Raw genomic sequence first — 119,331 nt, forward strand, 5'->3', positions numbered from 1 at the left:
AACGAATCCCGTCCGCAACCGGAGGTACCACTGTATTGGTGAAAATAACATACAGCAATGCATTGTATTAGGGAAGATTAGTTTGCAAAAAATGTGCATGTTCGGGAGAAATTTGTACTAAAGTGCCAATGAACTTTCAAAAGGACTTTAAAATAAATTGCAGATTGGTGTGAAAATGCAGAGAACTGAACTGGAAGAAAGAGAAAGGGAGAAAATCCAAAATTGCCAGATCCACCCATTTCCTAAGGAGATGTTCCCATGGACAGACATTGACAAATGAGCCTAAAGGGGGGGGGGGGGACAGAACAGAATGTTATGTAAGTTTAACAGTGTACAGATGATAGCGTTGAACACTGCAAATAGTATTCAAATTCTTTTATGAATTTCACCAGTCATTGTCCTTATGGTTGGTTGGGGGTTTTTTGCAGCAATAAGTAAAACCTTAAACGAAACATAAAAAGTTTAAATCCTCAGGAAGACATGTTCAGTGGTGTTTCTGTACATCATTTTTGGGAATCTGCCATTGTCTTAGGTCAAAACCAGTTTTGCAGGTCTTTACAGAGCTTCAGACTGTATTGTGGAAAAGCCAAAAACTAACGCCCTATAAATGTGATAAACACTTTTGTCATTAAATGGTGGACATCTGATGGATGGCTCCCATGGCAGATAGTACAATTTCTTCCAGTTACTATGCTTGCAGTTTTGGAGCTGTTTTTACAGATTTTCACTCTTTTCCTCCCTACCCTCTGCCCCAAAACATGTAGCCCTTAAAAAGGGAGTAAAAATGTGCAATTTCCCATAGCCATGGAATTGACTGAAACAGAAGTCGCGTGATTGACTGAACCTAAATATGCCATGCCAACCTGGTCTAGTTTATTTCCACTGCTCCATTGATTTAGAGTGGCAGTGGGGGGGAAGCAGCCTGCAATAAAGAAGGATGGGGAGAACCCTCTTCAGCAAGTCTTCCCATTACCTTGTCAAAATATCAGTTCCTTGGATCAGAGCTAATGACACAGAAGTGGTGAAAAAGAAGATTCACCCATTGCTTGGCAGAAATAACTGTCTGTAAACAGCCTCTGCCAATCCTTTTCCACCCAACAGTTCACTTCGCCACAGAATTTCTGCCTGTAATGGAGGCTGGCCTATTTGGGTGAATGGGACTCTGCCCAACCAACCTCAGTCTGCTCCCCACCGGACCTCACTTGGCTGCATTTTTCCTTGCCTCCAGTTCAGCAGGTGGCTCTTCCTGTTTTGGGTTTCTCTTCAGTTTCAGTGTTGCCCTTGTAGAATTCTGCAGGGAGAAAGATGAGGGAAGTACTAGAATTAGCTGGCTCTGTCTGTCATTGACTCTGGCTCCACCTTGTGTTGGGCTCCCTGCGTTCTGCCCTAGCAGTTGCAGTGGGCACCAGCCACCATTTCTTCTCTCTGACCTTTGACCTGAGGACTCATTAGTCTGGCTATAATGCCAGCCTTTGCAGTCCACAGATGACAGTGGGCCATCAAATCAGTTTCAAACAGGTGCTTTTATTCCAACTGATTTCTTTCAAATTGAAAGCCTTTGGAAAATTCTTGTCTTGGTTTTAAAAATAGAGGACTTGATGTTTATATGGCTGTGTGCTGTGTGAATGTTTTTAACAGGTTTCTTTAAATCCCAGTTCACTTATGAAGATAGCAGGTCATCAATGTTTACAAATATCTCAGCTTTCATAATATGCTATTATTAATCATCATGGCAAGGTAGGGATGCAGGTAAAGGTAAAGGGACCCCTGACCATTAGGTCCAGTCGTGGCCGCCTCTGGGGTTGCGACGCTCATCTCGCTTTATTGGCCGAGGGAGCCGGTGTACAGCTTCCGGGTCATGTCATGTGGCCAGCATGATTAAGCCGCTTCTGGCGAACCAGAGCAGCGCACGGAAATGCCGTTTACCTTCCCGCCGGAGTGGTACCTATTTATCTACTTGCACTTTGACATGCTTTCGAACTGCTAGGTTGGCAGGAGCAAGGACCGAGCAACGGGAGCTCACTCCGTCACGGGGATTCAAACCGCCAACCTTCTGATCGGCAAGTCCTAGGCTCTGTGGTTTAACCCACAGCGCCACCCGCATCCCACTAATACAAATCTATTAAAATGGCACTTTAAAACAATCCATGAACTGAAATGTAGGTATCCTTTGAAAGTTGCACTTCTCTGAAATTTGCACCTCAGTTATGCAACAGTGGATGTGTATATTAAGGGTACATGTGAATAATAACACACATATTAATGAAAAGCATGTGATGCACCAATATAACTTCAGTCCCTGGCAACATCTATTCAGAATCATGAGGACTGAAGCCTTACTTTATATTTTGATGAAGGACAATTATTCAACCACAGAGCATCTACTTTGCACAAAATAAAGGCCCTGTCCTGGCTACCACTTATGAATGCAATGCATGGACTCTCAACACAGTTATTGCCAAAGACTTTATTCCAAAATTCATTAAGAATTTTGCCCAAACATAGACACAAGGCGCATGGATCAGCAGTTATATCAGCTCTGAGGTCCATGGTTAGGAGGAAACTAATATGTTGTCCCCACACTTGACATGCCCCCTGACGTCCCCTTTTGAAGAACGGGGTGGGCATAGTCATTTGTATGGGATCCATCTGAAGCCTCAGGACTGGTTACACAAACATGCATTCCTGGGTCTGCTCATGCCAGCACCCTCTCCTTGACAATGGAGGTGGAGTCAATGCATCCAGCTCACGGTCCAATCTGGTTGAAGGTGCCTTTGGATGGGCATCTGATGGCACTGAGGCAAGACTCTTCCCAGCATCCAGATCAATGTTGCCATGACCACTGGACTCCTCCCCAAGACCCAACTCCTCCCGCTCTGAGCAGCCCTGCCAAGAAGTCTCCACAGGGCTCACTCACAACAGCCTCAGGTTCACTTTCCAAGTAGGGATGGGAATATCCCCTGCCTGAATCTGTGAAGAGCTGCTGCCTGACCATTCAATGAGCCAGATGGACTAATGGTGCAACTCAGTATAAGGCAGCTTCCTGTGTTTCCATTTAATTCAGTCCTTGCATGCACAAGTTTGCAAGTTCAATCTTGAGAGAAGGCTGGAAGAGAACCCTCTCTGGAACCCTGCAGTGGGGCTGCCAGTCAGTGTAAACAGACCAATGGTCTCTGTTTAAGGCAGCTTCTTACCTTCCCACATGCAGCAGTGCACATGCATACCTTGTATAGCTGGTCTTCTTGAGTACAATAATCCACTTTGAAATATTAGGAGTTAGGGGAAAGGGCATTCAGGGCCCTGAGATCATCGAACCCCAAGCATGCAGGATTCTTGAATCACACATTATTCAAAAAACCTTTCCTGGAATGTGTTGTCTTATTTTGGGAGGGGGGAGGAACTAAGTCCATTGTGATTCCTTCTTCCTTTCCCTGCCTCAAGGACAGTTTTCCAAAAGCAAACAGTGTTACAAAACACAACAAACAGAACATTGGATTATCGCACAAGCAGATTCTGGTTTGAAGGGAAGCAGTCTCTTTGCTGCTTATGGGTTGGCCTCCAGAGGGAAATTACTAACACTTTGAAATCCTTACACAAGCAGTGTTAGATCACAGCTGGCTTGTTTGTCCTGCTCTGGAGGAGCCAAGGTCAGAGTCCGCCTCCAAACCTGATGTGTTACAATAGCCTACCTGGGACTTTGGCAAGTGCTAGCAGGTCTTTGCTGTCTGACATTCTGCCCAGTGAAAAGGTGAGACTCTAGTCCTCATGATTCTGAATAGGGACATGGGCAGCTGCCTTGTACAGAGTCAGACAATTTGTCCATCAAGCTCGGTATCATCTACACCACTGTTTCCCAAACTCGGGTCTCCAGCTGTTTTTGGACTACAATTTCCATTATCCCTGACCATTGGTCCTGCTAGCTAGGGATGATGGGAATTGTAGTCCAAAACAGCTAGAGACCCAAGTTTGGGAAACCCTGGTCTACCCTGACTGGCAGTGGCTCTCAGGGATTTTGGGCAGGGGTCTTTCTCAGCCCTACCTGGAGATGCCAGGGATTAAACCTGTGACCGGCATGATTTCTGTTTGTCATTGTTTATATTAATTACATAAAACACTTCCACCCTGTTATAAGGTGCACACACATAGCAAGCCACACTCCACAGAAAACCAATCCTTCACCTTCAAAATTAGGAAATATTCCCTGAAAAAAAACAGACTATTTTAGTACACAGAACAATCCTGAAGCCATCTTGGGTATCTGAATGTCCCCAGATATTTTCCCTGCAGTAAAAGGAAGTATGTTGGAAAAACCTTTCCCATATAAATTCTTCAAATCTTGTCAAAGGAGCATATTTTATGTAAGAATAGGGGAGGTCTGTGACAATGGTTTCAGGAACTAGGATATTTAAAATTTCAAAAGAGTGCCCCAGAGTGGCCAGGATAAGGCAATCAGCAAGCATTATCAAGTCTGAGAAAGGAGACGAGTCATGCACTCCTTCTATAATGCTTTTGAGTGGCCTTTGGCTTAAGGGGTTGGGCAACTTCTAAAGCCTTTAAAAGACGTTTGGGACCCACCTTTGTTCTGGGTCCTCACCTCCTTGCAAGGGTGAGGGGAACTGTTGCTACAGAAAATAAATATATTCATTGCTTTCTTCTGCTGGTTCTGCCTCCATCCATTCTTCTCTGATAATGAACAGAGGGGATACAAAGTCCTTCGGGAGTTTGGCTGTAAAAGCCAACCCCAATTTTTCATATAACAACACTGTTAATTCTACATGAATACAGTTTGCATTAGTTTGCATACAGTTCAGATCCCATTTGGTTCATAATCTCTACCGTTGGTTTGTTGGCACTCGGTTCCTACTTGTTTAGAATGCACTATTGTCCATCCACGGGACACGGGTGGCGCTGTAGGTTAAACCACAGAGCCTAGGACTTGCCGATCAGAAGGTCGGCGCTTCGAATCCCCGTAACAGGGTGAGCTCCCGTTGCTCGGTCCCATCTCCTGCCAATCTAGCAGTTCGAAAGCACGTCAAAGTGCAAGTAGATAAATAGGTACCGCTCCGGTGGGAAGGTAAACGGCGTTTCCGTGCACTGCTCTGGTTCGCCAGAAGCGGCTTAGTCATGCTGGCCACATGACCCGGAAGCTGTATGCCGGCTCCCTTGGCCAATAAAGCAAGATGAGGGCCACAAACCCAGAGCCGGCCACGACTGGACCTAACGGTCAGGGGTCCCTTTACCTTTACTATTGTCCATCCAGAAATAAAGTTCCTGGTCCTCATGATTCTGAATGGCAACATTGGGAACTGCCTTATGCAGAGTCAGACCCCTTGCTGCATCTAGCTCAGTACCGTCAGCGCTGACAGGCAGCAGCTCTTCAGGGCCTCAGGCAGGCCCTATCCAGAGATGCTGGAGACTGAACTGAGACTTCCAGGTACTATAACCTCTGAGCTACAGCCATTGCCTTCTCTGGTTCTTTAAGGCAAGCTGATGAACCCTTAGCACTGCTCACTCCAAAGATGAAACAACAGCCAGGTATGTGGTGCTCTCCCAAAGGAGATGACATCCAGACCTGAGAAACAGGAGTCTTGGGGGAGCATTGGGTTGTGTGTGGTCTGACTCAGCCACTAGGGTTCCATTAACATGAGGGACCGGGCCAGGTGGGGAGAGGCTGCCAACCCCTCCCTTTGTTTCTGGCGAAGACACCAGGCCCAAAGAGGAAGGTCACTACATAATGGGTGTTTGGGAGCCTCTCCAGTGGTGATTCAGAACCTTGGCTTGGCCAACATGGGTGGTGGCGTTTTGGAAGGGCCTCACCTCAAACGAGTATTTGAAGCAAAATCTATTCCCAGAGACTTGAGGGGAGATTTAAAAAAACAAGACTGATCTGGTTTAGGCAGATTCTTTATTATTTTTGTTATGTATACAAGCATCCATGTTATTATCCTTTATTTATAGCACATAGGGAGGATCCTCTCTTTAACCCCCCCCCAAAAAAAACCCTGGAGTAGGGTAAGAGGAGCTGGGAGCCACCGTTTAAATTTGTCACAAATTTGCCTCATAGCAAGGGGTGCTGCACTCTGCACGTGCGTAGAGTTATCTATCCATCCATCTATGTTTGTATTCATTCATATAACAAGTTCTGGCACCAGCGTCCTTTGTACCCTTAGGCAACTGAGGTAAGAACATAACAAAATAATATACAAGCCCCGAAGCCGCATCAGGTTGGAGGCCCAACCACTCCAGCGTCTTCTTTTCACAATGGCTAACCAGATGGCCAGATGGGGATCCTAAAAGCAGCACCCAGGCATAGCTGTCAACCTTCCCTTTTTTTGCGGGAAGTTCCCTTATTTCAGCGCCGTTTCCTGCTGCTTCCCGCTGCTATCCCGGATTGTTCGATATCCCGTAGACTGTCTCCGGGACAGGTGAGGCTGCTGATCCCTTATTTTCAAATCTGAAAGTTGACAGCTATGGACCCAAGTGCAGCAGTACTACTTTCCACACTGGCAGTTCCTAGCAGTAATTGCTGTTCAGAACCATATTGCCTCCTTTGACAGTGGAGGTTATCTCGATTAAGGTATCACCTGCCCCTTTTCTCCTTTAACCAGCAATCTGATCTGATAAGGGCTGTGCCTTTGGATCAGGGAGACACCATTTAAGTTTCCCATAACGCTCCTGACACTTCTCAAATGGACTGATCCTGAGCAAGTTACTCAGTTCAGGGAGACTTCGGTGTGAAGCCCCTCGGCCTCCAGGGAAGCCCCATAAAAAATCAGAATCCGGATCCTGCATAGGTGCATGGAACCCTTGGACTCTCTCACGGTTTGCAGATTGGAGTAGTTGGGGGGGGGGTGGAGAGGCAGAGACAGGCAATGTGGTGCAGTGGTTAGAGTGCCAAACTTAGACTTGGGTTCAAATCCCCTTCCTGGCCCTAAAACTCACTGCGTGACCTTGGAAGCCGGTCACTGCGTCTCAGCCTAACCTACCTCACCAGGTTGTTGCGTGGGGAATTAAACCAGGAAGGCGGGAGCCATGAGCGCAGCCCCCTGGAGCTCCTCGGGAGCGGGGGGACAGCGGCACATCAACGCTACGAACAAACCAGCGAACAAACCGAATGGTGTGGCTTTGCATTTTCTGTTCTCTGTGCAAGGAAAGGGTTAACCCTGCCCGCAGCTCATTTGCAACGGGTCTGAGGCCCCACTCCGGGGAGGGCGGCATTCCTCCGCCTCCTCCGCCAGAGGGATGTGTGAGCCTCCTCAGCCGGCCTCTGCCGAGTCCCACTTCATGAATGACTCTGTTGGAAGTACCTGGGCTGGCTCGGTAGCCGTCCTGAGCAGAGGGGAGATCTTCGCTCGCCACCCTGGCTGGAAACCCGCAGCGTGCCGGCGGCGGCACCCAGCGGAGAAACTTTCTGCAAACTCCTCAGCCGGGGTCTCGCTCGTGAAATCTCCAGCATGTCTCTCATGCTCAACAGCGCATATCAAGGTATGCATGGTGGTGCAATTGTGATTCTTGCGGGGATGGGGGGGGGGAGGCCCGGGGGTGGGGGTAATATGGGACTTTGCCTGCTTCAAAGCATGGCAAGCGAGCTCTACAGCAACCGGAGATCCCCCTCCTTGCTGCGCGGTGTCCCGGAGGGCTGCTTCAAAATCCTCAAGACACCGGCGCCGCTGCCCGGGAGGATGTCACCTGCTCGCTAGTCCCAGAAGTTGAAGAACACCCAGAGGGTCACAGACACACCTGGATTTACTACATGCCCCTTCTCTCTCTTTTATCCAGGAGGGAAAGCCTTTGGATTACTCAAAGCCAAGCAGCAAGGAAGGCTGGAAGAGATCAACAAGGTGGGAGCAATTCAATCGCAAGTTACTGGCTTACATTACTGCCTGCTCTAGGATGGGTGGCTCTTATCAATTTCAGTTCCTAATAATTGCATTCTTAAGTTTTGAGTTCTCCAAATTTCCACACAGTCTGCTATTTACTTTTTTAAGTCCTCGTGGAAATTCACCAGCATTTCAGGCCAAAGTGCATTTAAATGCAAAATGCAAATTTCTCACAAATCCCTAATCCAGCTTTCCCCCATCAGACTGATAGAGAAGCTCCCAAATGTCAGTGGTAAGATGCTCCCTACCATCAGGCTTGCAGTCTAAAAGAACTAAGAGCACATGTAGCTGCCTTATGCTGAATCAGACCACTGATTCATCTAGCTCAGCATTGCATACACTGACTGGCAGCAGCTCTCCAGGGTCTCAGAGATGGAGCCTGAAACTGACAGACAGGGGCAGATCTACTGTGAAACTAATGAAGCTGAAGCTTTAGGCCCCCTAATCCCAGAGGGGCCCCAGAAACAACTAAGTATTTGTGACTTTAATTTGAGCCACCTTGATTTGATTCAAATTGATTAATTTTTTGTACATATTTCAACAATCCCAAAGTTTGAGAGTCAGAAGCACAGGTGTTGTAAAGGTGTGGTGATCTGTCATGGAACAACCCCATTGAAGAGGTTAACAGTGGTTACCTAAACCTCGTTTCTGGTTGCGAAGGGGCTGTCATGACAGTTCAAACTTCAGGGCCCCCAAAATGTAGGTCTGCTTGTTGGCAGATCCATCCATCCCTTTACACACGTGCAAGCTGTCTGTATACAAGTGCAGGTGTTTGTGGTGGTGCACATGGGCTGAAGCTATTCAGAAATGTGGAGTGGAGATTAGAAGTCCTGCTGCACAACTGCTGAGTGTTCCCATGTACAGTATTCAGAAGCTGGGTCCCTGCCCCCAAAGCATTTTCAGTCAGCAGAGGCAAGGATAAGAGGAGAGGAAGCTACACAGGTGTGTATGCAAGGGTAGGGTCTTAGCTCAGTGGTAGAGCATCTGCCCTGCATGCAGGTTCAGTCCTCAGTGGCATCTCCAAGTAGGGCTGATAGTCCTTTGAAAGCCCAGAGCTGCTGCTAGTCAGTGCTGACAGTTCTGAGCTAGACGAACTAATAGTTTGACTCTGTACAAGCCAAGGCAGCATCCTAAGATGCCATTTATTCCTACCATTGCATGCAGAAGGTGCCAGGTTCAATCCCAATGGTTCCCCATTTTTGTGTTAAAAAGCTTTCCGCTGAGGATCCTTGGCTCACAAAATCTCTCACCTCATTGCTGATGCAACAAAACAGATTTCAAAACAACCTCTTTAAGTGACAAAGTGATGTAACCATCAGCTTTGATTTTGGTGTTTCAGCCTGCAGGAGGTGGAAAAACCTGCTTTAGAATCTCTGGCTTATTCCCCACCTGTTTATATGGGAGGGGGGTCCTTAATGAAAGAGATTCCAATGTCATTGGGACTTCAGGAATGTCTGTCTCTGTTGATATGTGGATGTGCTGCTGTTTACCTCTTGCAAGATCACATAAGTGCTAATTTACAGCTCTCTTTGACAACTGGTTTAGGTTGGGAGGATACTGTTGGGTTCATTTTGTGTGTGTGTGTGTGTGTGTGTGTGTGTGTGTGTGCGTGCGCAAAGGAAGTTCCCAGTGGAAACTGTGTGTGGCTGATTCATCAGCAAAGGAGCATTCCCCAAGCTGGTGCCCTCCATCTGCTTTGAACTACAACTCCCCTCAGCCCCTCCCAGCAATGCCACCAAATGATATTAAGATACAGTACATATTAAGAATTCCATCAAAGAATCCTGGGAACTGCAGTTTCCCTCTCAGAGTTCCAGTTCCCAACCGACTACATTTACCAGGATTATTTGGGGGAAGTTATATGCTTTAAACAATTGATGTGGGTATGCCTTGATACATTGACGTTCCCAGAGTTCCCTGGGAAGAGGGACTGATTGTTAAACCACTCTGGGAATTTGAGTTCTGTGAGGGGAACAGGGGTCTCCTCTCAGCACCCTTTATAAGCTACAGTTCCCAGGATGCTTGCACCCAGACTGTTTAAAAGTGGTATGATTCTGCTTTAAATGTACATTGCAGAAGGGGCCTTTTCATTGAGTGGGATTCTGTGTTCAGGGCAGCTTCCCTGCCTGGCAGGAATGCAAGATGAGCCTGTATCTTTTGGAATGTCCTCTCACATATGGTGCTGCAAGGTTTCTTGTGCTCACACACCTCTTCCTGCTTTCATCCTCCCCCATCTCCTGTCGCCCCACCAACTAGGCTTTAAGCATCCTCTGGTCTTAAGACTGGAGAGACCTGTCAGGAGTGAACATGGACCACTGGTACCAAATCGTATGGGAAACAGCCTTACTAGAAAAGCTAACCAACAGACTCAAACTGACAAGGAGGCAAATAGAAGAAAACGCCTTCAACCCAGTATGGCTCCACTTTATTACATACACACCCAACAAGATGACAACAAGAACCCACTGACAGCATACAAATCAATCCGGCCAACTTGACCCAACAACCCCACTTCACACTCACAAAAAAATCTCATTGCAGCCAACTAAACACAACCAGCCATGCCCTGGGCCCCGCACCCAACCTCTCTCACTACGAAGGAAATATAATAAATAAACAGAAAGAGAACCTACCCAAATAACGCTGACATAAAAAACCCACACACACACTAAGTATAACAATATGACTTTACCACTTCTACCCCTTATTTTATTCTTCTACAACCTTATTCTCACGTTGTATGTAACTGATATAAAGAAAAGACTTTACAACCTGAGAAAAGAGACAATGCATATATTTCTGTAAGCAAATAAAATATTTGAAAATAAATAAATAAATAAGATTCTTTCTGCCTCTAGCCAATGAATGGAGATAATGGTTCTGGTTAAGGTAATTGGAGGAGTGGTGTGTTGAGAAGGGGTGAGAGAAAACACAAGGCTTGTCAACGCTTCAGGATCTGCAAATACCTTTCCAATCTCAAATTAGTGGAGCTACTAACACAGGAGTAGACAAGGGCATTCCCAGTGACCAAAATATCTGTCTTTCTCTGAGAAAATATTGGAGGATCTGGAATGGCTGTCAAATCTCTTGAGTCCATTTTTCCTCCATGCACAGTCTCCCTCTTGGGATGGAGCAGGGATGAGAAAGTTTTTTCATCCCGGGGGCCGCATTTCATTCTGGGCAACCCTCTAAGGGCCACATGCCAGGGGTGGTTGGGGCCGGACACACAAGGAGGAGGAACAATATTTGAGAATTTTTTTCCTTTGTACAGTTGGGCTAATTTGTGGCCACAAAAACCCATCTCTGTCCTCCACCCAGTGAGAGACATGACTGGAGTCCAAGGACGCATCCCAGCCAACCAGAAATACTAAAGGGGGTTACAAAGCAGAGCCAGTGCAGGATGAAGCCTGGGAAGAGGGTATTCGGCTGAGACTGTATGGTGGAGAGATCCAGAGGCCCACATGTGGCCCCCTGGCCCCAAGGTTCCCCATGCCTAGGCTAGAAAGCATGAGTCAGAGTCATGTTTGTTATTACCTCTCCAGCTGTGCAGAGGCTCACAGTTGATCCTGCTCATAAAGCCTCCCAGATCACTGGAATATTTGACATTCCAGCCTCGTTGGGGATAGCATGGCAAGGTCGCCCCTGGGAGACAGCCAAGGCCTTCTATGGGAAAGGCAGGAAGCTTCTTTCAGGCTCCTTCCAAGGCTCGACTGGCCACAGCACATGGCAGCCCTGCCAATCCCCAGCTCCTAACCTGGTCTCGGGTTCACAGCAACAGGCAGGGATTCCAAAGTGGGGCACACAACCTCTGACTCCATGCATGAAACCAGAGCCCTAAAATTGGGACTCTGGCTGAGCATTAAGCATGGAGACAGGAAAGGTGATTTTTAGGTACTGATTTCTCCAGCACCCATAGCTTTGTGGCAGAGTACCTACTTTGCAATGGAGAAGGTCCCAAGCTGAGATGCTGGAGAGCTGCTGCCAGCCAAATGAACTATTGGTGTGACTTCCTATATTCCTGGAAAGGGCCTCAGTGGTAGATCACCTGTGTTGCATGTCCCCAGTTCAGTCCCCAGAATCTCTGGGTATTGGTCGGAGAGACCTTCCATCTGAGATACTAGGAGTGTAGCTGCCAGTCAGTGTAGGCAACTGGTCTGACTCAATAGAAAGCAGCTTCCTGTTGTTTTAGGAGAAAGGCCGTAGCTCAGTGGTACAGCATCTGTTTTGCTTGCAGGTTCAACCCCTGGCATATCTGAGGAAAACTGAGAAAGACACCCTCCCAATAGTGTCTGGCACTGGCACTGGCTGGCAGCAGTTCTCCATGTTTTCAGGCCGGGAATCTCTCCCAGCCCTACCCAGAGATGTCAGCAAACAAATGCTCTGCCTCTAAACTAAAATACTACCCCTGTCCTCATGGCACTAAATAAAGGGGTGATAAAACGAAGAAGCTGTCTCACACTGAGTCAGATCACTGGTTCATGTAGTTGAATATTGTCTGCACTGACTGGCAGCAGCTCTCCATGGTTTCAGACAAGGGTCTCTCCCAGCCCTACCTGGAGAGGCCAATGGGGACTGAACCTGGAACCTTTTGCATGCAAAGTAGATGCTCTGCTACTGAGCCCCATCTCCAGAATCTTTCCTGAAGCCAAAATGGGAATTTACCAGGAACATGTGCTCATCAATTTGGGACAGTTGGGAAACAGGCACCATTTAATCCAGAAGGTCGGCCCCTTTTCTTCCAAATAAATAAATAAAATAAATAAAAAGGGGCTGACCTTCTGACTGGCACTCATCTGACTGGCTTGCCCTAGCCACTCTGGACTGCTCCCAACAAAAATATTGAAAACATAATAAAACAACAAACATAGAAAACTTCCCCATACAGCAGGGCTGCCTTCAGATGTCTTCTAAATACATCTTGCCCGCCTGCCTCTCAAACACAAGCCTGCTGTTCAGCTTGTGTTTGAGGACATGCTCTTGGGGAGAGGCAGCATCCTGTGAGCTGGGTGTCATCCCATCAGAAGGTCCTGGTTCTGTGAGCAGAGAGGAGGACAAACCCAGAGCCAAATGGTGAGCAGATGTCGGTGATTTCTGCCATGTGGAATGTGTTGCTGGTGCCTGGGGGTGGATGGGGTGGGGGGTGGGGGACAAACAGACTGGAGCCATTACATTCCATCAGGTTCCTAAGGGCTGGGAGGAAATTTGGAACAAGAGCCTCTGGCACGCAGCTGCAGAGGGACCTGGCTGAGTGGGGGTCACCCAAGCAGCCTGGCCTGCACCCCACGGCACTCTTGCTCCTCTCCGCCCAGCGTAATGCAAACAGAAATGGGATCGAATATTCTCAGTGTCCGCATATTCATGCCACGTCCAGAACGGATCTAGCAAATATGACCGGAGTTTGCTGCTTCCAGTCTGCAAGTGAGGAGAAGTGGTTATGTTTGTAAACACAACACAACACCTCCAACACAACTTGCATCACATTGAAACGAGTGGGGGGCGGGGAAGCAATGACAACATCATTTACGTAAGCAGTTAATTGTGTAATTTACATCACTTCACCACAACAGACAGCAAGAGAAATAATGGGAGTATGGGGGCGAAAATGAACTTGGAGATGCCCTTGAGGGTTGAACCTGGAACCTTCCACATGCAAACCAGATGCTCTGTCATTGAACTGTGACCTTTCCCCCAGAAGTAAAATAGGATTCTAGTCCTCAAGGTCCTGGAATAAAGATCTGGTTTTAAATGGGAGCCTAGAGAGCTGTCTTACCCTGAGTCATACCATTGGTTCGTCTAGCTGAGTGCTGTCTGCACTGATTGGCCACAGCGCTCCAGGGTTTCAGGCAGGAAACATTATCTGACTTACCTGGAGAGGCCAGGGATTGAACCTGTGAGCTTTTGCATGCATGGCAAAGGCTCTGTCACTGAACTACACCCTGCTGCTTCTCCAATTCAAATTGATCTTCTCCCCACCTGAAGAAGTACCAGCGTTATGTGGTATTAACCCATCTGAAGACTTTGTTATTACTTTCTTAAATGTACTGAATTCATTTCTCTCCCACCACCCTTTCTTTCTCAGGAGTTTCTCTGTGACCCAAAGTTCAGCGATGAAGAGCATTTGGAGGAAAAACTTGCAGTTTTCAAAGGTACATTGTTTAAACTGAGAGTGGGTGACAAAAAGCAGCTGATGCTACTACATCTTAGGTGAACCAGAGTTAGGTGAACCAACTCTGACTCAGTCTATTTAATCCTTCTATCCCAATATGGGGGACGCGGGTGGTGCTGTGGGTTAAACCACAGAGCCTAGAACTTGCCGATCAGAAGGTTGGCAGTTCGAATCCCCGCGACAGGGTGAGCTCCCATTTCTCAGTCCCTGCTCCTGCCAACGTAGCAGTTTGAAAGCACGTCAAAGTGCAAGTAGATAAATAGGTACCGCTCCGGCAGGAAGGTAAACGGCGTTTCTGTGCGCTGCTCTGGTTCGCCAGAAGCGGCTTAGTCAAGCTGGCCACATGACCCGGAAGCTGTACGCCGGCTCCCTCAGCCAATAAAGCGAGATGAGCACCGCAACCCCAGAGTCGGTCACGACTGGACCTAATGGTCAGGGGTCCCTTTACCTTATCCCAATATGGCAGCAGCTCCACAATAACTGATACCGAGACCCTTTCAACTAAGGATGCAGGGAATTTCTACAAGCAAAGTGGGTGCTTTACTACTGAGCCATGGCTACTCCACATATCCCCTGCACCTTCTAAGCATGGGCAGCCATAGACAACACTCCAGCTGCCATCATTCCTGGCCATTGGCCATGCTAGCTGGGGCTGATAGGAGTGGAAGTCCAACCACAGTCAGAGACCCCCAGGTTAGAGATGGCTGGTGTATGGTAACTAACCACTGTCAATTTTGGTTTCTCTAAGTTTCTAATTTTTGTCCAGTCGTAAATTCAGTTCTCTACATTTCTGTAGTAGCTGGGTTTTTTGTTTTTTGTTTTTTTAAAAAAACCCTCATCAGCATTTTAGTGTAAATTTGTCCTAACCTTTCTGCACACTTTTGACTACTATACACATTTTTTTGGCCATAAATTCCCCCTCCTGCAATATATTTCTATCCATTATTTTCACAAATAAATGCATTTTTTATTTTTGCAAATCTCTCCCAATATGTGCATTTTGCACATACCCTCTGGTTCTGCTTTGCAACATACAGAGAAGTACTAATTTCAGAAATGTGAATTTGGGCAAACAAAACCTGATTTCTCCTCCATCCCAAAACTTGTGCCCAGCCCTTCAGAGAGCAACTCAAGCTGAAAGTCTCTCTTAGGTTTACATGCCCTGCCCACTCTCCGCACTGATTGAAGACCTTTAAATGTAAGACAGTCCGCTGAAAGCTTCTGCTTGAGGGCCTCCAGAATCTTAAGAGGTGGCCTTTGTCCATATGGAAAAGCTGGCTTTGGAAGCAGGTTCCTCAGCCACAAGCCACCATAGTCTTGCAATAACTCTTTGGCAATAGTGTCAGGGTGTGGGAGAGGATCACAAATCTTTGGGTCAGGGCTTTGGGACAGCTGCTTCCTTGCCTCTTTTTGACACGGAGGTTTCTGAGAAACAGATGTGATTTAGGAATCTGTGTTTTTTGGGTTGTTGTTTTTTTGGCCTCACTTTATTTCCTTTGCCTGGGGACTCTGGAGCGTACACAGATATGTTTCTGTTTAGGATTTAGTCTGAGGTGGGGACAGTGGCCCAAATTGACCTAGTTCTTTCCCCCCACGCTGGGCCCGGAGGATTCTGCAAGAACCACACAAGGTTATTGTGGTTCCACATGGATCCCTATGAAATTACTGGTTTCCCTTTTGGCAAAACAATCATCGCATAGTGAGCCACTGCACTCAACATCTAGTCTGAAAATTTAGGGACCAAGGACTATTGATGGCTCTAAGTTCACTGGGTCCATCATTTTCAATGGGTCTTCTCTGTGAGTAGGACTAGCATTGGTCACAACCCGCAATGTATATCTGTTTGTCATTTCTTCACTATACAACTTTCAATGCCCTTCTTTGCCCTGGCTTTCGACACTTGAGATATGTGTGTTCGGGGCCCACCCTATTCCTGTCACTGTAATCTGTTTTAGCTGTTTTTAATTTTTAATTGTTTTAACTTGACCTTGTACCTGCTAGTGAAGGGCGGGTAATATATTTAACAATGCTGCTTCTAATTTCTCAACCCACCCTACAGCTGTGTCCTTGTGGTGTGGGTGGGTTTTTTATTTCTTGCATTTTCGTTTGTTTGTTTTTAAGCAAGGCCTGAAACACACACAGATTTCCCCTTCTGAATAAGCCTTTCTTCAAACATTGTGGCTGGTGGGTCGCCAATTTGTGGGTTCCTCTAACCCGAACCCACAACTTGCCTTCATTCTGCTGCTCCCCGGCCTTCCATGTTTTCGTCATGTCGATTCCAGCTCCCGTTCAGCCTAGAGTCGCTCAGGCTTCTGCCAAACGCCTTCTCCGGGTCTCCCAACAATCACCCTGTTGTTCTGGCCTCCTCCCCCACTGGGCATGAGAAGTTGCAAGAGCCCCTCTGCAGAATTGGCATTTGTGTCAAAGCTATTTGTGTCTGTCCGTGTGCGTACTAAGGCAAGATTTTGCCCCATTGAACGGGGGATGAAAGACGGAACCTTTGGACCCTACACAGGAAAGCTTAGACTGCTGCGAAGGGGCTTGAGGAGGGGGAGGGTTTTGGTGTTTTGTTAAAAAAAAGCATGTCTTGTTCACTGCTGTGCTTCCGAAACTGGATTCTCAATGGACAGAAATAGATTTGGGGGTGGGAGACAACAACACACAGAGAGCAACTTAGAACCGGGTTACACAAATAACAGGCTGTGCGGTTAGTTGATCAAGAGTGGCATTGTGGGGAATCACACAACTGAATGCTTCTCTATACTGTACTACCAAAAGAAGACCCTTTCACATAGAAAGCTAGAGTATCAGTAAGAGACATTCTAACCTAGCAATCTAAAGGGCATGGTAACTTTCTGGATTCAAGGATCAGGTGCTATAATAACAGCCCTCCGGCATCAAGCCCTTAGACAACTCCTTATTAAAATCAGCTGTTAATCCAGAACTGGAATCTTCATTTCTAAGGGAAATAGCTCAGTGATAGAGAATATCCTTTGCATGCAGAAAGTCCCAGGTTCGATTCCCCGCATTTCCAGGGAAGCCTGGGAATTTCCTGTGCCTGAAACCCTGGTGAGCCACTGCCAGTCAGAGCAGACAATACTAAGCTAGATGGACTATTGGTCCAACTCTGTGTAAGGCAGCTTCTTACGCTCATCAAGAGCATCTATAGCCCAGTAGCAAAGCATCTGCCCTGCATGCCTAAGGTCCCGGGTTCAATGCCTGGCATCTCCAAGGAGGGTGCCCTGCCTTAAACCCCAGAGAGCTGCTGTCAGTCAGTGTAGACAATACTGAGCTTGATGGACCAATGGCATCTTTCCATGTTCCTGTCTGTACCTGGAGTTTCTGAGAATTGAACATGGGACCTTCTGCATGCATATCATGTGCTCTACTGGTGGTGCCCCATAGTGTTAGAGAGTGGGGTATAGTTAATGTGAAGGAAGCCATGCAATTGAATCAGGCAAGCCAAGAAGCTCTGGAAGTGATTCTCCAGGATTCCCAGCTAGACCTAGGAAAAAAATGCTGCTGGTTTAGGTAAGGCTGGATTGTGCTTTTGCCCATCAGTGTGGCCACTAGCTTCAGAAAAGGACCCAGTCCTCCCAGAATATGCCACAGGTAATAAACTGTGTGGAGATTAAGGAAGGCATCTTTTACCAATTCTGCCCTGTGTTTATCACATACGGTAGCACTTCTGTTCTGCTGCAGTTCATCTCCTGCCCCAAAACTATGCTATTCCTCTCGCGCTCTGTTGTGGCGAAATTACAAAACTTCACTGCACAATTGCCCTTGCAATATCCTAGCCCATTCATTTCAATGCAAGGGGGAATGCAGTGCAAAGGGGGGGGGAGGCATGTGTGGGTCTATTTTTTTTACATAATCAATTACATATCATTAGTGGACTAAAAGCAACAACAGTGAATACCACTTGCATTCGCTGGATTTATTTCCGTTCCAGACATGGTACAAATAAGCGAACATTGGCAATTTCTGCTCCTGCTTTGTCAGAATTCTCTGACATCCCTAGAGCAGTTCTGTCCCACCTCCAAGAAAAGCCTCTGAATGGGGTCCCTAATTAGAGCCTCTAAACTGCCATATGGGCTAATTGGGTTGTCGTAGTACGTTTGGGCCTGTCTTAAAGGGCCTTTGTGATTCTACATGGCACCCATTTCATACACGCAAGCACACACATACAACCCCATCGAGGGAGGGGGTACTTTCTGACTGGTCCACGGAATATGCCTGCCAGCCTCCTTTTTTGTGACATGGGCTAAGTGCCCAGCGAGGATGATAGCTATCAAGTGGCTTAGTTTTTAAGCCTGAAACCAAGGTCCCAAAAGGAAAAAGAAAGAAAAGGAAGAATTATTACAGGGCTCTAAGTTGGGGAAAGTTACTTAAAAAGAAAAGAAGAGAAAAGAAAGCAGCAGCAGGAAATCTGTCAGGGAAATTTTCCAGCAGGGTGGGAAGTGGTGCTGTTGATTATTCTATTGGACCTCTAACCAGAAAACAAAAATGTGGATTTTGCAAGCGCAGAGAGATAGATGGCTTGCAAGGTTTTGTATGCTTTGGAAAACTTACTGGCACCAACCTCCAAGTAAACAGGCAGCAAGGCTGCAGTCTCTACAGATGCCAACCTGGGCACAAGTTCTACAGATCTCACAGGGTCCTTCTACAATCGGCCAAAATAGACATGGCGTGAAAGGTCCATGAAAGGGATCTTCCCTTATATTTTCTTTCCAACAGGTACACAGGACCCTGAAGGAGTGATGGACAAATATGTCAGTTTCTTTTTCCATTTACTCCAGTTATAAGTTCAGTTCACCACATCCCCACATCTGTTTGAGTTTACTTTTTTTTTTTTTTAGAAGGCCTCAAAAAACACACCAGCATCTTCCTTATATGCAGAAATTTCCAGGTTCAATCCCCAGCATCTCCAAGAGGGCTTGGATGAAAACCTGCATGAAAACCCGGGTAGCTGCTGCCCGTCAGTGTAAGACAGTACTGAGCTAGATGGACCCAATGGTCTGGCTTTGTATCAGGCAGCTTCCTGTGTTCCACGTGTGCAATCCTCCTCATATACATATTTTTGCAAGCATTTCCCCTTAATAGAATGCATTTTTGTGTATCTTTTTTTTTTTTTTGAGAACTGCACTGCAAAATTCGAGGGAGGAGCAAATTTTGAAGGGTAACGGGGTTTCAGTTTGCAAATTGCAGATTCAGAAAGTGAGAGCCAGACTGAATTTATTTCCCTTCCCTACTGTGATGCTGTTTTGAAGACAAGTGGAGGTGGCAGGGTGCCAGGTAGAAGTTTTGATTGTGCTAACATGTTCCTTTTATTTTATAGAAAAGTACATGGAGTTCGACCTGAACAACCAAGGTGAAATTGGTGAGCGGCTTCTGCTAAAATTTGCAAAGCTTCTACTCCTGGGTTATGCTGAGCCTTGTTAATGGGAATGCAGAGGTGGGGAACCTTTCTGACCTAGTGGACCAGGTTGTCATTCCCCCCATCTCGATGGGACAACCCACCAGCTAACCATCTGATGGCAGTTGATTGGCAGGTGGGTTGTTCCTAACACCTGTCAGAGGTAGCTTGTTGGGGATTGGGGTAGATACTGTACAAGTATGATGCATGGGGTGTTCACTCTTGCTTTCTGCAGGGTTCGGATGCATGAGCCAATTCTACCTACGAATTGGCTAGCATGCCTGAACCAAGAAGGGCTGAACACAGGAACACAGAAAAACGGCTTGGTGAGCCAAACAGCGAGTCCTGGTAGGCCAATTCTGACCTATGGGCCAGAGGTTCTCTACAACCCTTGGTATAGTGGATCCCTGAATCCCATCCATTGTATACATTTAATTATTATTGACCTACCTGTGTGCATTGACTTACCTGGTTTCTAAGATCAGTGGACAAGGCCCTCCTGGTAGTCCCTCCTCAATGTGACGTTCATGGTGTGGGGCCCCAGGAAAGGGCCTTTTCAGTGGCAGCTCCTTGTATGTGAAACTCCCTCCTTACTGAGGTGTGTCTGGCCCCATCTCTTCATCATTTAAAGTGGCTGGTTAATATGCAGATTTTTTTGGTTGACATTTGGAGGAGGTGAGGCCTGATTGTGCAAGTGTTCTTTAGTGATTTGTTATGTATTTTTAAGGATAGTGTTATTTTATGGATTTTAAAAAACTGTCAGCCTGTTGTAAGCCACCCTGTGGCTTGCACAGAGGTGTTTGAATTCTCTAAAATATATAAATTAATGCTATTATCAGTGCTCCTTTTCTAGAAAAAGAGGTGCTGGAGCTCACAGTGAATATCTCCCTTGTTCTCTTATAATGGCAATGGTGCCCACCTGAGAGGTGCCGGAATTGAGTTCCAGTGAGTTCTGGCTGGAAAAAAATATGCCCTGGCTATTATTATAGTAGCCATCATAGCCATTCAGAATCGACTAGAGGCACAGTTGGTTCTAAGGAATCTTCTAGAGTGGAGGGGGAACGGTCTCCCATGCCTAATCCATATCTATCAGGCACTATGAAGTGATGTCTCTCATTGTCTGTACCACTCATCACCCCTTGTTATCATTCCTTGTAGATCTGATGTCAGTGAAGAGGATGATGGAGAAGCTGGGAGCCCCCAAAACCCACCTGGAGCTGAAGAAAATGATCTCGGAAATCACCGGAGGTGTCAGCGACACCATCTCTTACCAAGATTTTGTCAACCTGATGCTTGGGAAACGGTCCGCAGTCCTCAAGTTGTGAGTATCCATAATGAGAGGGAAGGAATAGAGGTTTGTTTTGGGGTAACTGAGCTCCAGTGGAGGCTGGCCCATCAGGGCAAATGGGTCACTTAGCATAATGATTGGCACAGCGCCATCTGACCCTGAAGTGGAAGGAACCCTGAGATCAAGACTCATAGTATCATAGAATCGTAGAACTGGAAGGTATCCAAGGGTCATCTAGTCCAACCCCCCTGCAATGCAGGAATCTGAGCTGAAGCATCCATGGCAGCACCTCAAATAGCTCTGTTTGCACAGCTTGCTCCAAGGGAAAGCTGGAGGTTGATTGAGGCCTTCTCTCTCCCTCTGACCAGGTTACCTCTCCCATCCTAGGCTCTGCCCCTCACACCTGAGAGGCACGACTTCTCAAAGGGATAAGCTCCTAAAGGCAAGTGCGTCTCCCTCTCTCTGTGTGGCTTCTGGCTTGCTGTGTTCCTTGCGCTGTTAGACAGGTGCTATGGATCGGGAAGTACGTGACCCCTCACCCATGTAAACTGGGCTCAGGGGAAGGCATCTGTGAGTGCCCTGGCTTAGAGTTTTGAATGTGGTGACTGAACCCAGGCTCTGTTCTTCAGCCAGCAGAACATCAGTCCCACTCTTAGCCAGCTCATCTTCTGCCATTACTGAGTTTTGCTTGCTGCTCAGGGCTGAGGCCTTGACTACTGCTGCAATCTTCTGCTTTCTGGCCTTAGGACCGGAGGAAGCTGCCTTACCCAGAATCAGACCTTTGGTTCATCTAGCTCAATACAGTACTGTCTACACTAACTGGCAGTGGCTGAACAGGGTTTTTCCCCCCTCTTCCCCCAGCCTCCACAGCTGGAGGTAGCAATGCTTCTGAATGACAGTTGCCGGAAAACACAGGAGGGGAGTGGGCTCTTGCGCTCAGATTCTGCTTGCAGGTTTCCCACAGACCTTTGGGTAGCAACTATAAGAACAGAATGCTGGATCAGATGGGACATTGGCCTGATCCTGAAGGGCTCTTCTTATATCATCAAGTCTTTGCAACCAGGCTGTGGGAATCCCGGAGGCATATGATTGGCCACTGTGGGAAACTGAATCCTGGACTCGGCAAAACCTTTCGGCCTGGTGCATCAGGGCTCTTTCTTATCTCCTCATGTTACCCTCCTTCTCAAGTTGGCTTCTGTCTCTGTTTGCTGAGGAATAGAGGAGGCCAGTTTTCTCTCCCCCACTCCTGTCCCTATACCGACATGAATAGCCCTCAGAAGACACAGGTCCCTTTTTCAGAAATGAGCACGCAAACAAGCCACTCATTGTCTCTGGCCTCCTGTCCCGGTTTCCGCTCCCGTTCCAGAAGCCGACTCCCCATCTGCAAACAATAGACAGTGAGGGCCGAGGTAGCTGTTGAAGTGCCCACGGCTGTGAGTGTGTGAAGTGGTGCCTGTTGCAAAGCCTTCTGGGATATTTCCGTCCATTTACTGAGTTTCCCCTTCAGCCTGTTAATTCAAAAGCTGACCAGTGGGGTGGGGCAAAATGCAATAGCTACAGCCATAAGACTTTCAAGCGGCATGTTGCTGTTTTAGGAAGGGATGGTGGCTGACCCACCACTGTGCATTTCCTTGGGGAGGGGGCAGCTCTAGGTCTGAGGGAGGGTCTGGCAAAAGAGTCTCTGGCAGGCCACATCATGTGTCCGTGAGCCTGTATCTGGCAGTGGTGGAGAACAGCAGCAGTAAAAGGAGAACGAGGTGGCTTGGCATCGCCATGGTGATTTCCCACAATGCCTCTGCTTCAATGTGGCTCCAGGGTAAGGGTGGGGAACTGCAGGCCCAGGGGCCAAGTTGTTGTGGCCCTCAGGCTGAAGAAGATTCTCCACCTGTGTCCCAGCTGGACCTACCTTGCAGGGTTGTTTGGAGGGATTCCAATATAACCCATGTGAACAGATCTAAACACTCTTTTGAATATCTATACTTCATACTAAGACCCTAAAATGCAATGCATTGTTTTCATAAGAAGCAGCATTTTTATACTATTATTAAAAATAGCAGTTTATGACCATGAGTGTGCCTAGCAAAAGTACACCATAAACTTCTAACGGGACACAGAGGATAAAGAGTTGTTTGTCTTGCTTCGTTTGCATCAAGTGGTTCAGTGATAAGATTGTTTCCTCCTCTCGTTGCTCCCCCTGGGAGCAGGATGGATCACTTTGCATTCACACCCCAAACAGAATTTGAGCCAAAGTTTTGGAGTGGAGGATTCTGGGGTGACTCCTAGTGACCAATATTGCCCTCTGCTGGCTAATGCTAGATAAACACAAGTTTCATTTAAGGACATAATACAGTGGTACCTCGGGTTACATACTTAATTCGATCCAGAGGTCCGTTCTTAACCTGAAACTCTTCTTAACCTGAAGCACCACTTTAGCTAATGGGGCCTCCTGCTGCCGCTATACCGCCAGAGCATGATTTCTGTTCTCATCCTGAAGCAAAGTTCTTAACCCGAGGTACTATTTCTGGGTTAGCGGAGTCTGTAACCTGAAGCGTATGTAACCTGAAGTGTATGTAACCCGAGGTACCACTGTACTATTATTATTACCTTTATATCTATATTTTGGAAAGTTGGCTATGCAGCTGGGTGCTTCTTCAGATATCGTAATCTATGCATGATGGTTCCCAAGATCAAGGAGCCCTGACTCCAGAACTGCAATGATTCTTTGCTCACTGAGAATTCCCAAGCAACAGGTTGCTAGTCATTACATTTGTACCCCAGCTCTTCCTAACAGGTTTTCTTCTGTTGTTTCCTTGCTTTTCTTTCAGGGTCATGATGTTTGAAGGAAAAGCCAACGAAAGCAACCCAAAGCTTTCAGGCCCACCTCCTGAGAGAGATATCTCCAGCCTTCCTTGAAAGGAAAACGAGCCCCTCGGAGCCTACCTTGTACGCTTTCATATTGCTCACTAGAGCGGTTTTACCTGGGCTTCCTGCTGCATTGCTTTGATACTGGACAGTGTTAGAAAGCAAGAAACTAACCAGCCTTTAGCAAAAAGGAATGACAAGGGAAGTTCCAGGGATTTCTGCTGGAAGAGTCCCTAAGTAGCCATGCATTCTATTTTAATTTTTTAACTGAAAACCCTCCCTTGCCTTTTCCACTTTGTTTCTGGGCCCTGAGGCATCCTTTTTTATTGTAATTTCATGAATATTTGTGTTCACTGTGATATCAGGTCATAAGCCATCCCAGTGGCGTTGTGTGGGCAGGGTCACAGGGGTAGTTGCCCTGGGCTCAAAATTCTTAGGGAGTGAAAACTGTCAAAAAAGAGAGGGGTGGAAGTAGTAATAATACATATTAAACAGCATGCCCACCCCTTCACACAGAAAATCTCCCAATATTTTGGGCTGAGGAGCAGATTTGGGTGGTGGCCAAGGCACCCTCTGCACAGGCTTTAGAAAGAAATTCACTTCCAAACAATTCCCTGTTTTGCTCACCGCTGTGCTTGTCTCAAGTGATTTGATATGTGCACATTGAAGATACAGAAGTCAGTGTGATAGAGTATTTCATTTACTTTATTCAATACTAGAATGGTGGAAGGAACTCATGGACTGCTAACGTCCCATGGGTTAGGCGGCGCAACACTTCTCTTGCCCCAGGTGCTGGCAACCCATGCTACACCATGGCACCATCCCATTCTGAATACAGTTTGCACCTGCAAAAATTTATGGGGCAATCCTTCTCTGTTTCCAACTGGCAAATGTCATTTGGCTTCCTGCTGAAAACCTGTTAACTTTCTATGCCACAAATGTTCTGGTTTTTTTATTTTATTTTGTCCCACTTTTGTTGTGGTATAGCACAAGAGTTACCTCTCCAGATGGCTGAGGGAAACCTTGCAGAATAACTAACAAAGCAGAATGATGTATGGAGAGTCCAGGATAAATCCACTACTGATGCACTATCATTACATTAATAGCAAGTTGCAGAATACCTAGGTTTGCCCTATCTTGAAGAGCAAAAGAGAGAACAGCCTGAGCTGTTGCCAGCCCGGGGGGAAAGGCATGTGGGCACACAGGGCCACTGCCGTGTCTGCACGCCTCCTGCTCAGGCTAGCAGCAGCTACAGTGTGCAGAGCCGCGCAAGCCCAAGCCCGAAAAACTCGTACATTTCCTTTAAAATGTAACAATCTGCCTGGGTGGGCATGTTGGCCCTCCAAAAGAGCACATGTCTGGGTTTCCCCAGACATATGGCTACCCAAGAATACACCTGCCCAAAACCACCAGTCTGGAGGGATCCCTCTCCCCATCCCCTCAGAAGGATAGGTCAGTTGTGAAAAATAAAAAAGTGAAAGTGAAAGCAGAATCCCATGTTGTAGAGCAGTGCCCCATTTGCTTCAATGGACAAGACTCCACTGCTGACCAAGATATTGAGGCCATGCGTGTCTCGTGAAGGTGACGGAGAATTGAGGAGAAGCGACAGCTTCTCTCGAGATCTTGCTGTTGCCGCCACTTCTCACTTCTCCTATAGTGGGAGGGGGTGGCCTTTCCTCTGTTGCCACTGCCACTGGAGAAGCATCTGCAGCCAGGTTTCGGCGAGATCCTCTCATTGAATTTTGCCAGAATCTGGAAACTGCAGCCGTGCCATTTGATTCTGCTTAGCAAGGCTTTGGTTGTGAGGCAGCACCACCTTCCCAATTTGCCTCAGGAGGCAAAACAGGGCAGGCTGCCCCTGCCCAGCTGTGCCTTTCTCCTTATTCTGCAGCTAGGCTTCACCAGGACCTGTTTTGCTGTCTCAGAATCAAGACACCTTTGTGCCAAGACAAGCCTTCCTTAGCTTGAAAACAAAAGAACCACCGAAAGAGTGAATGAGTTATCTTACTTCAAACTCCTAAATTCAAAACCCTGATCTGGCAAGCAACATCCACAAAAGAGCTTCATTATTTTTTTTTGAACGTTTTCTGTGGAAATACAATCTTGCATTACATTTGCAAAACCCAAACTTCTTCGCTACATCTTATTTAATGCTTCTCCAGCCTAACAGCCAATTTTCAGCAAGAGGATCCTCACAGCATTCCTGAAAGTCAAGTATTCCTTGCTGTCATTTCCTACATTTGCGGCATCTTGAACTCTGGTGGATTTCGTCTCCCTGGTTGTCACAACTTTACTTGTTCCTTGTCCTGTTTTTCTTAAGTGTTTTTCTCTGCAGTTTTTGGCAGCAGTTGTTGTTTTAAAATCTCATGCTTATAAAATAATAATAATAATAATAATAATAATAATAATAATAATAATAGCAGCAACTTGGTCATTTTCTTAAAACTCTGGTTTGTATAAAGCACAAGTCAGCAAACAGGGACTGACTGCTAGATCTCTGAGTGATTTTGAGGCTTTGTATACATCATAGAGTCAAAATGTATTTAGAGCACACACGCTCAAGAATCCTGGGAACTGTAGCCCCCCCCCCAAAAAAAAATGTGGGATTTGCTCAAGCAGCTCATGCATCCCTATTGTTTCCCAGTGGCCCTGTTTGGTTCTCTGCTTAGCATCACTTGTCACCTGAGTTTGCCATTTAAATGATAGGGCTCACCCTTTCACATAGCTAGTCAAAAAACATAAAATTAAGCATATCTGGGGGGGGGGGGAGAGAAGCATGCTCTGGGAATAAGTTACATGCAGAAGAGCCATAGCTTAGTGGCCATAGAACACCTGCTTGACACATAAAAGGTCCCAGGTTCAATCCCTGGTAGCTCCAGGTAAAGTTGGAGTGACTTCATATTGCTTAACTGTCCTGGGACATCCCAGAATTACAGAAGCCACCTCTGCTTCTGATTCCATCCTGGGATGTCCTGTTTTGGCTCTGGCAGAGCATGAGACCAAATATGCATTTTTTAATGGTGTCACACTCTCGTCTTGGGCCCATGCACCGCCCCCTTCTCTTCCTCCACATGGGCCAAGTGGTGCCAGCTCCCAGAAACCCCTGTCTCACAACTTTGGCTGGAAGGAAGTAGGAGTCACTGGCTAAGTTGCTGGGGTGGGGAAAGAGGCCAGCAAGTGACTGTTGTTATAAGAAAAATACCCCTAATTCTCTTATGGGGTATCCAGAGCCTGTGTAGAGTCCCTCAGGAGATCTCTATCAGTCGGAGAGAAAGCAGAGGTCAACCATAGTACAGTGGTACCTCGGGTTACATACGCCTCAGGTTACAGACTCCGCTAACCCAGAAATATTACCTTGGGCTGAGACCTTTGCTTCAGGATGAGAACAGAAAGCATGCAGCGGCGGTGCAGCGGCAGCAGGAGGCCCCAATAGCTAAAGTGGTGCTTCAGGTTAAGAAGAGTTTCAGGTTAAGAACGGACCTCCGGAACGAATTAAGTACTTAACCCGAGGTACCACTGTATATTGAAAGCAACGTGGCTAGTAAGCCTGATCTTTATTCAAGGAAATAAACTGTTGCAACAGGGTCCCTACTCACCACACACAGGAGGGAGAATTCTGAACAATGGTGGGCAAGCTCCTATATAGACTTTTGAAATTTCCCACCCTGTAGCCCCCAAGACCACCCCCCAAAACACCATACATACATGATAGAAGGAGGCAGTCTCTAGCAGAAATCTGAGAGTGTTGCTTCTCTCCTGTTTGCCAGTGTAATAAACAAAAAATCTGCCCTTATTCCCTTATGGGGGACATAAGAGCCCTTATAGAGTCCTTTGTAGGTTCTCCATCGGTCGGAGAAAATAATAGAGGCCAACCAGAGAATATTGAGAAGCAAAGCAGCTAGTAAGCCTGATCTTTATTGATTATTTTGCCGCAGGGTGCTCCCTCACACGCAGGAAAGGAGGAGGACCCCGAACAAAGATGTGCCCGCCCTTATGTAGACATTTTAAATTGCCCGCCTTGGAGTCCAAGCCCACCCCCAGAAACATCATACCTACATCACAGAAGGGGTGTAGCTCAAGACCACTGCCCAGATACATCAAACCTAGATCACAGAAAGGGCAGACTACAACAGAAATCTGAGTGTTGTTTATCTCCTGTCTGGCAGACCTGTTGATGGTCACTTGATTGGATACCCTGGGGAGCCTGGCCAGTCTTTTGTAATGACAAATACTTAGTTCCTGAGCCAGGTCACAGGCTCACCCTATTCATACACAGACATACCCTTAAGACAGGATTTGTGAAGGAAAAGGCAATGGGGAGGCTTTTCCATTTTCCTTCGACCTTGCAGAGAAATATTTGAGGTCAATTTGGGAGGGACAAAATGGTTTCAGGACTTTTTCTGCGGAGTTTCAGACATGTGGTTTATATATGCATATATAAACCACATGTCTGAAACCCCACACACACATAAGGTCACATATATGACCTTAAATTTTTTATTTCATCAGGATACCTGACAATGCCTTACTGACTGCATTTTCTGGATAGCCTATTTCAGACACATGGTTTATATACTTATGTGTGTGTTTGCCTTGTACATTTACGAACAGTTATTCCATATTTGAGACCTTAGAATTTTTATAACACTGTTGAGGCAAACAACAACAATGAAGTGGTGATAGGGGTGGGGGAGAAAGGTGCACAAGGGTCTGTCTGTGCAGTGAGGGGAGCAGTGAGTCCCAAGAGAGGGAGGGAACTGAGGGAGAGGGGGCCTGAAGGAGAGGGGCCTCCATTGACATGTCTGATGGAAAATGGGGGACACTGAATGCATCTGTGGATGGGGTGGAGAGGCATTGGTTGGGTGGGTCATGTCCCAATTTGCATCACCCGGATGTTGGAGGGTATGCAATTCTCTTTCTGAAACCTCAGAGAGCTGCTTGCCAGTCAATGTAGACAATACTAAGCTAGATGAACCAAAGGTCTGAATCTGGGTAAGGCAGTTTCTTCTGTTGAGAAGTCTCCTGCTGCTTTGGTGTATCCTTATAAATGTCTACAGCACAACCTCATTCCATCTTTATTCAGAAGTCCCACTCCATTCAATGAAGCTTCATTTCCACATAAGTGCACAAAAGAGTGCAGCTTCAACTTCTATTTTTGAAAGAAAAAAAAAAGGTTGTTAAGGGTGCCGGGAACTGTAGCTCTGGGGGGTATGCGTGAAAACAACAGTTCCCAGGACTCTTTAGGGGAGGAGTCATGTACTTTAAATATACTGTATAGTGTGGATGTGATATTGGAAGGAGTAGGAATTGCTCTATTTTCTGCTACGATTTGCGGGTGTGGAGAGGTGAACGCAATCTTCACAGAAAATGTTGTAAGTGCCTCAAGGTAGGGACCTTGGAATACACATTCAGTGGTGCTATAACAACAACGACCAAATCGTGGTTTCATAGCTTTCTAAGGGCAGCTCTTCGTTCCGCCTTAGATATGAAGCTGACTTCTAAAGAGCCTCAGAAGTCCTGTCTGACCTGTGTGAGTCTATAGTGTTATGGTCAGATACCTAATTTCTTTCTCTATGGTTACTGCAATAAGAGAAGGTTTGAAACCGGGCCTAATACGTCATCGGAATTGAGGGAACAGAACTGCATCACTTTCCGACAAGGCTATCAGCGCCTTATATCCCCAGTTCCCATAGGCCGGGCGCCTTCCCAAAACATGGTAACGGGCGCAAAGACTCGTGTTAGCCCTGTACATAACTTCCCACCCGCTCTCGTTCTTGACATAGAGGCTTCGAGCAAAGGAACTAAGACGGCGGGTGCACGCCTAGAGCGTCGCCGGAAGTTCCCGTTGTGGGCTTCTTCTGTTTCCCGGAAGCGGATGTTACCTCTCCTTTGCTTCCCATCCTGGTTTATAAGAGGCAGGGAATGTGATTTGAGGTAGCGCGCGAAGTCCTCCTGCCGCACCGGTTGGCTTCGTTGTACGTCTTCGTCCGAGGCTCTGTCATGGGGGACGACATGGATGTAATTCCCGAGAGGGAGATGAAGGTGAGTCGGAAGGGGGGCCAACATTTCCTCCAATTGCGCCTGTTATGTTAATATTGTATTTTACCCTGTTGTGTTTTTGCCGGCAGTACTTAGGTTAAAATAAGTGGCTTACCTTACATGGATGTTGTGAAAGTTCACAATGCTTAGAAAGCATAGGTAATCTTAGTCTGTTTGTTTTTTAATTTTTAAAATTGTGTCTCTGTGTCAGGAAATTCAGAGCACGTTATGTAAACTAGCCATGCATTTAAGCGCTATCCAGGAATGTCTTCAGCAGTACAGATACTAATGGAGAACTTATGTGGTCGTCCAAACAGGTGCCTTGTAGAACTGCAACTGCTACCATCTCAGGCCTTGCATATTGGGGGCTGGTGGGAGTGGGAGCCCAGCAATACCTGCAGGGCCAACAGGGGCTCCCTGCCATTGCTGCAGGTGACCAGAAATGGCATGAAGGTGGACCAGCCAAAGTGCCTCTCCTGCATGCCCAGCTTAGAAACCAAAACAGCTTAGATGGCTTTGAAAGCAGACCAGGCTAATGCATCAGGGACAGTGCCTGGTACCCATGGTGTCTGTTCTACCTCTACTGCCGGGAGTCATTATGCCTCATAATACCAGTTGCTGGAAACCACAGGAGACAATAGTTGCTCTTGTGCTCAAGTGCTGCTTACCAACTAACTCTTGGAGTATCTGGTTGGCCACTGTGAGAACAGGATGCTGGGCTTGAAGGACCACTGGCCTGATCCAGCTTGTCTTATATCCTTCACTTCCACTGGAAATACTGCACTCCGTTTCTTCTCTGCCCAGGCCCCAAGAGACTGGTAAAATAATTGGCAGGCTAGTAAGTTCTGTGGGTCTGTTTACAAGACAGCTATAAGGGTTTCATTATTGCAGCCTTGTAAATAAGGCCATAGAAATTTGTTCAGGTGTTGATTTTGTTTCCACCCACCCCAGTATATTTCTTCTGTGCTATAGGTTGCTCTGAGTGTTCTACCAAGAGAAGATTGGAGCAACGGCTAAGACAGCCTTGTAAAAGTTACTAGCCTGTTGTTTAGTTGGCATGGTAAGAGGCTAGTGGCCTCCATTTATGTTCTAACTGCAGCAGTGGAGAAAACCCTTCATCTTTAGCTATTATCTGATGCTGTTTTGACAAAACACAGCCTGTAGTGAGGAAATTTAAACCACAGGATAAAGCTTTAAAATTGAAACGGTCAATATAAAACAGAGAAATCTAGAACCGTTTTGAACAGTTTATCATCACAAACTAAAGGGCTAGGCATTTACTAAGTTTTGCTAAATCAGGTGCATGAGCAAAAACTCTGAGCCATTCAGTAGACTGTGTTATCTTTTCAGACATGATGCTAAACTATGAATTGACACTGGGACTCAAACCCCTTCTCTCTTCCTTTACTGTGATGTAAGAAGGAGAGAGGACGCTTCCTCCTTTAAACTAATCAGAGTTTCCAGTTGTGTTCGAACTGGTGGGGGGGACTGTTAATTTAAGCTATGGTTAATTCAAACAAGCCAGGTTCAAATCATAATTTATGATCCCTAGCTGGCTTGAACTAACCACAGTTTCCCAAACTTTAGATGTAACAAAGAGCTCCAGTTAGGTTCATAGTTGGAAGTAGATGCTTCCAGTCTCCTTTTAGTAGCTGGGTCACTGAGGAGTGGGGAGCAAACAAGTCTGAGAATTATTTGTGTAATTAAATAATCAAGGTTTTGGTTGAGTTCTGTGGTGTACAGTGGACGCTTGGGTTGCGAACGTGGTCCGTGCGGGATGCACGTTCGCAACCCGCAGCATTCGCAACCTGCGTCTGCATATGCGCGGGTTGCGATTCGGTGCTTCTGCGCATGTGCAAAGCACAATTTAGCGCTTCTGTACATGCGCGACTGCCAAAACCTGGAAGTAACCCATTCCAGTACTTCCGGGTTTCGGCGGTCCGTAACCCAAAAAACACAACCTGAAGCGTCTGTAACCCGAGGTATGACTGTATTTGAATAAACTGATGCATTTAGATTTAGCCTTCACAGATTTTTTAATCTTGAATGTGCCACAGGATTTTAAGTTCAGAGCATTGAAGAAAGTACGGATCTTTGATGCTCCTGATGAACTCCCCAAAGAGCGTTCCAGTCTTCTTGCTGTATCCAACAAATATGGATTACTATTTGCTGGCTGTGCAGCTGGATTGCAGATCTTCCAGACAAAAAACCTTCTAATGCAGATTCCAGTGGGGGATTCTCCTAATAAAATAGGTAAGTTTTTTCTCTTTCCCCACCCACATCCCCAGCCTTCCTTAATTTTTATCTATAGAGCTGTGTTTTTTAGCACTAAGGATAAACTCACTTGTTCTGCTTTGAATACCCATCATCAGCTTTGGGGTGGCAAGTCTCCTTTGCAAATTATAGGGTTGGGATTTTTTTTATCTATTTGGGCTCATATAGCATAGTGGGTCAGGGACTGAGCTAAACATCTGGAAGTCTGCATTCAACTGTTGCCTCATTCATTAACTTGGTTGCCCAAAGTAAGCCTCCATTTTCTTTTTTTCCTTTTGGATTTTTACAATTTTATATTCAATCAAACAACACAATATAACATTTGTCATATATAAGAAAAAGAAACCCCACCCCTCCCTGTGACTTTCCTCAACTTCCCCTTCTGGTTCTTTAAATATTTACTACTTCTGCTTAATTATTATTTTTATAATCTTATACCTTAATACTCTTATTTTCTTAATAGTTTTATACCAATTTTTTCTTCATGATTGCATCTTACAGTCAATTTCATTCCATGTTGTTCTTACTTAACCTTTGATCTTATTTTCTTACTTGTGTTTAATCAAACCCTGCTAGTGAGTCCATATCTTTACAGTATTTCTGTAAATACAACATAAAAGGTTCCCAGTCTTTTATAAATTCTTCATTATCATTGTCTCTGATTCTTTCCATTAGTTTTGCCATTTCTGCATATTCCATAAGGTTGACTTGCCATTCTTCTTTCGTTGGTATCTTGTCGTCCTTCCATTTTTGGGCTAGTAGAATCCGAGCTGCCATTGTAGCATACATAAATAACTTCTTCCGCTCTTGGTATTTCCTGTCATACCCACCAGAAAAGCTTCTGGTTTTTTAACAAAGGTTATTTTAAACATCTTCAGTTCATTATATATCATTTCCCAATACAGTACTATAACTTTTAATTACTTTACAATTCCACCACATGTGGTAAAGTGTACCTTCTTTCGCTTTACACTTCCATCACTTATTAGCACTTGTTCTATACATTTTTGCCAGTTTGACAGGAATTAAATACAATTGGTACATCATTTTCATATAATTCTCTTTCAAAATTCTACATGTGGTGAATTTTAAATCAACTTTCCATAATTTTCCCCAGTCTTTCATTTGTAAGTTATATCCTACATCTTGTGCCCACATTTAATATCTTCAGCTTTGGTTTCCCATTATAATAATAAATTATGCATCTTCTTCAATAATTTGGTATTACTTCTCTACAATTTATCTTTGAAATCTAAATAAAGTATAACTAAATCCTTTCTTTTTATCTACTTTGAACACCTCATTTACTTGAAAATATTGTAACCAGTCATTAACATGTTCGCTGATCTCTTCAAATTCTTTCATTTTTAATTTCCCTTCTGTCTCTATATGTAAGCCATTTTTCTCTCTATTTATTTTTTTAATCGATGTTGCTTCCATTGGAGACAACCACCATGGAGTCTTCTGTTCTAATAAATCTTTGTACATTTCCCAGACTTTTAAAAGTGATCTCCTAATTATATGATTATTGAATGCTTTATGAACTTCCCTTTTTTCATACAAGTACGATGCCATCCAAATCTGTTGTCGTGACCTTCAAGATCTAACAAATCTGTATTTTCCAGTTTGATCCAGTACCGGATCCAACCAATACAGACAGCTTTGTAATATAATTTAAGATCTGGAAGGGAAAAACCTCCTCTATATTTACTGTCTGTAAGTAATTTATGTTTTATTCTTGGTTTTTCCCTTTCCAGATGAATTTTGTAATATCCCTTTATCATTTCTTGAAGCATACTTACAACCGGTTTTGACTGGTATAAATAACATTTTTGGCAATACGTTCATATTGATCACGGCAATTCTTCCTAACAGTGATAAATTCATTCTTCCCCATACTTCTCGATTCCTTTTTATTTCATTCCAATTTTTTTCATAATTATCTTTAATGATGTTAATATTTTTGGTTGTCAACCAAATTCCTAAATATTTAACTTTTTTATGAATCTCTATTTCTATATTTTGCTGTAATTCTCCCCCCCTTTTTTCTGGTACATTTTTCACTGTCAGCTTTGTCTTATTTTTATTCAACTTAAAACCTTCCACCTGCCCAAAGTTCTGTATTTTTTTCTAGGACTTTTGGCAGAGAGTTCTTAGGGTCCTCCACTGTTATTACAAGATCATCTGCATATGCTTTTAATTTATATGTCCCCCCCATGATTCCTCTGGTGGATTTTTTTTACCTATTTGGGCTCATGTAGCATTGTGGGTAAGGGACAGCTAAACATCTGGAAGTCCTCAATCAACTGTTGCCTCATTCATTAATTGGTTGCCCTAAGTAAGCTTGCATTTTCTTACCTGCCAAACTGGTGCAGGGGAAATAACATTGGCCAACCATCTATAGTCGTTGTAATGCTTACTGAGACAATGTTTGTGAATCACTGTGTTGCTGGGAATCACAAAAGGCGAGAGTGTGTAGTTCCTAGTTTAGCATTGTCTTAGAATGCTGGGATCAGGGGTTTACTATGTATCTCTGTATTTATTTCCCTTTACTTATATCCTAACCTTCCCAACAGGAGCATGGCTGGGCAATGCAGTTTACAAATACAGCACAACAATAAATAACATTAACAATACATAAAGTAGTGGCATTGGCAAGAAGGTATATTACATTCCAAAGGCTTGAGTAAACCATAAAGGTTTTCACATTGTGACACTTTCTATTTGCAAGGGAGTTCTATATTCTATGAGGGTGCCATTCAGAATGTCTTGCATTAATAGTGCCTGTCCGGTAGGGCTGGGCGATATATCAAAGCAGTGCCCCAAACTGGTTTGAAGTCCAGATCATGATAACAGTTTCAGAATTTTTCACCTGGCAATATATCACGAATCCTTGCTCACTCCTTGGCTGCCACCATCACTGCACATTTCACTCTCAAGTGACACTTGCAAGTCCGTTTGATGTTCACCCACAGTGAGAGGCCCAATTCCTACCTTGGCAGAGGGAACTTGAGAAGGTGCTTGCCTGCCTGTCTGCACCTTCACCCAAGCAAGTGGGCTGCCTCATCCCTCCCTCCAGATTAGAACACTAGGGCTGTGCAATGTATCATCCAAAACCAGTTTGGAGTCCATATCCAGGAGTCAACATGTGGCTGCTTATTTCTTCCCACCTTCTTCCCACCTTTCTTCTTATTTCAGACATTGTGTTATATCGGTATATTGCGATGTTGAAAACCAGACATCGCCCAGCTCTGCTGTCCAACAGGTTGAAATAACAAGCAGGGCATCCCCAGCTGATCTTAATAGACAAATAGGGCAGTATTGGATTAGTTCAGGCCTCCAACTACCTTTTAAATAATTTGTTGTTGTTGTTTTTTCCTCCCTGGTGCTCCTCTTCATTTTTTTTAAGTTGAGAATGTCCAGAGTCTTTTCGTTCCCACGAAGTTCTGTGTGCATCACTTGGCACTCAGCTGTGATAACCTCACACTCTCTGTCTGCATGGCCTCCAGTGAAGTTGGGTCCTTCATTGGCTTTTTTGATGTTCGCACCTTTGTGAATCAGGTAAGTTGCATGGTTTAAAAGCAAACTTGGAAACGTCCCCCCCAACCCTCACTCCAGGGTGTGTTTTGCTATGAGTTTTGAAACTGGAGAGCTTCAGCAAGCCCTAATGAAGCATAACCACACTTTAGGATTCAAATGTAATGCTAAACCATGGTTAATTAAAAATTGGGAGGAACACTACCACAGTGTAGTATTCATGTGTGATAGTAAACTGCGGTTAATCAAAAAGGGAGCAGAAGATTCCAGTCTCTTTCTTGTGGCTGTGCTGGCAGGGGGGATGAAGTGTGTGAGGCTGAGGTTCGCTGTGACTCGTATCCTCTCTGTCTGACCCTCAAAACTCTCCCCAGGCCACACTCCTCACCAGCCTTGCTCGGCATTCTCCTTGAGTGCTTTTGCCTGGCTGGAAGTTGTCCATGAACTGTGATAATGACTCTTGCTTGCCTGGCTGAAGATACGGGGGGCAGCACATGTAAAAGGCTCTGACTTTTGCATGGCTGGAATGTAGCCCACTGTATATATCCATTATTCTGTGCGCTTTTGCCTCAAGCCATGCCCACTACTGATACGTGCCCCCTGGAATCTTGTCCAGAATGTATAAAAAGGTCCTGCAGTCCTGCAGTAATCTGCAGCTCATCATTCCTTCTGAACTCTACCACTGATAGTAGCTTAGGTTAGTGAAAGCATCGCTTTCCTTCAGGTCTTGGAGAGTATGGTGAGCCAGTGATTTGACTCTTCTGAAAGCGAGTGTCTTTGCTCATACGGATACAGTCTAACAAACATACATTTCTTTCTAATAGGCTAAGCAGCAAAAACGCCCCTTTGCCTATCAGAAGATGGCTGGGGCGATGGTCAATGACTTGAAATGGAACCCAATGAATGCCTCTATGCTGGCCGTCTGTTTGTCTGATGGAAGCGTCTCTGTCCTGCAGGTGGCAGATTCCGTGAAGATCTATGCAACTCTTCCTGCTTCAGTGGCTGTTACATCAGGTTGGTAACATGACTTTTAGACTGATGCAGAAATCCCTGTTACAAAATAAGCTGAATTTGAGTTCCGATTTACATATATTTTAGGTGTACAGCTCAAAGTAAGCCTGAATGCGCTCTATGGACAATTGCAAACAAGGGTATCTCATAAGGAACCTTTGGCCCTCCCAATGTTGCTGAACTCCAACTACCACCCACCCCTGGCCATTGGCTGTGCTTGCTAGGCTGATGGGAGCTGCTGTTCAGCAACTAGAGCAGGGGTCTGCAACCCGCGGCTCCGGAGCCGCATGTGGCTCTTTTACACCTTTGCCGCGGCTCCGAGGCGGATACTAGCGAGGGGAGGAGGCGCATTGTGCGCCCCGACACTCCCCACTGTGGCAGGCGCTGTACTGGCTGTGACGTCGCATGGGGGCGGTGCGTGTGTTAGTCACACACCGTCCCGACATCACCTTCCCACCCGCTGTCAGATCGGACATTAAGGTAAGAAACAATATATGCAGTGTTATATTTGTTTTAAATGTAGTAATGGTTTTGTGACTCCCAGTTTTTTTCCCTTCGGAAACGGGTCCAAGTGGCTCTTTTTGTCTTAAAGGTTGCAGACCCCTGATCTAGAGGGCCAACATTTCCCCTTTCCTGCTCTAGGGTATGCTCTCCTGAGACCATCGTTGGCTGCACCTTCATACTGAATGGACAATCTATTGCATTCCAAATTTGAGATTGTCATGTTTGAATAACACTTGTGAGGGCAATTTAAGCCATTTGCCAAATTGCACTGGCTGGTTTTCTTGTTGCTATTTCCTTTGCAACTGCTTAATGATGCCTGCTTGATTTTCTCCCTCCCCTTTAGTGTGTTGGAGTCCTAAAGGAAAGCAGCTGGCTGTAGGCAAGCAGAATGGCACAGTGGTCCAGTATCTCCCTGTAAGTCTGTTTTGTTCTATTTGGGCTGTAATGATCTGCCGCCTCCTGCTTCTCCCTCTTGGTTGTTTCGTGTTTTGTTCTCCCCAATTCAAAGTTCAGAAGATGGAGTCATAAGTATAAGGCTAGCAGAAGTACATGCCTGGGAATGGCTGTAGTCTGGAGCTTGAGCATCCATTTTGCATGCAGTAGGCCCCAGGTTCAGTCACCTGCACCTCCAGGTAGAATGAGAATTTTGCTTTTGTAAAGTAAGCTAGTTTTTCATGCCTGAACATTCCTCTCTATTCACCATCCAGGCAATCAAGAAGTTTAGGAGCACAAGGCTGCATATGCACCATGCATTTAAAACACATGATTTCTTCCCCCCTTCCCCAAGGAACTGTGGCTCTGTTGGGGTAAACGGTGGTTCTAAGGATTCTTAGCGATAAGCCATGTGCTATGAATGCATGGCTGTGCACCTGTCATATTCAAGCCAGGCAAAAACACAAAGGGGTAAGGGGTGTGGCTTGGGGTGAGCCCTGAGGACAAAATAGAGGCTTGGAGGACTGCATTTGGTCCCTGGGCCTAAGATTAATTAATTTTCTTTCATTTTATTTGTTTACCGCTCTTCTACAAAAAAACATGCTCAAAGCAGCTTACAACAAAGAAACAGGAATGCGTTTCGAACGAACACTACAAAAACCTTCATAATAACACAGCACTACAAAAATATAATATACCAAAAACCCACATTTCAGTACTATAAATATAACATGCAGCATGCAATAGCAAAAACAACAAAGAAGCTTCATAGTTTCACCTTAGTCCTAGAAACACCACTCCTATGATGTTGCTTACAGTCCCTCTCCTGTAGCAGCAGCTTATAAGGCTTCCAAGGGCAAAGGATGGGGTTGCTGGAAACAACTCTCCCATGATGATGTTCATCTCTGATATAGGTGAATTGGAACCATGCCCATAATTAAGCCGGAGGTCACATGGCTTTGATGCAAAAGAGTGCCCACATTTGACTACCAACAATCTCTCCTTAGAGGGATCTTCGGCTACAAAATGCCTGTGCCTGAAATCTTGGAGCATTGCTCCCATTGAGAGCGGATTAGGGATAGGGAACTCATAGCCCTCCAACTGTTGTTTTATTCCATGGGTAGGCAAACGAAGGCCTGGGGGCCAGATCTGGCCCAATCGCCTTCTAAATCCAGCCCACGGATGGTCCGGGAATCAGCGTGTTTTTACATGAGTAGAATGTGTGCTTTTATTTAAAATGCATCTCTGGGTTATTTGTGGGGCCTGCCTGGTGTAGAACGTGTGCTTTTATTTAAAATGCATCTCTGGGTTATTTGTGGGGCACAGGAATTTGTTCATTTCCGGCCCCCCTCGAGGTCTGAGGGACAGCGGACTGGCCCCTTGCTTAAAAAGGTTTGCCGACCCCTGTTGTATTCCATCAGCTCCATCTAGCATGGCCAATGGTCAGGGGATACTGGGAGTTATAGTCCAAGAACATCTGGAGGGCTTCAGGTTCATCATCCACAGAGCAGACAGTACTGAGTGAAATGTACCATGTCATCAGATCACTGAACCATGGCAGCTTTAGATGAAACGCTTTGGACATTTTTTTGAAAGTGCTTGTATAAATTCAGAGTGTTTTTGTTTTATTATTGCATGTGTGATGTGAAGTGTTGCATTGTAGATAGAATACTTAAAAAAAAACAACCCCCCCAAATATCATTAAACTTAGGGTATTCTAATCATGCTCGTTCTTTTACTTTTTCAGAACCTGCAGGAGAAGAAAACAATTCCCTGTCCTCCATTCTATGATTCAGATAATCCTGTCAAAGGTACCGTGTTTCCTAAAATTTGGCGTTTTGACCGGTTGGTATTACAGTAGTACAGATGGATCGTGTAATCACTGTGTTTCACTTATGTGCCTAGAATTTGCCCACCCATGAAATCCAGGCATATCGTGGAATGTGAGATGCTTGTTTTTGACTAGTTGAATCTCCTGTGTTTAAAAATAAATCTGGCAGGTGTTTTGCTCAAAATACTAAGTAGTATTTTATACCAATCCCATTTACAGTATGGATTAATATTTAATCTCCTGTAATTTAGTTGTCAGGGTTGTTAATGCAGCACAGTTACATAATTATAGTGCAAAGATTTGATAATGCCTTGCTTTCTTTGGGGGGGGGAAATACAGTCCTTGGGCATATTATCACATCTGTTACGTTAAATTTTTAATTTGTATATTTGTAATTGAAACTTGAAGTTCTTTATACGTCTTGTTCCCTAAGATTAATACAGCAACAAAACTGTTGTACTCACAGCAGCCCCTTTGAAATTGATGGAGATGACTAAATTAGGCAGATTAACTTCAGTGTGTCTACTCTGAGTAGAACTTTGCTGGGAACTTTGCTAGGGAAGGTTTCCAGTGTCCTAGATCCTTCTGTCTTCACACAGTACACAGTGTTAATGAACACATAAAGGAACTAACCAGCTGCATTATACCAAGTCAGACTGTTAATCCACAAAGTTTAGTATTGCTTACTCTTAACTGGCAGCAACTGTCTGGGATTTCAGGCTGGGGTGCCTCCCAGCCATACCTGGAAATGCTGGGGATTCAACCTGGGACTTTCTGCATGCAAAGCAGGTGGTGTACCACCAAGATATCCCTCTTCCCATATAGCTCATTGGAAGGACATATGCTTTTGACTCCAGAAATCCCATGTTCATCTTCAGGTGGGGTTGGGAGAGACTGAAACCCTGGAGTGCTGCTGCCAATTATTGTAGGCAGCACTCAGTTAGCTGGATCTATGATCTGACATGATATTGGGAAGCTTCCTAGCATGAGAGAAAAGCAGCATAACTCAGTGGAAGGGCATCTGCTTTGCATGCAGAAGGTCCCAAGCTCAGTCCCCCAGTATCTCCAGGTGGGGCTGTGAATGTCTCCTGCCTGAAATCTGGAAAGTCATTGCCAGACGATAATGAGCTATATGGACCAGTGATCTGACTTGACATAAGGCAGCTTCCAGTGGGATGTACCCAACTGACTTCTACACAGGTCCATTTATTTCAATGGGCCTACTCTGAGTAGGACCAAGCTTGCATACAACCATATGTTCCTGTGTAAGTAATAATAACAATAATAATAATGATGATGAGTGGCTCTTGAGAAAAACAAAAGCAAAAAACCCGACAACCCAAGTTTACTCACATTTCTGTTTTCCAGTCTTGGACGTGTTGTGGGTCAGCACTTATGTTTTCACTATCGTATATGCGGCTGCGGATGGGATCTTGGAAGCTGCACCGGAAGTGGTGATGGCTGTGCTTCCTGTACGTGAAGAGAGGAAGCGCTGGGGAAGCAACTTCTTTTTCTCTTGTCTTTGATTTCTAAGTCTGTGCTGCCTACTGTCATTCTCATAATTTTGCCAGGTCTTTGTCCCTGGTTTGTGCTGCTGTGTCTTCCCGCATGTTAGGCTCTTGCTTCAGAACGATAAAAAAAAGTAGTGACCCGAGATGTAGAATCCCACTTCATAGAAACCATTTAGTCAAACTTTGCATGGAAATTGAAGCATTCACCAACCACAGCAGCCTCTGCACTTCTGCTGCGAGTGTCAGTTTTGCTTGCCAAGTCCCCATACAAACACGTGTTAGATACCTATCTCTTAGATGCACAGGTTTAACTTGGGTGTTTGGAACTTTCTTTCTGCCTGAGGGCCACATTCCATCCCAAGCAGCCTTCCAAGGACCACATGCCAGTGGTGAGCAGCAGGGTTGTAGGCAAAAGTGAGCAGAGCAATGGATGTACATTTTGCCTCCGGATAGTAGGCTAGTTTCTATGGACACTCATAATAGTCCTTGCTGTCCTCCTTTCAGACAATCAAGAGGCATGATAAGAATTCTAGGAATGCATCCCAGCCAGACAAAACAATTTAGGAGTTCATATCTTTTTGTGGTTATTGAAACATTTAATCATACTTTTGGCCAGAGGTGTGGGACTCTTGACCTTCCACGCACTGTAGGGACTCCAGCTTCCATCAGCCTCAGCCAGCATGGCCTGTGTTCAGGAATGATGGCAGTTTGTGTTATATAATAATGCATTCTTTATATCCTGCTTTTTCCCTACACTGTAACTCAAGGCAGATTTCAGAAATTAAAGCAAAACAGATAAAATACAGAAAGCTAAAAACATACAGAAGATGATAGTTTAAAAAGAATTAGACTGCAATAGAATTAAAACTATATAAACGCAAATTATGAAAATACTGATAGCAAAAAATAGCAAAGCCCTATTCAAATCACTTTCCTTAAAAGCAGTCAGTTCCCCAAAGCGCATGGGAACAAGGTAGCCTTCACGTGCCAGGGGAGAGCAGCAAGAAGGGAGTCAGTCTAGCTTCTCTAGGAAGGAAGCCATAAAATCTGGCAGCTGGCTATCATGAAGGCCCCCTCCTTGTAATTATGAAACAGTTGCAACCATAAAACAGTTATGTATGTTATAAATGATGCAAATATTTTTAAACAGTCCAGCGCCTGCAGGGTCATTTGTGAGCTGCCCCTCCCCTAAGACACTTTCCCTCATATGTTGCATCTCCCACACAGTTTCCTGTTCTGTCTCCCCATTCAGAAAAAAGAAGAAAAGCGGCCTGAGCTGTTTGTGAATTTTATGGAGCCCTGTTATGGCAGCTGTTCTGAGAGGCAACATCACTACTTCCTTAACTACGTTGAAGAATGGTGAGTAATGGCGATCATACAACATTGAATAGTTCCCTTTTAATATTAATTAGGTGGGCAAACAGCTGGGTGTATTTAAATATTGTTATTTGAAACTAACAGGGAAAGGTGTTTATGCTGCTTGAAGTGGGTTATGGATTTGTGGTTCTTGTTTCCTTCCTCAAGGGATCTGGTCCTTGCAGCATCTGCTGCTTCCACAGAGGTCAGCATCCTCGCAAGGCAAGGAGACAAGGTAATCCCACTTCCTATTTCCCCAGCAAGTGCCTCTTCTTATAAGAAGAGGTCCCAGTGAGAGTTCCAGAGGGGTAGTTATTATCAGTCAGCTGCAGCAAGAAATAGCAGTGTCATGTCACCTTGAAACCCATGCACTTACTGGGACAGAATATTTCATTGATTATTGTTTTATTATTATTTATTTATTTATTTATTTATTTATTGCACTTATACCCCACCTTTTTCCCTCCAAGGAGCTCAAGGTGGTGTACATGGTTCATTTAATCCTCACAACAACACTGTGAAGTAGTTTAGACCGAGAGGCAGGGACTGGACCAGTGAACTTGATTGATTTGAACCCTGGGCTCCCAGGTCCAAGTCTGACCTGCTAATAATTACATTACTCAGGCTCTTGCTTTTGTGGACCATGGACTCACCCCCGCCAATGGTGGTGGACCAGATATACCCTTTTGATTTTAAGACATCTCTTGAAGACCTTCAACTGCTTAAACATTTTTTATTCCAGTCGTTTAAATGTTTATTTCATAATGTTTCACTTGTACTTGTACATATTGCTGTATGCTGCCTTGATACTTTATATGAGTTGGTTGTGCATAAAAATCTTTATAAATGAACCAAGGAATAATAGTAATTTTCCTCTCCACTGCACGTGCCACAGTGATTTTTTTAAGTAGAAAAAAGCCCTTATTACTACAATTTGATCTCCCTGGCAGGAACGATTCCAGAGGTTGCCAAAGCACAGAGCCAGTTGGGAGCAGCCATAGCTCAGTAGCAGAGCATCTCTTTAGCAAGCATAAGGCCCCAGGTTCAGTTCCCAGCATCTCCAGGTAGCGTTGGGAGTTGCTGTTAGTCAGTGTAGACAATACTGTGCTAGATAGACCAAGATCCTGATTCCTAGTACTAATTAAACTAACCCTTCTTACAGAACAACTGGGAGCTGTGGGTTCTGGAAGACTCCAGCCGAGCAGAACTTCCGGTCACAGATAAGAGCGATGACACTTTGCCCGTAGGTGTGGCCATTGATTACACCAGCAACATGCCCATAACCATTAGTAAGTATATGAATGTTGCTCTTGGGTTAAGCATAAAGCAAACAGCAGCGCTCTTATACCAGGTGTGGGGAACCTTTTGCCCTCCAGATGTTGCTGAACCATCAGCCCTAGCAAGCATGGCCAGGGATGCTGAGAGTTGTAGTTCAGCAACATCTGGAGGGCTAAAGCTTCTTCACGCCTGCTGTAGAGGGAGCTTTAGTGCTGGTCATTAGTCCTGAGAAGATGCTATTAATATACCTGAAAGTACTATTTCCCCACCTTCTAACTGTGATTCTTGAGGCTATTCAGAATGGGCAGACCTGTGACCCCGGGGCCAGTTGTGACCCTCCAGGCCTCCATCTGGCCCATGGGACTCTCCCCAGCTTGACATTGTTTTTTGCCTGGCTGGAATGTGTCCTGTGTAAGTAAAGGAAAAAGGGTGGACTAGAAATGCCTGGTGTTCTCTGGTCCATGGGGTCACGAATAGTTGGACACGACTAAATGACTAAACAACAACAACAGAAATGCATGGAATAGAGTTGTAATACATGTTGCATTATTCAAGAGAAGTCATCTTGGGCACTTAGTTCCCTTTGTAAAGTTTTAAACTCTTGCCATTCTAACGTAACTTCCTGGTCCCTTCCCGGACTTCTTTTGAGGGCTGCTTACTAAGTGGAGGTACTGCTGAACACGTCTGGTCATGGTGTGTGTGTTTGTGGCATTTTTGCAGGTGAGGATAAAACCACGGACCCAGCACCGGTCCTGCTGCTGCTGTCAACTGATGGAGTCCTCTGCCCCTTTTACATGGTCAATCAAAACCCTGGTGTGAGGTCTCTGATGGTGGTGCCGGAGCCTCTCTCTCCAGAAGGAGACAGAGGAGCGAAATCAGCCGGTAGGTGCTTGCTTGCTTTTGGGGGGAGTTTTAGTCCAGCAATACCCGGGGATCCAAGGTTGTAGAACACTTATCCTAAAGCACTTTGAATGCAAATGGAGCAGCCTGGTGCCCTCCAGGTGTTACTGAACTCCCAGCAGTCAGTGGCCAAGAATAATGAGAGTCAGAATTCAACAATGTATGGGTGCCACCGTGCCAGAGAAGGCTGGTGTAGAGTGATAAGGAGGGCGTGGCAAGCAACTTGCACAACTTGAGATCAAAAAAGGCGTACCTGTGCCCCTTACCCTCCCTTTTCAATCTTTCAGTTTTGCTCATCAGCATTTCCACCTTAATAGATCTTAATAGATCAGTGTTCCATAGGAGAGTAGGAAACAGAGCTCATGCCAGGTTGGACCATCAGTGTTATCTGTTCTGACTGGCAGCATCTCTCCAAGTTTCAGGCAAGGCCTCTCTCTGTCCCACCTAGAGAAGCTGGGTGTTGAAGCTGGGTCTTTCTGTGTGCAATGCAGAGGCTACCAAACTGTCCCACTTTGCGTATATGATTGGTTGGACCTGTGTTCAGTCCTTGGCATCTCCAGATGGGGCTGGGAGAGACCCTGGTCTGGAAACCTGGGGAGCTGCTGCCCATCAGTGTAGACAGTGCTCAGTTAGCTAGACCAGCAATCTGATATGAAATAAGGAATCTTCCTAATAGGTGTGGAGGGGAGCAGTGTAGTTCAGTGGTAGAGAAACCTGCTTTGCATGCAGAAGGTCTCAGGTATCTCCGGGTAGGGCTGGGAATGTCTCCTGCCTGAACCCTGAAGAGCTACTGGAGATGGCAGGGATTGAACCTGGGAGTTTCTGCATGCAATGCAGGTTCTTTCTCACTGAGCTGCCAATATATGGTCAGTATATTGGTAGTAAATATTGAACTCAAAGGGCGAAGAGAACTATTTGTGTATTATCTGTTTTGGCCAGAGATGAAGGTTCACTGCAAAGCCCTGTTCACTTTTCATCTGTGTAATTGCATTTCCTGTTCAATATGGAACACCTTAGTTTTGGCAAAGGCTTTTCTTTCCAGCTCCACTTGGCATGCTTGTTGGCAGGATGTTTGATTCAGACTGACATGATCCTTGCCAAAAATCGATGGGGGATTGTAGAAGGCCTTGTGCTCTCAATTCCCAGCTCAATTAAAATCCAGCCGACCTGGGAAACTGTAGTATTGATTTAAGGGCCCAGCCCTTTGGGCAGGGATCTTGGAGGTCCGATCTTTGAGTCTGAAAAGATCTATTGTGCATTTTTATTAAATTACTTTGTATGTCTACCCTGCCATATCCTTAAACGGTAGAGCTAATATCAGTATTCTAAGCATGTATCTGAGGGACACGGGTGGCGCTGTGGGTTAAACCACAGAACCTAGGACTTGCTGATCAGAAAGTTGGCGGTTCAAATCCCCGCAACAGGGTGAGCTCCCGTTGCTCAGTCCCAGCTCCTGCCAACCTAGCAGTTCGAAAGCACGTCAAAGTTCAAGTAGATAAATAGGTACCGCTCCGGCGGGAAGTTAAACGGCGTTTCCGTGAGCTGCTCTGGTTCGCCAGAAGCGGCTTAGTCATGCTGGCCACAGGACCCGGAAGCTGTACGCCGGTTCCCTCGGCCAATAAAGCGAGATGAACGCCGCAACCCCAGAGTCGGTCACGACTGGACCTAATGGTCAGGGGTCCCTTTACCTTTTTAAGCATGTATCTGCGCATGTACACAAAACATGTCAGGTCTTGATAGAGAATTAAAATGTGTGCCGACTCTGGCCCTCCCCTGTGGGGCTAAATGGGGGAAGGAGAATCTCGTATGATGGCATGCTGAGCTGTGGAGGTAAGTCCAAGTGCCTCTGAGGTACATCTCAATTGTGTAGGAAAGTCTCTCCACAATACCAAGCTGTGTGGCAGTTGAGGGTCTTCTCCCTTTTGCAGTGAATCTGTCTCGGCCTCAGTGTGTTATCAGGATCACCCCAGAGCCCAGAGATCATAGGCAGCAGCTGCCAGTCCAAGCAAGCAAGATTACGTCAAATGGGCAAATAATGTGCTAGTGTGAAGCAGCTAGCCTTTTAACTGCAGCATACACCCAGTCACGGTTAATAGCTTTCCACCAGCCTGCATAACTGTAACTCCAAGATGTCGATTGTAGCATCCTTGCCTGGTTTTATAGCCCAGCTGAGTTCCTTATTCCTCAACTCCTGTTGCACCTCCTGGCTAGCTCACCCTGTTCTGGAATTGTTCTGCTCTGGGTTAGTGCTCTCAATTGTCTTGGCACACAACAACATTCTAGTGTGGCCCTTGAGTGTTGTCTGGCTTCTTCCTAATGGGTCATTCCACCTCAGTTCAACACGGTCATGCCACCCACCATCTCGATTTTGATGAAACTTGCTGTACACCCATCCCTTATGATTGAAAGAAAGTAACCCCCTTAATTTTTTTCCCTCTTGAGATCCTCGGCCTTGTGTACATTTTATTTTTTTCCTCCATAACCAATGATCAGATCTCTTTGAAATTTTACACAGAGCTCAATAAGAGGGTGAGGATTTCAGGAAAAAATACACCAGCACCCAGAAGTTTTTATAAATGCCTTTAAAAAATGTATAAATGTACTGTAGTTTTTTTGGTGAAAAAACTAGGTTTAGAAAACCTAAATTTTCAGCGTGTGGGCACGATGGAATCAAAAGTTTTTTGATGATGAAAATTATTGCAAAGACATACTCTTTCTCAACAGAGAATAAGATTTAATGGTTTTTTATGTCTTGTAACAAAATTATACGTTTTTGGGACATCATGGGGGAAAAATGGCTACCTGGTACAACTTTCCTACAATGCATAGCTGTAATAGAAAAAATAAATGAAACAAAGTTGTTCCTCTTAAAATCTAAAATAATATTGGTTATTACAGGTTGGGGTGTTTTTTTCAAAAGTGCAGACTACTTTTTCAGTTTTGGGGTATTTAAAACTATGAAAATTGGCTATATCGTGAAATCAATCTAAAAAAAAAATTGGTCAGAAACTTTAAATGCTGGCATGTAAGGAAATAAGACCTAGCAAGAAAAAGATTTAAAGAATTTAAAATTATGCATTATTTTCAATTTTGCAACCATAAGGGAAGGGTGTGCACTAAGTTTCATCAAAATCCGAGAGGGTGGGTAGTGAAACCCTTGTTTTTTTATTTGATGTGGAATGGTCCTAATGTCACGTAGTAACTTTTAACAAAACCTCTCATCTCTCTTCCAGGCAGCACTCCCCCGTCATCCGCTTCCGCTTCTGCTCCTCCAAAAGTCGAAGCTTCCTTGGCCGTTGTCCCAGCCACATCTGCAGTTTCCAGCAAAGGGGCAGCCCCTTTGTCTTTCGCTTCCTTCACTCTGAAATCCACCAGATCTGCCGCTGATGCCCCGCCGCAGTATCCTGGCGTATTGGAGACCCCCAAGCCTCCCCTTGGTTCCAACCTGAGCGGAGCAGTCGGCTTCCCCTTCTCTCCGGCCACCAGCATCTCCAAAGCGCCTCCAACTCCATCTCTGCTGTCCAGCCCCCTTACAGCTTCTCCTCCCTCCTCTTTTGGTTCCGTGAGTTATAAAGCGGGCATGGACAGCTCAGCCGGGGCCCCTCCCTTCGCGAGTCCTGTTGGGCTAAAGCAAGGTTTTGCCTCGCCGCCTTCCTCCGTCAAAACTAACCTCACTGAAAAGTAAGTCTCCCTTTGAGTCTTTTTAGCCAATGTAATCGTGGTGGTGTTGAAGCAGTTTTTGAATGTATTAAACACATTGTTTTAAAGTTGGTGGGGCTCTCCGTGTGTTGCTGGATTCAGGGTTCCCATTGTCCGATGGAACATGCTGATTGCGGCTGATGGGAGTTGGAGTCCAATATCCGGAAGGGCACCACAGGTTCTGCACCAGGGGCCCCATCTGCATTGTACATTTAAAGCAGTACCATTTTAAACAGGTCCTCTGTCCAAGGAATCTTAGAAACTGTTTGTTCAGGGGGATGAGAGCTATTAGGAGACCCAGAGTTCCTGGGAAGAAGGATTGACTGTTAAGCCACTCTGAAAATTATATCTCTGTGAGAGGGAATGGGGTCTCCTAACCTATCGCTGTGGTCTAAATCACAGAGCCTAGGGCTTGCCGATCAGAAGGTCGGCAGTTCGAATCCCCGCGACGGGCTCCCATTGCTTGGTCCCAGCTCCTGCCAACCTAGCAGTTCAAAAGCACAAAGTGCATGTAGATAAATAGGTACTGCTCCGGTGGGAAAGTAAACGGCATTTCTGTGCGCTGCTCTGGTTTGCCAGAAGTGGCTTAGTCATGCTGGCCACAGGACCCAGAAGCTGTATGCCAGCTCCCTCAGCCAATAAAGCGAGATGAGCGCCGCAACCCCAGAGTCTTCTGCGACTGGATCTAACAGTCAGGGGTTCCATTACCTTTATCTTTAACTTATCTCAGCAGGCTTAACAAGCAACAGCTCCCTGGGTTCTTTTGGAGAAGCCCTGACTATTGGTACTGCTTTAAATATATAGTGCAGCTATTTTTCAATACATTTGTGGGTCAGAGGTCTTCCACTGCTCTTGCAGAGTGCTGATGGCACAGGGTGTGACCAAGGGCACCCTGCATGCAGCTACGGGTAACAGTCACCTACAAAAGGCCCGTACCATGAAGCTTCCTAGTCCCAAGAGCATGGATTCTTCTATTCTCCCTCCCTCCCCAGGTTCGCTGCTGCAGAATCTTCTACGCCAGCTGCCAACAGCAGCCAAAGCTCCAGTATGTTCTCCTTTTCACCTGCTGCAAAGCCTGTACCTGCTGGGACTCAGGTTCAGTCCACTGTGCTGGGCACTTCTCCTGCAGTGCCGATCAAGGCTTCCACCCCAGTCTCTTCAGCAGGTACATCCCCTCTCCCTTTCCCCCTTTTTCTGCTGATAATACCTCATATGTAGTTGTGACTGTGGATTAGTATGAGAAACAGGGATTGAGGACTATAAACTTTGTACAAAAATGTAAGTCTGGCATTTCAACATCCCACAGTGGTTAGTTCTTTTTGCTGAAGATGTCTATTGCTGCCACACAGATTTTATTTTATTTTATTTTAAACTGCCTGGCTGTGATCCTTCCTTTCTGGGATGGTCACATGTGTGCTTAGAGCTCTCTTTGCCACGGTGGTCTGCTCTTTCTTGCTAATTTCTGCCCACTGTTGCATCAGGCATTGGAGATTGACGCTTACAGAATCTCTTGCTTCTTGGGGGGGACGGATGGATGACTTTCTTTATTCAGTTTAATTTAAAGTGTTTATTTACTGCAGAGCTTTCCAAACTTTTCATGTTGGTGACACACTTTTTAGACATGCATCATTTCACAACACAGTAATTCATTTTTTTTACTAGCAAACTGGAGGTTAAACTAACCCTATTCCAGCCCTGGGAGAAGCATGGGGAGCATTTGCTTGACACTCCTACACACTGCAGCTGACACACCAACGTGCCATGGCACACAGTTTGGAGAGCTCTGATTTACTGCTTAATATTTCAAAAATCTCCTAAGCAGCATTCAGTCTAAAAAAACAAACAGCCTATCATTAAAACTAAAACACAACCTTAAAAACAGCAATATGGAAACTACATAAAAACATATCAACTTAATTTTCCCGAAAGCAGATAGCCACACTTACCAAATCCTGTAATCTTTGAAATTCATGAGTGTGAGTCATTTTGTTTCTTTTTGGACTCCTAGTGGTGCGTCCTTCTCAGAGTGCTCCTCCAGCTTCCATGCTCCAGAAAACGGCCAAGATTTCCTCAGCTATTTCAAAAGTGATCCATTCCCAGGTAATTAGAAGCTGACCTGTCTGTCCTTGACAGGAACCATATTGTTCCATCTCAAAAACAAGGATCAAATCCGACAGAGCTTACTGCGTGAACAAAGCTGCTTCTGTTTCACATAACTTCTCTCTGGAAGATTGAAGGAGTCTCTGAGCTGATTTGGGAAAGGGAGACATTCAGTTACATGAGTGAACCCCAAGAGTGTGCTCCTGTGCATATTAGGTGGTTATTTAGGAAGGAAGACATTTTACCTGTGACTCCTGGTGAATATGTGTCTCAGGGTGCCTAAACACTGTTGGCGTTGGGGTGGGAGTTGCTTAAGAGATTTTAGGGAGGCAGGTTTTAATTTTGGGGAGGCTTAATTGTTCTTGTCCTTGGTATTAATTTTTTGTACCATTATTGTCAGACCCACCCTTATTGACAAGCAAATTGCAAACTTTATTTACTTGTGTTTTGCTTTCAACACACACGCTCCCCCCTTCCTCCCTCTCTTCCTTTAATATGTTCAGAAGTTTTCTTGTTTTATCTCTCATAGCAGAACATTTTAGTTCTAAAATTCCCAATCAAACAATAATAAAGCATTTGTGCCTTGCAGGGCCGGCAGCAACCACCCACTGCTGGGGTGGAGAAACAGACTCACCAGTGGAATGATTCAGATCCTGTCATCATAGGAATCAGGGAGGAGGTGAGGTTTTCTGGAGCTATGATATACTGTTCCTCCCCGGGTCACCTTTCTTTGAACCTGGACTCCATATGAAGTTGGACTTCAACTCTCATCAATGATCAGAGGATGATGGGAGTTGTAGTCCAACAAGATCTGGTGGGCAACATGTTTGCTGTCCTTACTGTTCTTCCCCAACCTGAGCTCTCAATGGTTGGGTGTGTTGTCATTTAACATGCATGAACTACTAAACTTGTTCCTGTAGATTGCACATTTCCAGAAGGAGATGGAAGAGCTGAAAGGCAGGACAGCCAAAGCTGCCATCGAAGTGGGCACCGAGGAAGAGGAGGAGATGTTGAGGATGGAGTCAAACGACCTTCACACTTTCCTTTTGGAGATCAAAGAGACAACAGAGGTAAGAGGATTTGGCGGAGGATGTAGCCTCCAGTTGAGAACCAAGTTTTCCTTCATGCTCAATTATCTCAGGGTTGAGAGTGGGTTACTAGTTAGGTCCTGGTTTTTACAAATTGAAGACCTTCTCATTCTGTTGACTGCATGGGACGATTATGGTGGTATTACTATTACTGAGGCTATGACATTTTCTGTGCAATCCTAACCATGTCTGCTTTGTTTGGTAGCCCTGGTAATTCAAGGTGGGTGTTGTATTCTTCATTGTGTGGTGTATATATTTTATTTTCAGCTTTGCCTGAAACAATTGCCAAATCGTATCATAAAGCACAGTGGTTTGAAATGGCCTTCTGATTCCTGCCCCACTCAAGTCCCACTTATTAAATACAGTAGTTAGTTCACTCCATTGTTACGTAATTGAGTTTGTTTTCATTTGCTGAAAACAATATGCTGTGGCTTAATAGGCCACTTTGCCCTTGGCTGCGCGCCTCATGTATTTTCCTTATTTATCATACTTCTCCTATTCCCATCAGATTGCACTCCTAAGGAGGAAGTTTGAAAGGGGGTTTGGTGCTCCTGAAGGAGACGTATTCACTCCATTGTGTTGCCTCCGGTAAATAGGTTTGCTGGGTTTTGGGGAACTGTCCCACAAACCTTTCTTGAGCTAGAGACAAAAGTAAGATGACAGAAATGTGCATACAGCATAGTTCCATCTTCTGGTTAAAGAAGCTTAGCACCATGTCTGAAATGATAACCATAATTTGTGACTGGCTTGGAAACCATGGTCTGAAGGCTGTTTGGGTTCTATTCTTTTGGCAAATCATATATATTTATTGAATGATTTTTAGTCACTTCTTGTTCAAACTTCTCAGAATGACTTTAGAGCAAAAATCCACAGCAGGCCACTTAAAAATTCCAGTGGAAATAAAATGTCTGGTTTTGAGCTAAGACTGAAAATAAAATAAAGACAGCATCAAGCAAACAGTTTGCCACAGTTGAAGCCTCTAGACCAGGGGAGGGCAGGCTTCCAAGATCTGCTGTTGCTTTTGCTAGAATCCTGATATTCAAACAGAACAGTTGCAAAAGGCACACACTTAAGGACAAATCCCTGGTCTTAGTTTTCATTAATGTTGAGTACCAGAACTGAACGGCACCATCAGTCCTTCTCACCCAAATCCACCCTGATTACCTTCTACCCAAGGCTTTCTTCATTTCAGTAATATATAATGGGGCAGGTTGCTAATGTTATTGTTGCCACTGTTTTTGTTCTATTTATGTTGGGGTTTTGTTTTTTTAAGTGCTCTGTTTTGTCTAATTAGACAAAACAGGGTGGCATACAGATGCCAAAAATTTAAAAAAGAAATGAACAGGGAACTGGGATGCAGACAGGCTTGTAGAAGCCTTGTGATTTGTTAGGTCCTACTACTCCTGCCCATGAGATGTAGAATCCTGCTTCTGGCAACAGTTTGTGCTGCTGAACTGTGTTGTTGCCCCAGTATAGCTTTCTTCCAGACCTGATGAATTAACATGTCTGTGGAAAAGCCACATATGTGTTTGTGACAAAGAGTTCCACCTACTTCCTGGTGGGTCTTCCTCTCCCTTTGTTCCTTTCTTGTAGTCCCTTCATGCAGACTTTAGCCTCCTGAAGACAAGCCTGCTGGAGGGGTTTGCAGGGCTGGAAGAAGCAAGACAGAAGGACAAGCGTGCTCACAACTCTGCGTATCTTCAGCTGCTCTATAAGAGGCCTTTGGACCCCAAAAGTGAAGCTCAACTTCAGGTAGGATCCTTGATAGGGCAAGGGGGTCAGAGCTTTGGGAGCCAGGGGGAAATTATAAATGCCTGCTAGGGAGACAGAGGAAGTTCCAAACCCCATGGTCCCCAGCAGGTAATGGTACCTGTTCCAGTTAGAGATGAGACATAGGCTGCTCCAATCTCTAGCAAGCATTCCCTGCTGCTAGTTGCTCCCTTCTCAGAAGTTAAGCGTGTTTGCTTGGAAATGTTTTGGTAAGAGCTTTGGACAGTGCATATGAATCTCTTACCTCCTCCTCTCATCTTTTTACTTCCCCAAGAGCCCTGTCAAGTAGATTAGACTGAGATATGGTGAGTGGCCCAAGGCAACCTTGTGAGTTTCATGTCTTTGGGTGTTAGAACCTGGGTTTCCCTAGTCTTGTAAAGGTAAAGGGACCCCTGACCGTTGGGTCCAGTCACGAACGACTCTGGGGTTGCGGCGCTCATCTCGCTTTTTTGGCCAAGGGAGCTGGCGTACAGCTTCCGGGTCATGTGGCCAGCATGATTAAGCTGCTTCTGGCAAACCAGAGCATTGAACGGAAACGCCATTTACCCTCCCACCGGAGCGGTACCTATTTATCTACTTGCATTTCGTGCTTTCGAACTGCTAGGTTGGCAGTAGCAGGGACCGAACAACGGGAGCTCACCACATCACGGGGATTTGAACCGCCGACCTTCTGATCGGCAAGCCCTAGGCTCTGTGATTTAACCCACAGCCCCACCCACGTCCGTTTCATAGTCTTAGCCAGTCTCTTTATCCAATATCCCAGGGCAGCTATGTTTTGGTCCTTATAGCTATTGGTGAACCACAACTCCCAGCACCCCTGACTGTTGGCCAGGCTGGCTGGGACTCATGGAGTTGGAGTCCAACCACATCTGGAGAACCACAGGTTCTCCATTATACTGTACTGCTTCTCTGTGAATACATGTGCAATTCCCCAGATTGGATGGAAACTATTTGTAGATTAAATTGGGTTTGTGACTACCAGTTGACAGTCCCTATTATTTTTGCTAAAGTGGCCATGGCCCAGATGTAGAACATTTCCTTTGCATGCGGAAGGTCCCAACTTCAATCCCTGGCATCTCCAGGTAGAGTTGGGAGAGAACCCTGTCTGAAACTCTGGTGAAGTGTTCCAGTCAGTGTAGCCAGTACTGAGCTAGTTGGACCAGTAGTTTGACTCAGTACAAGGCAGCTTCCTATGTACATTGGCTGTTGATTCAGAACCATGAGGACTAGAATCTTCCTTATGTTTAGGGGGAAATCAATAGCCCAGTGGTAGAGCACCTGCTTTGCATGTAGAAAGTCCCAGATTCAGTCCCCAGCACATCCAAGTAGGGTTGGGAATGTTCCCTGCCTGAAACCCCTGAGAGCCACTGCCAGTCAGTGTAGACAGTACTGAGCTAGATGGACCAATGGCCTGACTCAATTTAAGGCAGCTTCCTACATTTCTGGGGTGAGCAATGCCTCTATTGTACGATTCTCTAAAGGGCAAATTGTTGGCCCGCTGGCCTAGAGGCTGTTCTTTAAGCTAATGTCATCTTCTCAACATTTTTCTTTGCTCCATCTTCAAACATGGAAGGCAAAGTTTTCATAATGAAGTGCCAGTTTAATAATTCTAACCCAATTTTTATAAAGAAAAAGTGGGTTCATCACCGGGGATTGTTTTATCACCACAAAGTGCCGTGCTGCTCAATGTGATGATTTACAAGGACTTGAGCTGCTGCAGTTAATTTCACGGATGGGGAGGCTGGAAGCCAAATGGGCTTGTAAATGCTGGGTTGCCGCAGGAAGTTCCTGCCAATGTGCAAAAAGGTTTTTTCGAACGAGAGACTTCACCTCACTCTGCTTGCACTTCTCCTCCCCTGGGGTGTCAGAAGTTAAACAAGCTATTTCTTCCCTGTCGTGCTGAACTGTAAAATATTGAACTGAGCCTTGGCTGGTATTGTGTAATTGACACAGCTTGGGTGCATGAGAATAATGTGGGATGCGACCTCTGAGCAGGAACCATAATTAAAACAGTACCTTAGAAGGCTGAATGTAAGGTCAGGGTGTTAGTTAATCTCTTATTGCCCTTGGTTGATAACTCTCTTGCCATAAGAAGAGCCCTGCTGGATCAGGCCAAAGGCCTACCTTCTCCAGCCTCCTGTTCTTACAGTGCCAACCAGGTGCCGCAGTGGAAAGCCTGGAGTGCAGCTGCGCTGTCCCTACTTGCGATTCCCAGCAACTGATAGTCAGAGGCATACTGCCTTTTTTTTTTTTTTTTTTTTTTGCTATAAGGAATTAAAATCGAGGAAAGGTGGATAGCATTTCTCTCTCTCTTTTGACAATGCTCTTCAAAATAGCAACACATCCTTGCCGAAAGCAGCAGCCATCTCTCCCTACAAGTGTAGCAGCCAGCAAATCAATATCTTCCGCAGCCCTGCTGAGTTCTGAAGCCAGTGGAACAAGCACATTCATTAAACTAAAGAAGCCTTTTTGGGGACAATTTTCAATCATTCATGCACACCAGTTGAGGCTCCAACAGGCCCCCTGCAGGCAATGATCATCTTCCCCAAATGCCACATCTAAATTAAAATAGGGCATTGAGTCGTTGTTGCTTGAATAAACATGTGAATCTAGATCTGTAATGTGATATAGATAAGCAGAATCTGGATGGATTCGACTGAAGGCCTGTCTGGCCCAGCATCCTTTTCTCACAGTGGCCAATCAGATGCCTCTTTGGAGCCCATGAACAGCAACAGCCCTTTCCACTTTGGCCCCATTTTCTTGAAACCACTTCCATTATTAAATAACCCTTTTATACAAAATGCTTGAAGGTTCACTTTGCCCTCCTGGCACCACTGTGAGTTAGGCTTGAGACAGGTCTAGGCATGCAGCAGAGAGAGGTGCAGGCTAAGGGAGGGCAGCTCTGGTTTACATAAATCAAGAAAGACACCCTGATTTTCTCAAATTCATCCTTTATTTCTGCAAACTGCTTTGTACTCTACTATGGTATGTCAAGCCCTCTAACAATGCTTTTCCCCAAATCCCAGCCAACGTGCCTTTCTCCGAAAGCTCCAGTGTCTTCCAGTGAGTGGCTAGTTCCAGATGTGAAGCTACAAGTTTCTGATTGGACTATTTTAGTATCCTCAGGCTGCCCAATCACCAATAAGGCTAAAGCCGGGTCAGAGAAGATAGAAATGTTTTAAAATAAATGCCTTCTCTAAGGTTGTTTGCACTGATTCTTTGGTTATTTATTCATCCTGTATGGTTGTAAACGCTTGATAATCTTAATAATTTCTGAAACACACCACACACACACACACACACACACTTGTATAGTGTCCTGAGTGGATTAAAAATGATTCTGAATTCCCCACCCTCTTTTTTCTGGGCAGGAAATCCGGCGCTTACACCAGTACGTGAAATTTGCTGTTCAGGATGTGAATGATGTCCTGGATTTGGAGTGGGATCGGCACCTGGAAAAGCAAAAAAAGCAGAAGTGAGTTTTCAAGCTTACTTCTTAGCTAAGTCATACTCAAAAAGCCAAGTGTCTTCAAATATCATAGTGCAGTTTGCAACATAAAAACATAAATATCTAGCATGATAACAAATGCCAGTTGGTGCAGCAGTAAAACTGCTGGCACATTTTCAAAGCTAAGCAGAGTCCGGTTTCAGGTTTCAAGTTGGATGAGGGGACTGAGTGGGTTGAGTTTCTTGCATTGCAGGGAGCTGGACCAGATGACCCTCTGGGTCCCTTCCAGTTCCTCAGTTCTACAATTCGATGGTATCATAAAATGAAACAAAACCCCAGTTCTTATAAGAAAAGCCCTTCTGGTTTATGCCAATGGTCTATCCTGTTCTCACGGTGGCCGACCAGATGGCTGTAGAAAACCGATAAGCAGCATTCAAGGACACGAGCACTCGCTTCCTGCGGTCTCCATCTGCAGAGATTTGAAGCGGTATTCTCTGACCTACCATTTACAATCTGCATTTGTGTTGGTACTCCTTTTAACTGTTTTAATATATGACATTCTTTAAATGTTTGCATTGTTTTGTTGTATTTTTCTCTGTTCTTTTGCCTCTCTCTTTCTCTCCTTTTTGAAATTTGGTTTCTGGTTTTTCCTTTTCCAAATAGGCACTTACTGGTACCTGAGCGCGAGACTCTCTTCAATGCCCTCACCAATAACCGGGAGATTATTGACCAGCAGCTGAAACGGCTGAAGAATTTGGTGGGCAGCCTGCAGGAGCTCCGCTTGTACAATCAGACGCCACGGTGGAGCCTATCTACTACCACCTCTTCCAGCAGCAGCATACAAAGGTGAGCATTGCTCAAGAAACCCCCCAAGCAGCTTTGCTTTCCCACTCTGCAGTGCATTGGTTTGTCTGAGTGCTGGGTCCAAAGCTTTGCCAAAGAAGGAGCATTGTGTCCAAACTAAGTTTTGCTCAGCGTAGACACTGAAAAGAATGAAGATTACTAAGTTAGGCCCATTAATTTCAAGAGGTTTACTATTTGAGTTGAACACAATCCATTGAAATTAATGGATCTATGTTGGTCATGTCTGTTAATTTCAATGGGTCTAATGTTCGATGTAAGCCACATTTTCCTTCCTTCCTTGTGTTTGGGTCTAGATGGAATGGAAAGCTTGTGTGTGTGTGTGAGTGTGTATACATACTTTTTTTAAACAGCATGTATCTAGTGCTTTAAGCCCCAAAGGGTGCTATGAATAACAGAGAACTTGGCAGTGAGACAAACTTAAGTAGGCTTTTGAGCTTTCAGGGGTTGTGGACTGAAACAGATACGTGTGTTGAACTATGTTCCACCCCCACCATCCCCACATTCCTCCAACCCATCACCAGCCCCATCCAGCTTTGTGTGTGTGTTTAATATCATTGAGTAAACATTTTCTGAAAATCTTTCCCTCTGTTCAGTTTGAATAACGGTGACTTTTATTCCGTGGATTCTGTTAGAAACTGTATCCCACCATCCTTTATGCCGAGTACATTCGTACGTGTTTACATGTCTAGAAGGTGCTTACCTCTGCCCAGGGCTCAAATTTCACCACCAACTTCCCCATCCCCAAGTACCACATTCTATACTATGGGAGTCCCCTCCCCACAAAGAAGAACATATCACGGCAGGTTTTATGGTGGGTAAGGGACTCAAGTTAGAGGGGAAGGAGATGGAAAAGTCAATTCCATGGGCAGATTCCACTTACGGAACTTGGAATCCAACCTCTTGTAACTGATAATGCAGGTGGATCTTCTTGTCCTGCTGGACAGTTTAGTTTTCCTCAAAGGAACATGCCTGTAAACACTAGTTTCCTGTGAGTTGCTTGCTTTTCTTTCTCCATATGTACTTCAATGTCTAAATAGAGTAGCATAGTGGTTAAGAGCTGTGAGCTAAAAAATGGTCCCTCTCTACTCAATATTTACAGTAGCTGAGTTCACTGGAAGCCAGCCTACATAAAGAGTTCTTATAAAACAGATGGTGGGGGACCTTTGGCCCTCCAAATGTGGTTGAACTACAGCTACCATCCACCCCTGGCCAATAGCCCAGGTGTGGTGGGAGTCATTGTTCAGAACATCTTGAGGATCAAAGATTCCCTACTGTTTTTTTAAAAAAAAATATAAAACAGTAAATGCTCGCAGATGCAGCTCTATTTATGGGGAAACTGAAATGGTTGTTTCAGACTTTGGATGCTTGGATGTGGGGGCAGCCATGGTAGCAGCCCCCATTTCCCTCTGTTGAAGGACAGAGCTCAGTGTGTGCATGCCATGTGGCCTGTCCTGTATCCCCTAACCTAGAGGTTTTCAACCTTTTTGAGTCCACGGCTGCCTTGACCAACTACTTTCTTTCTGCAGCACCCCTGTGGGGCTCAAGAGCCCAGTTATGCCACCCCCTGCCTGAAGGGCTAGCATCCTCTTTCCCAAAACACTCTTCCTTGTGGAGTGTTCCTTCAGCCTCCTCTCCTCTCCCCTCTCCTTGGGAGTCCTCCAGGCAGCTACCACCACTGCCCCTAGTCTCTGAACTCCCCCCCCCCCGCAGCCTCCCACTTGTCTCTAGATACAATACGATACAATACTCTTTATTGTCATTGTCCCATACAGAACAACGAAATTGAAAAATCTACATAAGACATTCAAAACCCAACAAGTCTGCGATCCCAGCTATCCCAACCTGGTTAGCCCCCTAAAAACTCTGATGTCCCATTTTTAAATACAATATACTCCCATACAGACTCCTTACAATGCGTTTAAAACCAAAATCACATTTGCGTAGAAACTGTTTCTCAGGCGACTAGTCCGAGTCTTTATAATCCTGTACCTTCTTCCAGAAGGCAGAAGTTGAAAGAGATCATTTCCGGGGTGCACACTATCCTGCGCTATCTCTGCCGCTTTCTTATGGCACCTGGAAGCATAGATTTGATCCAAGGTGGGAAGAGTGCACCCAATTATTCTCTCTGCAGTCTTTACAACCCTGGATAGCATTGTTTTTTCCCTGACCGGGCAGCTCCCAGACCACTCTCCACATTACACATTACAATGGTACAATTCCCAACAGCAAGGGCTGGCTGGCTGAGGCCACTTCAGCTCCTGGCAACCATCTCCACCACCCACCCCCTGGCCAGCCCCAGAGGCACCATTTGCCTGGAGAGCTTGTAGCCAGGGCTGCTGCAACAAACAGCTGTGCAAGTTTTTGGGAGGCAGAGATGAGAGAGGCCAGAGGCCAGTGTTTCTCCTGACTGTTATTCAAGGCACCCCAGGGTGTCACAGCACACTGGTTGAGAACCACTGGCCTAACCTGCTTCCCACAAGTGCAGTGGAGCCTTCTTTTCCTACTAACCATCACAGGAGGATGCTGTCCTATCACTTTGGAACTTCTTGTTTAAAGACACCGGACAGGTGCCTTCACTATTCCCTTTTCAGTGCCTTTTTTTTTTTTTTAGTAAGCTTGTCCAGACACATAGAAACAGGAATTAAAAAAATATTTAAAATCCACAATCTTGTCTTTCATAAGGCAAGCATCTCCAAATGTACAGATGTTGACATGCTTTAATCTCTTTTTAATTGCTAATGTTATTTCTTTTAAAAGGTTTTAAAATTTGTTTCTGGTTTTGTATTGCTAATTTTACTATTTATTGTAAACTGCTTTAAGATTTTATTTATTACAGTCATGGTGTGTGTGTGTGTGTGTGTGTGTGTGTGTGTGTGTGTGTGTGTGTGTGTATACACCCACCCACACCATATATATATATATATATATATATATGTAGGTTTTGGTGTCTTCGGGTGTCTTCCCGTGTAAGAGTTGGGGTGTCTAGGCGACGTTTCGACGAGGTCTCACTCGTCATCTTCAGGCTGGTGCTTTCGGCTTCTTGTTACTGGAACAGAGCAGGATCTCAGTGTTTGAGTTCCTATAAATTCTCGTAGGTTCTTGTCAGCTGGAAGGTTTCCTCCCCGTAGAGGTGAGATATTACGGGGAGGAAACCTTCCAGCTGACAAGAACCTACGAGAATTTATAGGAACTCAAACACTGAGATCCTGCTCTGTTCCAGTAACAAGAAGCCGAAAGCACCAGCCTGAAGATGACGAGTGAGACCTCGTCGAAACGTCGCCTAGACACCCCAACTCTTACACGGGAAGACACCCGAAGACACCAAAACCTACATTCCTGTACCCGTGAAAATCTACGAAAGCAAATATATATATATATATATATATATATATGGTGATTCGAACCAGGTGATTTTATTGTTTTTCCTTTACTTTTTGTAAGCCACTTAGAGGTTCCATTTACAATTAAGTGCTATATTGTTGTTAAATAAAATACGGACATATTTTTCCTCTTCTAAGTGTCAGTAAGCATATAGGTAAGATGCATTGGCAACTTAGTATCTTCCTCTGCACCTCATCATAGTATTACATTTTTTGCTTCAGTTTCTTTTCCATCATCCGAGGAAGAGCTTTGATAAGCGTTGCTGCAGATGCCCCTGGTTTGTATATGAACTAAAATCGTATTGCAGTGTATAAAAATTGAGCTAAAATTGGTATTCAGCCAAGCTGCTTTCCAAGTAGAGCTATTGAAATCAGCCATGTCCATTAATTTTGATGGGTATACTCTAAGTAGAACTAATCTTGGGTTCATCCCCATAAATATTTTAGTTTTGCCTTTAGCTAATTTTAAGTTGCTGAGACCACGTTTCTGCCCTGGCTCGTTGCTGTGCCAAGAATCTGACGTTAGTTGTGCTTTTTGAGTTCTTCAGAAACAGTAAATAGGGTCTGACTGATGCCTGGCTTTTTCTTTTTTCCTTTCCATCCCTGCCGCTTTTCTAACTCTCATCAACTCAGCCTTGACAGTGAACTGGAGAGCCTAAGTAACGCCTTGACAAAAGCTACTCTTCAACCTTCCACCAGAACTTCAAAATCACCAGGTAGTGACTACATTGGTCTGTTGTCATGTCCTTGTGTAGTGCTATTGTGTGTGGGTTTGTTTTCTGTGTAACAAGCACACTTTAGGGGACTCTTTGCACAGAGATAATAATCGGTCTTGATTACTGTATAATAATTTATCAAGGTTTTGTACATCACAGTAAACCACACTATGACTTACGATGGGTGTGGAGAACCTTATGGCCCTCCAGATGTTGTTGAACTACAACTCCCATTAGTCCCAGCCAGCATGCTGGATCCCAGGGAGGAGCTCACACCTGTTCCACTCCTCCCCTTTTAGCTCAGCATAGTGTGGCACCTTGGCTACTGATTGTGGTAAAGGAAGAGCATCCCAAATCGCAATCCTGGGCTCAGAATGCAATCTGAGCCAGCCCTTGGCTTAGTTGCTCTACCAAACTGACCCAAAAAGACTGGCAAAGCAACTGTGGTCTGCTCTGCAGGAGCCAGCATGTTCATGCTAAACCATGGTTTGTCTTAGTGTTAACATATGAACCCAAGCGCTGTATGAAATAATAAATTTTTTTTGTCTGGCTTGAGTCGCTTCTTCGAGCCTCAACCCTGTTTTTTTCCTGCATAGTGAAGCTATAAAGCAAGTTAGAATTTAGTCACAGCAATAAAAATGTAGATGGAGCAGCTACAGTATTGTCCATAAAACAACTGCTTTTGTGTGCTAAGTGTGAAGTAAAAAAACAAAAACAAAACCCTAACTTCACAAGGTTTCAGAAATCCACCATCAAGATTCTACCAGCATATTTAAGACTGGGCCGGGTGACTGATGAGGACTCGTTTTTCTTCTGGTTTGATGGTGATGTAATAAAGCAAAGGAGGAAATGAACAAAACATTGTATGCAGCTAAATTCTACTTGGAGTGGACCCAAGTTAGTCATGTTCATTAATTTCCGAGGATCTACTCTGAGTAGGTCTAACATTACATACAACCTGCCACGCCCCCCAAGAATAATTTTTCATCCGTATTTTATTTTTTATGATTAACTGTTACAAATACTTCATACAAAGAGAGCTACAAGGCTAGCACGCGTAACTTGTTTCACTTTGCAACCATTCTCTTATATCAAATATTATAATCTTATTTAATCCTAAAATAGAGAATTACCTATGGCCACCTTTTCAGCGGGTGTTATGGACTACAAAAGCATGCTGGTGCTGGCGGGACTTGCAGTCCAAAACCTACAGAGGGTGCCAAGTTGAGGGAAGCTGTTCTCAGTGGAGGAGGGAGTCCATGGTGGTTGCTACTGGTTTCAAATCCATGGGCTGGCTTTCGGGTTAATTTGATAAAGTGTTCCCAGTACATCTGGGAAACTGAGTTCAAAAAGCTGCACTATGTGTAACTAGCAAGTTGGTATCTCCTAACATTTAATTTACTCCTGCTCAGAGTAAATGTATTGAAATAGTAGGGCATGACTTACTTCAGTCCACTATTTTTAAATGGATCTGCTCTAGAACTTAGTTGGCTAGAAACCTTGTCTTTTTTTTTTAATGGATGTAAGGATTTGCAATTGAAACTGAATGTCTGCAGGATTATAATAATAATAATAATAATTTATTATTTATACCCCGCCCATCTGGCTGGGCCTCCCCAGCCACTCTGGTCGGCTTCCATAAAAACCAAAAATACAGTAAAATATCACACGTTAAAAACTTCCCTGAACAGGGCTGCCTTAAGATGTCTTCTGAATATCAGGTAGTTGTTTATCGCTTTGACATCTGCTGGAAGGGCGTTCCACAGGGCGGGCGCCACTACCGAGAAGGCCCTCTGCCTGGTTCCCTGTAGCTTTGCTTTTCGCAATGAGGGAACCGCCAGAAGGCCCTCGGCGCTGGACCTCAGCATCCGGGCAGAATGATGGGGGTGGAGACGCTCCTTCAGGTATACTGGACCGAGGCCGTTTAGGGCTTTAAAGGTCAGCACCAACACTTTGAATTGTGCTCGGTAGCGTACTGGGAGCCAATGTAGGTCTTTCAAGACCGGTGTTATATGGTCTCGGCGGCCGCCCCCAGTCACCAGTCTAGCTGCCGCATTCTGGATTAGTTGTAGTTTCCGAGTCACCTTCAAAGGTAGCCCCACGTAGAGTGCATTGCAGTAGTCCAAGCGGGAGATAACCAGAGCATGCACCACTCTGGTGAGACAGTCCGCAGGCAGATAGGGTCTCAGCCTACGTACCAGATGGAGCTGGTAAACAGCTGCCCTGGACACAGATTTGACCTGTGCCTCCATGGACAGCTGTGAGTCCAAAATGACTCCCAGGCTGCGCACCTGGTCCTTCAGGGGCACAGTTACCCCATTCAGGACCAGGGAATCCTCCACACCTGCCCGCCTCCTGTCCCCCAAAAACAGTACTTCTGTCTTGTCAGGATTCAACCTCAATCTGTTAACCGCCATCCATCTTCCAACCGCCTCCAGACACTCACGCAGGACCTTCACCGCCTTCACTGGTTCTGATTTAAAAGAGAGGTAGAGCTCTCTTAAGGGTCCATACTGGCAGTGTTCGATAAATAATCACGCTTCTTGCTTCTCTTCTAGCCAAACTGTCCCCTGTGAAGCAGGCCCAGCTGAGGAATTTGCTTTCTAAGAGGAAGGTGCCGCCCGTAAGGACAACTGCACCAGGTATCCTCTGGGACTTGAAAATAACTTCATCACTTGGCAAAGTTGTTTTTCCAACTGTCTGCTCCCCCTGACACACACACACAATAGCCTGCCTTTGCCATTAGGTGGAGCCAGCTGCAAAGCATTGCAATATATTCCTCTCCTCTTCAAAGGGTCCTTCTGTTCAGGGTAGCCATGCCTTCCTCCTCTACTAGCTGTAAGGGGCTCTATCAGACCAATTCACTATCCAACACATTTTGTATATTTCTTTTTTAATTGACAACTTGGCATTCTGTAGCTCCACTGACCATGCTTGGTCTTCATTGGCCTGCTTTTTGGAGGCGCTCCCCTTTGGGAGTTGTTGGGGTGGTGTTGTTTTTGTCCTTCTCCAATCCTTGGGATTTGCTCGAGTATGCTGTTGCCTCCCTCTTGTTTCCAAGTGCTTGGTTCCATTTTAAATTAATCTAAAGCTGCTTTCACGCTATACATTTTAAACATGCACCCTCCCTCAAAGCAGCATGGGAACTATGGTTTACCCCTTGGAGCTAGAATTCTCAGCAACCTTAAGCTACAGGTCCCATGATTCTTTGGGGGAAGCTATGTGCTTTAAATGTATTGGCAATGTATGCAGTCTAAGCCAATTTTAATCTTGGGGTTGCTGGGTCAGAGCAAAGGCACCTCAAGATATCAGAGTGCCAATATCCCGTCACATCTTGTTCCATGACTCTTCCTTCTGAAATACCACCCACCCCCTCAAAGCCACTGTATAAGCTTCCAAATCAGGAAGGCTTCCTGTTGCTCTCATCCCCTCTTTGCCTTATGATTTCAGCCAACCTCTCCCAGTCAGCCTTCCTGTCCTTGAGATACGATGAAGATTTGGATGATGTTAGCTCCACGTCTTCCATTGCCCAGTCCCTGGAGAATGAGGATGTTCAAGCCGCAGATCCAGAGGAAGAGGAGGTTGCCCCAATCCAAGTTCCCCGGCATGCCCCCGTTGTCCGAACCCCCTCAATTCAGCCTGGTCTAATGATACAGCCCCTCCCTCATGGCAAACCCCACATCCCAATGGGCACTTTGAGTGAGTAGACTATAGAATGCACATCTTTCTCATTTTGTGTTTCATTTTGCAGGATTTTTGTTTGTCAGTTTTGTTGGGAGACCAGGTGCTGAGTTGAGTTGAGATGACTAGATGCTGGGGAAACAATTGTAGAAATCTAAAGATTGTAGCAGGATTACAATAAACTGCAGAAAAGGAAAGTGTAAAGTGTAAAATGAAAACCTGCTGGAGGGAGGGAGGGAGGGAGGGAAGTCCGCGCTCGGTAGAGCGATGAAAAAACAAGTGGGTATAAGATTATGGAACTTTATTGTATTTGTTTTGTTTGATTTATACTAAAGAAAATTAATAAAAATGCATTTAAAAAAGAAGAAGAAGAGATGACTAGATGCTGAATTGAGTTGTCTCAATGCTTAGCTGAGATAAGGTGGACCATTAGTCAGATCAAGTACAGTGGTGCCTCGCAAGACGAAAAGAATCCGTTCTGTGATTCTCTTCGTCTAGCGGTTTTTTCGTCTTGCGAAGCAAGCCCATTGAAGAATTAGCGGATTAGCGCTATTAGCACTATTAGCGGCTTTTAGCGGCTTATCTGCTGATCGGATCAGCTGATAAGCGGCTTAGCGGCTTAGAAAAAGGGGGGGAGGGGAAAAAACCAGCAGGAACTCGCAAGACATTGTCGTCTTGCGAAGCAAGCCCATAGGAAATTCGTTTTGCGAAGCACCTCCAAAACGGAAAACTCTTTCGTCTAGCGAGTTTTCCGTCTTGCGAGGCATTTCTGTATATTAGTTTTCCTATGTTTTCATGATTGGAATCTCTTTTGCTGAAAACATGGATGCTTTATGCCAAGAAACCCAAATTCTCCACTGACTCATCCTCAGCCGAATGCTTCACACATTGTTTTGCTCATTTTGCTGAAAATTGCTCAACCTCTTTGTTTCTGGGCCTCAGTATTCTGACTTACTGAGTTTCTGAGCTGCAGGGTCTGGGAGGGAGCAAACTGCAGCATTTGTTGTTGTTTCACTATTATGCTGCCCTTCTTCTAACAAGCTTAGGGCAGCAAACATGGTTTCCTTCTCCCTGCTACAGTGGTACCTTGGAAGTCGAGCGGAATCCGTTCTGGAAATTCGTTTGACTTCCAAAATGTTCAGAAACCAAGGCGTAGCTTCCAATTGGCTGTAAGAAGTTCCTGCAGCCAGTTGGAAGCTGTGGGAGCTCCGCTGAACGCTCGGCTTCCAAAGAACATTTGCAAACTGGAACACTCACTTCCTGGTTTGCAGCAGCATTCGGGAACCAAATTGGACGAGTACCAAGGCGCTCGACAACCAAGGCGCTACTGTATATCTTCACAAAAACCCAGTGTGGTAGGTTAGGTTGATAGCAATTGACTGGCCCTGGGGTATTGACCTCAGAGAGTCCCCAGCTCCTTGCATGGCAGTTCCAGGCCTTTCTGGCAAGGGTTAATGGGAGATGTCATCTCAAACATCTGATTGGTAAAGGCTTTATTTATTTATTTATTTATTTATTCATTCATTCATTCATTCATTCAGATTTTGAAATTTACGAACAATTGTCAAACAACCAAAATGGAAAGAGAATTCCGTTGATTCCCCTGGACTTCCTTCTTCCCCTTTGTGGGTCCTTATGTTAACTTTCCCCCCTTGCATCTTCTCTATTATTCCAAATCTATTCCAAATCAGAGTCGCGGACTCTGAGGTTGCGGCATTCATCTCACTTTACTGGCTGAGGGAGCCGGCGTACAGCTTCAAGGTCATGTGGCCAGCATGACTAAGCCGCTTCTGGCGAACCAGAGCAGCACACGGAAATGCCGTTTACCTTCCCGCCGGAGTGGTACCTATTTATCTACTTGCACTTTGTGCTTTTGAACTGCTAGGTTAGCAGGAGCAGGGACCGAGCAATGGGAGCTCACTTTGTCGCGGGGATTCGAACCGCCAACCTTCTGATCAGCAAGCCCTACGCTCTGTGGTTTATTTTTTTTTTACCAGTATATTTTTATTCAAATTACACAAAGAAAATATACAAATAAACATACCGCTAAACATATCAGTATACATATAAGTACATATTTACATAATTTATTATTTTCCTTCCCCAAATTATACAAAAAATCATAAAAAGAAAAAGAAAATCATAATATTTCGGGCTCTGCTGAGCCCTGGACTCCCCTCCACCCTTTTGGTAAGTATCAAATAAATTCCACAATCACGTATTTTGTTTTTATTCTCAAAAGTTAATCATTCACTGTTAGATTTATTCCAACCCCGCCAGTTTCCTCTACGAATTGGTTCCGATATAATTCCAATATTTATTCCATTTTTTTTGAAATTTCTGTTCATCTTGGTCTCGTATTCTACCTGTTAGTCTAGCAAGCTCGGCATAGTTTACCATTTTGACCTGCCAATCCTTTATACTGGGTATGGTTTCCATTTTCCAGTTTTGTGCCAACATAATTCTTGCAGCTGTGGTGGCATAAAGAAATATGTTCTTATCTTCTTTTCTAATTTCTTTACCCATCATTCCTAGCAGAAAGGCTTCAGGTCTTTTGGGAAAAGTGTATTTAAGTATTTTTTTAAGCTCGTTATAAATTAGTTCCCAAAAGCCTTTCACTTTATTACATGACCACCACATGTGATAAAAGTCGCCTTCTGCTTCACCACATTTCCAACATCTTTTATTCTTTAACCTATACATTTTAGCCAATTTCACCGGCGTGTGATACCACCTATATATCATTTTCCAGATATTTTCCCTCAGTGCCATACACGCCGTAAACTTTATACTACTGTTCCACAGTTCCTCCCACCATTCAAAGTCAAGATTATGGCCGATGTCTATTGCCCATTTAATCATTGCCTCCTTCACCTCCTCGTCTTTTGTGTACCACTCCAGTAGCATATCATATATCCTAGACAGTATTTTATTTTTACCTTCAACTACCTCCACGTGGAACTTAGATTTTTTGTCTTCAAAGCCCAGTTTCTTTTTATCTTCTTTTAACAAATCATTCACCTGGTGGTATTGCAACCAGCCAGTGAATAAGTTTTTTATCTCTTCGTAGGGTCTAAGTTTGTTCCCTTGTTCTGTTTTAGTTATAAGTTCTTCATAGGTGGCATTCTTCTCTTCCATATTTGTTTTCCTAATCGTTAACACCTCTAATGGTGAGATCCACCAGGGAGTCTTCCTTTCCAGGAGATTTTTATTTCTCTCCCATACCTGGTATATTGGTCCCCTAAAAATATGATTTAGGAAGCCCCTATGAACCTTCACCTTTTCGTACCACAGGTACAAATGCCATCCGTACCTGTTATTGAAGCCCTCCAAATCTAGTATATCTCTATTTTCCAATCTTATCCAGTCTTTTAGCCACAATAAAGACGCGGCTTCATAATATAGACTCAAGTCCGGTAAGGAAAAGCCTCCTCTTTCCTTTTTGTCTACCAATATTTTCATTTTTATCCGCGGCCTTTTTCCCTGCCAGATATATCTTGCCAGGGCTCTCTGCCATTCCTTACACTGCCCTACGCTCTGTGGTTTAGACCACAGTGCCACCCCCGTCCCTTGGCTCAGTATAGTTTTGCATAAAATCTTACAAAATGTTTTCTTATATCTTTCGGATTATCTATAACTTTACCTTCTATATTGAGCTTGAAATCAGAAATCAGGTCTTGCCAGTTAAGTACATGTAAATATTCCCTCTCACAGAGAAATCAATAATAATAATAATAATAATAATAATAATAATAATAATAATAATGTCTTATTCCAAGCAGGAGAAGCATGTGTTCAGGAAAATCCATTAATAATCTGAATAATCCAATACTGAGGTAAACCTGCCAATAACAGTAAGATCAAAAAAGAAAAAGGGAGATGATAATAAAAATTAATAATAAAACCAGAGTTAATAATAATAGTAATAATAATGCCAACAAAGTCCATATACTTTATTCAAATAGTTTTATATTTCTGGTGAAAGTTAATTACTAATAGGAAAAATAAAGTAAAATATATACCTTATAGATTGTTCCCATGCAGATTTTTCTAAAAAAAACGCGTCCAGGGTGGACCTCTTTTTTACACACACACACCCCAACATTTGCCAAATTGATTCCCATTTCAATATACAGTTTGTTATTTTAAAAATTCAGAGCGCTAAACTTTTGGAAAAGTTACTGCTTTGGTACTTTTTGCCGTGGAGCTGTGTTGGAGCCTGGTGCTTTTGGCTCAATCTCCTGCCCAACTCTTTTCAGAGCAATGAGTGGGGAAAAGAGCTCAACAATCGCACTGCTGGACCCCTCAGAACCCAAAAGGACCTTTGGGCTTTCTTGGGGGTGCACGGTGCCCTCATGCTTCCCCCAATTCACTCGCTGTCCAACGCCATTCCACAGTAACCCTGACGTTGGTAAAGGCTGTCTTAACCACTACACTTCAGTGGCTTGGTAGATAGGTGTACAAGGAAGGTGGTTGGACTAGATAGCCATATTCATGTGAGAGAGGTGGCTCTATAGCCCCTAGAAAGTCAGTAGGCCGTAAATGAAATGGAAGTTTTGTGCATCCTATACTAATTCTGTGCATAAGCAGCAGGATTAAAGATACTAGTATTTTTGTAATGGTTGGGATTAATCTGAGACTGGATCTTCCTGTGCAGTTTGTATAATAATAATAATAATAATAATAATAATAATAATAATAATAATAATAATAATAATAAATAAAATAAAAATAAAATAATAATAATTTTTTATTATTTATACCCCGCCCATCTCACTGGGTTTCCCCAGCCACTTTGGGTGGCTTCCAATAAAATATTCAAATACAGTAGTCCATCAAACATTAAAAGCTTCCCTAAACAAGGCTGCCTTCAGATGTCTTCTGAAAGTCTGGTAGTTGTTGTTCTCTTTGACATCTGGTGGGAGAGCGTTCCACAGGGCGGGTGCCACTACTGAGAAGGCCCTCTGCGTGGTTCCCTGTAACCTCGCTTCTTGCAGTGAGGGAACCGCCAGAAGGCCCTTGGCGCTGGACCTCAATGTCCAGGTAGAACAATGGGGGTGGAGACGCTCCTTCAGGTATACTTAGCCAACTTTGACATACGCAGCCATGAAGCCCTTATTAAAAATCTGTTTATGGCAGGAAACGTTGCAAAGCGCTGGAAATTCATAATGGGCCACTACACACGATAGTATGGTTGAGGAAAGCCTCTTGGGAGGCAGAACTAATAACGTTAACAGATTAACACATCCTTTGGGAATGGAAGTGGAAATTGTGATGAGCTGTTGCGAAGATAGGCCCCTTTTGTGTAAATTCTGATTATTACTGTACGGGTTCTCAGAGGACCCTTTGCTTTCTGTTTTGGTCTCATATCGTTGCAATATTTTTTAAAAAAAAATGCACACAGGGCCTCAAAGCCCTTGGCCCAGAACCAGATAACCACAGAAGTGATTTCATATGGGTGCTGTGGATTTAAGACTCTGAAATAGCAGCCTCCCCAGCTGTCTAGCAAACTGTTTTTGAAAGGGTCCTTCAAGAGCAGTTTGTGGTATGGAACAGCAGAGTCTGATACTTCAAAGGGAGGAAAGGAGAAGGAAACTAAAACCCATCTTTCTTTCCCCTTCCATGGTTCTTTTAATTTTCCCATAATTTCTGCATAGTCTGACAAAACCATTTAGTTTAATTCTCTCCCTCCCCCATTATATTTCTTTATTATACATTATACTGTTGAATTTACCTTAATCCTGCTAGCATTTTTACTTGTTTACAGTTATTTTAAGATATTTGAAGATGGCTATCATATCTCCCATCAGTCTCCTCTTATCCAAGCTAAAAATACCCAATTCCCTAAACCATTCATCCCAAAAGCTTGGTTTCCAAAGCCTTGATCATCTTGGTTGCACATGTTCCAGTTTCTCAGTATTCATCTTAAATTGTGTGGCCAAGAACTGGACACAGTCCTGTAGCTGGGTCTGACCAAGGCAGAGTGGAACTGGTTATTTCCCTTGATCTGGACACTATACTTCTGTTGATGCAACCTAGAATTGGATTAGCTTTTTTTGCTGCTGCATTGCACTGTTGGCTCATGCTAAGCTTGTGATCTACTAAGACCCCTAGATCCATTTCACATGTAGTACTGGAAAGCTAGGTGCCCCCCATCTTATATTTGGGCAGCTAATTATTCCTGCCTCAGTGTAGAACCTTACATGATGTTTACAAGATGTTTGATTCTCTTCTGTTTATAGTAACTTAACAATCTCCCACCCCATTCCAGTAGCCATGCCCAGAATCATCCCCCAAGGGGCAGACAGCACAATGCTGGCAACAAAGACAGTGAAGCACGGAGCCCCCGCTCCCTCCACTGGCCTCCCAGCACCCCAGGCAGCAGCAGAGGCAGCATTGCGGAGACAGATGGCTACCCAGAACCCAGGTAAACCTCACACTTTGACCAGGTATCGATTTGGGTTTGCTAATGATTGTGTAGACTCTGCACATCTCCTCAAAGGAACATAGGTGGTGCTGTGGTCTAAACCACTGAGCCTCTCGGGCTCGCTGATCAAGAGGTCGGCGGTTCGAATCCCCGTGATAGGGTGAGCTCCCGTTGCTCGATCCCAGCTCCTGCCAACCTAGCAGTTTGAAAGCACCCCAAAAAAGTGCAAGTAGATAAATAGGTACCACTCCGGCAGGAAGGTAAACGGTGTTTCCGTGAGCTGCTCTGGTTTCACCAGAAGCGGCTTAGTCATGCTGGCCACATGACCCGGAAAAACTGTCTGCAGACAAACGCCGGCTCCCTCGGCCTGTAAAGCGAGATGAGCACTGCAACCCCAGAGTTGTTCGTGACTGTACTTAATGGTCAGGGGTCCTTTATCTTTACCTTTTTGCACATCTCACTTTTTAACTCCGGTTTTTCTTGAGAAGTTTTTCATGCCATTGATGAAAGCAAACGAAAAAGAGGCGGTTTAATCATGACTGAAAGAGAGGGGTTGGTTCAGAAAATACTTCAATAGAGTCTCATTGGTCACTTGGTCATCTTCCAAACCAGCTCAGCATGTGAAGGGAATGAGAGCACACAGCCTTCTTCCACTCCTAAACAATGCTCTGCCCCACTTGTGTGGATTAGATAAATTCATGAAGGGCGAGGCTATCAATGGCTGCTACGTAAAAATCATATGCAAAGAGCACAGCACCATATAACAACCACACACAAAATTGCTGATGGGCACACAACTGTAACAATCATATATCGAAAAAAAGAACATTGCAGTCTGGCAGATACCATTACCCTTGTGCAGAGTACATTTCGGCAAGGCTTACAGGGGAATCACGTGGTCCCAAATCATTATTTTACTGAAGAATGTTCTAAGAAGCCAATAACAGATGATTTCAAGACCCTGATTGCAATCCTCACCCCTGGGCAGTCAGTCTCTGAAAGAGGTTACTGGGTCTCAAGAGGTGATGCCACTGAAGGGCCCAAACGTATGGGCAGATTATTACAATTGTGTGCACTTCAGCATTTTTTTGCTATGGCCTTTGATGACTACTAGCCATCCCTCTGTTGGAGGCAGTGCACCTCTGAATCTCAGTTATATTTATTTATTTTTATTTAGAACATTTGTGCTCTGCTCTTCGGCCAGAAAGGCTCCTAGAGCAGCTTACATACACTCAAAACAAGACAGTCTGGCAGTCTAAGAATGAACACAACATTATTGCCATGGGTTGAACCCGGGACCTTCTGCATGCAAAGTGGGTGCTCTTTCTCTGAATATGCAGCCTCTTAACCCCGTCTGGTTAATCATAGTCAGATTATTTTAACCATTAGCATGTCTCTTTATTATCATTATGTTTAAAGCTGCGAGTGCTTCCTTAACTGAATCAGCTTTGAAGAATGTCCCTCAGGTGGTGAATGTGCGAGAACTCAAGAGTAATACCTCTCCTCCAGCTGTTTCTGCAATAATAGGGTAGGTAAACCCTTTTAATTTCCTGCTCACCTTTCAAATGTCTTGTTTTTGTTTAAGCCATGCTTGCAGGAAGGTTCAGCTACCAGTAGGGCAGTGTAATTGTTTCAGAAAGGCAGTGGTGAGCCTCTGCTTGGGCTCCTGAAGCTGGTTGGCTTGTTTTTAAAGGAGCAAAGGGGCCATTGAGAAAGAAAAGGCTCTCTGTATTCCATGGTCTTGGCTTTCATCTTTAAAATAAAGTTTCTAGTCCCCTGGCCTTCCAAAATTAAATTGCGTGTTGATTTAGTGAACCGGAATGCAAATACAGGCATCTCCCACTTGAATGTGATTGACTTGCACATGGCCCATATACAATGTGCATGACCCGCCTAACAGCTGATGTGTGCTAGCACAGCCACCACTACTGCTTTTCCACTCATCCTCTAGCTTCCTTCCAGCTCTAAAGCTTCAATTCCAGTTGAAGCTGTATATTTGGTACAGTATTTTTGCTCTGGATTGGAGAGAGAGCGGCAGAGAGAGCATTTAATGGGAGTTTAGAGGTTGCTCCCTACTTAAAGCGATTTTCACTTATGCACACGAGGCTCCAGGACGTAACCCCCGCATAAATAGGGAGTTGCCTGTACATTCAACCTTCCTGAAATCACATGGAGTATACAAGTTTCTGATTTTTATGTCCACCTCCTTCACCCCACCACCCCATCTTGCCAGTCCCAATTAAGCACGATAGCACCTGGCGCGTGTTTAGCGCTTCAGAGCATCTCCAAACAAATCCCCAGCCAGATGGTCAAATATGCGTAGTTGTCTATACACTTGCTAAGTTGGGAACAAAGTGCCTTATACCAGGTTAAACGGGTCCATGTAGCTCAGTATTGTCTCCATTTACGGGCAGCAGTTCTCCAGGATTTCAGACAGGGGTTTCTCACAGGCCTGCCTAGAGTTGTCTGGGACATTCTGCATGAAAAGCAGATTCTCTACCACTGAGCCATAGCTTCCCCCCCTCTCAGCTGCTGCTGCTTCTTCTTTGCAAATTGCCCCCTTTTTACGGTGTAAAAGACATCACCTGTCATTCCTTTATGTAAGTTGGCAATTGATTGGTATTCCATCCTGAAAGGTGAATTGGCCACATTTTGGTTTATGTCCCCTTCTTTTTGTTTGTCACTCACGAACTCCTTCCATTGTCTGCCTTTCACCCCACCTTTTTTTCCTTTCCTTTCCTTTCCTTTCCTTTCCTTTCCTTTCCTTTCCTTTCCTTTTTTTTAATTTATTTTTACAATGTGAAAAATTAACCTCCTTGCAAACTAGCATCAGATCTGCCTGCTTTTTTGGCCATCCGTCTGCTCTGTTTATTCCCTCTGCTACTGTGAAAAACATCTGCTCTGTCATATTGTGCTTGCCAGCCTGTCTTTTATATATATCCTGCTGGGATTTTGCACATGCTTTATCTGACGCCACTGATGGTGATGGTTACGTCTCATAATCCCAGCACATGGCTGGTTCAGGGGTTAAATATTAATTAGGAACATGATTACCCTAGGAACAGAGAGAGAGCAAGAGAGAGAGAACGAGAGGGAGAATGAGAACTGGTCAGGACATAGAAAGATGCTTTAAACTATGTCAGACCATTGATTCTATTCAGCTCAGTACTGTCTACACTGACCAGCAGCAGCTCTGCAGGATTTAAGGCATGGAGTCTTTTCCCAATCCTGCTTGGATGTATTAGGGATTGAACCTGGCACTGTCTGCATTTAAAGCGTATCCCCTACCATCAAGAAGAAGAATCTTTATTTGCATGGGCCACTAGCCATAGCAATAAGATAATAAAATAAAATAAAATAAAATACAATGTACCCAAGATAGAGGTAAAAACTTAACTATATAAAATACATTCTGGAGGTTTACACCAACAATCAAATAACAGATCTGATTCTAATTGCGCCTGATAATTTTTTTTGCAGTTTTTTCTGTCACCTGGTTATCTTGGTCCGTTAGAAGAAAGGTCACAGTAGCAATGGTTAAGTGACCAAGTATGGACAATATTAGAGGGGTAATAACTTCACTCCTCAAATATTTATAAAGGGTGCAAGCTAGAAGCACATGAGCTACTGATTCAATAGTGCCATCTCCACATTTGGCATAAGCTTTTTTCCAATGAAATTGCCTCTCAAGTAAAGCTGAAGACAGTGTAATTAATCTTGCATATGTGAAAGTGCGCCTGTGTTTTGGAATTGTTAAATTTTGCAAATAGCGTGCCAACGAATCAAAATGACTAGGTGGAAAACAATCATACCATGGACAAAATTTCCTTATGCTCTACTACTACCATTTTCCAAATAGGTACACAGAGAGCTGTAACTGCCTTGTAACAGAGTTTGACCACTGACCCATCTATTTAAGTACTGTGTTCACTGACTAGCAGTGGCTCTCCAGGATTTCAAACCAGGGTGGAGATGCCAGGAATTGATTCATGGTATTGTCGGTGTGACAAAAAATAAAAGAACCTAGTCTATGTAAATGGAGGAGTGTGTTTGTGTGTATACACATATTCACACCAAAGGGGAATGCAGCACTTTCTCTGTGCATCCCCTACCCCCTCCTGGCTGTTGCTGCAAGCAAGCCTTCTGCAAACACTCTCACAAAAAGAATTCTCTTGGATCAGACCACAGGTCTTCTGCTATCAACAGGAACCAAGAAGAAGCCCACAAGCAGTGTAGAGGTTGGGGACTCATCTTGAGTGTGTTTGCCTTGCTGGGCTGTGCCCATGAACTCTGATAAAGCCTCTAGCTTGCTTGTTTAGATGGAGGATAGAGAGGAGTGCATCAGTGTGTTTGTAGAAACTAGCCTACTGTACAAAAGTAAAAATTTACAATGATTGCTTCTCATACTTTTGCCTCTGGCCCCACCTCCTATTGGCATGTTGCCCCCAGAAGGGAATGCAGCCCTTGGAGAAAGGATGGGATAAAAATGGAATAAATATGAAAGCAGTAAAAAGGCTAGAGAATTCCCATCTCTGGTACGTCTGATTGAGTCTCTGCACTAGGGGACAAAATACCTCCTGAGATGTGTGCAAACCTGGTGGCCACCTACAAGAAACATCTGACCTCTGTAATTGCCAACAAAGGTTTTGCCACGAAGTACTAAGTCATCTTTTGCAAAGGGATCAAATACTTATTTCACTCATTATAATGCACATCAATCTCTGACTTCTGTCTTCTGGGTTTCTGGGGGTTTTCCTGTTGTTATTCTGTCTCTCACAGCTACAATAAACCTACCATTACAATTATGGACTGGTCATTTCTTCATCAGAGGGCAAACGGGCAAATTTAGCAGGGGATCAAATACTTTTCTCCCTCGCTGTAGGAAATACTGAGCTATATGCACCCCAACAATCTGGCTCATTCAATGGCAGCCTCCTTTGTTCCTGTGTTTTATTTGTTTGGTGGTTTGTCTGGCCTCTGAAATCTTTTCCTTTTCCTTTTCTAGGTCATCGGTTCCTCAGTCGGCTGCACAAGCTGTCCACCAAGTTCTGGCAACTGTAGCTACCAATCAAGTGAGCCAGGTATCACCCGTCCCTTGAAACTTCTGTTTCTTTATAGACCTTCTTTATAGAGGCCAGAGTTTTTGCTAAGGTAGCTCAGTACTTGAGCACTTACTTTGCATGCAGTAAACCTCAAATTCAATCCCTGGCATCTCCAGTTAAGGCTGGGAGAGACTCCCTAGCCTGAAACAGCTGGAGAGCCACTGCAAGTCAGTGTAGGTAATACCGAGCCAAATGGACCTAAACATCTGACTTGGTACATAAGCTTAGCTTCTTTTGTCCTGTCCCATATGACACCACTGTTGAAACATTAGCACTAGCTGTCCCTCTACTACCAAGCCAGGTTCAAGGTCCATGTAATCATTTACAAAGCCCTGAACTGCATAGATCCAAGATACTGCCTAATAATCCTTTATATCCCAGCTTGATCACTGAGATCATCTGCAGGAGTGTGTCTGGTCATACCCCAAGCTGGTGAGGTTTGTTTGATGACAACAAGAAACCAAGCGTTTAGTGTCATCAGCCCAGTCCTGTGGAACACTCTGCCACTGGAGATTCAGTGGACATCTTCTGTGCCAACTTTTAAATGCCAACATTAAATAAGTTGGAGTTCTTTTTATTAAATATACCAAGAAAAAAGCACACCAAGAACTCAGGCCAATATAAGTTTCAATAGTGGGAGTGGTCTCTACTCACAATTCAATATTCAATAGAAACAAAAACTAATCCATTCAAAAGTATGTATTATAATGAAGATTACAAACTCTAACAGAGATTACAAACTCAAACTCAAAGAGACCTGTATAAAACAATAATTCGTTACAAAGATTTTCTCCTTTTCACTCAACAATGATGTTGATCCTTATAATTTATCAGCTTGCAGATGGAGACTCAGTTTCAATCACTGAGCAGAAGTCAGTTTTTAAATGCCTGCTGCTAACTATTCTATTCCACCAGGCCTATTCAGGTGACTAATAGTATATTGTTAGGGAAATATTAGGGCTCAAGTCCAATACTCTGGGCTCAGCCCTTCTCACACACATTTCCATTTCCATTTTATATGGTCATACCTCATGTTGCGTCTGCTTCAGGTTATGTGCTTTCGTGTTACGTTCCATGGCAACCCGGAAGTACTGGAATGGGTTACTTCTGGGTTTCATCACTCGCGCATGCACAAAAGCGCTAAATCGCGCCTTGCGCAGACACGATGCTTCGGCTTGCGTCAGTTCCATGTTATGGACGGGCCTCTGGAACGGATACTATACATAATACGAGGTGCCACTGTAATTTCAGTAATTATCCAACAATCCCTCCCTTTGTTCAGAAAAAACAACCCTTACCTTTGCTTTGGAATTCATAATTCTCCTTTAAACTTCCAAGCATTTTTTCGTTTTCTTTTTTCGCTTTCTGCTTCATTTTTCTTTCAACTTATGTGCACACAGCATTCATGGCACATGTTTAATGCAGCATGAGCATAATTCTTTAACACCTTCTCTACAATACCGTATTTACTTGCCAACGTTACAGTCTCAGTTACATCCTGCTGATGCCCTTTGTAGCTCTAGAGATCACATACAGAACAAGCAATAATAACAATATGACAAGTAAGCCTAGGATGTTGTACTCAAAATACTACAGTATAAGCAATTCAAACCAGGGGCTATGGAATAGAGTCTGAATCAGATATTTCAGTCCCAAAGGTTTTCTGAAGGCATGTAGCCCTGTGAGGAAGAATCATAAAATTATACAATTGCAGAGGATCCTGAGGATCATCTAGTCCAATCCCCTGCAATGCAGCAATATTCAGCTATGCAGGAATATGCAGCTTCCCCATATGGGGATTGAACCTGCAGCCTTGGCGTTTTCAGCACCATTCTCTAACCAATTGAGAAGAAACGCACAAAACAGAATGAGAACCAAGGATTGCTCTTTTCAGACCCAAAAAATTGTCTGAAGGATGACAGTCCGTGTTCTCTGGATCATTCCATGTGGTTGGGCATCCTAAGGAGAAAACAAGGCATGCAAAGAATGGGCTTGCCCCTTCCTCTCAGGTGGTAGGAATGGTATGACCCACACAAGCTGATCTGAACACACATCTGTGGTGTTCAGATAAGTGTTGTTATGCTCCTGCTCCTCTTCTTTTCCACTGGGGAATCGGGTTTGAAGGATCTATGTCCCTGGCCTCCAGGATCAAGTCGTAGTTGTCTTGAGGCCATCAGGAGGACGCACCTTTTTATACCAGGCTGGGGCTTGTGGCGCTTGGCAGCAGCATGGGAAGTGAGGAGCACTTGCAACAGTCCGGTTTCAGGGTGCGAGGGAACATAGATCCAGTCTCCAGGTTCCAATGACAAAGATTCTTCAGTGGTTCCAGGAGGGTTCCCACCCCCCTTTGGATAGAGAAATCTCTGTGCCCTCATTACTATCCCACTTTTCAGACACCTGTAGTTTGAAGACATAGCAGGAGACTAAAAGCAGAGTTCATCAGGGGCTTTCAAGAGAGTCCAATTCATTCCACAAGCCTCGCTAGTTAGCATTAGGCTTATGAGACTTTTCAATGGCAAGAATAGGCCCATTAGCAGCAAGCTAGTCTTCACTCTTTGTAGTGGCAAAGCCTCTTCCACCACTGGCAGTTTTCTAGCCTGTATACTCTGTCCCTTTTTGACAAAATTATTGGCCTAATGTTTCTTACAAATATGTTAGTGGTTGCCTCTGTATTAGCTTTAAAACAAGGAGAACCTAATCCAGTTTTTAGCAGCCACAGGTGCTGCTGCTGTTCATTCCTCCCTCCTTTTTGTGTGTGTAAAACCCATTCCTGCCCGCAGGCTGTCTCGCCAGAGTGGTGCATGCTCTAGTTATCTCCCGCTTGGACTACTGCAATGTGCTCTATGTGGGGCTACCTTTGAAGGTGACCCAGAAACTACAACTAATCCAGAATGCGGCAGCTAGACTGGTGACTGGGAGCGGCTGCCGAGACCATATAACACTGGTCTTGAAAGACCTACATTGGCTCCCAATACGTTTCCGAGCACAATTCAAAGTGTTGGTGCTGACCTTGAAAGCCCTAAATGGCCTTGGTCCAGTATATCTGAAGGAGCGTCTCCACCCCCATCGTTCTGCCCGGACACTGAGGTCCAGCACCGAGGGCCTTCTGGCGGTTCTCTCACTGCGAGAAGCCAGGTTACAGGGAACCAGGCAGAGGGCCTTCTCGGTAGTGGCGCCTTCCCTGTGGAACGCCCTCCTACCAGATGTCTAAAGAGAAAAATAACTACCAAACTTTTAGAAGACATCTGAAGGCAGCCCTGTTTAGGGAAGCTTTCAATGTCTAATAGGTTATTGTATTTTAGTGTTTTGTTGGAAGCCACCCAGAGTTGCTGGGGAAACCCAGCCAGATGGGTGGCGTATAAATATTATTATTTTATTATTATTATTATTTATTATTATTTCACAAAGCAAAACAACTTCTGGCTCTTCTGTCCTGATGGCTGTGCAGTTGCTAAAGCTGAACTATTCTTATAATCAAGACAAGCTATCTGCAGAGCTCTGAAGGGCAGAATGTAAGTTTTTCAATTTAAAAGAGTTAAAACACAGGCAGGTTGCCAAATGCACGACTTATCCTTAATGCTGCTGCTTAGAATTGCCACCTTATAATTGTGAATGGGGAAACCCAGCCAGATGGCTGAGGTAATAATAATAATAATAATAATAATAATAATAATAATACAATTTTTAAAGGTATAAGTGAGAGCAGCAGGTCGTAACAGTTAAAAAGTAATAAAATAATAAAGAAAATAAAAAGCAAAAGGCAAAGGTTAATAATACAAAATGAAAGTAAGCTACTTGTTGCCAAAGTTGTTTAAAAGTATGACGAAGGAAGAGGACATCTCCCTGCCAATCGCTTGCTTCCTAGCACAGTGCAAGTCAAAAGCTGCAAGATAGCATAAAGCAGTCAGGGAGGAGTTTGGTATAGAAGAAGGGAGGCAAATTGCTAACCCTCCTTTTTTCTTCAAACTGAAAGGCACAGGAAAACTTGAGGATAACGTAAGTAAGAAAACTCAAGCCTCAGAGCTTATTTAAATTTATTGTGTATTATAACCATGATCAGATTAATTCTGTTTTCAAACCCTTGAAAGCAATCCATATGTCACAATCCAGGTTGGGAAATGGGACCGAATAGTGGCATAATTTTGGGGAGATATGCCAATTTTCTCCCATTGTTTCAACTGCCTTTCGTAAGCCCCATGAGCAAGGGTTTTTAATGCTCAGTCTCTTACAGACTGCACAAACTCAAGCTTTCTTTAATTTTAATTTTTCATTTTCACCTTTTACATATATTTTTAACAAGAAAAACAAAGTATTTACAAATCTAATTTACCTTCCCCTTGACTTCCCTCTCCTTTCTGTGGTTACTTATTCTATATATTTTTATTACTGCATATCCAATTCAAATATATTCATTTTCCCTTATCTTCCACTTAATTATCTCTTACTGCATGTGTTTATATCAGTCCCACTAATGTTTTGATTTTTTGCAGTATATCTTCAAATAATAAAATTTCCCCACTCTATTTTTAAGTCTTTCTTCTTGATTTCTTTTTTTTAAATAATATTTTATTAGGTTTTATCAATAGAAAAGTTCAGAAAAATACAAAAACAGAAAAATACAAAATTACAAAATACAAAAATACAAACATTAAACACAAAAAAGAAGAAAAAGAAAAAAGCCTTATGTGTTTTTACCTTGCCATACCATAGATATGCATGCCACCCAAATATGTTATCATACCCTTCAAGATCCAAAACATCTGTATTCTCAAGAAGTAGCCATTCCTTCAGCCAGCAAAAAGCTGCTGACTCATAATAAAGTTTAAGGTCTGGCAGGGCAAACCCCCCTCTGTCTTTAGCATCATTAAGTATCTTAAATTTTATTCTGGGCTTTTTGCCCTGCCAGACAAATCTAGATATATCTCTTTGCCACTTCTTGAAACAGTCCATCTTATCAATAATTTGCAATGATTGAAATAAAAATAACATTCTCGGCAATACATTCATCTTAATAACAGCAATTCGACCCAGCAAGGAAAGCTTCAAATTCGTCCAAATTTCTAGATCTTTTTTCACCTCTGACCAGCATTTCTCATAGTTGTCTTTAAATAGGTTCACATTCTTAGATGTCATATTCACCCCCAGCTATTTTACCTTCTTTACTAATGTTAAATCTGTCTCTTTCTGAAACCTCTCTTACTCTATCGGCGTCAAATATTTCTCCAAAACCTTAGTTTTCAATTTGTTCAATTTAAAGCCTGCCACTTGACCAAAATCCTGGATTACTTCTAGGGCCCTCTTAGTGCTGGATATCGGCTCCTGTAATGTCAAAACAAGATTATCTGCAAAAGCTTTAAGTTTGTATTGTTTAACTCCGACCTGAATACCTTGAATCAAATGGTCCCTTCTAATCATATTTAGCAAAACCTCCAGGACCGAGATGAAAAGCAATGGGGAAATTGGGCAACCTTGTCGTGTCCCTTTCTCTTTCTTCTTGATTTCTTATTCTTCTGGTGAGTTTCACTATTTCTGCATACTCCATTAATTTTAATTGCCAATCTTCTTTTATAGGAACTGTTTCTTCTTCCATCTGCGGGCATAAATCATTCAAGCAGTTGGGGTAGCATACATAAACTTCCCCCCCCTGTCCCCTGGGTACTTCTCCATCAGTTATACCTAAAATAAAAGCTGCTGTTTTTTTCACAAAAGTTATCTTCATCATTTTTTAAAACTCATTATAAATCATTTCCCAGAAAGCTTCTTTCTTTCTTTCTTTCTTTCTTTTTTTTTAAAGTTATGTATTGGCATTCATAGATAAACAAAAATACATACCAATTGCAAAGTATCCTTCTTTAATATACTAAAACAGCTACTTAGTCTAAAAAAGAACAGTTAGAAAGAAGAAAAGAGAAGAGGACAGACTTAGAGAGAAAGTAAGAGAAAAGGGAAAGAGAGAAAAAAACTAAAGAAATGTAGAAAAGAGTAAAATAACTTCCAGTTCTTTGTCCTGCAGCTTCATATGATATTCATTTGTTAAAATCCAACCATTCTGTGTTCAGTAAACCCCTGTTTCTATCTTCAAATCCTGATATTACAAGTTCAGTTTCCTTAAGGTTGCCATATTTCAGAAAGTAAATAATAATAATAATAATAATAATAATAATAATAATAATAATAATAATAATTTATTATTTCTACCCCGCCCATCTGGCTGGGTTTCCCCAGCCACTCTGGGCGGCTTCCAAAAGAATATTAAAATACTATGATACATAAAAACAAGGACACCCCGAAAGTTGTGTTGCTTTTTGTTTTTTAAAAAAGGAAACCCCCAAAATTGTTGAGCTTCTCTTCCCCACCCCACCCCCGACAAACTACAAAACACATTTCATAAATCTTCCACCTCCCCCCCCCCCCCGACATCAATTCCACCTTTGAAATTCTGGTAATGTCCAGGAAAATCCAGATATATGGCTACCCTAATTTTCTTACCATGCAAATTTCTGACAAATGTCAAGAACATTTCTCTCTCTCTAATTAAGCATGTTAACTTTGCTATCTCAGCCAGATCCAATAATTTTATCAGCCATTCTCCTATAGTGGGTAATGCTGTATCTCCCCATCTTTATTCGTAAAGCACACTTGCTGCTGTAATCATATATTGGAGTAATCTTCCACAATCTTGTTCTAATTGTGTATCCATTAGCTCTAAGAGGAAAAGTTCTGGCTTAAATTGAATATTAGCCTTTTAAAATCTGCTGTATATATGCATGTATGTATGTATGTATGTATGTATATATGTTTGTGCAGCCAATATTTTTTAGCTTTTTTACATGTCCACTGGCATGATAAAAATGTCCCTTCATGTTCTTGGCATTTCCAGCAAACGTTTGAAACATCTTTATGAATTCTGAATAGTTTCTCAGGAGTTAAATACCAAATATTATTTTATAAAAATTCTCTTTAAGATTGTAACACAATGTCATTTTTAAACCCCTTAGTTCACATATGTTCCCACTTTTCAAAGGGTCTTTATTTTAAAAAATTACTTGGTTACGTACATACATTTTCTCAGTCTTCAGATCTTAAAGTCCTTTCTACAGATCCATCATATCTGATATGAGGTGGGGAAAGAGTAGGGGGTGGTAGACTTTCATTCTTTTACATAGTGTATGTGCAAGATTTCTGTGTTCGTGTCACTTGGGTAGGTTCTCTTTTTATTCACTTACTAGTTTTCATTGGAACTGAGAGAGGTTGTGGGGCCTAGGGCATGGTTGGTTTCCTCCAGTTGGCTGCAGTGAGTTTTGCTGGCATCTGTATGAAAGGGAGGGGTTGTTGGGTCAAGTTAGCCATATTGATTCTTATGCTATCAGTGCATTCTTGTTGTTGTCTTCTTGGGCTGTGTGTGTAATAAAGGGGAGCCACACCAGGGTGAAGGCATTGTCTTTTTATTTGTGCCTGTGTTATTTTCGGTTTGTTGGTTAGCTTTTCTAGTAAGTTTGGTGCTGGAGGTCCATGTTCACTTTGCCTATCATCTGTTTTCTGTGAAAAGCTTGTGGTGAAATATATACGGGTGTCTTTTGGCACAACCTAGGTATGCATGTATCCCAAATTCTAGCAAACACAAGCTCTCAAATTCCTTGACTCAGGCTGCAAAAAATTTATTTACTCAGAGAAGTCCCACACATGACAGAGAACACAAATACCACACACACACCACTATGTCCAAGGTTTGTCTCAAGAGGTAACAGACAGCAGCTTAGGTTCCTCGACCAACACCATGTTTTTCCAGGACCAGAGTAGACACGATTCCAAGTTAGGGAGGGGGACCAAGACACCTGGACTTTGCAGTCTGCTGAAGACTAGTCATTCAAGTTTCATGATTTCAAGACCTACAGCCACAAACAATATGCTTATGGACTTCCTAATGTTGGTGAACTGTGGCTCCCATCAGCCCCTGCACCTCGCATGGCCAATGGCCAGGAATGATGGGAGTTCTCACTCAGCATTGTCTGGAGGGGATTCCTAAACTTTGGTTTACCAATTACAAAGGTGATATTGGCACAGCTTTAGGGCATGATAGCTTCTTGCTGAGGCCTAATAAATGGTAACATGATACCATTTCAGGTGCACTTCAGAGGACATTGCACCAATTCAGGGAACAATGCAGGTAGCATTTTGGGAGATTGAACTGCAGAGGAGCCCACTACCTCTTTCAGGCTTCTTCTCCTTCTTCTTCTTCTTCTTCTCCTTCTTCTTCTTCTTCTCCTCCTCCTCCTCCTCTATCCCATCTTGTCCCCAGAACTGGGACTCAAGCTGGCTCACAGAGGTTAAAACAAACATGGATTAAACACAGATTGCTAAAAACATGTAAGAGAATAGTTAAAATGTAATGAAGCTACAATAGAATTAAAATGATGTAAAAACAAGTCTGTTATGAGGACTGGCTGCTAACTCCTTTTAGCTGAGGGAGTCAGCCAAGACAACACCTTCTGGTCTGGATGGTCCAGGAGTGGTTGGAGGGCACACTGCCTCACCAGGGTGCTGCCTCTTATTCCTTGATCCACCTCTGAGCTGGATGGCTGATGGTGCCCCAAGAACATGGCACATTAAGCCTTTCAACCTTTGCATTCTGAAAGGGCTGTTACTTACTGCCTTCTCCCTGACACACAAGCTTTCTATGTGCAATAAGGTTTAGTTGTTGGTGGTGGTTTTGCATTCAAGCATATTTACCTGCTTGTAGTCTGAAGTGGGTAAGGCCAAGCAGCAGATGTGCCAAGCTGAACATGCGTAGGATTTCCTAACTTTGCCTTGGGGCAGATTTTCTGTGTGCCTGCTAAGGACATGTTTCTTCTGCCCTTGCATGGTGCCTCCTCTTTTTCACGGGGACTGCAAACAGGCAACTCCCCATTTGTGTGGGGGGGGTGTTCCAGGTCAGTGTGTGTGTCAGCCCATTCTTCCCCAACCCTGTTCCACCCTGTCCCTTCCAGGGGGTGTCGGTGGTCGCGCGTCAATCAGATATGCACAAAATGGTCGCTGCCTGTAGTTATTTCTTGTCCTAGAGTGCACCATCTCTCAAGCCCTTATCCTTCCTTGCATGCTTCTTGGCCTAACTACTAATGTGTTTTGTTTTGTTTTTGTTTTAGGGACCTTCACCAAGCTCACTTAAGATGCAGTCTCCACCCAACTCTTCTTCCGTGGCAAGTGTCACCATGGCATCTACTGGCCAGCCATCAGCTGGCAAAAAGAGCACAGGTCAGTTTATGCTGCTGCTGTTGTTGTTCAAATTGATATCCTTACCCTTCTCCTAAAGGCACCCAGAGCATCAAAAACACAAGATAAACTGTCTAAACACAGTTCTTAAGCAGATGCAAACTGGGAAAGATCTGTATGCAGAAGGCTTGTGGGAAGAAGACGATCTTCAGTAGGTTCCAAAAGACACTGGAGATGGCACCTGCCTTAATATTTAAAGGGAGGGGAACCCAAAGAGTAGGAAACCAGTGCTAGTCCTACTCATAGTAGACCCGTTGTAGTTAATGGATGTGACTAATTCAGATCCATTAATTTTAGTGAGTCTACTCTGACAGGTAAAGCTTGGTTACAACCCAGAGCGAGAAGCAGAAAGCACCAGAGGATCCACCATCTCTGCTTCTAATAGTAAACTTGATTGTTGAGAGATGATGGGACTGCAGCCAAAGTAGAGCCACCAACAAACAAGAACCTGAGGGGCTGGCCCTCTATAGCTTACAGAAGTACAAGAAAACCAACCAAAAATAGCCCAATATGGACTGAGCATGCACAGTGGCCAATGCTGAGTGCCTTAGGAGAAAAACAGGAAAAATGGGGGGGGGGGGTGTTAGAATGGAATGGAGTAACCTGGGGAAGGGTATGAGCTGGCTGGCCAGCAGAAGGAATGGAAGTGTTCCACCCACCAGTGGTTCATTGCAGGTCCCGTCCCAACAGTGTAACATAGAGTGCTTATCTGTTCAGAAATGGCATTTCCCCAAAACTAATCGTAATTTCAACACACTTGCAGGACTACTTAGTTAAGCAGAAATGTAGAAGCTTGATTTCAGAATGTCTACCCTGAGTATTGTTGCAGGGCCAGAAAATTGCAGACAGAGGGGGAAAGAAGAGGGACTTGGCCTGCTCAAGGCAATTATGATGTACCATGGAGTAAAAGTATCCCAATTGCAACAAATAGTGAAATTGAGCCAGGTAGATACAGTATGCAGCTAAGTTCTACTCAGGGTAGACATCCTGAAATCAATGTACCCAAGTCAGTCATGTCCCATCATTTTCAATGGGTCCACTCTGAGTAGAACTAACATTGGGTACTGCCAGCTAACAAGATCTGAAGTGGCAATTACTGACTAGGAGCAAGAACTTAGGGCTGTAGTGGCATAAGCTCAATGAAGACATCAGCCACCAGGGTGTAGTAGCCATTGAAAGGGCTGGTTCCAGGATCTTTAGGAACAGGATTAGGGATGAAACTGACAGTGTTGTAATGTCATTATACAAATCAGTGGTGCAACCACCAACAGGAATCATGTGTACAGTTCTGGGCATTCAAGTCTGCTGTGCAGGGATTGTGACTTTTTGGCTACATAAATAGGTAATGACACTTAAAACCTGAAATGCTGGCAACCATGGGGTGAAGATTTATTTATTTTTAAGTCTTTCTGGATCCAATTTCATCCAGCCTTCTTTCTCCAGTGGAGCTCAGTCAGGTGCTTCTGTGAGGCTCACAAGTGGAACGTGAAAGCAACAGACCTCATCCCCCATCAGAAATGACATTTTTATTTTTATTTTAACAAATAGTACAGATTTAAATCATGAGCAAGCTGAAAATGTTGGGTATTGAATCCTACAGCACCTTCCTTGCCTTTTAAAATAATTATGGTTATTGTTTTTTAAAAATACATTTTTGTTGTTTACAGCACTAGTCCTACTCAAGAGTAGGCCCACTAAAACTACTGGACCCAAGTTAATCATGCCCCTTAATTTCAGTGGGTCTGCTCTCAGCATGCCCCTTTCTTTGGAATTTTAACAGAAAAATATTGCTGTATAAACACATCAATATAAGCAGTCCCAAAACAGGTATCTAAACGAAATTGAGTAAGTGTAAGCATATGTTCATGGCAGTGAGATCCTTGAGCCGCTGAGTGATAAACTATTCATCTTTCCAGCCTTGCAGTGTAAGTCTCTTAGCCAATGCAAGAGTTTGCAGAACCCACTCTTGCCGCATTTTGAACATTTGTTGTTATGGTGACAATTTCGAGAGATGTTTGCCCAAGGTCTCTTGATAGCTTTTGTATGCAGTTAAATAAATAAATAAAAATACACAGTGCTATTACCTCTTGGGAGGTAGTGGCTGTCAGCCTCCCTGTTCATCACCCCTCCTTCCAGTGCATACGCAATCCAGACTGATTCTTGCTTTGGTTAGGTAACCACTCAAACTGAAATCATTTTTATTACCGGCATTGGCAATACTTTTTTGTCGTGCAAGCAAGGAACCTGCAAACAGCCCTGAAAAGGGGGGTTGGTGCGATTCTGGGGTGGGGTGTGTGGGGATTCAGGCCAAACACTGTTAGCAACCTGGAATTGGAAACCATGGTCAGACCATGTTTTTCAGTTCTGAAGGCTGGTTACGGTTTATGTGAACTTAGGAGTTGGGAACATATGAGCCAGGTTGCTGGATCAGGCCAAAGGGTGGGGGTGGGGCATCTAGTCCAGCATCCTTTCCCTACAGTGGCCAACCTGGTATTCACAAGCATGCTGACTCTGACAATAGAGGGTAGAGCATAGGTTTTGTGACTGGTGTCACTGATAGCCTTATCTATGAACCTTCCTCCCTGCAAGGGATACATTTGTTTGTGGGGTAATCCATCAAGGGCTCCATGCGGGGAGGGGGGCAGGAGAGAAGGTATTGGGCCAGGACCATAGCCAAATTTGGGGCAGAGCCACACCATCCTTTCTCTCACCACGCCAACATTCGTTCATTCTGTTTCCCATATACTGTTTATTGATTCATTCATTGATTCATTCCTTCTCCCTCCCCCCCCCCTCTTCTCACAACACTTACACACACTTCACACCATTCATGCATTCACCCCCTTTATAACTTCTCTAAAGTATTGTCTCTCACACATGAATACATGTTCATATTTCCAGTGGGGATGGAGTCGGAGCGGTTCAAAGGCTTGCTAAGCTGATACATTTATGGAAAGCTGCTTGATCTGCTTATTGGAGCTCAGTCATATAATCTCTCCCTCTGCCCCCACCCACTCAGTGCCAGTTTTCAGAGCTCTCTGCCCAGAATTTGTTGTCTTAGGCTAGAGTGTTACTAGCTCCTCTATCATTACTTGTCTTGAGGAAAGGGAGAGGGCTTCTTATGGCCCATTCCATCTTGGGAGGTAACACAGCAAGTCCCAGGAAGAGCCCATAACTCAGTGGCAGAGCATGTGCTTTGCACGCAGAATGTTCCTGCTTCATCTTAAAATAATTGGATGAAAGGTGGGGTATAAAACATAGTAACTCAAAAAGACTTGTCCTGGGAAAGCTGACAGTGCAATGTCTCTCCCCCTCTCCCTCCCCTCTATCTATGGTGTGTGTATAACTGTGCTGTGTTTACAATCCCAGGGCAAGGCCCTCAGAAGATATCAGCATCCGTGACTTCTGCTGCTGCTGCACCCACTCCATCAACAGTTGCCCAGTTCAACAAAGCGTTCACATTTACCACCTCTGTGTATGTATGGACGTCTTTCTGTCTCCATTTCTTTGATGTCCCTTGGTAGCACTAATGTTACGAACAGCAAGGCACGTGATCACTTTTCAGGGGGTCGGTGTAATGCGGTGGTTATATTCCTGAGAGGTGTGTTAGGCTGAGCGATGAAGGCCACCCTGGCTTCTTAGTTCGAGTCTTGGTTAGAGCAGCCGTGGCCAACGTGGTGTCCTCTAGCTGTTTGGGATTAGAGTCGTAGTCCAAAACAGGTGGAGAGCACCTGGTTGGTAAAAGGCTGCATTTGACTATTACAGGTGTGGCCAACTCCCAAGAGACTGCAATCTACTCACAGAGTTAAAAACTGGCAGTGATCTATCCCGTTTTTGGGGGGTTCAGGTCAAAGTTGTTGAGTTTTTTCAGGGAGGAGGTTAAATGTTGAGCTTTTTTTAAGGGGAGCCACGGTTGTTCAGCTTCTTTGTGGGGAGCCAGTGATCTACCAGTGATCTACCACAAACATCCAGTGATCTACCGGTAGATCACAATCTACCTGTTGGACATGCCTGGACTGTTAGATTGAGGACCCGGGGAATAACCTTCAGGACTACCTAGCAGGATTGTTGTGAGATTAAAACAGGAGAGTCATTGCTGTCACCTTGAGCTCCACGGAGCAAATATGGGGTGCAAGACCGGAGCCCTCACCCCACTTGGGAATAAGCACAATGAAATCCAGTGCTTCAGAATAGGCATGGCCAGGTTTGCAGCCTATGTGCACTGCGTGGGAGGTGGAGATGAAGCTCAAGTGAACTGTTGTAGGGGAGGATACAACAACCTGCCTTCTATCCTGGTTTGGCTGCCCTTGGCTCTTGCTGACAAGGGTTCAGAAGAACACAAAAACCCCACAAACACACAAAATTCTATCTCATTACCAGCCACCAACAGAATTCTTGGCAATATTTGTAAGCCGATTTCTCCGTAATGGCACTAGCCCTAACGATAGTCCTTTTGCTAGGACAGAAATTGTATGTCTCACAGTGTTTTGGTCAACCTGCCAGTAACTACTGGTGTGCGTTGAGACTGGTGGGTTTGGGAGGTCAGGAGCCCAACAGCAGGCGGCACCAGAGCCAATGACAGGCAAAGCCAGCTAAGTCCTCCCAGCTGAGTTCTGCAAGGGGCAACACTGATTTGATTTGATTTATTGTATTTCTATGCCGCTTTCCATTCAAATGAATCCCAAAGTGGCTTACAAACAATAAACAACAGTAACAGAACACAGGGGGGGGGGGCTGATTGAAGTCAGTAGGGCAGTGCCTCATTTGCCCAGGCTAGTCTCCCCTGCAACCTGCAGCACTGGATATATAAAATAAAATATAAAATCAAAAGCATTCATGCAGATCCAGGCACAGAAACTGAAATGCAGCCATGGAGGGGCTGAATTTGAGAGCATGGAAGCTGGAAAAGATGCAGTGGCCCAGTTAGCCATAACGTAACTTTTATGGCTTGGGAGGGAAAGCCTGTAATCTATACTCATGGAGGTGACTAAATCGTCCTTTTGCCATCTGGAGGCTTCAGTTGCATAAGCAGTCACATGGAGAAGGTCGCCATGGGGTAGGCAGTTCTCATTCCATCACATTATAATCAGACCTGGGGAACAACCATTTAGATCAGTGTTGCGGTTGCTGAACTACAATTCCCACCAGCCTTTGCAGCCAGCATGGCCAATAGCCAGGGTTGATCGGAATTATACTTCAGCAAAATCCTCTCCCACACCTGATTCAGATGGGAAGGGGTTACGGGGGATTAGGAACCCAGGCTCCCATGTGTGAATTAGGAGAAGCTGAAATTCTGCACTGTGCATGTGTTCTGCAAATTAAGTAACCATGCACATGTTTAATTTATATATGGAGGGGTCGTTCAGCGAACACTTTCATCTTGTCATGCAGTTCAGGTAGAATAGCTCATCATCTCATTGCTTTTAGGGAAAAGCCTGTGTTATGAAAACCTGAAAATAAATGGAGAGAAAGGTGGCACAGTTGTTAAACAGGACTCTCTTTTTAAGAAATTATTATGATGACTAGATCTGTTTGGCCACTCACTGACGCATACTTGGGTGGCATATAGAGCCACAAAAAAACAAAAAGCAACACAGTGTTAAATAGACAATGCATAGTGCAGGTAGGTAGTGAACTATTGGCATCCTACCAAACTATACTTCCCATTAGTGAGAGCCATGATGTTTAACTGGAACAAATATGTAGTGTATACACGTGTACCGTCTTCCCTTCCCGCAAACCTTCCCTTCTTGAAAAGGCCAAATATTATACATTAATGTTTTTGTTTTGTCTTCTAGACCTGAAGCTAACCTTGATGCAATTCTCACCTCTCTTGCAACACCTGTCCCTCCAGTAGAAGGTGAGTTTTTGTTTTAAAATGGGGTGTGCATTTTGAAGAGAATGTGGCCCTCAGGCTGGGGGGGGGGGACAACTTCTCTAGTCCTGCTGGTACAGCCACAACTCCTTCCTTCTCTAATCAAGGGATAAGGAACCTTTAGCCCTCCAGATGTTGCTGAACCACACGTCCCATCAGGCCCAGCAAGCATGTCCATGATAAAGCTCAACAGCATCTGATGGCCTTTTTCTTAACTGGGTATGCTGGAGGTTGAACCTAGGCTCTTCTGCATGCAAAGAATATGCTCTACCTCTAAGCTCTGCCACTAAACATAAACCTCCCTGGATATATGCAGTAGGAAAGGAGTGTTGTTTAGTCATTTAGTCATGTCCGACTCTTCATGACCCCATGGACCAGAGCACGCCAGGCACTCCTGTCTTCAGGAAAGGAGTAAACAGAAGCAAATGTTTCAAGAGATTGGGAATACCTGGTTGACTTGATCTATAGCTGCAGTTTGCCAGAAGTTGGTGAGTGGTTTATGTAACATACTGTGGAACTGATGGTCTGGAAGAGGAGGGGGGAAAGGTTTTTGAGGTTAAACCAAACAATACACAACTCAACAAACTAAGCAGAGGGACATAGGAAGCTGCCTTTGATTGAGTTGAGCTGTTAGGGTCCACCTAGCATGGTATTGTCTGCACTGAGTGGCAGTGACTCTCCAGTGATTGAGGCAGAGTTTCTCCCAGCCCTGCCTGGTGATGCTGATTGGGATTGAACCTAGGACCTTCTGCAGGCAAAACAGATGATCTACCTCTGAGATATGAATTCTAGGGTTTATGCTGCTCTGGAGCTGGGTGGTAGTGATCAGTGAACCTTACCTTTGAAATTTATTTGCTTTGTGTCTTTCTCTTGTGCCTTGGCAGCAATACCTTCTCCTCCAAAACAGCTGAGCCAGCCTGATGCCTTTCCCCTTTCCGGGAATGTGAAATTTGGAACCCCTCTGGAGAGCTCTTTCACTTTTGGGTCCGCAAAACCGTCCAGTCTTCCAGGAGTCCCCATGACAAGCAGTAGCTCAGGAGATCCAAGCCCGGCAAACAGCCAGGTGACCTCAGCCCCTGTGGCCTCAGTCCCTTTCTCAACCTCTGGGAAACTGGAAGGGCTTCCATTAAAACAAGGAGATCACCTCTTCCAGGGCACCGCTGCTGGGGAGACCCTTGGGAGTTTCTCTGGGTTAAGAGTCGGTCAAGCTGATGAGAATTCCAAGGCTGCCACTACCAAACAGCCTCCACCTGTTAATGCCACAGGAGGACAGCAAGCAAAAGCGAGCACAATACCTTCTGGGTTTACTCTTGGAAGCTCTTTGCAGGTCAGCAAATCAACAGAGGTGGCTGCCTCTGTGATGACAACCAGCTTAACATCAACGTCTGGCAGCACCATCTTCAGCAATGTCCAATTGGTCAACACAGGGTCTCCTGCTCTCTTTGGAGCGCCTGCAGGAGGTGCCAAGTCAACTTTTGCACTTGGGATTCAGCCAGCAAATGCCGCAGCAGCAACACCCTCTTCTGCACCGGCGGCAAACGCTACTCTGTCATTCGGAAGTCTGTTGAGTTCAGCTCCAACTGCTGTGGGCACCACACCAACAGGTAAAGGAGAAGAAGATGCCAGAACCTCCCCAGGCCCTGAAAAGCTGCCTCAGAGTGATGCCAGCAAGCTTGGAGCAATGCAGCTGCTGCCCCAGCCCCAGGTCCATACTCCAGAACCTCCTCGAGATCCTCCTGCTGTGGCCACACCTTCGTTGGAAGAGGTGGATGCAATCAGTCTTGCTGTGGCAGCAGCGGGAACAGTAGCACCTGCCAAAGAAGCCGTTCCCGCCACTTCTCCTACTGATTCAAAGGCTGAGGTGGTTTCTGTGGCAACATCTCTGGACCAGCACACTCCAGCAACCTTGCCTTCAGCAAGCATGGCCTCTCAGCCTGCCGAAGTGACCAGAGCGCTTCCAGCTTCCTGTAGCCCAAGTGCGTCCATCCAGGCCCCGGCCACTGGCACCTCTGCGTTCACAGCCAATGTCTCAGCCCCTTCTGTGTTTGCACAGCCCCCTGCCACCTGCTCTTCCGGCTCAGCCTTCAGCCAACCTGCAATTGAGGCATTGGTGACCCCTTCCATGCCCCCCATCTTCGGCCAGCTCTCTGCAGCGCCGCCTTCTCCATTTAACCAACCCCCTGCCACCCCGCCACCATCCACCTCCACCATCACCACACAGGCAGCAACTCCCGGGTTCAGTACATCAGCTTTTGGTAGTGCCACCACCTCCACAGGCTTTGCTCAGCCAGCCTTTGGCCAAGCCCCCACCTTCGGCCAGCCAGCCAGCACATCCAGTGGGTTCACCTTCAACCAGGCAGCCTTCGGGGCTGCTCCTGCATTTGGGCAGATGGCGTCTTCCACCACCCCTGCATCCAGCAGTGGGAGCGTCTTCGGGGCACCATCCAGCACAAGCACCACCAGCTCCTTCACTTTCGGACAGCCTGCAGCCACTGCAGGCACCAGCCTCTTTGGCCAAAGCAGCACCCCTGCTTTTGGGCAGAGCTCCAGCTTCGGACAGGGGGCATCCATCTTTGGGGGTGCAGCCGCTGCCACCACCCCAACATCCTCGGCTGGATTCAGTTTCTGTCAAGCTTCAGGTAAGAAGGCATGTGCAGGGACCAAGGGGTAAAGGGTTAAGCGGGAGAGGAAAGAGCCATAGCTCAGTGGCAGAGGGACTGCCTTGCATGCAGAAGGTCTCAGCTTCAGTACCTACAATCTCCATGTTGGGTCAGGAGAGACGATGAGACTCAGTGTGGACAATACTGAGCTGGTTGAACCCAGTGCCCTGGCTCAGTTATAAGACAGCATCCTATGGTTCTGTTCAATTCAGCCCTTCATTCAGATCCATGAGGACTAGAATCTTGCTTTATTTTTTAAGGGAAAGGTCCATGACTCATTGGTGAAACATCTGCTTTGCATGCAGAAGGTCCCAGGTTCATTCCCCAGCAGCATCTCCAGGGCTGGCTGAGAAAGACTTTCTGCCTGAAACCCCGGAGAGCCGCTGCCAGTCAGTGTAGACAATACTGAGCTTGAAAGACCAGTGATCTGACTTCAAATAAGACAGCTTCTGGTGTTCTTCCTGTGTTCCCATGAGGTGTCCTGTGGCACCTTAAGTGGTATCCCACCAAATTTTAAAGGTGACTTTAAAAACCTCAAGTTTTCAGAAGAAATATCAATGATCTGGGACATTTTTAGTTTTCTCACTGAAAGAATTGGAAATGCAGTTCCTGCCTGGAGGCCCCTGTAATGTACAGGAAAGGTGATGGGGAAGCCCAGGGCATGATCCATCAAGACATTCCACTCCCCAGAAGCACAGCAGGGGGATGGGGCGGAGGGAGCTCTCCCCATGGATCACAGTGCCCAAAGGTGGAAAACTAATTAGGTTTCAATATACAAGATGCACATTTAAGAAAGAACCCCCCCCCCGCCGCCCTGCTAATTACCAGGACAAAATATTTTAAAAGGCATAAGTGAGCCCTGCCTACAGGAAAGGGGCCTTAATTACAGGAAAGTGCCTTAGTTTTGATGGCAGGGTGTGCATTTTGAAGTGAGCAGGGGAATTCTTTTTAATACAAACACTTCATTATCTTTTCATGGGAACAGGTGATTAACACAGCTCCAGATCCTTCTTGCACAAAGGAAATCTGAGTCCTCGGCTGGGACTCATTTATCAGTTGCTGCCATTTTGAGATGTATTTAATGGAAATCCAGGCCTTTTTAATTCCTTCAAGATTTTAGAACCTCAGCATTGCTCAGTATTTTTCCTTTTTTTGGAGAAAAGGAAAGGTGATGGGAGTTGAAGCTTATTCATGTACAGGGGGCACCACGTTGCCTATCCTGGCTTAATGTAATATGTTGAGGCCATGCTGTACTTATCACTAAGCCCACAATTAAAACCATTTTGCATAGCAATCAAGGCCAGCAAGAGCACCGCAATAGGGGGCTTCCAGATGACATCACTAAATGTAGGAAGCTACCATATACTGATCAGGTGATCAGTGGTGTCCACATGGGCTGGCAACAGCTCTCCCGCATCTCAGGCCAAGGGAGTCTTTCCCAGTCCTTCCCAGAGATACGGCTGGGGATTGAACCTGGATCGTTCTGCATGCAAAGCAGGTGCTCAACCCCACTGAGCTGTGGCACAGTCCTCCTCTCTCCTCCCCACTTCTTCTCAAAAGACCTGGGCAAAGAGGTACATTTTTGTGAAAAATTATACAAGGAGGGGGCCACACTCAACTCATAAGGGGGGATGTTCCATAGCGTGCCGCACATCAATGCACCTCCTACAAACTTGACATGGCAGTGGCATTTCTAGCAAGGCCTCCTCATTCTGCACATGCAAGTCTATATTCTATGGTCTCCTTCACTGACTTGTTCTCCTCTAGACACTTTGGATTGTATCCCCCAGTTAACCTGGCTTTTTGGACTACAACTCCCATCAGCCTCAGCTAGCACAATCCAGTGGTTCCCAAAGTCTTTCAGGCCACTTCCCCCTTGGTTCCATAAACTCATCCCCAGTGCTCCCTACCCTATGAAAAGCATTATTCAAAATTTGCATGATTCACCAAGGGCAATGAAAACAGTGCAATTCAAAACACTGTGTTAATCAATGGCAGAGTTATTCAAAAGACAATTAAATATATTTAGGTTAGTTAATTCAACAGAATTGATGAACTTGATCCAGTGATAACATCTTCCCACTTTGGCAACCCCTAGCCTGGACAAAGGGACTGGCTTGGCAAGCTTGCTCTCATGCATTCTACCCCAGACACAGGATCCCAATACTTGGAAGGGACTCCTGGCATCATCCAGACTGACCCCTCCCCTCAAACTCATATCTTTGGTTCTAGTCCAGCAGTCCTCATTTGTCTTGAGTCTAAATGCTGACTTTTTCTCCCTGGCCTCTTTTCTTTCTTTTTCTCCCATGTCCAGCATTTGGCTCCAGCAGCCCAGGCCCTGTGTTCGGGCAAGCGACCAACACCAGCGGGAACCTCTTTGGCCAGGTAATCTTTCCTAAACTTATCGTCACGCTTCTTCATGCGCAAAAAAACCCCTGTGCTTGGTTCTGGTGGGAAGAGCAGGGGAACCCCCCTTAGGGGTTTATATATTCCAAGATTATAGATCAGGAATAGCCAATGTGTTGCCCTCTGGATGCTGCTCATCTCCTGCCTCCCATCATCCCTGACCACTGACCATCCTGGCCAGGGCTGCTGGAAGCTGGAATCCAACAACATTGGTTCATCCTGCCATAGATTTGCATTGTGGTCAATTCAGGGACATGCAAGGAAGTGCTTCATACAGTGCGGAGCAATATGAGTCGAGGATACCTTGAAGACCACATGAGCTTTTATATCCTAGCTCACCTGACCATGAAAAAATGCCTGGGCTCTGCCTTCGCTGTTTGAAGCAGTGATGTTGCTGAACACCAGTTTTTGGGAACCCCAGGAAGGAGAGAGTTGCTCCTTTTGCTTTGATCCTGCTTGTGGGTTTCCCATTGGGGCAACCGGGTGGTCACTGTGAGAACAGGATGCTGCACCAGATGGGCCGCTGGCCTGATCCAGCAGGCTTTTCTTATCATCTTAAATCTGTTCCCCAAAATCCAATCTCCCATCTTGCAGGAACTGATTGGCTGGCTCCTTTCCCGCCTCCCTCCCGCCCCCCCGCCCACTTTGCTAATCACACAGGATTCAGATTCTTTCCCCTAGAAAAGATGGCTCCTGTGTTCTTAGCAGAGTAGGGGGAGGAAGAGCCTAGAAGACGGAAGGAAATACATTGTCCTTCTCAGCTTGCAAGTATTCAGATGTCTATAGCCCACCACAGTTCCCCAGAGTACAGATGAAGTTGAACACATTATCTACTTAATACTTGCTTTCTAAACTCATGGCTGTCCCATCCCATTCATCTGTCAGGTTAGCAGATAATGCCAAGCAGCAACTCTTTGGTGGTGGTACCTAAACCCTGGAATCTGTTTCCAGCTTCAGGACAGTCAGTCCTAGAGACTGACCCTTTTAAATAAGATGTCAAAACTTTTCAGGGATGTTTTTATGTGCATGCGTGGGTGGGTGTTTTATCTTCTGTTGCTGTTGTGATTTAAAAAATAATAATTGTGACTTTCTTTTCCTTTAATTTTAGTCTACTTTAACAAATAACTTTTGAAAATCATGCTATATACATTTCACCAAAATTTTTGTATGTAAAAGTCATATCTAAAAGTCATATGTACAGTCATATCTCTAGTTGCGTTCGCTTTGTGTTGCAGATTTTCGGGTTATGAACGTGGCATACCTGGAACTTCCGGGTTTCGCCAAATGCGCGGAAGCGTTCTGGGTATATTATGCTTCACGCTTGCACAGAAGCACCGCTCTAGTTGCAGACTTTTTGGGGTGCAAATGGCACCCAGGAACAGATCATGTTCGCAACTAGAGGTACCACTGTATCTAAAATATAGAGTCGGAGAATTTGCAAGCCCACTTACACTTTTTGGATCCTAGCCCAAGTCTGCAGGGGTGCTTGTAGAATACCTCTAGTCCTCATGGAATCTGGCCCCTGTGTACCTGCGAGCCAGTGAAAACAGTTCTCCCCCACTTTTTGTTCCTCCTTACAGCAGACTTCTTCTGGCGGGGGTCTCTTCGGGTCTGGAAGCAGCGGCGGGAGAGGTGGTGGTTTCTTCAGTGGCCTAGGAGGAAAGCCAAGCCATGAGGCAGCAAATAAGAACCCTTTCAGCGCCACCGGTGGGGGATTTGGTTCCTCGGCCACCCAGAGTAAGTATTGCCAAGTCTTGCGTGTTCATTGTCATAGCCACTCCATCTTTGTTCTTCAGAACTGGCTGATTCACACAGGGTGTTCTCCCCCCCCCCCCGCCCTAGTGCTGGAAGACCTGCATCACCCATATGTCATCACCTTATGTGAATGACCTATGCCGTGTAGAACTTCCCCCTCAGTGGAGCACTTTATGAATTGAATCTGCTTGCATTGACAGTGGAAGCAAGGAAGCAAGTGATCAACTGGTGTGGACCAGGGACCTAATTTCTAGGCCATGGGTTGGCAAACTCAGGTCCACAGGCCAGATCAGGCCCAATTGCCTTCTGGATCCGGCCCGCGGATGATCCAGGAATCACCGCATGGATCACCAGTGCGTGCGCGTTCTTTTCCTCTCCCTCCCTTTCCCTCACATGGCGGCGGCAGCGCCTCCTCCTTCCCTCCTCCTGACTTCTCCCTGCCCTGCCTGGAGGAGGAAGGGGGCTGGGCTTTGTTGTTGCCAGCAGCAGCAGCGCTTGAGTGGCTGCCATTTTAAGCAGCCCCTCTCCGGAGCCCTTTCGTTCTCCACTCATCATCCCTCTGCCGCTGCCAGCCCCTGCCGCTTGTAAGCAGCCAGCGGGGCTCGTGGTGCTCTTGCATCATTCCCCCCCCAATATAGTCTGGCCCCCCCACAAGGTCTGAGGGACAGTGGACTGGCCCCCTGCTGAATAATTTTGCTGACCCCTTTTCTAGGCCAACCAGAATCTTTTGGCTTTCACAGTAGCAACAAAGCCCAGGGTGAGGATGGGAATTGATTTTGGAAGTGACAGTGGTAGGGAGAGCAAGTCTGCTTGGCGGCCAACTATTAGTTACAGAGCTCCTGGGTTTGTGATTTCAAATCTTGGTTCACATGGGCTCAGTTCAGTGTCCCTATAAGCAGCTTAGGACCCATGTACCACTTAGGTGTCTCTTGACACATAAACCTGCTTTTGTATTAAGTTTCTGCACCGGAGGCCCTTCTCTGAGCCCCTCTCCTGCTGGATGTGAGATAGGTCTTGTCAGGCCTTTTAGAGGTGTTTTAACTTTTGTGTTAAGTTGTGTTTCCATTTCTGTCTTTGCCAAAGGCCCCATTCTCACCATACACTTAAAGCACTATGGTCCCACTTTGAACAGTCATGGCTTCCCCCAAAGAATTCTGGGAACTGTAGTTTGTTCAGGGTGCTCAGAGTTGTTAGGAGACTGCTGTCCCACCTCATAGAGCTACAGTTCCCAGAGTTCCCTGGGAAGAAAGATTGATTGTAAAAACCACTCCAGGAGGGGAAGAAGGGTGACTTAACAACCCTCAGCACTCTTAACCCTCCCAAGTCCCCACCCCACCCCAACCCTACTTCACACCCTCCTTGAGTGTGTTTGCCTGGCTGCAATGTGTCCTTGAACTCTGATCATGCCTCTTGCTTGCCCTGTTGGAGGATAGAGAGGGGTCTGTGTATGTGAAGGTGTGTAGAAACTAGCCTACTGTACAAAAGCAGAATTGCCATTCGTTGCTCCACCACATTTGCCACTGGCCCTTTCCACCCTGGCATGCGGCCCCAGGAAGGTTGTCCAGAAGGGAAAGTAGCCCTTGATCTGAAAGAGGTTCCTCTCCCTGATTTAGCTCCAGTGCAAACTAAGGCTTTTTAATGTAGTGGCGCCAGTATTTTGCAACCTTGTTCCTATTGAAATTAGATGAGTACCTACAGTTTTGACATTTTGTCACCTGCTGAAAATGCTTTTCTGCCACTGAGCACTTTTAGGGCATTAATTTGATTCAGCAGTGGTCATTCTTTTCTGCATTATGATCAGCCAACTATAGGGGGCGGAAAGAGCTTCAGTCCCCTCAGTATTTGTGGGCAGGGGGCTGGGCCCCGCCAGCGTTAAGCAGGCCGCCCTTCCCTGCCACCTGATGCCACCGGGAGAGCACTCATGTGCTGGGTGGGGCTGGGACGTGTGGAGAGGGGCAATCGCCCTCTGTCCATCTTATATCCTGCTGCTGCCAGGCGGGCAGGGGCAGGTCGTGCAGAGGGGTGTATGATGTCACGCACCACCGTGCCCCCTCAATGCGGGAGGCTAGTCGGTGCACTTGATTGTATAATGTAATTTTTTTGTACACCACCAAGATATTTTTCTTATGAGTTGATGATTTGTTAATATTCTTACAAATTATTATTATTATTATTATTATTATTATTATTATTATTATATCCAAATTAATGTAGTGAATAATCCAGAAATATATGTATTCTCTCTCTCTCTCTCTCTCTCTCTCTCTCTCTCTCTCTCTCTCTCTCTCTCTGTCTCACACACACACACAAGCACACAATTAATAAAAGGGGGCTGGGTTCAGAAAGAAGCTGCAGTCTTGAGCCCAGTCCCCTAAATCTAAGGACAAATAGATCTAGGAACATACGCATGTGCCTTATCCTTGAGTGGTAAAGAAAAGTTTCCACACACTCACAACACTTTGAACTTTCCTGGGGTTTGAAAGAGGATTCTGATTCTGAAGATCAGTGAGGCTTTCACTTCTGTGAGCCATAACTGGACATAAATGTAGAGGCACTTTGAGAAGACAGGCTTTATACTCTCTCTTTGTGCACATTATAGTGCACCTGTCTTACTCCTTTGCTGATAATGCAGGAACAAGTAGCCCTAGTGTCCTGAATCCAGAATGGTGTGGCTTCATCTGTAGCCCTTTTGCTCAACCCATCAGGGAGGTAGGCCCAATTGGGCCTTCAAGTGATAGCATTGGGGCTGCTCTCAGAACCCTATTTTTCTGCTTATTACATGTGACTGATTCCTGGCATCCATGATAAGGTGGTAATTTTTTCATTGGTGGCTATCAATAGACTGTTGTCATTAAAAAATTTTCTCTTGCTCTTCATAGAGGGGCCACCCTGCCCTTTTCTGTGGTGTAATGACGTTCAGTATTCACATTTTAAGATGGGCAGTTTGATACAAAGCCCCCCCCCCTCCTGCAGACATCACTTCTTTGATTCCAGACTGGTTGTTGCTGGTTCAGATGGTCAACCTCTTCTGAAAAGCAGGTGGCTTGAGGGAGCCCAGAAAGCCAAATAGTGCAGAGGGGAGGAAAAACATCCCAGTGTGTCTAGCTTATTTGACCAGGAAGAGAATTCCATACAATCTTCACAGGGAGTGTATATGTGTGCATGTGGTATAGCAGCAGTAGCAGTTCAGATAATAAGTCTAATGGTCCTGAAGTTCAATGAAAAAGGGGGGGGGAGTCTTTACATTTCCAGAAAATATGCTGTTCATCTGGTGCCAATTCTTTCTCACCATAGGCAAGCGGCGACATGTGCCATCTTAAACCCCTGGTCCTCATTGTGTCTCCCCCCCCCATTGGGCTTTGGGCACTTTTGGGGGGAGGCGGGCCTTTTTCTGGTATGTAAGAAAAGACTCTCGTTTCTCCCTGCCCCAGATACATCAAGCCTTTTTGGAAACAGCGGTGCCAAGACCTTTGGATTTGGCACCACCGCCTCCTTTGGCGAGCAGAAGCCGATGGGCACATTCAGCTCTGGTGGAGGGAGCGTGGCATCTCAAGGCTTTGGGTTCTCCAGCCCGACTAAAGCAGGTATTAGTTTGTCTATTGTTTCTTCTTGTGAACATAGGAAGCTGCCTTCTGCCAAGTCAGACCCTTTGGTCTATCTGCCCCAGTAGAGTCAGTGCTCACTGGCAGAAATGGCCCTTCTCCCAGGGTTTCAGGCAGGGGACATTCCCAGCTCTACCTAGAGATGCTAGGGATTGAACCTGGGACCTTCTGCATGTAGAGTGGATGCTCTACAACCAAGCTTTCCCCACTATGGGGAGAAATGGGGAGAATTTGTTCTTCTAGCATGGGGAAGATCCTCCTGCCTTTTGAACAATAGTTACATCAGATCTTGTGTTCTAGGCCAACTTACACATCACCACGTAGGGGACATTGGCTTTGAGTTTTCTTGTGGGTTTTCCCTTGTGGCTTCCGGTTGGGCCTTGTGGGAACCTGATACAGGGCAAGATGAGCCACTTGCCTGATACAGCAGCCAGACACTTCTAATGCTCTCGCGTTCTCCCTTCCACTTTTCACTTCTTTCTTCTTTTCAAGGCTCAGATTGGCTGCCGAACAGAAAACTGTGCAGCCAGGAGGTGCAAAGCGTGTTGAGAGGAAAAGAGAACAACTGAGAGGCAGTGAGGGGAGAGAAAGCGGGGTGCTGCAGGAGTCAGGGGAGAAAGTGGAGTCAGACACATGCACAGAGGGAGGGAGGAGGCAACCATGTACACAAGTGTTGATTATGGTAAAACAGGTCTTCTTCTTTTTATAGGTCTTTCCCCACCACTGTTGTCATCAAATTGTAGATCACATATTTCTCTAGATATGTAGTGAACTGACCCAAAAGGAGGGTGGGGAGAAGCAACCATCGAGGATGGTGCCCTCAATACTATATTAGTGTTACCACAGGGCCCAAAAGGATGGGTGACCCTTGTATGCTGTGACTTTTAATGGTTGTGCTTATGTCCTGCTGTCAGGCTTCCTTTTGGGTCATCTGGTTGACCACTGTGAGAATAGCATGGTGGATTTAGATGGGCCTTTGGCCTGATCCAGCAGCCAGGCTCTTCTTAAATTCATATCAGGGTGCTCTGCAGCTCAGACCAGGAGCTCTGTAGATCAGGTGGCTGGTTCCCTGTGCCACTGGTACTGGTGGATGGCAGAAAGGAAATGACCACAGCTCAGTGGCTGAGCACCTGCTTTGCATGCCGCAGGTCCCCTTACGGTAGAACATGATATATAGTGCTATCGGAGGCAGTTTGACTCTGAATACTAGTTGCTGAGAATTGCAAGAGGGGAGAGCAGTGCTGCACTCAAGTCTTGCTTGCAAGCTTCTCACTGGGGCATCTGGTCGGCCACAGTGAGAACAGGATATTGCGCCAGCTAGACTTATAGCCTAGTGCAGCAACCAGGCTCTTCTTATGTTCTTAACTTGCAATACACGCGTTGGTTCCCACGAAACTTGGAGGACATTGGTAATGTCCAATGGCTCATGGACAAAAGTGTCACTGGATCTCTAATCTCCGCTAAATAATTCAGCTGCAGCTCTCTCTCCCCCCCCCCCCCAGACAGTTGTGTTTACAACCGGGTAGTATCTGTTACATTGGTCGGGACTGGAATTTCACCCAGGGTATTAAAATGCACCTCCAGTCAAAAACAGCAAGGAGCTATATTGGTAGGCAATTCTTTTAGCAGACAGGCAGCCTGTTAATAAGATGGAAGTGTGTGTTGAAAAGTGTACACGTAAAACAGTAAAAAATGTGAGCTGCATGGAAGACTGGGGGAGGGGAGTTAATTCCATGCCAGGGATTATTGGCAAATGGACAGAAAATAGGAGTAGCCGGAATCATGATTCCTCTATGTACATCTGCAGGGCAGCCTCAGTTGAAATGCAGGTGATGATTGTGTGTTCCAGTAAACCGTGGTTTAGCAGGAAGTGAACCCTGCCCAGCCTGGTTGCTCTCACTTGGCTGCTCCCTCTGGTGCAAGCAGGAGAAGCATACCAAGAGGGCACAGTTAAGCTTGGCTTACTATGACAAACCTGTGTGGTTTGTTTTCCCCTCGCAAGTCAGATTCACAAGCCACAGCCTTCAACCATGGTTCTTCGTTTGCTTTCAAAACCTACCTTGTGTGGGAAAAGCAAACCCCAGCCTCAGCTTTGGATGCTACAGGAAGCCAGTCTTAGTTGTGGCTTCCTGACTTGTTTCTCCTGTCTCATGCCAGGGTAAGAGCAAAGTGAGGAGTGATCAGACAACTCAGCAGAAGCATGCCTCTTGTTCCCAATAAGGCAATAACTTGTTCTGACTTGTCATGCATCACCTGTGAACAGAGCCAGTGTGCAGATGTGGGTTTTTTGGGTCAAAAAAGAGAAGGTCAGCCAGAATGATCATAAGTGGCACCTTTCCTAAGAGGGAACTTAGGGGTTGGGTGTTGCTTTCTTTTAATTGATCCCCCCCCCCCAGCTTCTATCCCAAGGATGGGAAACCTGTGGCCCTCCAGATGTCATTGGACTCCAGCTTCCATCAGCCAGCAGGACACAGTGGTCAGGAATGATGGGAGTTGTTGTCCAGCCATGTCTGAAGGGCCACTCGTTTCTCACCACTGTTCCATCATACCTACACTTGATGCATAGGTACAATAGAGACATATCAAATTATTCATGGTGTGGAGGAGAGGGATATAGGATTCCCCACTTCCTTTTCCGTAATACTCAAACTCAAGTTGTTAGACAGTAGATTCAGGACAGACTAAAGAAATTAATTCTTTGGACAATGCAGAATTTAATCTGTGGAATTTTCTGCCACAAGCTGTCTTGGTGGTCTTTAATGGGCAGTGGAGAAATTCATGAAGGAGGGCAAAGGTTGTCCACAGTTGTTAGCATGCTAGGCGGCAGACAATGGAAGAGTGGGCTTTGGTTTCCATCCTACTTATGGGCCTCCAGGATGCATTTGACAGCCCACTATGTGGGAAAACGGAGTTTTGGACTGGATTGGCATGGGGTATGGACACTTTCTAAGCCCAAGGGCTGCATGCCGGTGCTGGAGAGGTCCAAAGGCAATAGTGGGTGGAGCAATGATTATCAATTGTCCCTTTATTTTTATTTTTTTATAAAAAATTTATTGGGTTTTCACAGTTTATATAAACATACACAATACATAACACAGACACACAAACACAAAGACAAACATGCATAATTTCAAATCCTTAATTTCTTAACCACTTTCCCTGACTTCCCCACACCTCCCCTTCTTGCATCCTAATTCCAGTAGTTAACTCAGCAAGTTCTTATCTCCAACTTTTACCTTATTAATATTTTACTTAATTCTTCTTAATTAACCAAATTTAACCTGTAAACCTCAGTTAAACCACAATGCTCATCATTTACATCCTTTTCTAAGGTCGAACCACGTTCCCTTCCACAAATTTTCCAATTTTTAAACTAATTAAAGAAAAAAAAACATAATAACATAAAACAAGATATAATTATACACCCTTTGGATTCCAAAACTCTCGCCCCCCCCCTTCCCGGTTTCGATCCCCAGAAAATATCCATCAGCCTATCAGTTCTCAGCCTGGATTCCTCACGTCTGAGGCCCTTAATCAATTGTCCCTTTATAGGGACATTTGTCCCTGTAGGAAGGTTTCTTCTCACATCCACTTGCTGTTCTCCATCCAGGCAAGCAAAAGGCATTGTCAGAGTTCAAGGGCACATTTTGGCCAAGGAAGCTGCAAAGTGGGGTTGTGTGTGTTGTCTGTGGAGAGTCCCAAGGACTAGGCAGGGGAGCCCTTGGAGGGGCTACATTTGTCCCCCAGACCTGATGTTATCCACCCCTGTAATGATGGGCTTTTCGTCTGACCCAACAGGGCTGCTTTCTTTGGCTTTCCTCTTTTACTTTAGAATATTATTATTTTATGCTGCTTTGCAGGACCAAGACCGTTTCGAAGGGAGTTGCAGATAAATAAATAAAAATTGTAACACAAAACACAATTAAATAACAGCATTGCGGCTCTGGTCTTCAAAACCACACAGAGTTGGAAATTTCCAAAAGCTAAAAAAAGAGCAGCATAAACACACAAAAACAGCACCCATCCCCACCGACTGTCAAGTCAGCCTGTGTCATCAGATGCCATCATGCTGACAATAGGGGAGGGTATTCTAACGCCCCACCAGCTTCCTAACCAAAGGTGAATTGGAAAAGGTGTGTCTGAAGAAAATGGGGGTGGAAACAAATGTCTCTCCCAGAGAAGGAAGTTACATAGGCGAAGAGGCCACCACCAGAAAGGCTCCATCACACATTCCTTCCCACTAGCCAGATTTGTACCTGCTGTCATGTTGGTGAGCTGAAGGCAAACAAATTGGTTCAGTTCTTGGCTCAGTGTCACACACTTCTTGTGTGAGCCGTGAGTTTGTTTTTACAGGAGAGGCTCAAAAGATGGTGTGTGATGATGTCACTCCCAGTGTGAATCGTGCCCAAGGGTTTTTTTGCATTCCTAGGAAAGGGCCGAGATGTTACTGGCTGTCTGAGAGAAGCTGCAAGCAGACTTTCAAGCAGACCTTGAATACTTTTTATTTCCCATACACCTAGTCTCTCCTTTTTTTACGTACGTTTCTTTGTGAAAGCATGGCCCTGAAAAGCAGTTCAGAAAATAACCTTTTTTTGGGGGGGGATAAAGACCCCCCTCCCTCAGCTGTCACCAGTCATTCCCATTAGGCTGCCTCAGTAGGAGAGATGGGAAGCAGGGCTCATCCCATCAGCTCTGACAGAATACCAGCTCCATCAAGCCAGCTGGTCCTTATAAGAATGGCTGTTTAAGAACTGGTGCCCAGATTTCCTTTTTTCCTCTTCCCTTCTTGTCCCATTTTCCTCGTTTGTCATGTGTTTCTTTTCTTTTTAAAGCTTGTAAGCCAGCCTTGTTTTCAGTTGATTTCACAGATACAGGCTGCTCTAGGAGCCTTTTTCAGGGGCTGGAACGGAAGAGTAATGTGCAAACACTGATAAATAAATAATTCTTGGCATTGGTTAAAATGAAAGTGGGGCGACAGGAAATGGCATCATAGACTTGGGAATGTCTTGCTTTCCTCCTGGTCTGCTTGTGGCAGGTCAGGGGTGTGTGGATAGCTTGCCTCTAGGGTGCAACACACCGCTGTGCTGAAATGGTTGCAGTTTTGCTGGCAACATCAGAAAACAGCTACCTTAGCAACTGCTATAGCTTCCCCCCTCCTTTTCCCCATCTTTTGCTGAGAGCTGCTGCTGCTGGCGGCAGCAGCAACTGCTGCTTTTTCATGCAGGCGCTCTAGAGCGGGCGTTCTTGGCCTGTTTTTCTTTTAATTCATGTCCAAGGTTTTTCTTCTTAAGGACATGCCTGCAGAATCTAGCCACCCCTTTTGCAGTAAGTGCTGTACGGAGGGTGAAGAAGGCAGCTCTTAATGACAAACTCCCCCATCCCCAAACCCTCTCTCTTTCTCTCTCTCTCTTTTTGGTGCATTCTTGTGGGGGGGGAGTGGAGAGTTGGGGGTGATGGTTGCCGATTTGCAGTTCTCGGGCACATCCGGACTCTCTCGAATGAAGGCCAGCAGGAGGTTGAGGTTCCCCTTAGATGGGAACTTGGGGGGAATGCAGTGTTGTAAATCCGATAGAGCACTTCTCCTTTGCAGACATAGACTGCAACTCTAAAAGAAAAAGAGGAAAACGCTAGCTAAGGCCTTCCTCTGCCTAAAGCTGTTCCTTTCTGCTTCCCCACCCCCACCCCATTCCCACTTTTGCCTCTTGAATTAAGCAATGCTTCTCTCTCTCTCTCTCTCTCTCTCTCTCTCTCTCTCTCTCTCACACACACACACACACACACACACACACACACACACACACACACAAAGAGTCTCTTACAGAGAGAGTTCAAAATCGTGAGTTCTGGCATCCAAAAAGGTGTTGAGCCTGATCTACGTTCTTTGCTTTGCCCAAGAGGCCAAAACCAGAGAGGACTCATCAGACTATTGCCCCCCCAAAAAATTTCCTTTTTTTAGTTGCACCTTAAAAAAGGAGGGCAGAGGGTATTTTGTAATGTTTACTGACTTCATGTTTTCTAGGATGAAATGGGGGCTTTTGGAAGTGTGTCAGGGTCCCATTACTTCTGCAGCACAAATAAAGCCCCTCTCCCCCGCAAGTTCTGGTCTGTGGACCTTCTGCACTGGGAAATGACCTAACTCTGATTTCTTCTTTCTTTGCTCTTCTTGCCTTGCCTTTCTCTCTCTCTCTGTTATTTTGACTTTTTATTTATTCTTTTGCTTGTGTATGTCCCTTTCCTTTTTTTCCCTTTGTTTGCCTCTGTGTTTGCTCAGGTGGCTTTGGAGCTGCTCCTGTGTTCGGCAGCCCTCCCACTTTTGGGGGCTCCCCCGGGTTCGGAGGGGTGCCAGCATTCGGTTCAGCCCCAGCCTTTGCAAGCCCTCTGGGCTCGACGGGAGGCAAAGTCTTCGGAGAGGGGACGGCAGCTGCCAACGCTGGAGGATTCGGGTAAGCCACAACAACAAAAGCAACAACAAAACAACAGGGTCTTGGGAGGGGGGTTTGCAGTGATATCCAGGTGCCCCGTTTTTCTTTCTTCATTTGAATAAATATTCTGCAAGCCACCCTTCATTTCACTACATTTCATTATATTGATTTCTTTCATCAGATTTCTTACTTACCCTTTGCCAGAAGGTCCTGGGGCAGGTAACAGCAATGAATTATACAATTTCCCCCAAACCCCACCCACCTGTGCAAGGGACAGCTGCCATTGTGCAGTCAGGAACCTTAAAGCCAGGGAAGCTTGCTTTCATTGCAAATCACCAAGCTGGTTAGGATTGGCTGCACTACAGAGTTCCCCATGGAGAACTGTGATAGCAAAGTGAGCTGGGATTGGAAGTCAAGCAGTTCCTATCAGCTTACTTCGAGCTCCATGGGGCTGTTGCTGCCAGCTGATCTTTGGGGCTTGCAAAGAACCAAACCCAGGGAGCCCCTGCTTAGTGCATTGAAACCTTGACCATTAGCTGATCAGTGGTACTGCACCACACTGTGCTAGTCTATTTACCAGCCTTGTACAGTGCTTTGAAGTCCTCATTATGGGGATTTCAAAGCACCCCATTGCCTGATGTCATTGCGATGTCAGTTGATTGGCAGGTGGGTGGCTCTGTTAATAAAAGGAGGGCAGATGCACCACACCAAGGAGGGCATTCCACCAACGGGGAGCCACCATTGAGAAGACTCTGTCCGGGCAAAACACCAATCCAGGCAGCAGTACCAACATGGCCTCCCTTGCCATTCATAGCAGCCAAGTTGGCTGATTGTGGATTTCTGCCTTCATCGAGCTCTTTTTGCATCACTTATCTTTTTTAAAAGCCACACCCTCTTTAACCCACTGCTTGCTCCTGCTCTCTGTTCCACAGGTTTGGCGGCACAGCCAACACAGTGTCATTCGGAACGCTGGCAAGCCAGAACACCCCTACCTTTGGATCACTCTCTCAGCAGCCCACGGGTTTTGGCACACAAGGCACTGGCTTCTCCAGTTTCGGGTCGAGTGGAGGAGGAGGTATGAGCTGTTCTTGACCCTAAATAGGAGGGAGCTTGGAGAAGTGGGAGTTTCAGCACTTGGTCAGTCATAAACTGTTAGGGGCTGGATTTCAGATGCAAACCAAGCTTAATCGTATCTTAAAGGGGAGCAGGGGTTGCTTTTTAATTTTTTATTGCATTTATGCCCCACCCTTCTCTCCAAGTTGCTCAGGGTGGTGTACATGGTTTCTCTCCCTCATTCGACCACTCACAACAACCCTGTGAGGTAGGTTAGGCTGAGAGGCAATGACTGGCCCAAGGTCACACCCAGTGAACTTTGTGGCCGAGCGGGGATTTAAACCCTAGTCCAACACTTTTAACTGGCTACACCACACTGGCTCTCTGTTGGAGAGACTGAGGGACATAACTGTATCCAGCGTACTTCCTTTCATTCCCCTTTGGGGGTGGGAAAATAGAAATAAATGTATATTTTAAACCACACTTTTAAAACCTTTATGTAAGGGTTAGAGCCTTTTTAACCACCTAGAGACAATTGCAGTTAAGCATTACAGTGGTACCTCAGGTTACATACACTTCAGGTTACAGACTCCGCTAACCCAGAAATAATGCTTCAGGTTAAGAACTTTGCTTCAGGATGAGAACAGAAATCGTGCTCCGGCGGTGCAGCGGCAGCAGGAGGCCCCATTAGCTAAAGTGGTGCTTCAGGTTAAGAACAGTTTCAGGTTAAGAACGGACCTCTGGAATGAATTAAGTACTTAACCCGAGGTACCACTGTACATAAATTGTTTAAATATTTTTAGCAATTTACAAAACACACCAAAGCTGATGTTAAGCCCCCAAACCCAGAAACCTTCCGCTGCCATTCATTTCTCGGGCTTATTGCTCTCTGCACCTTCTGAGTAGGAGTTTGCAAAGTCTGCTCATGAGCATGTGCAGAGTTTCCATCCCCTTGTCCTTGTCCTCCACCTGGTTCTTAGATGTTTTGAGGAATTTTTTCTCAGAACAGGGAAAATGGAAGTCCTCCTTCACACAGCCCATAATTAAAATTTGCTCTCACAAGAAATAGTTACAGCCACTAACTTGGACGGCTCTAAAAGGGGGTTAGACAAATTCAAGGAGGAATTAGGCTGTGTTCTACCTCTCCTGTCAGAGGGAAGGTGTCCCCAGTTGCTGGGAATCACCACAGAGAAGCTGCTAACAGTTGACAGTACTGAGCTATATGGACCCAATGGTCTGACTCTTTAGAAGGCAGCTTCCTCTGTGTATGAATTAAAAGAAGAGCTTTGGTTGCGGGTTAGAGTTAAACACTAGATTGGAGAACTGGAGTGATTGGATACTGGTTAGGGGGCAGAGAGAAACTGTGCTGATGGAATCCTGACACCTTTCCTTAATGTGTGTTTTGTAATGTAACCCATCCAATAATCCCTTTAACATTGCTTTTCTCCCCACCCCTTACAGGCTTTGGCTTTGGATCGTCTAATGCGTAAGTCTCTCTCGTGCTGCCTTCCACGTTGTCGGTAGGTTTTTTTGGTTTATTTTGTGCCAGAAAGAGAGCTTCTTTTGAGGTGAAATATATTATTAAATATGGTAATCCCTTCTTGAATTTTGAATCAGCAAGAGATGATTGTGGGCTTTGTTCCCTCTCTCATTTCCCCTTGTAATAACATTAATGAGAAGCTTAAGATCTAGAAGGCAGTGTTTCTCCCGGGGAGTTGATCCTCCCTTAGAAATAGGCAGCCCATTTCTTCTATTCTTCACCCCACACTTTTTTCCTTTGTAAATGTAGGAATTTAACCAACTATTTTTGGAATGCTCCACAAAGTGGGAACTCAGTAAATGCTCTTTGGAATGCAGAGCTCTCCTGAGTAAACTGAGGCAGCAGTGTGCCCACCATTGGAAAAGTTCCTGAGAGCCACAAGCAAGCTTTGCCATCGTGGTAGAGCACCCATCAGTCTTGGCCTGCAGAGGCATTGTGAGACTCCCATCTCCCCATCAGCTCCAGGCAGTAGTCTAAAATATATGGAGCATCACAGGTGGTCAAAAGCTGTGCCTTTTGTTATTCTTGTTATTAGTATTATTTATTAACAAAATTTTCATAAATCAGCCTCCCCCTCATCTCTCAGCAGAGAGAAGGGGTGTCTATAAAGTACAATAAAACAAGCAAACAGACAAACCGAAAACACTAATCTATCAGCACTATCAAAAATCAAGCCCAGAATGTTCAAAGAAAGTTTTGTATGCTGCTGGGAGATGTCAATGCTTATGGGACTGGCCAGTGGTGCAGCCTGGCAATGATTGGCTGAGCTGCCTTTTAATTTCAGAGGTAGGAAGAAGAATCTTGCCTGCCATTAGCTCTCAGCTGCTCTGGTCCATGAGCCTCTAAGGCCAGTCTGGTTAGGGCTGATGGGAGATGGAGTCTTACAAGAGATCTGGCGAGCCACAGGTTTCCCCATGGAACAAGCAGGAGGAGGCCTCAGATTTGGGGGAGATGATCTTTTGAAAAGAGTGTTGGAAAAGGGGAAGGGTCAAAAGGAGAAGGCCTGGAGAGGCAGCCTGAGAGGGTAAGAAAAAAAACTGATGCAAGAAACACAAAGCGAGGCCAAATATCCAGACACCAGGAGCTACAGAGAGGAATCATTTCTTTTTCTTTATTTCTTTATTTCTTTCTTAAAAGCATTTGTACCTGATCTTCTGCCAGAAAGTCTCCTAGAGTAACTTACATACAAGCAGTTAAAACAAATCAGTCCCTGAGACATAAATATTATTTATTGGTTGGGTTGGGTTGGGTTGGGTTGGGTTGGGTTGGGTAGGGGGAAGGCCTCTGGACTTTGCCTCACGTGCAAGGCTTGTAGAAGTACCCAAAACAGGGCAAGGTGCTATGAAGCAAGCTAAAAACAAGCTGGGCCTTTCACCCAGGCAGATTGGCAATCTCAACACTTGTTGGGGGGGGGAATCTTGGGGAGATGTCCTCCTTCTTTGCTCATGGGGAGCAGTGAGGGGAATGTGGAGCAGTGGGCACACTTGTTCTCTAGTCCTCACTGTTTGGCTATTTTTAAACCTAATAAATGCTTGTGCTTTGAAGACTCACTTGGGATGGAATATGAGAATTGGTAACACTGGGCTGTGAGAAAGAGATATTTGGGTTTTTCTTCCCTTTTAAAAAAATAAGCAGCTTAAGAAGTCTGTTCCCTTTTGGGGGAAAGGGGGTCCAAGACCACTCAACTAGCCTGGACCAGTCGGAGGTCTCCGCAAGGGTGGAGAACCTCTGACCCAGGAGCCAAATCTGACCCTCCAGGCCCCTCTCGCTCGCCCTTGGAAGTTCACAACCCTTGCCAGTCCTTAAATCTTTGCATGGATGAAGGATAGAGATGCATGTGTTTGTGTAGAAACTAGCATATTGTGCAAGGGAAAAATTAACATGAATAGCCCCACCCATGTTTTACTGTGGCCACACCCACCAGTGCCATGTGGCCCTCAAGGTTGCCCAGGTGGGGATGCAGCCCTGAGGCTTAGAAGGGTTCTCATTCTTGACCTAAGGTTCCGTCCTTGAAAGGGTCTAGCAATGGCTGGCATGCAAATGGGATATTCAGAGTTAAGCCTCTTTGGCATTGGCAGAGAGAGGGGTCCCTTGTTCTCACCCTTGTTTTCTCTTTTTCCTCTTTCAGATCCACCTCTGGGTTTAGCAGCTGGAGAAGCTGAAAGGATGCCTGCTCATGTTGTGCTTCTATTGGGTGGTCAGGAGTGAAGTGAGGAGATAAACATATTGCAATTAAATGCCAGGATTTTAATGTTTAAATTAGTTTTTATTAACGACTTTAAGTGTTACAAAGCAAATAAAGGAAAATAATCTTGTGTATCCATTTTCAATTCATAGTCTTTTTCACAGTTTGATTACATTCAGTATGAGGCACTATTGTCATAGACATCATGTGATTGGGGGGAAGAAAGGGGAGGGAGATGGGGGGTAATATTCTTTCATTCTGTTGCATCATGTTAGTGTAGACTTTGTGTCAGCACCACGTGGGTAGGTCCTTTATTTGTATATTTTTTTATTTGTATTGGCATTGCAAGAGATTAGGGTGTCCAGAGCTTGATTGGTTGTGTTCAGTTGGTTGCAGTGCAGTTTGTTTGCATGTGTGGGGGGAGGGGAGTGTTGTTGGGTCAGATTAGCCATATTGATTCATATTGTCAGGGAACTGCCATCGGAAGGACAGGAGGTGGAAGGGCTCACACAGGTTGGGAGAGACTCAGCAGCTGAAGAGGGAACCAGCAGGGGGAGAGGAGGGGCTCCGAGGGAAAGTGAGCAGGAGGGATGGCTCAGAGACACTTCCAGCGAAGACAGTGGGGAGGTTTCAGGACCTCCTATAGGGACACCCACTCCTCGCTGGAAACTGTCACGCCGAGAGTCCAGAAGACGCGTTTCCGTTAAGGAGCTTTTATGTTGGAAACGATTCCGAAAGCAACCACTGTCGGAATCTGCCAGCGACTGACGGAGCCATGCTTAAGGCGCTCCGTCACAGACAGAGGTTTGCGGACTTGACCAAACTCTGAGGGACTAGGATTTTACGCACAAGCAGCTCATCATCCCATCACACATATTCTGTTGGGGGGATAAGTCATTTTCTTGTTGTGCTGTATATGTGATAAAGAGGAGCCATACCTCCGTTGCATGTCCCTGTGCTAGTTTAAATTTGTTGGTTAGCTTTTCTAATAGGGTAGCTTCCCATACATTTTGGTACCAGTGGTCTATGTTCACTCCTAATAGGTCCTTCCAGTGTCTTGTTACGATGTTTCTCACTGCTGAGAATAAGTGACTTAGAGTTTCTTATCATATCCATGTGTGTTGTTGTCCTGGAAGATATTTAATAGGGCTAGTTCTGACCTGTTTTGTTGTAGTTATTCCCTGTGGCACTGATATCCAAAAGGAATGAATTTTGGGGCATTCCCACCACATGTGGAGGTACTTGCCTATGGAGGTGTAGCCTCTCCAGCATTTAGATGAGGTCCCTGGGTGTATCAGTGCCAACTTCTGTGGTATTAAGTACCATCTATAGATAAGTTTCAGGGTAAGTTCTCTTCTTTTGACTGAAATGGATTTAAATGGTGGTTTAGACCACTTTTTTACCATTGGGCGGTGTTTATTTTGTATCCTATGTCATGCTCCCATTGGTTTTTAATCATGGTGAAGGGGACTGTAGTGTCTTGGAGTAGTATTTTATATATTGTAGATACCACCCGCTTCCTGTGTCCTTCCAGTGTTAGGAGGAGATTTTCAAAATTAGCCAATGGCCTAATGGCTGCTGCTTTTGCTGCTGGATTGTTTTAAGAAGGCTTGTTGTTGGTGATGGGTCAGTTGGGCTACTGGAGTGTCCCCTAACTTGTATTCCCTGTATTGATAAGGTATTGTCATTTTTATAAAAGTCAGTTTGGCAATATAGGCCTTTAGCTTGCCAGGTCTTTATTTGGATGTTTTGGGATGCATGGTGGAATATGTGGGTGATGGGCCAGGGGTATTCGTGGGGGTGGGGTCAGGGCCAATTTTCCTACTTTTCCCTTCCATGATTTAAACATGGACTGTGTGCATCCGTTTAGTGTTGTGGGAATTTCCTTGGTAAAAAGTAAAAGTGAAATTAAAATTGTGTGAATGAGAACAAGACCAGGAGTTCAATTAAAAAATAATAATAAATAATTTATCAAAGAATAAGAAGTCAAGTCAAGCTGAAAACGTGGGGACAAACCTTCAAAGTTAGAGAGAACAGTAACAATAATAAAAAAGAATAAAAATAATAAATAATTTGGAACAAGAAAAAAACTGAAGAGAAAAACTAAACTAAAAATATGGTGGAGGCATAAAAATAAGATAAAATGTAATAAGAGAAGGGGAAATGGTGCTTAAGGATCAATATATTGAGGTGAGGTTGATGAGAATGGTAAATCTTGGCCCTGCAGGCAGCTTGCAGTGAGAGGGGGAGACTAAATGTATGTGATTTTGTTTGATTTTAGTGGGGGGGGGTTATGGGGAGGGTGGAATAGCCGGCTGGTGAGCGGCTTTTCCTGGCCTGCAGTTCCAGCCCCCTCAGAGTGTCTTTCCCAACTTCCCTGGCTCTGCTGGTGGTGTGCAGGGAGCAGAAAACAAAAACAAAAATGCAATTTTTCAAGAAGAGAAAAATTGTTTATATATTTGATATATGTCTGTGTATCTGTTGCCCACCCTGCAGCTGAGGGGAGCCAGATTTTTTTTTGGGGGGGGGGTTGTGTTATTTCTAGTGCACCCTCCACATGGCCAGCAGAGGCTCCCCGTTAGTGGCAAAAATGGACAAATTTGTGGGTGGCCTAAACTGCACTGGGAGTCCTGTCGGACTTGGGGCCCGAGGTGTGGGCGGCATCTTCTGGGAGAAGCCCTCCATGAGATGAGGTTGGTCAGCCTTCACTCCTGGGCACTGCTATCTTCCCTCCCTTCGTGCTCCCCCCCCCCCAAACACCTGCAACTCACTGATTCCGCACTCACAATCAGGACGAGAAGGTAAGGAGGGGGAAGAGGCCTATGCACTGTCTGCCCCACTGCAGGACAGGGGCAAGCCCTGTGGCACGGCTCTCCGGGGTTTCTGAGCCCCGCTGGGTCAGTCTCGGAATTGAGATTCCCTGGGAAGCTTTGTTTCCCCTAGCAGCTTGCTGAGCCTATGGCGGTCACTGTCTTGCCTCACCAACTTGTGATTCCCAGCCACTGATACTCAGAGGCATATTGCTTCTGTCAGGGAACTGCCATCAGAGGCACGGGAGAAGGAGAGGGTCTCTGATTCTGCAGGGGAAGGTCCAAGCGCCAGAGGGAGACTTAGCCGGGAAGAGGGGGAAGAGAATGAGTGTAACACCAGGGATCCAGGAGAGCAATGGGACAGGGAGGTGGAGGGGCTCCAGGACTCTTCATTGGAAGTTAGCGAGGAGAGCCCAAGCACCCCGCTGCCCACGCCCACCCTGCGCAGGAGACTCCCGCGCAGTGAGAGGCGGAGACGATTGGGCGTCAAACAACTCTTATGTTGGCAACGCTTTAAGAAACGCCCACAGACAGATTCTACGAGTGACTAAGGGCAGCCACGCAAATATGGGCTGCGTAGTCCGGAGGGTTTAACCAGGCAATCCGATGCTCAAACGGAGCAGGATTACGCACGAGTAACTCCCAAGCACTACAGCTTCCCAACAGTAGAGGCAGAATATAGCAGAAATGGCCCCTGTTCCTGGGTTTTTCCAAAATCATGGAGACCAGGACCCATTTTCTCTTTAAAATAATTGTGCACAATTCATTGGGAACAGTAGTTTCCACAAAATCTGTGCATGTGCTCACAGGCTTCCTTTTGTGGCGTCGTGGAAGCTCTTCTCTGCATTCTTTCCTCTTCTAGAAATAGCATTAATTACAGGAATTGCAACTTGTGAATTAACATAAATAGTTCTTGAGCAGTGTCTGGTTTTATTGCCTCGTTCTCACCATGCTATATTTAAGGAGGCTGCTATTCTCTATTGGTGTCTCCCCCCACCCCCCTTTTTAGCATCAGCGCCTTATCTTGGTATCTACTAGTGAAGTCATGGCCAGTTGTTGGATAAATCAGCTAAGAAAATCTGTGGTCACAGAAAGAAAAGGGAAGTACTGAATGAAACTTGGTGGCTTTGCAATAAAAATAGCAGTTTTTGCGGGTGCGCACACACACTCACACTCCATTAGGGGAAACCAAAAATAGAGGGGGATGGGACTTAAGTAAATACAACCTGCAAATTTTAATCTTCAGTAGCTGTTGACTGAGACAGCCCTGGCTTCATTTGAATGAAATTAGCCCTCTTTAACCTCTGGTTCTGCTGCCGCCACTGAGGGATTGCAGAATGTTTATGAACATTTGAACTGCTCCAAAGGTTGTGTTTTTGGAAAGCCAAGGGACAGATGACTTTGTGTGCTGTTAATAGGATGGCATTCATAGATGGGAGCAACAGGCGCTCTGAGCAGCAATAGACTACTAAGACGAGAGAGAGAGAGAGGAGGGGGAGGAGCAGAGATGCAGAGCATTACACCAGTATTACATAGAAAGCACCATTCTGCAACTTGTGTAACAGGTGCTGAACCTGTGGCTCTCCTGCATATAAAAACACACACCAAAACTTCACAAGTCCCAAAGGGTCCTTTCACCCATTGTTCTTTCCTCACATGAAAACCATATACATGAGGATCCACTGGCAATGAAAACTGCTGCTGTTTGTATTTTCAAAGGAGGAATGTTTTTCCTCCCTGATTGGTGGGAGCTGGATTTCCTACAGCAGAGAATTTTAGTAGTTACTGTACAGCAATGGATTTCCTGCATGAAGAAGGGGCAGAATGAGGTCCTCTTCCAAAATGTTTCTGTTTTCAAGTGGGATTCAATCACATACCAGCAAATCTGTGTTGTGCAATGGAAGTTGATGTGATACTCTTGTGCAACAAACCAGCTCCCTGCTTTAAAAACATCAACTGACTTTGCAATAAAGAAAGCAAAGAAAATGCACTGGAAAGTATGGCATAACAATTGCTTTACATAATGTCATATAACCCTGCAAACAAATTGGAATGAGTACTTGATAAACAGCCAACACTGTCAAACCTGCCTGCAAGCTATGTGCAACCAGAGCCAATGTTCAATAAACGCATCGTCTGGAAGTATCCTACATGATATGTTAAAAGTTCTCTTTCAGCTATAAATTTTAACCCAAACACCCTTGGTTTAATCTTAAATCTGTTTCTATCTAGCTCCATCTAACCTGATAATGAAAGTCAACTTGTGGGACCTTTTAAGTTAACTTTACCCCTCAACAGCATGTAAAGAAACTGCAAAGAAAATATAAAGGAGAAAGCAAGTATTAAAATTACCAGTATGTATAGTTGTTGAGCTGACTTAAGCCTTTTATGTTAATGTCTCACTCCTAGACATTGGTATTGGTTGTTTCATTTTTCATTTGCATCTTCAAAAGAGTTTAATAGAGAATTAACACCTTTAAAAAATGAACAATTAGAAAAAGTAAATGTGCGTATGATTCCACTGCCGCTGAATGACATTTCCTGTAACTCATCTTAACAATGATACAAGTAGGGGGTTTTCCATCGTGCCCTGATCAAAGGAAATAACTCTGCCCACTTCCAACTTTATCCTTTCCCCTGCTTTCCCTTGCCTTTTTTTTTTTTTTAATTGAACCTAAGGAATAGTTTAAGGAAATTCACAAATATGGAAGTGGTAGCTTTTTCAGCTTTGGACAAAAGCCGCTGGAAACATGAAGACGAGCTAGAGCAGGTGGTTATATGCGTGCACACACACACACACACACACATTGTTACATTCATAAAATCACTAGGCCTTATTATACTTCACCCCCACCCCCTTGGTTATAAATAGAAGTTGGTTCATCGCAAGTTGTTGACCTCAAAATTCTTTGCATTGATCGTCCAACGCATTGGCCTGTGCTGCAACCTAGAAAAAGGTCTCTTGTCAGCTGCACTCTTTCAGATGCCAAGCATGCCACTCACACTGGCTGGCGGGTTAAAGCTGTTTGAATTAATTGTAAACGAATGTGAGAAATGATGGGAAGTTGATTCTTCACACCCAACAATGCCAGAAAGCATAGTCTAAGGGAGGAGGGAATCATTTCACATATTTGTTTAAAACCTGGTTTAGGTGCATAAAGTTATATACAGCTTGTGATCAAGATGCCTGATGTAT

General features: G+C 44.9%; 2 protein-coding genes across 8 annotated transcripts; both read left to right on the forward strand.

The window, feature by feature from the left end:
* The first annotated feature begins 7,220 nt into the window (after nucleotides 1-7,220).
* On the forward strand, nucleotides 7,221-24,685 carry AIF1L (allograft inflammatory factor 1 like). The gene is made up of 6 exons (XM_081180085.1): nucleotides 7,221-7,485; nucleotides 7,780-7,841; nucleotides 13,960-14,026; nucleotides 19,385-19,426; nucleotides 20,621-20,783; nucleotides 23,576-24,685. The coding sequence occupies exons 1-6, from the start codon at nucleotides 7,455-7,457 to the stop codon at nucleotides 23,661-23,663; spliced, it is 453 nt and encodes a 150-aa protein (XP_081036211.1). The 5' UTR covers nucleotides 7,221-7,454; the 3' UTR covers nucleotides 23,664-24,685.
* A 4,811-nt stretch (nucleotides 24,686-29,496) lies between these two features.
* NUP214 (nucleoporin 214) lies at nucleotides 29,497-113,463 on the forward strand. Of its 7 annotated transcripts, none has more exons than XM_081180072.1 (36): nucleotides 29,497-29,654; nucleotides 31,709-31,904; nucleotides 35,335-35,486; nucleotides 36,284-36,473; nucleotides 37,318-37,388; nucleotides 39,154-39,217; nucleotides 40,606-40,709; nucleotides 42,001-42,107; nucleotides 42,273-42,339; nucleotides 43,267-43,393; nucleotides 44,103-44,264; nucleotides 47,516-47,963; nucleotides 48,974-49,146; nucleotides 49,990-50,081; nucleotides 50,671-50,760; nucleotides 51,002-51,151; nucleotides 52,763-52,921; nucleotides 56,311-56,414; nucleotides 57,051-57,233; nucleotides 61,265-61,347; nucleotides 63,906-63,989; nucleotides 64,798-65,046; nucleotides 71,300-71,455; nucleotides 72,875-72,983; nucleotides 76,461-76,536; nucleotides 85,701-85,809; nucleotides 89,197-89,302; nucleotides 91,626-91,687; nucleotides 92,587-94,341; nucleotides 96,677-96,747; nucleotides 98,349-98,505; nucleotides 101,955-102,107; nucleotides 108,397-108,568; nucleotides 109,480-109,622; nucleotides 111,062-111,120; nucleotides 113,269-113,463. In XM_081180072.1, exons 1-35 carry the CDS (start codon nucleotides 29,613-29,615, stop codon nucleotides 111,088-111,090), a joined length of 6,195 nt encoding a protein of 2,064 aa, XP_081036198.1. In that variant the 5' UTR covers nucleotides 29,497-29,612; the 3' UTR covers nucleotides 111,091-111,120; nucleotides 113,269-113,463. The 7 variants fall into 7 exon arrangements, with proteins under 7 accessions (XP_081036198.1, XP_081036195.1, XP_081036197.1 ...); XM_081180069.1 differs by having other exon boundaries at nucleotides 111,062-111,086; XM_081180071.1 differs by having other exon boundaries at nucleotides 98,352-98,505; nucleotides 111,062-111,086.
* The last annotated feature ends 5,868 nt before the right edge of the window (nucleotides 113,464-119,331 follow it).

The sequence above is a fragment of the Podarcis bocagei genome (assembly GCF_964188305.1).
Source record: "Podarcis bocagei genome assembly, chromosome: Z".
Lineage (NCBI taxonomy): Eukaryota > Metazoa > Chordata > Lepidosauria > Squamata > Lacertidae > Podarcis > Podarcis bocagei.

Coding starts and splice junctions, on each gene's coding strand:
- AIF1L (XM_081180085.1), top strand. CDS start 7,455: ATGTCTCTCATGCTCAACAGCGCATATCAAG. Junction 7,842..13,959: donor GGCTGGAAGAGATCAACAAG/GTGGGAGCAATT, acceptor TTTCTTTCTCAG/GAGTTTCTCTGTGACCCAAA. Junction 20,784..23,575: donor CGGTCCGCAGTCCTCAAGTT/GTGAGTATCCAT, acceptor CTTTTCTTTCAG/GGTCATGATGTTTGAAGGAA.
- NUP214 (XM_081180069.1), top strand. CDS start 29,613: ATGGGGGACGACATGGATGTAATTCCCGAGAGGGAGATGAAG. Junction 36,474..37,317: donor TTCAGTGGCTGTTACATCAG/GTTGGTAACATG, acceptor CCTCCCCTTTAG/TGTGTTGGAGTCCTAAAGGA. Junction 42,108..42,272: donor CTTAACTACGTTGAAGAATG/GTGAGTAATGGC, acceptor TCCTTCCTCAAG/GGATCTGGTCCTTGCAGCAT.